The 123,518-nt window shown below is 37.0% G+C and overlaps 5 protein-coding genes and 1 long non-coding RNA gene across 17 annotated transcripts; 4 read left to right on the top strand and 2 right to left on the bottom strand.

Annotated features, from left to right (window-relative positions):
* The first annotated feature begins 6,939 nt into the window (after positions 1-6,939).
* Positions 6,940-11,760, top strand: LOC114353044 (zinc finger protein 418). Its single transcript, XM_028304852.1, has 6 exons — positions 6,940-7,036; positions 8,282-9,327; positions 9,483-9,581; positions 10,241-10,359; positions 10,834-10,995; positions 11,514-11,760. Exons 2-6 carry the CDS (start codon positions 8,409-8,411, stop codon positions 11,748-11,750), a joined length of 1,536 nt encoding a protein of 511 aa, XP_028160653.1. The 5' UTR covers positions 6,940-7,036; positions 8,282-8,408; the 3' UTR covers positions 11,751-11,760.
* A 2,663-nt stretch (positions 11,761-14,423) lies between these two features.
* Vgn (vitellogenin) lies at positions 14,424-21,220 on the top strand. The gene is made up of 7 exons (XM_028304855.1): positions 14,424-14,502; positions 15,278-17,474; positions 17,546-17,759; positions 17,940-18,933; positions 19,016-19,894; positions 19,987-20,170; positions 20,362-21,220. The coding sequence occupies exons 1-7, from the start codon at positions 14,472-14,474 to the stop codon at positions 21,188-21,190; spliced, it is 5,328 nt and encodes a 1,775-aa protein (XP_028160656.1). The 5' UTR covers positions 14,424-14,471; the 3' UTR covers positions 21,191-21,220.
* Positions 21,221-22,397: 1,177 nt separating this feature from the next.
* On the top strand, positions 22,398-93,019 carry Treh-2 (trehalase-2). Of its 12 annotated transcripts, none has more exons than XM_028304857.1 (17): positions 22,398-22,607; positions 54,199-54,521; positions 63,492-63,629; positions 64,656-64,768; positions 65,425-65,580; positions 66,260-66,425; positions 67,685-67,840; positions 68,273-68,350; positions 68,918-69,030; positions 69,867-69,935; positions 70,862-71,028; positions 72,247-72,417; positions 74,038-74,253; positions 76,189-76,297; positions 76,838-76,849; positions 79,346-79,481; positions 91,705-93,019. In XM_028304857.1, the coding sequence occupies exons 2-17, from the start codon at positions 54,436-54,438 to the stop codon at positions 91,835-91,837; spliced, it is 2,019 nt and encodes a 672-aa protein (XP_028160658.1). In that variant the 5' UTR covers positions 22,398-22,607; positions 54,199-54,435; the 3' UTR covers positions 91,838-93,019. The 12 variants fall into 12 exon arrangements, with proteins under 12 accessions (XP_028160658.1, XP_028160663.1, XP_028160660.1 ...); XM_028304859.1 differs by lacking the exon at positions 22,398-22,607 and adding an exon at positions 43,523-43,651 and having other exon boundaries at positions 79,361-79,481; XM_028304856.1 differs by lacking the exon at positions 22,398-22,607 and adding an exon at positions 43,523-43,651.
* LOC114353049 (uncharacterized) lies at positions 86,063-87,092 on the bottom strand. Its single transcript, XR_003655912.1, has 2 exons — positions 87,020-87,092; positions 86,063-86,143 (listed from the first exon to the last, which is right to left on the bottom strand). It is a non-coding gene; the product is annotated as an uncharacterized LOC114353049 (long non-coding RNA).
* A 3,353-nt stretch (positions 93,020-96,372) lies between the features above and the next one.
* On the top strand, positions 96,373-105,047 carry LOC114353037 (cathepsin L1). Its single transcript, XM_028304844.1, has 9 exons — positions 96,373-96,395; positions 96,672-96,816; positions 97,524-97,676; positions 99,256-99,378; positions 100,553-100,686; positions 101,379-101,511; positions 102,143-102,303; positions 102,891-103,025; positions 104,987-105,047. Exons 1-9 carry the CDS (start codon positions 96,373-96,375, stop codon positions 105,045-105,047), a joined length of 1,068 nt encoding a protein of 355 aa, XP_028160645.1.
* A 14,729-nt stretch (positions 105,048-119,776) lies between these two features.
* On the bottom strand, positions 119,777-121,344 carry LOC114353041 (5-hydroxytryptamine receptor 3B-like). Its single transcript, XM_028304849.1, has one exon. It carries the CDS (start codon positions 121,335-121,337, stop codon positions 120,093-120,095), a length of 1,245 nt encoding a protein of 414 aa, XP_028160650.1. The 5' UTR covers positions 121,338-121,344; the 3' UTR covers positions 119,777-120,092.
* Between the last annotated feature and the right edge of the window lie 2,174 nt (positions 121,345-123,518).

The following is a 123,518-nucleotide window of genomic DNA, read 5'->3' as shown; positions in this document are numbered from 1 at the left end:
TACGTCATAACATCTAGCTGCATGCCAAATTTCAGCCCGATCCGTCCAGTGGTTTGGGCTGTGCGTTGATAGATCACTATGCCAGTCAGTTAATCAGTCAGTCAGTCACCTTTGAGTTTTAGATTAGAGGCTAACTCTAGTACCAATGCTTAATCAATAGGTATTTTATGTCAGCAGAACTTTACAATTTAACGTAAACACTTTATTTTCCTTTGAAGTCTAATTTTAACCGTTCAGTTAATACCAAAGTGCAGCGCATCCAAACAATTAAGTAAGTAAACAGTGCACGTAAAAAACGATAATTAAACAAACGTGTGTTTTTATTATTACATAGCGTAATATCATCGATACCGCCTGCGCTAGCTTGATTTATGGCGTAGAGCAAGTGCGCTAGGGATGGGCTGATTGTCGATAGGAATGTTTTTGGAGTCAATGAATGCTGAATTTTTACTCCAGATATTTTTAACACGAATAGAAGGCATGTATAAAAAAATAACAAACAGTACAGCTGCCTAGAGCCATTCGTCATTTTAGATTGTAAAATTTGTTGTAGATTTAAGATAGATATCGCTTCGTTACGCATCTAAATTATGTACAAAACAACGAGGAAGGCTTGATCAATTAATAAGGTACTTATTTATTGTCTATAAAAAATACTTCTAACCAACACTGGCTACGTTGTTAATTTCAAAATAGGTACCTATGTAAATGTAGGTATTACCTAGAGATAAAACACTAGTTAATAAAATAAAAAAGATTCAGAGTATTACAGTAGTAAAGTTTTGGATAAAGTAAGAGACGTATGCGAAAAAGTCTAAAGCAAAATACAAATCGACAAAAGTATCGACTGATCATCGACATTCAATCCCTAAAACTGTGACATGTGGCTCTTAATTATAACTCAACTTGTACGTAACTACAAAACCACTGAGCCGACAAAAAATCTAAAATAACTGTATTTTTAATCCCGATCTGGTTACTGAACTCGACAAAAAACGTTTTTTTTACCGCACATGTCTACGAATGGGTTAAGAATTTTGAGATTTTTTTCTCAAAAAGTGTCATTTCCATTCGAAATGGTGAGTTAGGGGTTAATTTAGTATTTTCAGACGGTTTTAAAATGTTTTTTGGGGTGAAAGAAGTAGATGAGTAATAGTAGGACATATGGCAAAGATTGGACCGTTGTCATGAGGTTTTGGTTGACACACGTGAGAAATGTTTTTTTATTGGGATTATTTTAGACGTTCTAGAAGCGACGTGTATAGCTATATTAGGTAATTTAAGGGTTAATTTTGGAGATGACATAGAATTTGCATCATCAACACGTGAGCTGAAATATGCTATAGGACATAACTGGGGTGTGAGTCAGGTAGACATTAGGTAGTCATTTTTGATAGAGACAAGCTAAACTTTTTATGGTAGTGACATTGACTAATGAAGCTAAGCATAAATTTATATTGCCATTCAGTTATTTTCACAACGAAGTAATATTTTACAATTAGGAAGATTTGTGTATGATAAAATATCGAATAGTAATTTTCATGTTTGCAAAGGCGTAGTCACACGTTACATATACCTACCTACCGTAGCACTTTGACAACGTGCGACTGCGGTTTTCCAAACATGAAAATTACTATGCAACTACATTAGCAACTTTGTTCAGTTCAGTATTCTGAAAATCTTGTTTTATACTTTTTCAGCGTCGTTTTTTGTCATAGTTAGGTTTTAGTTTTTTTACTTTTTAAATATTCCTTGTAATGTCACTACTTTTTATGCTACTCCTGTGTTTGTTACACTTTTAAACTTGTTGCTTATTATGTGTCAATGTTTTTGTAAATAAACCTTTAATCTATATATCATCCTCTCAACTACCTAACTTAGATGACCAACGATAGCAAAAGATCAAACGTATTTCAACCTTTTTCTTAATAATAATAAAAGATTAATTAATTACTTTCAGATGCACAAATCAATTAGGATCTTTTATTTAGAAGACGGTTCATTTCAGTCCACTTGAGATAAGCTTCAAGGAAAGTTTATTTATATAGTTTTTTCCATTCCATGTGCGGTAACGTGTGGCACAATTACTGGCTGCCATTATTGTATTTATTTCTGTTTTACACATGTGCGCGTGCGCCTGTTTTGAAGGGCTAATCAAGCGGGCCGTAGAACTTTTTATTAGAATTTCAGAAAATTTTCATATTTATGAATTACTCTGTGATTTGGTCAAATTAGGAGAGATTGTCTTTTAAAGTTTTTCTTTTGTGACTTTTATAATGTCCACTAATGTGCAGGTTTTCATAGGTACAACTATAGGTAATTATTTTTCAATTACCTACTTCTGATTTACAAGTGGAAATGGTTACTTGAAAAGAGTTATTAATAATTAACTTACAACGGCTACTGTCCGAAAACCAACTTTGAATAAACAGTAGTTTTATTGCTATATCTACTATTACATAGACATAGACTATGATGATTTTTGCATTAAAACTTTCATGAAAGTCTATTGGTTTAAAAGATTTTCCGCTTTTCATTTGCTTCTTTTTTATCTAGGAAACTGCAAAATTCTTTAGTAAGGATATTCAACTGAATAACTGACTAATGAACGGATGGACAAAGTATGGCTAATTAAAAACAACTAAGGCTGGGTTGCACCATCTTACTTTAGCTTTAACAAACGTCAAAAATCTATCAAACTCCATACAAAAACACCAGTTATCGTCAAAGTTAGGTGGTGCAACTCAGCCTAAGAATAATTATTAATAATTATGGTTTTCAGTTTTCATAGCAGCGGCCCGCGGTTGACAGCGCGCGGTGCGCACGAGTGTGTTAATTTCGTATACCACCGCGGTGTTCAGCGTCCCTCAAACTGCAACTTTCACTATTATTAACTATGCTTATGTTAATTGTAGTTTTTAAAAGGTTTGGCAGAGCCACCTTTACTAGTCTCTTTTCCGGTTGAATGTATTTAAAATTAACTAAAATCAGGAAAAAGTTGTGTAACATTAATCATTATAATTTAACTAGGTATATCAAAAAATTAAAATAACCGACAAACTCTACCAAACATCTACGCGTCATAATGAACTTTTCTGAATTCTCAATGGGTATTAATTACCGTTAAATCTGTAAAAAAAAATTAATGGATTTATGAATTTATTTTTCTAAAAGATAGCGTTTTATTGCCTTGGGGCTGATTTTTAATCCGTCGGAAAAATGTTAATTACAAAATAAAAAATCATTGTAAGTATTTCCAATACAGAAACTATCAGTATACTAAACTTAAACCGTAAATAAAAGATATCTGACGATTAAAAATTAACCCTTAAATTCTAATGTCCACCAACAACTATGAGTTCATAAATCAGGTAGAGTTTGAGAACCATCCTCCGAAGACAAGTGTAAGCATTTCGTCTTTGGCCCAGATCTAGCGAACAATACTGACGTAAATCATACTAAGCTCGCTAGATCATTAGCGGGCTGAAAAATTCAGACATTTGCAATTTAGGTCACTTTTTTGCTTGTGGTAAATATAGATTCCATTGATGATTCTTAGATTTTGGTAATGTGGATGGGGATTGATTGATTACGTTGTTATGGTTTCACTGTAGTATTTAAAGCACTAGGTAATGGCTAGAAATAAATAAAGATAGAATAGAAATAAAGTTTTTTAAATTGCAAAATCTTTTTTAAATAATTTTTTCAGTGACTGTTTCATCTGAAGGTAGGTTCGATTTAAAGCATGGTCTACCCGAAGGCCTAGAAGTTAAAATATTCAGTTGTCAAAGATATACTGAAAACCCCTATTGAAAAAAAATCTTTGGCTATTTCATCTGATGTTACGGTATAGAAAACTTTCACCAGAGGCCTTCAGTTACTAATAGGCTGCCTTCATTACTGCAAATCGATTCCTGTACCTAATATTACATCCTTAGTAACATTATGCCATTCATCATCATCATCATCATCATTTCAGCCACAGGACGTCCACTGCTGAACATAGACCTCCCCAATGATTTCCATAGGTTGGTAGCGGCCTTCATCCAGCTACCTTTATGAGGTCGTGGGTCCACCTTGTGGGTGGACGTCCCATTTCTGGTTCTGGCGTGAAATATGTGCACAAATTTTATCCTAAAAAAAAATACTACCTAACCTACTTTTTTTATCCACAACGAGTAAACCTACAAGTTACTTTAGTTTTCATAAAGACGGTTAATTTGCCATTTAAATTGAAAGTACATCATTTGCATACTAAACCGCATGCTGAGCTAGTCTAGCACCGCACACATGTCACCCATAAGTGCAGTGCAGTGCAACAAAACCGCGCTTGCGCATATCATCCTTTTGTAAATAAAGGTTCGCTGAAAAACAATAAGTGCAGGATATCGTTGTTTACAAAAAGAGCGCGTAAAAGAGTAAGTTGTTATTTTAAAGATGGCCGTTGCTTTGGCTCGTGTTATTGACCGGGTCTAAATTAATTAATATGTACTTAATAATTAATTAGGTATGACAATGACACTCTTCGGTGTAATTGATTTTAAGTAGATACGTAAGGGACAAAAAAGAAGTCTTGTGTTGAAACCTTGTTGTTGTTTCATGAAAAAATAGCACGAAAATTGAGTATTTTTCAGTAGAGTTCAGTTCAAGGCTGAAACTGATAGAATGCATTTTTGGTAGAGCAGGTGTATTAAGAACTATAGCGGCCGACCGCGCCGCGACCCCGTATTACCCTCTTGGGAATGGAGTTTCGTAAAATCCGTTCTAAACCATAATAAGAAATCTACCTGCCAAATTCCAAGTTTTGTAGGTGTTATAGTTTCTGATAATGATTAGGAATCACTGAAAGAAATCACAAGGCTGCTGAAATTTTAGGAACTCTACTACGAGTATATCGTAAAGATAGATAAGCCTATTCAGTGTAACGTTTTCAGTAACTCTACGTTAGGTATACTTCAGTGCAAGATCCTGTCCTTTGGATCTTCGGATTCAATTTATTTACGTCCAATTTCCTTGGAAAACACACGTGTACCCGATAATCTTATTTACCAATAAATAGGATAATGCCCTGAGATAACGACAATGTGCACGCGCATCTATTGAGGTCGCGATCTCCAACTTTGTTGGTTTACAAATCTGTGATAAGATGTTTGTATGCGATTTGATGGCCGTTTGGCGTACCTAAGTGCGCGGGTAAGTAAAGCTAGTCATAGATTCAAATCTCGACAGTACAGACAATCAAAATTTTCTGTATTATATTATGTGTAAACTAGCATTCATTTGTCCTTACAGATAGATCTTGTGTACACATAGATCCTAGCTACACAGGAGTTGCAGCGGTGGGAACGAAAGGTGGGAATAGTCCCGTACTCGCATCGATCCATGGCTTCGTCCATGTGAACATGTTTATGTTGTGCTATTCTGTAAGTACAATATACAAAATTGTAAAATTTAATCTAAATCTGCCCTTTAGATTTTGGGCGAGTATCAAACTTCCACAAACTACGATTACATTCATGAGGAAGTGTTGAAGTAGGTAAGTATATATTTAATTTATAACCAAGTGCACCTATGGTCAGCAATGAACGTCTTACGGCTGTTAATGATGATAATGAAGTGCCAACCTTACTGTAAGATGTCAGTTAAATGCTGTCCTGAGGCCGTTGAGCGACTTAACACCATGAATCAATCCTAAGAATGCAACGAAATAAAATTATGGTCGGAGTAGTCATCATCATCATCATTTCAGCCATAGGACGTCCACTGCTGAACATAGGCCTCCCTTAATGCTTTCCACGTTGATCGATTGGTAGCGGCCTGCGTCCAGCGCTTCGCTTCGGAGTAGTCACCTATCCCTTAACCACCGCACATTAGGTTGCATTATCTAATTAGTACAAAGAGGATGATATCACAGAGTACACCTTACACAAACAAAACTTTTTTTCAGTCAAAATCTAAAAAAACTATTCCCAACTTTATTCTCTCATCTTGTCGTTGAAATTTATTTTCTAACACATCAAAGTAGTCACTAAAAATACACACAAAAACTTGTAGAAAGCACTTGCTGTGTGTAAAAACTCATACTTCGTTAAACCCGTCTTCGACTAAAAAAGATGCGCCCGAGTCGATTTCGTAGATGAGCAGGATTTTTTTCGTTTCGGTAAGTGCTGCAACGGTAGCACGATTATTACAGATGCTTGAGTTGGTAGCGATTAATGTACTAATTACAGAGATAAAAAATTGTGAATTAGGTACAATATTGAACCTGTTTGAACAATAGCGATTTGAAAAACCTGCGGCATTTTTTTTGGATTCACTGGTAGGAAATAGTTTCTTTTGAAAGCAGGCAGTGGTAGCTAAAAGTTTCTAAATGCCGATTTTTGTCAATAAAGAAATATTTCCTATCGATAAAACTGCCGATTCCATTCTATCTATTCCATTAATATTATTTTCCTTTTTATTAATAGGTCGTAGGTACACTAAACAAGATGCTATATTTACCTATCAACGAGTAATTCTAAAGATTTTTTCGAAAACCATAAATTATAATCTTGTGACTATTTACTAAAACGGCAGAATAAGCTCTAGAAAATTTTATGAGCACATTTTTTACTGAAAACATCTTAAAATGAGGCCAAACTCCAATTTGGGCAACTTAGAAACCATTTTGGGTTCTTACTAGAAATTAAAATGACAAATGAATCTATAAAACTTGCTTTAAAGGATTACTTATGGCGCCAAAGAGCCGTAAACACCACACCTTACTAAATTATCAACAGCTGTAACTGCTGAGCTTTAAGCCCTTAGTTTTAAGGGCGATAATAAAGCATGGGAAGTGCAAAACTATTTTGGTGGTGTGTTAGCACCATGTGTTACGGGTTTCAGTATTTTTTTCGCTATCCCCAGTTTATCCCTTCAGTTATTCCTGATGCTGTCTCTACAGAGTGCGGTTGTGGTTCCATTTTCAAATTTGACAGTTCGCGCCAAAACTTGTGACGTTTGATTGTGATAACTTTTGACGTTTTGTTTTTTATTGGTGAGTAGATTTTTATTAATAGACTAATAATATGATCTCTTTTTTATTACTTTTTATTTTTAAAATTTGTCAAAAATGAACTTAGCGGGAAAATAGTTGGCTGTAATTTTGACATAATTCTTAAAAACTTTGGTTGAAACTTAAAATAATTCAAATGATTTTAAAATAGTGAGATTAATGTTTAGTTACATTTGTTATAATTGATAAGAAACCTTAATCATTATTAAGTCGCTTTCACCATTTTCAATGTATTCTTTACTTATTGTGTTGATTAAAACACCTGTAAACAAGACCGAGACTTTAAAATATTATCTCATACGATTATGAAAATTAATTATAGGGATTCGTTTAGTTTATTTTGTTTTCATAAAGATAAAGGTTTTTTAAATATTATCTGGTCTTAAAAATATGGATCTAGTAATTAGAGTGACTAGCTTTTTTTTAATGAAACGCGTTTATTATTGTAAAGGGTTTAAAGTTTTCAGTCTAAATTATGTCAGTGTTAGTAAATTTTTTTTAAACAATTTTTAATCCGTTATCGACTTTCATTACTTTAATTCTAGGTTTTTTCAAATATTATCTGGTCTTAAAAACTTGGATGTAGAAATTAAAGTGACTTGCTTTTTAATGGTTTTAATAAAACGCGTTTATTACTGTAAAGCTTTTAAAGTTTTCAGTCTGAATTTATTTCAGTGTTAGTAAAAATTTTTTTAAACAATTTTCAATCCCTTATTGATTTTCATTACTTTTATTAATAATTTATTTTTCCACTTTACGTGTTTAAGTACTTAATAATTTCTAATTAGACCATGTCATTACTTCTTATTGAATGTATTTTTATTAAAGTTTAAAGAAAACCTCTAAGAAACTTTATTTGAAGTTAACAATAATTTTAGTGTGCCTATAAATAAGTAAGAGAAGTACATTAATATTATGTTAAAATAAAACCTTATCTGTCTGATCGTATAACGATAATAAAAAATCGCAATATGTGGCACTTACAAATAATTCCCTAGGCCATCAACCTCACATTCATCTACCTAAACAACATCCTTCCAATCATCTACAAAACGTTGAACTCTACCACATTAATTACTCCAAAAGCAATTAATTAACCATCCAACTGTTTTCCTGCAAGTTTTTTGCAACAAAAAACACTTCCTTAGTTCCTTTAACATCGAGATGGCAACAGAACACGTGTGCTAACTTGTAATAATATGTAATAATTAAATTTATAATTCGCAGATGCTCAGGCCACGCGTTACGGGACGAAGAGAAAGTTTATTATTATAATAATAGCAAAACCACATGTGCAAACCGCCATATGTACACCTCTTAGACTACAGAACCTTAGGTAAATGAACTTAGCAACATGGCTGACTATGATATCATGCCGTGTTACGACGAAGACGAGTTGTTCCAAGACAGAAATGACAGCGTCACAGACCTTCACGCGTATTACATGAGTCAATTCAACCTAGAATTAGAACATGGAAATAAGAAAAAAGACACTTTTAAATATGGCGTCGAAGAGAGCTTCGATTTTGAAGTCTTAGATAATTGGAACACCAACAATGTTAATGACTTTGGAGGTATGAACAATGCAATTGAAAGTAGTATAAACGAACAGAATATTAAAGAGGTGCTGCTAGATCTAGACAGCATTGAGTTTGAAGAAAAAGATATCTCAGTAGATACCAAAGTGACGGAGCACAAACAATTCAAAACAAATGACTACATAGACGACGAGTCGCTAATTGATGAGCTTTGTAGAGAAGAAGGCGAAACGTGCCGATTAACACCTGAAGGCTTCAACGAAGAATACCTGTCTACAGCTACTAATGAAAAGAACCTATTGCCTTCAATAGAAACAGTATTTTCCAAAAGATATTGTTACAACACTACAGAAGATCAATCGCACAATTATACCAATGTAAACGAGACGGTCCTTCCAAACAACGAAGTAGTAATAGAAAATCTAGATCACTACAGCTATCCAAATAACATACTGTACAATTTGGATGCTGAGAAGCAGTACATTTTACCTGATACCCCTACCAGTTGTACAGAATTTAATTTTGAAGCTGGTAATCGGAAAGTATCAGTATCAGAATCTATTGAGAGTGATGTACAGAGTTCGAGTTATTATGACGAAAATTCCGAAACCTTTGACGAGGAAGATCTTTTCATTAATTTAGATGATTTCGGTCTACATTTCGAGAATGAAAATGAAGAATATCAGTCGGGGAAGGCGCAGAATGAAGCGAAAGCAGAAAAGGAAAACATTCAAGGTATAAACTAACATTTTGTTTTTTAATTTTGCTAATTAAGTAATGTCAAAAGCCCCATACACGTGCCGTAGCAATGCAACTTTCCTCCAATCAGTTTCAGAAACTGTAACTTTATTAATAGCTTTTAGATAAAATGTATTTTATTATTGTTTTAGGTGAAAAAGTATGTTTATGGGAACACTGTTACGAGCGGTACCCGAATCAAAACACCTTGGTGGAGCACATAGAGCGAGCCCATGTCAACAGCTACAAAGGTAAGAAATCCCTCATTTAGATACTTTTTCAGATTTTCAAGTTTAGCGTTCCTTTTAAAATTAAGACGGGTCTCAAAGGTGACATTGTTATTATGTACTAGTACACGAGTACTTTCGTTACAGATCTTTTTCAGGCATTTAATGTAAACTAAAAACAACCGAACTGAAATACCTAGCTACCCCTAGTAATGGCTTTCAGCTGCTTCAAGTAGCAAAGTAAATTAGCTTGTACAAAAAAGACGTACTTAGCGATGAACACTACCTTAGGCTTAGCTTTGAAACACGTCACACATTTATGTACTATTTTGTTTACTAGTTGCTTGCCGTGCCCAGGTCAATATTGCTCACGTATGGATGACAATAATAATTTATTAAAGTCAACAACTATCAACTCTGTAAGTGGGTGGTGACGTAGTAGTATTATGGGGTGTTTCTTATCGTAGTTGTAGTTAGACTGGCCTAAACAACCTAAGACTGGCCTAAGAGTATGGGGACGCATAACCCCCTCGTCTACATATAAAGGGATTCAAGGATGTGATCGCCAATTGTACCTGTCACGTAAATTACTTTATGTAGAATTCTTAATTAGACCGACTCACCCTTTTGAAAATGCGACTGCTTCTTTATCAAGTAATCTAACTTCTGTTTTCTTCTTCCAGGCGACGAATTCAGCTGCCTCTGGCGAGAGTGCGCGCGCGCACGCCGCCCGTTCAACGCGCGCTACAAGCTGCTCATACACATGCGCGTCCACTCCGGACACAAGCCTAACCGGTGCCATGTAAGTTATCATCATCACCAGGTCATATCTCCCTTACTGGAACACGATCTTTTAACCATAGGCAAGTGGAGGTTTTAGCTAGACGGGATGGGAAAACCTGATATGGGCACATTTTCCACTTAGTTAGTGCCTCTTACGACATCCACGGATCACAGGAGTTGCAGCGGGGGGAACGAGAGATGGGAATAGTCCCATTCATCCACGGTCCATGGTTTATGGTCCCCATCGGACCCAGATTAAATTTGACGTATTAGATGTTATTATGACACTTCCCTTACTAGACTAGAATGATTCTTCTTACTATTTGGGATGTTATGTGACGTATTTGTAACTTACAATTTTTAGACATTTTTGGATATGTAGTTCCATGTGAGCGCCAAATCCTTGAGACAAGGTTTTGCCCGATCTTTAGAACCTTTTTAGTTGTAATAACTATGTACTTAAAAACAATCTAACTTACCCCATTTTCACCAGCACCCTGGTTGCGGCAAGGCGTTCTCCCGGTTGGAGAACCTGAAGATTCACATCAGGTCGCACACCGGCGAGAGACCCTACACCTGCCCAGCACCTCACTGTAGGAAGGCTTTCTCCAACTCCTCGGATAGAGCTAAGCACCAAAGGACTCATTTCAATGCGGTAAGCAGTAGCATTAGCACAGTACCTAATAGAGTTACCTGAAGATCCACAACAGTGTTCTTACCATGCTAGCGGCTGCGTAAAAAAAGACATTTAAATGTATGACAGATTGAACTGCGCCGCTAACGGCTACTATCAAGAACTAAAATCTTCATAGATTATTTGACGCACTCTCTACCGAGCTCACCTAACGTAAACTCATGGTAAGCACATAAGACGCGCGTTTCGGTTACGAGTTCTGGGCCAAAGTTGACCCCTAGGGCTTTAGCCCTAGGGGTCAACTTTGGCCCAGAACTTTAGTACAAAATACAGATTTGTACTTTAGTACAAAATACAGATTTTTAGTTGGCCGTATGAAAGTGCGCACATTACACCGATTTGATATCGGGCGATTCTTCAAATCTTCATACAAATTTGAAGCCGACCCAACTATCGACTGAAAAAGTCTGTAGTATGAGGGGTGTCTTCAGTAAGAAGTAGACAGAAAAAAGGTCACTCAATCCTCCCTTCTATTTCAGAGGCCGTACGCCTGCGGTGCTCCTGGCTGCGGCAAGAGGTACACGGATCCCTCTTCCCTCAGGAAGCACGTCAAATCCCACCCTCACATCGCCAACGCACCCAGAACCTGCATAGCACCCTCCAGACCCATGAGGAGACCAGACCATGAACAGCTGGTGCCCAGCTCGCCAGCCAAACTGGCGACTTTAAGGTGTATACGGGATAAACTTACTGTGCCAAAGATGCACAGGATGTAGAGACAACTATGTAAAGACAGCTGGTTCAACAGTAGCATTCTTAGTATTGAACGACAGCTCGTTCAAAAGTAATTTCTTTAAATGGGCCCTGTATCAAAATTGATTGGGCCCTTTCTACTTGAAGAGGCCATCGAGGATCAAGACATTCAAGACCCATTTCATCTTAAAAAAACGTCATTGCAAAATTTTGTTTTTTGAGCAAACGTTACTCCTTCCATCGCGGGACCTTGGTTAATTTCTTAAAAAACCTAGGACTAAATTCTGTTTAATGGTTTATCCGGGGTGCTGAAGTCCGGGAGCTCCGTATCATTGATACGGCTTATACGGCGGTAGCTACGCCCCTGTCGTTCAAGGTAAACAGTTTCCAGGGTCCAATGTCCAAGGTTCCAAACCATCATAAGGTTCAATGCCAGTTTAACTTTCCCCCGGGACAAACTTGGCCTTCACCGGTTGGGTTTTTATTGGCGGTCAAGTTGTAGATCCTGGCTACACATGAGTAACTTGCAGTGGTAGGAACGAGAGGTGGATATAGTCCCGACCAAACTGTAGATCCTGGATTTTTGGGTACTCAACTAAAAATGAAACAAATTGTGTTATTTCAGTCTGAAATTGTTTAACAAAGTTGTTTTTCACTTTCACGCATAGATATTAATAAGGTTTATTAGTTAAGTTAAAAAGTAAAGCTCAATTTATAGACTGAAATCTAAATTGGCTCAACTAAATATACGAAATTTGATTTGTGTTGAAAACACAATATTACGTTCTATTGTTTTTTAAATATTATAAGATTTTACATCTAAGTTAAAGTTATTGTGTATATTTTATTTATAACGTTTTTTTTAATTGTGCTCATTTCTAGACATTATAGAAAGGCTTGTGTCTGACACAGATCTCGATTAAAAAGACATTTAGGTTTTTAGTACTTAATTAGGATTTTAAAAACTTCTCTACCTAAACGTAGTATTAGAACAATAAAAATATACATGTACTTATATTGTACATAAGTTATGCATGTGTAGGAATACAAATTGTCTATTTATTAATTTAAAAAATAGGATACTGCTAGATACAGTCAGCGTGAAATAGTTCGTGGCACCCAAAGTAGCCAATGTTCGCTAATTACACGTCTTTGTTACAATAAAATAAATAAATAAATATCCTTGAACATTTTACACTACGCTTCTAGTCCCAAACTAAGCAAAGCTTGTACTATGGGTACTAGAAAACGGATATAAACATACTTAAATACTTTTTTTTTGTAAATACATATATATTATACATATTAACACCCAGACCTGTCACAGAAATTAAAATTCATAATTTCAATTTCTGCCCGGCCGGGAATCTAACCCGGGAGCTCTCGGTATAGTAGTCCGTTTCTGAACCACTACACACCAAACGGCCGACAATGTTCGCAACACGTCTTTGTTACAATTGGAATAAGTTCGTGTTGTCAACTTTTTGGCCACTTTGGATATGACGAACTATACGGGGCTGACTGTACCTAAATAAAATTTTATTTAGGTAAGACTAAGTCGTTTTTAAATAGAATAAGATATTCTTCCACTGTGCACCTATATTTGCTCAATTATTTAAGGACCATGTCAATTTTAGTGACTAATTTTAGTTTTAATTTAGTCTTAGTTGCAAAATTCTCATCGTACGATGAGTATGTACAAACAGCTCGCTTTCCAAAGAATCTCCTATATTTTAAGATTGTTCCATATTAGATCTCTTAAATAGGAGTGCCTGGTTTTAGGCAATTAGTTTAGGCAGTTACTGTCGTTAAAATTTAATTTCCAGTTAAGATGCTCAATTTTAATTGATATTATAGTTTATTGAACAAAAAATGTGTTTTTACTTTTACCTCATTCCTGTCACCAAAGGCGCTGCATGCAGGCCGCCACCAACCCGCCCGTGGAAATCATTGGGGGAGGCCTATGTTCAGCAGTGGACGTCCTATGGCTGAAATGATGATGATGATGATGATGAAAATAAGTTTCAATGGATTTTGGATCGTTCCTTTTATAGTCGACATAATATTTTTGTTGCAAAATAGTACCTCCGCCTCTGTGGTCTAGTGGTAAGACCACCTGCTTCAGACGCAGAGGTCCCGGGTTCGATTCCCAGTGGGGGCAGATTTTTCTGTTCGGTTTGGTAGGGCTATTTCTAAGTCCGCCTGGCTAGCTACCACCATCTTACCTAAGTCTGTCGCCATAACAACAATGTTAACAGCATTGTTGTGTTCCGGCAGTTAGAGGTAAGATAGCCAGTTCCTCCGTGGTTGAGGATTCCGAGTGAAGCTCGCTTCCACCTTCGGCCTGGTCATCACTTACCATCAGGTGAAATACAGGCCAAGTCAAGAGCTCGTTGTGGATAAAAAAATATTTAAAAAACACTAACTAAGTATGTATTACTACTAAGATTACCTTTACTTCATTGTTTAGCAGGTAAGTAAGTTTGTTATGGACGTCACTGCGTCATAGCATCATCGTTTAAAGTTTTCCGGAAAATTTCACCTTGATATCGTCAACAAACTCGCTATCCGTAAATAACTAAATACGTATCATCAGTCCATCGAATACAATGTTGCTATCTAAGGTCAGAGTTGGTTCCTAGACCCTAGACTCGTGTAACAGCTCCATATAAAAGGGGTGCTCCGTCGGCCATCTTCAGAAGTGACCTTCTCGTACTACCACTCGCAGCTACCAGAGTGGCATTATGAAGATCTTGGTGTTGGCTACGTTGATCGGTAAGTACACACTAATAATATTAAAGTTAAAAGTTTGTTTATGAATCGCGAGCTGTCGCGGGTAAAAGCTAGTGTTTTTATTGCACAAAAGGCGGACTTAGTGCTATATCTGTCCAGTCTGATGTCTATAATAATAAATAATAAATATCCTTGGAAATTTTACACTGCGCTTCTAGTCCCAACCTAAGCAAAGCTTGTAATATGGGTACCTACTAGACAACGGATATAAACATAGTTACTTAAATACTTTTTTTTTTGTAAATACATACATAGAAAACACCCAGTCCAATAAAACAAATATGTTCATGCACACAAAAATGTTTGTACTGTGCGGAAATCGAACCCGCTACCTCCGGAATAGTAGTCCGTTTCGAACCACTTCACCAAACGGCCGATAATAAGATACTCAATGTGATATTAAATTTATGTGTTTGTGGCTAGCTAAACCGAGGGAAAAAGTTAATTCTATACAATCGCACGAAAGGCAGGCTTAGTGCTGTTATCTGTCGAATGAGGCTGACAAATTTTTTTTAGCCTGTTTTAGTAGTTTGTGTACGTGTACATCCTTTATTTGTGAGTTGAGTGAATTTACTTAATTTCCCAGTTCTTGAAAACGAAATTAATATAGTAAAAAATATTGAAATTTACGTTAATATTTCAATATTTTTCTTATCATTTTAGGGGAAAACTACTTGGGTTTACAAAGCCATCTAAAATCATTAGGGTAAATAACTTCCTAATACTTAATTAATATTTGTGTTAATTTAATTTCCAGCGGCCGTAACATCGGGCCGCCTCAGCAGCTCGGACGTCGAGGCCCTGAAGCAGGGACCATGGCGCGTGGGCACCGTCTACCGCTATGACGTGGAGGCCTACACCCTGGCGCGCTTGCCCGAAGGCCCCAGCACCGGCGGCGCCCTCAAAGCCCGCTTCGTCGTCCGCGCCCACGCCCCCGGCCGCCTCCTGGCGCGCCTCGAGAACCCACAGCACGCCACCGTCCACCAAGAACTTCCCGGAAACAGGCAACTGCCTTCCGACCTCAAGTACCAACCCGTCGACAAACTCGACCAGCCCTTCGAGATCAACATAAACGGGGGACGCATCAAGTCTCTCAACCTCCCCTCCGATCTCCCTCTCGCAAAGGAGAACCTCCTCAAGGGTCTCATCAGCGCTCTCCAGCTCGACCTCTCCACCTACAGACATGTCCGCAGGCCCGAGACCGGCTACGACAAGAAAACCGAGCAGGGTCACTTCAGGAAGATGGAGACTGACGTCACCGGCGACTGTGAGACTCAATACGATGTCTACCCAGCCGTCCCCGAATGGCGCCGTGAGCTCCCCAAATTCATCAAAGACGAGGAACCCATCATGATCTCCAAGACCAAGGACTACGGACACTGCCATCACCGCGTCGCTTACCACTTCGGCGTTCCTGAAGGCTCTGAATGGTCTGGCGCTGCTCACAGGAACCACGAAGAGCAGTTCATCCGACGTGCGACCGTTTCTCGCATCCTATCCGGCAAACAAGGCCCTATCTACAAGTCTGAGACCACCAGCACCGTTCATGTTAACCCTCAAATGTATGGCAAGGACAAGGCCGAAGTACTCAGTTACGTCCAACTGTACCTAGTTTCCTACGAGAAAGACGTTGAAGCTGAATGGCAGAAACCAGAACACTACCGTGAAATCAACAACTTATTGTACTCCATCACTGACAAGCGTGTTATGATCACTGACCGTTCATCATCAGATGAATCTGCAGAAGACTACTTCAAAGCTGATGAGGTTTTTGAGGCTACTACTGAAAAGAAGATTAATCGCATGCGCCGGTCGGTGCATTCATCTGAGGAGAAAAAGGCAGCTAGCAGCTCCATGTCAGCTAGTTCCAGCGAAGGTTCGATCTTCATGAATGATAACGTTCCCGAAAACAACCAGCCCGCTTACGCTGCTCTATACATGATGCCTCAGACTCGCGCTGACAAGAAACAAAACCCAATGAACGCTCAAAAGCTCGCGCAAGAACTAGCCCAGCAACTGCAAAACCCTAACAACATGCCTAAGGCTGACTTCCTGACCAAGTTCAACATTCTCGTTCGCGTCATCGCGTCGATGAGCTGGGAACAGCTTAGCCTTACCAGCCGTGGCATTGAAGTCGCTAAATCCTCCAATAACAAAATTAAGGCCGATATGTGGATGGTCTACCGTGATGCAGTTGCGCAAGCTGGTACCATGCCCGCTTTCCAACAAATCAAGACCTGGATTCAAAATAAGAAGATCCAAGAGGAGGAAGCCGCTCAAGTTGTTGCTTCTTTGGTGTACTCTCTTCGTTACCCAACCAAGGATATCATGATCCAGTTCTTCAAATTGGCTGTGAGCGATGAGGTTAGACAGCAGAAGTACCTCAGCAGCACCGCTTTGATTGCGGCAACCAAGTTCATAAACATGGGCCAGGTTAACAACGAGACCGCTCATTCCTTCTACCCCACCCACATGTATGGCCGCCTGTCCCGCAAGCACGATGCCTTTGTTCTTGAAGAAATCCTGCCTCGTCTCTCTGAGGACTTGAAACAGGCTATTCAACAGGGCGATAGTAACAAGGCCCAGGTGTACATCAAGGCTATCGGAAACCTTGGACACCGTGGAATACTGAACGTATTCGCTCCGTACATTGAGGGTAAAATCCCAGTCTCCACTTACCTCCGCAGACAAATGGTGAAGAATCTCCGCGTTCTGGCCCACCAGAAGGATGTGTTTGCTAGGGCTGTGTTGTTCACCATCCTGAAGAACGTTGGTGAGCCTTATGAAGTCAGAGTGGCTGCGATCGACAACATTTTCATGGCGCGTCCTACGGTGTCCATGATGCAAGCGATGGCTCAGATGACCCATAACGACCCCAGCGTGCATGTAAGAGCTGTTCTGAAGGAGAGCATTATATCGGCTGCTGAACTGAAGATCCCCCACTACCGGGACCTGTAAGTTTTATTTTTTTAATATTAACAAATCTTTATTGTCAACAAATGTATTAACATGCCTATCATTACAGTGCCAGGACCGCCCAGGTTGCTAAATGGATGGTGACTAAGCAGAATTATGGCAAGCAGTACTCCAGCAAATACTTAAATGACTTTAGCGACATGGAGTCCGAACTTAGCATACTGAGAGCCTACACGCAGATTGGAAGTGAAGACAGTCTGCTCCCCAAGGACATTAGGTACACCCTCAAGACCAAGGCTGGTGGTTGGAACAAGATGAACACAGTGAGTATCAAAGTTATTAGAACCAAATAGTGCGCCGCTGCTTATTTTTCGACTTCAGTGTGTAGGATAAAGAGGCTGATTAAATAAATCGAGCAGTGAAAGCCACTGGGCTATTCGCTAAGTTGTATAAACTAAGTTCTGTTGTACTTATATTTAAAATTATTTCTTTATTTATTACAGATTGGCGCTTCATTCTCAAGCGTACAGGACTTCATGAACGCCATCCAACGTCAAATGGACAAAATCAGCAAACCTCATCCTAGGTCCGAGGCTGACCACAAATTCTCTGCTGAGAAGATCTCTGAAATGTTGAAACTTAAACCCGAACCTAAGAACCCACTTGAAGCTGCGTTGTACTTCAGTTTAGGAGGCCAAGAGAGGTATTTCACTTTCAGTGAGAGCGACATTGAACAACTTTCTGCTATAATTAACCAAAACATGGCTGACTTGGCTAAAGGCACTGAGAAACATTACACTAAAGTAGTGAACCAGGCTCAAGTATCCATTATGTTCCCAGTCAGTATGGGTATGCCTTTCATCTTCAAGTACAAGGTGCCCACCGTTCTTCACATGCAAGAAAAATCTAAAGGCCAGATCACCCCTCCGTCCGAGAAGAACGAACATTACTTAGCGAACATCGACAAGGAAATCCATTTCACGTTCGCCAGAAACATTGACGGTAGTGTTGGCTTCATGGACACCATTTCCAACCAGCTTGCTAACGTTGGTGTGACCAGCAAATTGCAAGTGAACCTGCCCTTAAAAATGCAAATGGAATTGAAGTCTAGGGAGCTGAAGGTGAGCGTGGAACCTCTACGCCCTGACCAGGATGACACCATCGTCCATTACAGTGTATGGCCATACTCCGCCAACCAGAAGAAAGAGTCTCTTGTGCCTGCATCCCTGGATCCCTCCACCAAAGCTATTACCCGCAAGAACAAGGTAGTAGCAATCGACACCAAGTTTGGCCAATCAGTGGGCCAGCAATTCCAATTACAAGGATACTCATATTCCTCGGACTACAAGAACGTGGGCGAAATGATAAAATCGAAGGACCTACTTACCAACATCGCTCAGGCTCTGTTCCAAAAGGATGTTGCTATGACACACTTCAACCTCAAACATCTCGGCAAGCAATGCTCTAACAAACGTATCACTTTAACTGCTGTATTAGGTAAGTTTTGGTTCTATTCCATTTAACACAATATACTATCCAGAAAACGAATAAAAAATTATATCGGATATCTTTCTTGCAGATACATTCTTCAACCAAAAGGAAGCACCTCAACCTCTTGTGGCCTCAAACATCGAGGATGTGGCTCCAAACAGTGAAAACCGTCGCCGACAAATGGTTAAGCGCGTGGCATCAGGTTTTAAAATGTCCAAGGTTCAAGTTCTGGACATCAGCACTACTTTTGAGGGTCCTCAGAAGCACGAGTTCGTTTTCACCGCTGCGATGGGTAATAACCCAGTCGAACCCAAGATTCAGTATGCTTTCTTCGCTGCCAGAAACTCCGCTCAGCTTGGAAACAACCAGGTGAACGGTGTTGCAACCGTGAACAAGCCTACGGTTAATCCTCTTAACTTCCTGGAAGCTCTTAACAAGGACATGAAGCTGCACTTCGAGGCTGACGTCAAATTCGGTCAGAACGGAAATATCCACGTGCAAGGTCAATCTGAACGCACCAAGAAGTTTACTGAGGAGCTCAAAGAACACCAGTTGGGCAAGAAATGCGCCAAGGAAATGGAAAAGAACAACAACTACCAGGAAGCTTGTCATAGGATGATTGTGTTCGCACACGCTCCTGACTACCTTAAAGCATCAGTGACATATAAGGACATGAGCCCCATCGCTAAGTCCTGGGTTTTCCGTGCGTACAAAATGGCTGAACACCTTGGATACTGGAACTCAGATGTCAACCTAATGAAGACCACGCCTGAAGGCAAGCTCGAAATTGAATCGCAGATGTGGTATTTGGAGAACAGAATGAACTTGGTCCTCAGCTCAAGACTTGGTGAAGCTCGCTTTACCAACGTGCCTATCCCAAGGGTGACTGCTGGTGCTCTTGCTATTTACCAGCCCATCCAGCCTCATGAACGCGTCCTGAACTACTTCACGCGTCATCAGTACTTACGTATGTATTTCAATCGACTCTTAATTTTTACAAGCGTCGTAGGGCCTTGTCAATTACTCTTACAATACTTATTCTTCTTTTCCTTTTTCCAGCATTCTGTACTGTTGATGCAAGCAAGGTCAGGACCTTCAGTAACCGCAGCTATGACTACACCCTGACGCGCTCGTGGCATGTAGTGATGCAGGATGATGGCAAACGCGTCGGTAAAGCCAATGAACAACTCGTCGTCTTGGCCAGAAGACCTAGTGACAAACTGGAAATGTACATTTCTTACAAGTAAGTCACAGGTTACCTTATATTTTCGTAATTTAGAAAGCAACCTCAACCTCAAATAACTAACCAGTACCTATACCTTCGATTAGTTCACTATGTGCAGTTTTCTATGAGTTATAATAACAGTATGAAACTAATAGTGCTCCTCAAAATTAAAAATGGTTAAGTATTTAATCAATGTTCTGCCTTTTCAGATCGCGCAATGGCAAGGACTTGGAGATCGAAACGCCTACTCCTCAAGGCAACAAACTAACCCTGAAAGTCAAGACCAACGCCAAGAAAGTGTCCGAGGGAGATTTGACCATCTACTGGGACGACATTTCCGAGAAGCCTCTTCTGAAGTACTACACTCTGCCCGACGGTACCCTGATCCTGAACATCCGTCAAGAACGTCTCCAAGTCATCTACGATGGTGTCAGGCTGGTGGTTCTCGCCAAGGAAAACCGTAACAACATCAGAGGCATTTGCGGCTACATGAACGGCGAGGCTCGTGATGACTACCTGATCCCCAGCGGTCTAGTCGATCGTCCAGACCACTATGCTGCTTCATACGCTCTGAAGGATGCTGAATGTGACCCCAAGACCGTGGAACTCCAGGCTGAGGCCGAGAAACTGTCGTACCCTACCAAAAAGGAGTACACAGATATCCTGCCTTCTGACAAGGAATGGGAAAATGTTATGCAAGTCAGTGACGCTGAAGATCAGAAGTCTGGTAAGAAGTTGTACAAAGTGAGAAGCTATCTGCAATCTCGCGAAGAGTGCCAGATCCAACAGCAGATTCAGTTTTATGAGGATCACATTGAGTTTTGTGTGACGTCTAGGCCTCTGCCCTCTTGCCAGGCTCACTGCCGTGCCGAAGGGTTCAAGACTCAGGCTGCCCAGGTGATCTGCATGCCGAAGATTGACGAGATGTCCAACTCGTACAAAGACCAGATCCGACAGGGCAGTAACCCTCAAGTGTCTGGAGTACCAGAGCAGCAACCCAAGTGGTTCCGTGTTCCTACATCGTGCAAGGCTTATTAATAAATAGTTTGTTACGTAGGAAAACGATATTAGTAGGTAGATAAAATTGATAAAATGAATCACAATTTGGCTAGAAAATGGACACCGATGGTATAACTTATTTATTTAGACATTTTATATATTTAATTGGAATTATTATTAAATAATTTTATTAATTAATATATTTTAAAATGAATTTCTTATTTATTTATAGAAAATGATTGGATTGTAAATAAAAATAATTATTTATGTAATTTATACATTTCAATTATGTATTCAATGTGATTTTCTAAATATTATAGTATTATCAAGAACTTAGAATAGAAATTAAGCAAATGAGAAAATAAAAAAATACAAAAATTACTTTACATAATATTTACTATTTTCTTTATTCCTTCTGACCACTTTTAAAATAGGTAGGCAGGCATACATTTAGGAGGCCAACCACACACACGAAATTCCGAGTTTAATATAAGAATATTAAGCACCATCCAGCATCATACAATATCTCTTGATATACAACAAAATTCATAGAATAATACCAAATTACCTTTCTTATCATAAATCTTTTTTTCATTCAGTTTTCAGTTAATTTTTATTTTAATTTCGAAGAACGCACTTGATAGCAAGTAGGCAAGTTACGTAGAAAGCGAACGCATCCATACAATCCATCCAACCGCCAGCAATATGGTTTGCTAGTGTTGGGAACGTAATAAAATAATCGATATTTTGGCCATTAAGAACTATTTAATTTTGTTGGTGGAACTCCCTAGGCAGCGGTGGTTCCCTCAGGGATATTAATAATTAAGTATGCCCAGCATCAAGTTTCAGGGGGAGCAGAAGCTTACCCTGGTTACCTTGCTAACGTCATTCGAGAAGGTAACCATAACGGCTTAATCTATTCTGCTCTGAACTTAAAATATTATGTTTTTTATAGAATAATTTACCAATGCCAACTGTCAACATTCTAAAAAGTGTTTAACATTTTTCATCTAGCCCACATTATTTAGGTTAATAAATACCTATTATTATGACTAAGAATATAAAGTTCGCAAAAAAATAATAAAACATTATTATCTTTCTATCACATGCAATGCAATACACTGTATTTCATTCACTAACTTGTCTTTTCATTCGATCACGAAATATTGATTTAAATGACAGAATCCAAAACCCTGCACATCACTACGAAATCAGCTGTAATTTGACAGAAGACAGATGTCAAGCCAATGTGTCAAAATCGTAGATTGCGTGTATGAGCCGCATCTTTCTTTTTCAAGATTTTTAATTGGATGTGATTGTTTAAATATCATATTAATCACGTCAAAAGTTAAGAAAACTGTATTACTTACGGGGCAAGTGTTTTTCAAGGAAGTGTAGTTACGACGCAGGCGCTGTGTGATTTTGAATTTCTGATTTCCAATCATTGCTGAGTAAGGTGAGTGATTCGATTTTTAAACTGCTTTGATTTCATTCTTTATTCAATTATTTTATTGCAAATACTTGCGGATATTGTTTTAATTTTGTAGCAATTAAATCAATGCCATTTTTATTTTTAAATGGGTTTAAAATCAGAATTCCCAATACCATATTGTTAGGTTAAAATGGACCATAATTTCTTTGATAATTTGGAATATGTGCTTTTTATCTAAAGAATTTGTGATGCGAAAGAAGAATTGGGTAAGTACATTTCTGTACCTACATCTTTCAAAAAGAAGTTTCAATTTAATTTACTTATTGGATATAACCACACATAAGGCAAGTAAATACATGATTCCACTTAGCAAGCTATTCTAGCTTATGTTATCTTAATAATTATCATAATATTGTGATAATTAAACTCAAGAATGAAAAAAGATAATTATTAAGCTTAAGAATCTTATTTACTACCAATGACCCAATATTATTTATTTTAATACCTTATTTAGTATTTAAAACATCTGACTGTCTGTAACAGCATTATGTAACCTGTGAGAAAATTGTAGGCAAAGTTTCCTATATGACACTATTACTATGCACATTAGATAAGTAACAAATAGTAGGCAATAACACTGCCTTGCATAACACTTGAATTGGTTGCCAAAATAAGAATAAGGGATGAAGATATTCCTGATCAATTATGAGTCATCAGGAATATCTGAATCAATGCTTGATGCTGTCTAAAGGGTCAATCTGCAAGCTACCGGAGAACTGTTATTAAAAGTGACTTTTCTCACTTATCTCAAATCTAGGATTCAATAAAGTGAATAATTATTGAAATGACAAGAATGTATGGACTTTGCCTGACTAAATTTTTAAGGGTACTGTTACTTCCACTACTACTTTTCGACCTCAGCGGTTAAATGTTGTCCTGAAGTGCAGGTAGAACAAGCTACATATTATTATACTATTTTAAATGTTATTCGCTTAAAAAGCAAGTATAAAGAGCAAAAGAGCACTAATTAAGAATTTGAATTTATTACCATTATTTATGTGGTGAAAAGATTGTAAAAATTACTTAGTTAAAAAGGTATTATTCTTATAATTTCATACAAGTGTTAGTGGTGTGGTAGTCAGAGCTAAAAAACTGGCTAATTTCCTATGTTAACATTTAATTGGAACAGAGATTTCTGATAACAACACCTACTTTTTTACTTTAATTAATATTGATATATTGCATAGGTGTTAGTGCCATTTTCCTGTGATACCGATTACGCATGCGTGCGGATCTAATCCGCATGCGGTCTGCCCGCATTTGATTATTTCATAGATGTTTTTCGCGGGATGTCGCATGAAAGTTTGTCTGTCACAGAAAAACTTTATCGCGTGCGTCCCTGTTTCAAAAACCGGGATAAAAAACTATCCTAGGTCCTTTCCCAGGACTCAAACTATCTCTATGTCAAATTTCATCGAAATCGGTTCAGTGGTTTAGGCGTGAAAGCAAGACAGACAGACAGTTACTTTCGCATTTATAAAATTAGTATAGAAGTGTAGATGAAGGAGGTACTATAACAATTCAGCCATTGCCAGCCATGCACTTGTGTTAGAATTTAGGCTGAGTTGCACCACCTAACTTTGACCGTAACTATAACAATAACCAGTGCTTTCTGTATGGAGTTTGACAGATTTTTGAGGTTTGTTAAAGTCTAAGTAAGATGGCGCAACCCAGCCATAATGTGCATCACTAATTTTAGAATCTGTACGTTAGTCAGTGCACGTAGCGCGTCTGAAAAGAGGTCGAGGAAAATGCCATGTACAGACTTGTATTATTATTATATTCTGTGGTACAGGCACAGATTGTAAATGCACTAGGGTCATTAATAATTCCTATTCCTATTACAACTGGCCGCAGAGCAGGCTGTCTCTACTTTAAGAACGATTAATTATAAGTGCATGAAGTGGGTACTTACAGGAAAACTGAGCAGTTCTTGTTGAAAGTGATTAGCCTCTGTCTAATAATAGACTAATACATAAAACTCATTTTATTTTTGCAAGTAGGCTTTTAAAAAGCACTTTTACACGTCCCAGTATTAACCCTACCACTGCTTCGGGACAGTAAATGGACCAGTGCTGTAATAGACTTTCCGATAGAAAAGATTCTCGACATTTTTTCCAGTAGGCCTAAGATGCGCGCCGCGATACGCGGTTATCACGCCATTTTATCGATTTGCCCATACATTTTGACGTCGATAAAAGTTATCACGGCGTGCATCTTAGGCCTACTGCTTTAGTTCTGTTTATGAATTTAATGTGAAAAGTTCATACTTGATTTAAAAGATGAGGACGTTCAAGCTAAGAAGTTATCAGGACACTTGCGCGAAAGACATTCAGAAACTGGGCCAACTTCTAAGACACACATACAAGAATGCGTAGTAAATTCAGAGAACTGCTTCTGAAACAATCATGTTACTATCGTTATTTCTATCTAATTCAACCAGCAGACAGTGGTAACTGAGTTTATTGCGTGCGCTTCTTCTCAGTACTTGCCAAATGCTGATCCCGAAGCGCCGGTAGGGCCCAAAGATTATGAGACTTGTGAAGGCTCCATGAGCAAAACTTTAAAGTTATTTTTCTAGTATGCATTATTTTGAATAGTCCATGCAAATAAAGGAATTTTGTCTCTGACTAAGATTCAATCAAAGCAAAGCTCTCATAATTCGACCCTTCGACCTTTCCACGTCAAATACGTGACAACTGACAACCAAACTTCCAAGAAAGGCGAAGGCGCGGTTCTGTCGAAACGTTGCGCACGAGTTGCGTAAGCCGCGCGTCATCGCCGCGCCTCCTCGCGGCGCGCTCTGATTGGCCGAGCGCACGTGACCTGCATGCAAGCCTTGCACTTTAGAAAGGGGACAGCTGTAAATCTTTTACCTATAGCCTGAACACTGGCCATTTTTAACTGATGGCAAATCAAAAGTCAATATGAAAATGTGTTCGTCTGGACCAATTAATTGTACAGTGTTACAAATCTTCAAATGCTCTGAGAGTCTCATGTCTCAAAATTTTTCTACCCTTTCGAGAAAAACATTTGAGTGCTGAGAAGAAGCGCTGCAACAAACTCAGTCACCACTGTCTGCCAAACAAGGGGTTCTCAATGAGGGCTCGTTTTTATACTTAACAGTTGGCACCCCTGGCGATTGACAGGACCTTACTCTACAGTGGCGCCATCTTGATGAGTGCAAATACGATAGTCCTCCTACTACTCTCGCGCTCACCAGTTGGTGCCACTGTCTTCGCTACTAGCAAGTGACAGGACCTTACTCTACAGTGGCGCTAACTGGTGAGCGCTAAAACGATAGACCTCATTCGTCTTTACGAAGAATATACTCCTAAACTCCTTAAGTGGTCCCATGAAATATTTCTTACGAATCGGTCCAATAGTTTTTACAGAAACCTGAAATTACGCAGTCTTCACAATATTGATTTTGCAACTTTAGATGCGTCGATTTGTCCGGGGTTTTTAACCAATGTCTATGGTTCTTTGTTGCTATTTGAAATTTCGATGAAAGCAAGAAAGAAGAATTTTTTTCAGACTCATAAAGATCCAACGAGTCGGACAGTGTCTAATAATAAACAACTTTTTCAATTCTATTTTCTCTTCTTCAGTTCTCGAAAATCCCAACTAATATTATAAATGCGAAAGTAACTCTGTCTGTCTGTCTGTCTGTCTGTCTGTCTGTCTGTCTGTCTGTCTGTCTGTCTGTCTGTCTGTCTGTCTGTCTGTTACGCTTTCCCGCTTAAACCTCGCAAACGATTTTGGTGAAATTTGGCATAGAGATAGTTTGAGTCCCGGGAAAGAACATAGGATAGTTTTTATCCCGGTTTTGAAACAGGGACGCGCGCGATAAAGTTTTTCTGTGACAGACAAAATTCCACGCGGGCGAAGCCGCGGGTGGAAAGCTAGTGTAAAAATATAATTGCATGTTAGTATTACTTTTCTCTTATCTTTTCCTGGCGATTGCGTCAGCATCTCGGTGCCATTTTGGATCCCCGTTTGTATTTCTAATTGCGTTCTTGGCTATTCAAACATGGCGTGTTCTGCAGAAATCGTGATGAAATTCATTACTGGCTTTCGGTTCAGCCGTTTGAAGATGCTTCATGATTGTCTTGCACGCAAGTATGTTTGTGCCTAAACATCCGAATCAAGTAATTAGTATGTTACAGTGGTTTTTTTTTCTAGTACAATTATGTTAACAGTTGCAAATTCGTAATGCCAAGTAGGTACACCAGATTCCACAGTATTTTCCTTTATAAAGATATTGTACTTTATTATTTAACCGTTATTTATGCCAACTTGATCTTGCTGGCATGTTGACTGGGAGTGCAATAGAGCCATTTTGGCATAGAAGAAATTGTGAATTATGTAAAAGAAGGCTTACATTTTATGCAGCCTATGTCTTCGTGGATGAACGTGGAGGCTCTAATCTGATCATCCTCTAAGTAAAGCAATCATAAACTAACAAGCCTCAAAATTTTTTTATTTATTTTTTAGAGTCTAAAACAATAAGTTAGAAAATTGCACTTTTAGGATAAAATGCTTCTGCGAACTGGGCAGAGATCGATCTAATTGAAGACAAAATTCAAATATGTAATTGAAATTAATCATGCAATAGATTAGGTTTCAAATTAACGAGTTTAAATGACACCCATCTCAATTAATTTGTTTGGGTGTCTCGGGAATATTAAGAGCAGTGATATCATCCATATTATTATTCTCAATCGTGTTTAATTTATTAGAACAATAAATCTTCCAATTCTAGTTGTGTGTGTGTCCTTTCCAAATCATTAATATGCCTTTCCTACTAATATTGTCCTTGAATACAACGTTTTTTGATAGACCAAGACCAGGTTTGACCATTTTTTGCTAGTAGTCTTATTTCTGAACCCTCACCTTTACTTATCTACTTGTTTTTCGGATTTGCTTACAAAATGGCATATAAAACTAGTTGACATTTAATCAGGACGAGAATGCTCAGTTCGACTTTATCGGAATTTGCTTTTGCATGTGTTTCTGTTGTTTTTACTTCAGCTATTGCATCATTTTCTTCTTCCATAACATATTCTCTTCCTACTTGCTATAATTTCAACATGTAATCAGATACGTCTTCAGCATCATTAAATTCATTAACACGATTGTATCAACAAATTGGTTTAAAACCCATTATTCATCCAAACACAATCGTGTCTTGTTTGCATTCATCCTTGAGAGAATCTGCGACATGTTTCTACTTTGTTTGCTGATGTTTGACGTCAGACGAATTACATACGATGATACAATATTCCATTTCACGCAAAAGTGGTCTCTATGTACCTTTAGCCAAAACCTGTGGTCAAAACAGTGTGACATTGACACCCAATTGCTCGATCATTTCAAGTAATGAATGTCATATTTGCAAAGCTAGTTTAGCTCTGACGTCACGGGGAAGTCAGATCGAATTGAACTGGCAATAAACGGGGGTGTGTCAATCTTTGTTAAACAAATTGTTTGCGTAGTCATTTTAATAGCAGGCAATGATACTTCGTTATCGTTTATACTATTTTTGGATGTAACGAAGTGTTATTATTTATAGTTAGGAAGTTGTGGGTTTATGACCTACGAATAAGAATAAAGCTTCATTTCTGCCTTAAGAATCATTTGGTAATTTAAGTACTTGAGGTCTTCATTGCATTGGCCGTTGTGGCAGAAAAGTCCTCGAGTAGCGATCACAGACCGAAAGACGTACTGTGGATGACCTCCCACTAGATGGACCGATGATCTGGTGAAGGTCGCGAGAAGTACCTGGATGTGGGCAGCGCAGTACGGGTCATTGTGGAATCTGTAGGAGGAGGCTGTGTCGTTTTGTGGACGCCATTTGGCTGACATGAATGAAACGGTCATAATTAAACATTATTTTCTTGTACAAGTGTTTTCAGATACAGGCATTGTAGACAACGGCAATCTTCTTCTCGTTCTTACGAATTTTCAAGTGTATTTATTTCTTCTTCTTCGTCGCTACACTCTTGCTAGAGTGGTCGTGTCGGCACAAGAGCGCGCGGCAGGTCGCCCATGCGCTGGACTGACCAGATCAAAACCGCACTCAATGGTCCACTCCACGAGTGCACAAGAAAGGCTGCAGTGCGGGAGGAATGGCGACAGATTGTGAGATTTGCCACCGGACCTGGTGTGACGACCACGACCACTCTGGCAAGAGTGTATTTATTTACCTATCAAATAATTTATCAAATTCTTTTCTTGAAGGTTAAGAAAACTTTTCTGTGCAGCCAATCAATTTAACGATGGCTTTTAATTTTAACTCCCTATCATATCGCTGTGGAAATTAAAACGAAGCAATTCATCAAGTTGTTTACATCAGCCGACAGTTACGACGGAAGATGCCGGTGTATACTGTATACTATCGATCATGTCCAAGACACCTGCAATTTATGATGTTGGCAATTTGGACGAGGTGTTAACTACTGTTGGTATATCACTGTGTACTTACAGACTAGCTTTTACCCGCGGTTTCACCCGCGTGAAATTTAGTTTGTCACAGATCGTCATAAATTATAGCCTACTAGCTTTCCGCCCGCGGCTTCGCCCGCTTGGAATTTCGTTTGTAAAATTTTCCTAAATTTTCTTTGCTATAAACCTCACTGAGCCCGAGACCTTTCCAACGAATGCAAAACCGTGGAAATCGGTTCGTGCGTTCTGGAGTTATAGCGTCAGGAAGGAAAACCCGACTTATTTTTATTATAGCCTATATGTTATTCTGGGTTATAAACAATAATACTGTAAAGTTTCATCAAAATCCGTTCAGTAGTTTTTACGGAAAGAGTAACAAACATCCAGACATCCAAACTTTCGCATTTATAATATTAGTAGGATAGTAGGATAGGATTCTTGTTACACGGGATCTACGTAACTTGTGTTTTCAGTTTTGGATCCTTATGAATCTTTTATGGTGTGTGAATCACCTCTCACATTTATATCAGGCTCATTGTCAATATTAAATTGATGGTTAGTTGGTTACAAATGGCAATACTTACCATTAGGTGAGATACAGGCCAAGAGCTTCCTCGTTGTGGATTAAAAAAAATACAAACCTATCTGGACCATTTTATAAATTGGAGAGGAATGAGAGGATCGTGCGTGATCCTGGAGAGGAGACTAATGACCTGATTCCTGATGATTATGATCAGATATCTGATTGTCGCAGTGTCTTAGGAATCGCTTTTTAATAGTCTTGCACAAATGACACTATTGTGTGATCTCTGTGATGATGCTAAGCTAAAAGATAGACATCTACTTCACACAATTTGGATTTGAAATCTTTGGGCTGTGCGCATTATAAGATCCTATATTTGAGTTATTTCTGACCCTTATGGTGGCTCAAGTTCTGACGTCAGTAGTTATTACAGGATAGAAGAAGATACTCCAATGCTTATTTCCATTGATATAATCTTTATACCTTAGTCGCATTAAATTCAACAGCAACCTTAGGGGAGGCTTTCGCTTCTTTGGAAGGCTTTTGTCCAGCAGGCTGAAAAATAAATTAGTGATGACTTCACATGCTTGATATCCCAATCCCAACTAATCCCAACTAATATAATAAATGCGAAAGTAAGTCTGTCTGTCTGTCTGTCTGTCTGTCTGTCTGTTACGCTTTCCCGCTTAAACCTCGCAACCGATTTTGATGAAATTTGGCATAGAGATAGTTTGAGTCCCGGGAAAGAACATAGGATAGTTTTTATCCCGGTTTTTGAAACAGGGACGCGCGCGATAAAGTTTTTCTGTGGCAGACAAAATTCCACGCGGGCGAAGCCGCGGGCGGAAAGCTAGTAACACCATAAATTGGCGACGTTGTTTATGTACCTATTGCTAGTTTGTAACAAGTTGTTTGGATGACGCGGATGTATGTCAAAAGAATATTAAGTTGGTTTAAAAGGTCATCAAGGCTTGTTAATTTTATCTTACACCTACACAACTTTAAAACATTTCCATAACAGTGTCTTTTTCGCCATTGGTTTGTTATTCGTCAACTCTTATTTTTTTCTATCGAATGAATTTTACCTTCTGAATCGAAATGGCTTCTACATAAATTAATTTGCTGAACAAGCTTAGTACTTATTTTTCATACAAATACGATGTTATGATCAGCATTTGTATAGCTGCTGATTGATAAATCTCTTTTTAATTGAACTCTGAAAACATGTTTGCTCATCAAAGAATATTTTGTTTGCGGCCTACAAAATAAATCGTTCTAATTAATTTCGCTTATGTTTTTCGTTAGATACAGTGCTATTAACGAATGTGTCATAGTGCAATACATACATGAATAAGGAAGTTTTGAAATTGACCTATTTTCACTTGTATTTCCCGATTGGGTTTATGCTTTAAAAGTCTGCTAATCATAATATCCTGGGTTAAGTTATCATCCTTCTGCTATGTTCTTTTGTAGGTCAATATTCCTTTTCTTCTTCTACGTTCTCAAAACTTTTTATTATACATACGTACAATTTTATTTATTTATTTAAAGACTTTATTGCACACACATAAGAATGTTCCGTACAAAAAAGCGAGCTTAATGCCATAAGTCATTCTCTACCAGCTGTTATTTTGCTACAATTATTTGTTATCAAACTTCGTTTCATTTTCAATTCAAGGAAAGAAAATTGTGATCGATTCTAACCGTTACATATTAGGTAGGTGTTGTCCATAAGATTTACACTACGAGTATTTGTACAGAATTTTTTAATAGCATGCAATAAAAATTGACAAACTTTTACTACAACATGTTCAATGAATATTGGTTGCGCAATAGTACTCGTATATTTTCGTCTATGGCAATAAAAATAAAACTACGATCAATCACGTTCACGACCTACATTTCAACTAGCAGAATCAATGGATCATTAATTTGGCAACTGAAACAATTATTGACGGTGAATCACTTGTCACTTATGATTCGTAATTTGCAAATTGCACGTGTATAATCATTATAGCGCAAAAGCCTAGCTAAGGGACTATTCCCATCTCTCGTTCCCACCGCTGCGACTCCTGTGTAGCCAGGATCTACAGCTTGACGGCCAATAAAAACCCAACCAGTGAAGGTCAAGTTTGTCCCGGGGGAAAGTTAAACTGTCAATGGACAGACTTTCAGCTTTTATAAAAAAACAAAGATCAGGTGTTCACGGGCTCTTAGTCAATTGTGCTTTATTTGCTTTTTCAGTCATGAAAAGTGACATTATAGCAAGTGTTCCTTATTTCTTTGCTTTGTTCACATTAGCATTAATTACTAGTGTTATCTCTTCTTATCGCTGTTCCCTAGTCTTATTATTAATCTTCATTGTTTATTTTGTAACGTTGAAAGATAATGATTAGAACTAGAGCTAGATTGGAGTCGTAAACTACAGCCTGTAGGCCTAAGATGCGCGCTGTGATAACTTTTATCGACGTCAATTTGTATGGGCCAAATCGATAAAATGGCGTGATAACCGCCTATCACGGCGCGCATCTTAGGCCTACTGGTCGAGTTAACTGCGCACTTTGCAGCTGTGACGTCACATCGGCGCTCTGGTACGGGCGGGGCGAATGAAAATGAAAATGATATTTATTTAGTCCAAAAATATTACAGTACATGATTTAGTTACTGTTACATTCTGAATAGAAACGGATTACAATTTATACAGTAAGTATGTACTAACAGCATCACTGGACTCCACACTAGGATTCCCTGTGTCGTGGAGACCAGTCTTCCCGTTGAAATTTCGAGATAAAGTGCGTGCATGACTTTGTATGTAAAGTATTTTAGCGCAGAATGCGGGGAGGTGTGCGGGTGAGTGCGAGGGAGAGTCGCATTCCAGCGAGGTACGCAGTTAGCTCGATCGGGTTGTATGGTTCAGTGCGCATCAGTATTTACTTTTTATTTTGTTTTTGATATTCAAATTCTAATAAGCAATTTCACAAATCTACGAGTATTTCAAATTAAAATTACTATTTCGTTCTCACTTCAGCTGTAAAGAACTGCTATTCTTTATACCTACAGGCTAGTATTTATTCTGTGCAACAGGGATCATTTTGTATGACTAAAATTTACAAATAAATAATTTATGAGCTTACAGCGTAATTCCTTGTAATTTCAGCTATGTTTTTCCCAGATATCAGAAGATTTGCAGAAATGGGCGTGTTATCTACTACGTTTCCAATTGCTTGTGTTATCAAAACCTTGTGATGTGACTAGGCGCTTTATTTGTATTGTTATCAAGTTTTCCTTGAGAGGCTATCGAACAAAGTGCACCTAATTTCAATTTCTTGGTCATTTTCTTAACGAATACGATTCCTTTTTAACTTCTTAAGTATTTTCTGTGTGTGTATTTTTTGCTTACTACGCTTACACCCGTATTCACAAACTATACTATGAGGTCTCCAGAACCAATCACAGAGCTCTATTCAACGCTGTGCGTTCGATTTGCTGCTTCACTTAAGCAAGCATCGTTTGTGAATATGGGCGTAGGCAAACCAAATGTCATATTTAAATTACTCGTAGTGCTTTCACTGTTGAGTGAGCAGTGTGTACTGATCCTCAAAAGATTCCTATGAACCGTGTGTACTAAGATGGAAGGTAATTCCGAACTGGTATTTCAATACGTAATGCATTTCTAATTAGTCTTAGGTACAGACTGTATAGTCTAAATCACAGAGTTCTACAGGTTATGTCACGTGGGCCTTTCTATGCTCCGCTGGCTGCAACCGGTCGGCGCGTGCGCCGAGGCCGACTGCTTTCCATAAGCTGCGTGCTTTGGTGCTCTGAGAAGCGATTACATTTACTAACTTAATGATAATAAGGCCGTTATTTTTGACGGACATTTTTTAAAGCAGCAGCAGCGAAAGAAACATTATATTTCTTACTAGCTGACCCGGCGAACTTTGTTCCGCCTTAATGGCAATAAATAACGGGATAAAAAGTATCCTATGTCCTTCTCCTGGCTCTAAACTACCTCCCTGACAATTTTCAGCTAAATCGGTTCAGCCGTTCTTGAGTTATAAGTGAAGTAACTAACACGACTTTCTTTTATATATATAGATTTGTTTATTTTGCCCCGGGACATAGGCCTCCTCCAAAGATCTCCAATTCTCTATATTACCCCGTTTTTCGTTATTAGTGGCCACAATGATCCTACTGTATCTCACGGTTATCATTGTCCCAACTCATCATCAACAGCCTTTACAGTCCACCGCTGGACTATGAGCCTCCACTGTAGTGGAAGGTTTTGCCATAGTCCCCACGCTTTGCAAGATTGATGTTTTTCAGAGAGCGCTGCTGCCCTTTCTCTGTCCCAACTGTTGTCTCAACTGCACCAAAATTTTTGCTAGTCTCTTTTCTTTTTCCCTACACAAATATATCATTTCGTTGTGGCTTTTGTCATCTTTCTTTTCTCTCATTAGTTTGCGAGCAGAGGTATATTCCTTGCTCTACTTTTTGGCAGATTGGGAACATCTTTGTTGAAGACAATAAATTCTCTATTGTTTTCAATAAATACGAGTATGTGACTATAATCTTGAGTCTCGATTCGTATTTGAGCATTCATAATACTGTAGGCTTAAGACTTTGTACACGAATGATGTAATACCAACGCTTTTTGCACTGACCTGATTTGAATGTTGCAATTCTTTCTTTAGTGTAGGTAGTAGGTTACCAAATTGTTACATGTGTTTTTAATTTGATCATTATTGATTTTAACAGTAATTTCTGACTGACAATTAAATCGTGGCAGACAAATCATTTTTACTGAGCTCAAAAAGAATTATAGTCATTAAAACCAGATCGTTCCGTCTATCGCATCAATAAACTATTTACTGACTCGCTACCGCTTCGCGTTATCGGTTTTTCCTAATGTCGCGTGCGCGGGAGTGGATGACGTCACGGAGGCACGCTGCTCTCGGCCAATCAGCGGCGGGCGTTCAGAGGCTTGGCCATTATGGCCGCGTGCGTGTGTGGGTAATGTCGCGGGGTAAGCTTAGGGTTGCCAATTTTGACAGAGCATATGAATAATGCTCCTTCTCCTTCATTCCTCCCATAGCGGCCTCCAATAAAGAAATCCTCTGCGAAAAATAGGGTTGCCTGCAACAATTCAGGGCAGTCATATGACTGGTCCAGTCAAGATATCTGCTAGTTCTCCTACAGACTTTAAAACTTCTCCTATCACATCAAGACGCGAAAATTTCTTGATTTAACCAGAACTCTATCCTACATGAAACCTAAGCAGTTAGACCATTCCGGTATGCCATGACCACCGTTGGGTATTTAATAAAGTATTGACCAATGTGACAGCCCTAGTCCAGTCTGTTATCGACAGGCTATCGATAAAGGTCGCCGGAATAATTCAAGCTTATTGAAATGCTTCAACCACGGATATTATTCTTTGGTGGGTGTGTCTCGAGTCTGACACATAGCTTTATAGCCAAATCAAACCAAGAACTATGAAATAAGTTGTAAACTATTTGTGTTGATATTTTTTATTTTAATCAAGGAAGTCATATGCATGACCCTTTTTAAATTAATAAATAAATCTATGGACAATTTCACACAGCGCCAGCTAGCCCCAAAGTAAGCAACTTAATGCTTGTGTTATGGGTGTTAGCTTAACGGATATACTACTTATATACTTTTTTTTAATACATACAATATTATACATAGTCACACCCAGACCCATCATAGAAATTAAAATTCATTATTTCAATTTCTGCCCGGCCGGGAATCGAACCCGGGACCTCTCGGCATAGTAGTCCGTTCTGAACCACTACACCAAACGGCCGACAAATAAAATAAATCTAATTGCGTCAAAACAGATTTGGATTTTACCATAACAAACCTTTAAATTGAGTCAATAATGTCTAGTTATAAATAAATTATTTATGTTCAGAGTTCAGTCAGTAATAATAAACCGCAGAATTAGTTACAGAAAGTATCCAGGTAAAACTAGTCAAGAAAAATGGTTGTAGGCGATTCAAATTCAATTCAAACGTGAAACAAAATATTTTTACCAAAAAAGTGGTAAAATTCTGAAAAAAAAACAAGGACTATTCCCACCTCTCGTTCCCATCCGCTGCAAATCCTGTGTAGCTAGGATCAACAGCTTGACCACTAATAAAAACCTAACCAGTGAAGGTCAAGGTTGTCCCGGGGGAAAGTTAAACAGTCGTTGAAAATAAGTGGATTCTGGAATATAAGTGGATCTTTCTAGAATCGCGTGGAAAGTCTTCGAATGTTCTCGAAAGTTGTTACTGTCGCGAATTACCCAAAATATTACGCGGGAAAGTTTTCCCCAGCGGAAATATTCCCAGCGACAAGTCTCATGTTTGGACGTGTAGTTGTGACTATCAAACAATTATGTGGGCAGGGCTTCTGCGACGTGGTGCAAGTTATGCACTCCCATAACAGCCATTGTTTACGGTACTTTGAGTTTTCTGTACTTTGTGATCGACTCTACCATCATCCAATGACCAATAAAATAAACCTTCGACTTTAAAAAAATAGGTGTCATTTTTACCAGATTTTAGTTCGAATTAGTGCCTTTTCACACGTCCCGGTTGCCGGCTAACCAGCGCCTCCAATGACCAATAAAATAAACCTTTGACTTTAAAAAACGGGTGTCATTTTTACCAGATTTTAGTTCGAATTAGTGCCTTTTCACACGTCCCGGTTGCCGGCTAACCGGGACGTGTGAAAAGGGCCTTACAGGTGTAGCAAACGAATTTTCGGAAATCTATGAATATAGTTCTCTTTCTTTTAAAAAATAAAGGAATGTTTTCTTTGAGTAACATTAAGAGTACTTTCCCTTCAGGTGGCATTACAAAATTATATCCTGTATGTGAACACTGCAAACGGGATCCTGCAAAAACAGTTCCTGCAAAAAACGGGAAATGTCTCCGTGGAAATAAGCACTGACCATTTTAACCTTTGACTCTAGGTTTCTGACACATAGCGTTTTACAGGCTTTGTTTTACTCGCACATTGTTCTTCTGCCAATTTAATTATATTTTTGCGTAAAACTGAAAGAAAACACCGACATTTTGTGGAAAATTACAAATACGTAATACCTACCTACCTACGTTCATAATAGGTTACATACATAGACCATTGGTGGCGTTTGAAATTAGTCTAGTCAGACTTGACTGGTATCATTACACTACCGGATTATAAATAGAAACTAAATCGTTCCGTGAAAAAACGTGAATAATTTATGCAAATATTTATATTTAAAATTAGAATTCATGATGTGTTTTATAAAATTTAAATTTGCGGAACACGAAATGGCCGAGTAAATTCAGACGGAAAATTTTATGGCTGGCTCTGATTTTATGTGTCAAGTTCCATATTTAGATTGTAAATTAGTTTTTTTTGTGATAGCTCATAGCTTGTACCAGTCTATAGCAAATAAAGCCGGGCATTATTCCGACAGGGCTATTATGTCGTGTTGATCGACGCAGGAGCGAGCGGAACACAGAGTTGTTTGTCAAATACCTGTGTGCAATTGGCAATGCTACGTCACTTTGCCATATGGTACGAGTACCTACGAGTAGTACCAATAGTTTATTTACTGAGGTAGTACGTAACGTACTGGTTCGAGTAAAACAAAAGCATTTTTGTGCTACAATTCAAATTGAATTTATAAATAAAACAGTTTCATCATTAAATTCTTGTACCTATCGTTATAATTTTATCTTTAGTACCTAGCAAGTAAAGGATTTGGAGGTGTTGCATGGCCTCAAGATAAGATGTTAATAACATAATAATTATTAAAGAAACTACTCTCTCTTTATCCGACAAACGTTTCGTATCATTCTGAAGATCACAAACGAGATACCGTGCTTGTTGATAACACATAGCTGTTGACACTGGCATAGCTTTAAGTATGCTCATTGCGCACTAAAATGTATTTTGGCTCACGAGTTACAAACAGTGAAATACCATCAACAAGGTACCTACCTATATACAAACGATTTGACTAAGTTAAACTGTTTTAGCCAATTTGGCCATAAGTAATACAGACCACACAAATCTCTGATACTGATACAGTCAACGTGACACCCAAAGTGGCCCATAAGTTGACAACACAACCTTATTCCAATTGTAATAAAGACGTGTTGCGAACTTTTTGGCTACTTTGGGTGTCAAGAACTATTTGACGCTGCTGTACCGTCTGATGAATCAGAAAGAGGCATTTAGCGATGCACAGATTGATATTTGATCCTTGATCGTATCAAATCTCTTATTTAATCAGGCAGGCAAACAAGTGACGAACGCCTTCCACTTAAAATAACCCATACAACATCCCATAACGAAATTGATACACAATTTATTGGCCTGCAGAGACTTGGGATCAATGAGCGATAAAGTACTACTATATTATTTATGATGTAGTTTAGTCTATAAATAGATACAATAAACGCAATAAATAATTATTTTCTTTATTTGTACGGATTAAACACTGTTGCACCTTGTGTAGTAGTAAAAAGTCTTATTTTGTAATAAACTTGTGTGCTGTCTGTACGAGAGTGTTTCAATATCCACGCATGCTTGCATCATTATAAAAATCTGTAAGAAAAGTATTAATAAATAAATTATCTTCTTATCTTATCAATTTACTTAGCTATCTCATATCAAGACGTGATTTATTTAAACAATCTGGTTATTATATTACTTGGTTGGTAGTGTCGTAATTATAAAGGAAAAATATTTATTTTTTATATACAACTGTCGATTGTTTAAATTGTTTCGCTTATTAGTGTTCATTTGTCACGTTCGTATTTTCACTAGCACGAAAATAGAATACAATTCATTGCTTTTCAATGAACTCGTGCGATCATAAGACACGAGTCGACCAATCACAGCGCAATGCGCCGGCGCAGCAAAACAGCGTCTTTCCTACTAGGATCGGCAACTTTTTACAAATCTGAATCTAAATCTCTATCAAATACTTTATTTTCAAATGTTGGTATTGGTGATTAGTAAATTCCAGTCAATTTGTGGAAAGTTTTTAAGTTCGTTAGTTCGTTTCAGCCAAATGACGTCCACTGCTGGACATAGGCCTCCCCCAAAGATCTTTACATCGACTATTCCTGGTACTTCCCATTCAGATACGTTCACCAGATCGTTTGATCCACCCAGTGTGAGGCCTGCCCAAGTGCCCACACTGCCAAGCTTTTAAGTATTTCTCTCATCTCTTCAAAAATACTTAACTCGTTAGGCAAAACATTCCAGTTTCATAAAAGGAAAATGTATGGTATGTGTATGTATACGAATAGATCATCTATTTATTTAAACAAGTTAAGTATTCCAAAAAATGCAACGTAGTTGGTTTGTATTTTGCATTCTATTTTCTTGTAAATCAATTTCAAGTCATAACTTGTAAAATATTAGTCGGTTAAGTCCAGCTATTTTCCTTCCTGTATTGACTATTACATAATTCAAACGTGATTCTATTATTTCCAGGTAGGTTAGGTATTGTGTCAATAAAAGAGAAGTGTAAATAGAACTGCTTTAGCTAGTTTTTACTTACAGAACGTAGAGTCCATAAGCTGCAAAAAAATAAATATTCAAAGACAAGATGATGAGGATGATTCATTAAAGTACTGAATATAATGCCAAATCATGCATGTATGAAAATTATAGGTGCCTAATTGGAAGAGTTGATAATAATATATCGTCATCCAAATCACAGTCGGACACTAAGACTCGATTATACATTATGCAACGTAGCATTACAATTATTTACAAACTTTTAAGGCTTGGTATTTCTGCTAAAGTAGGTATTTCACGCTGTCAAAATCTGCGCGCGCAATACTTCGCCGAAGACAGCGCGCCAAAGAGCTCTCGCGGCTACACAGTATAGAAATACCAGTTGGTTAGGTTAGGTTGACTTCCTTCCGTTCAAGCGTCACACTCACAGCACTTTCTAATACAAATCATATCCAAGTGATACAAATTAAAACAACTTTCAGAATTTTTGGGAATATATTTTAGAATCGAATAAATATAAAATATAACTGCCAAAGTAAACACGGTTCAAAGAGGCGTGGCGTCACCCGACCTTCCGGAATTTTCAAGATTACGTCACCCGACCTATCGTTAGGTCCTCGGGAGCTTGAGCGATTGGAAAAACATTTTATGATCAGTTACTCTTAGTAGCGATTATTTAGAGCTTGGATAATAAATTATAGTTGTTGCAATTCACGAAACTTTGCATGTGGTTAATTACATTAATCAGTACACGCATCAATTTTGTTCAGTCTTTTTGTTTATTAATAAATAAAAATATCATACTAAAATTGCATACATATTTGTTTGTATTGGTCTGGGCGTTTTCGTTCCATAATTTATGTACAACGTATTACGGGGTTCTGTATCGAAAATCACTATGAGCATCACACGCGGTTACCTGGCGCAGGCACCCGCTCTGAGCACTCATGGGAGTTTATGCAGAGGTCGCTAGAGTTTGACTTTGAGCTTTGTTTATAGTCATTACGAAGCAGATTTTGATGGGAAACTGCACTGTCTTGAATTCGAAAGGGTAATTTGACGGTGTTAGGGGAATTCTAGGAATAAATGCAGAGCCTCCTCATTGAGATTGAGACATTTCAATTTGAGATTTCACTTGACATTGATTGCAATCTGACATGGAGTTTTCAAACACTTGTAAAAATAAAAAGTAATTAAATCAAAAGCAGTAAGTATCTAGTATTGATATCAACTTCGAAGCAAATGACTCCCAAAATAACTTTCTACCCCTTTCACACGTTTGTCATGAATTATAATATTAAGGAATTATTAAGCAAAATTTCAAGTTAGATTGAACCAAAGAATCACTGTCCCATACAATCTTTGCCCCCTTTTTTCACCCACTTCATTTCATGACCCCATTTCATTTTTAGGACAAAGCATTTTTACTAGTTGTCCAATACTCTAACGTTCCAGGTATGTCATTGACAGGAGGGCGTTACTATCTTAATGGGTTATTTATAAGTCCCAACTTTATACCTCTTGACATTTCAGAATCGTTTGACTTTAGATACCTAAGCGATTTGATATTCAGAGTCTTTTAATGAAATCAAGTTCTAAAATAAGTTGAGGTGTTGTACCCGATCAAGCTTTTCATTGCAGGACAGTTAAATAGTTTTACTATTAGTTTCTTCTTTAAGTCTTGATTTGTCAGAGTAGGTAAAGGCTCCATGAGAGCAAAATTTAGCTTTATAATAGTTTTTAATTTTTTTCTTGAAATATTTGACGCCTTGTAATCTCTCGTTAATATAGATCCACACAAATAAAGAATGTTTGACTTAGACTTTAATAATTATTATGCTCGTACATAATTATAAATAAACTAGCTTTCCGCCCGCCGCTTCGCCCGCGTAGTATTTTTCGGTTTTTATATAACCTATTACACTCAGATATAAAGTGGCTTTCTATTGGTGAAAGATTTTTTAAAATCGGTTCAGCAGATCCCGAGATTACCCCTTACAATTTAACAAATATACAAACACACAAACTTTACCTCTTTATAAATTAGATAAAGATAGGTAATTTGAAACCCTATTTTGTTTTATTCTTTTTTTTATTTTAAACATTTCACAATCCAAACTAATATTTACTGTAGGTAAGTAAATGCTAAACTAAATAGTAAAATATTAGTTTGGATTGTGAAATATCCTACTTCCTACTAATATTATAACGGCGAAAGTTTGGATGTCTGGATGTTTGTTACTCTTTCACGCAAAAACTACTGAACGGATTTTGTTGAAACTTCACAGTATTATTGTTTATAACCCAGATTAACATATAGGCTAACACTTATGACGATATGTGACAAATAAATTTTAATAAATAAATAAGACGTGTCTAAAAAGCGCCATCTACCTATCGTCATTGGTTAAAATCTACAGCGCTGGACAAACTACTGTATGACGTTCGTAAATATTCATTTGGGGGAAGCCGTGAAACGCCATCTATCAACATGATATCTAACGGGGGTAAAACGAGGTCTACGCGAACGAAGTCGCGGGCGGCCGCTAGTTTATATAGGTAGCTTTCTCTCCGCAACCTTATTGGTATTCCATGTATGTGCCTTTTAACTGATTTCTGTTACACATTTCATGTAATATTTGTCCAGTTATAACTCCATTTACATCTGCATCTGTAAACAAGGGTTCATGTTCTCCAGCCCAGATGCCGAGTAAACAGAATCGTCTTTCAGTGACGTGCAGCTGCCCCTATATTTGACCCACTGATCTAATTTTTTATTATTTTATTTGTGTCAGTGTCTTTCTAAAGAGTGTAAAGACGATTGTATATAGGTACTATTAAAATGTAATTTTAACTCATTGGTTTTGTCTCATATTTGAGGAATGTACTATGTATCATGAGTAGAGTCTTCGCTTAAAAGGATGCGAACAATTTAAATTTCAATAGGTAGACAAAATTTATAATTCTTAGGGCTAATTTTTCAATCGTCGGATAACTTTTAACTGAAGAATAAGTTTGGCACATTGACAGTTTTAGTATGGGAAATATGTCAAAATGACAAGACTATTCGTCAGTTAAAAGATATCTGACGATTGAAAAATCAGCGCTAAATTATCAAAAATTCTAGCTTTCTCCAGTAGCACTGATATTATTATACTGTGACTCATCAAAGTCATCATTGTCAAAAATATTGACAAATCGCGAACTGTCACGGCCATAAAACTGACACGCGTCCGTCCTCCGTAAGCGCCACCGCGCGACTGATTGAGATTGTCCAAGCCGTCATGGACGATTTTTTCCACATTTTTTAACATAGTAACTAAATAAGACGCAATATAAAAATTTCATCCGTTAAAAGCCCTCAAGTTATTTCTGAACTTTAGTTTAGTAAAAGATTTAGAATCTCAAATCGCTTATTTTAAAAATAAAACCATAAATAGAAAACGAATAGAGGTAACTTTGGGAATTTATTCTATCGAGTCAACTTCATCAAATCGTGTTTCCATCCGTTAATTGCCCTAGAAAATATCCTCAACTATGCCCAATAAAAATCTTAGCCTTTAATTTTACTGTTTAGTACCTCAAAAATGATAAATGAAAACCTCATTTTCGCCATTTTCTCTGCTACCCGGCCTTAACTAATGTACGTTTGCAAATCGTATCTACAATCATTACATTCCCTATGTAATTGTAGATATCTCAAGAATCTAGGTGGTGAAACTATACGGGTTAAGTTTAAGCAAACTAGCTAGAAAAATATAAAAAATGCTACCTTCTAAATTGAATTTAATGTTTGAAGAACTACTCCTACCTCTCTTTCCCACCACTGGTACTCCTGTAGAGCCAGGATTTACATTCTGCAGTTAGACCTCCAATTAAATCCAAACAGCAAAGGTTGAGGAGGCCGGAGGACTATTTGTGGAGATAAGTCTGATTCTTGTAAATAAAAATCAGGAAAATGATTGCTTATTTTTGGAATTTTGGAAACTGGTAGTTTATATTTTCATTGATTATGGAGCAAAAGAGAGGTCTACGTGTAGTAGATTCCACAAAATTGCTATCATTAAAATCAATTATAATAATAACCAGCCTCCAGCTAAGGAACTAGCTAGATTCATGTAAGCAGATCTTGATCCGAGCAATTTAGAAAGGTTATTGGTGCGTTCCTATCGGCACAATGTGACGAAAATAGTTTTTATTAAGAATGACAGTATCAAACGCGTAAGTAACGTACAAATTTACGCAACGGGATCAAACTTCGAGTTTTTTAGCGAATCAACGCGTCATTCAGTGTATCGTGTTGATTGATTGCATACATAAACACCGTGCACGTCACTTTCAAACACCTGTGTGCGAGTTCACAATGGACGGCTCGCCAGCCAGTTGATATCCGACCGCGCTGCGAAACGGACGTATCGAATCAATACAACCGCGAAGTTCGCTACAAGGAAATAGCACTGCAGTGCGACTGTGTTGTTTTGTGCTGGCTGAAAATTTCTCGGTAAGTTGAACCAGTTACGTTCAGTAACATTGATCTTGACGTGCCGTTTCCTCATCCGAAAATAAACGATTTGGCAACACTCCCCAAGCTCTACCCTTGAAGTACGAGCGGTTAAATCAAAATTATCTTCAAGTTTGAAATTCGAATGGGCTTCGAATGAGTTGTTCGAAATTTAAAAATCTAAACTGCTGTCGGTCACTGGCTGGCGTACTCTACGTCAGATATTGTGATCCGATGCTATTGTGTTCTTTATTCCGTGTATTCTGTATGCACACGGCTAGTGCATGACAACTGAAGGTCTTTGCTTTCATAACAATAAAAAACATAGTTATGTAAATCGAAGAGCCGATGCATGTACTACCAGCTAGACGTTTTGCAAGTAACCTTTGGAAGTAGGTATCTAAGTTTCAGCGACTTGAATCGTTGTGTAACCTGTCAGGGAGTACAAAAATAAATTCATTCAATGTTAGTTTTATACATCAAGTCCCAATTCACTATGCTTTGTTAGCAAGTCTCTACACATGCATTTTACTTTACTGACCTAGCAACATTCATTGCCTTTAATTATGTATTCACGGTTAAATTAATTCCAACGTGCCATGTTTTTGTAAAGTTACTCAAGTAGACTTGTAGGATTGAAATTTCTTGTACGAATGTCTAATAATTTCAGATAGAGCTCTAGTCTAGCTGGCTCAATAATTTGAACCAATTACTCAGTTCACTCTATTTCGTACAAAAAGTTATGACATTAAACGAACTGCTCACGCTATCCCTAGCTGTTTTGCCTCAGAATTTATTCACAGAGAAGTATAGAAAATGCGGCTTTTTCAAAGTTCAAGGCAATTCGTCTGCAAAGTCAACAGGTTATGTTAGAGCAATTTTAGTTGCCAAAAATTCAAGCGTTCTTTGTATCGCTAAAAGTGTCAAACTGTCATCCCTGTCTGAAATGGAATCCCCTATTTTGTTAAATTTTACATTTGAACTTTTTACCTAAGGGCTCGTTTCCACGTTAATCTAGTTAAGATCCAGTAATGCAGGATACCGCAAAACTGGACTGTCGTGTGAAAACTTCGACGTGTGTTTTTTGCGGGATACTGCAAACGGTATATTCGTGTGAACGGTAGTAAAAACACGTAAACGAGATCCTGCAAAAACAGTTCCTGCAAAAAACGAGAATGTAGGTATAACAGTTTCCGGCCGGTTCCGTTCCATGCCCTACACCGTGATTCGCACGTGCGACCTTGGCTCACCGTGGCGCGACACGTCTTATCACTATGCACCGTGATGCTTTTTGAACGAACGTGGAGTTTCGAATTTCGAATCTTGCTTTTTTAATGGGTTGCCAGTTGCCACTGTTGCTAGCCTAACGTAGGTATTTCTTCTTCCTCTGTCCATTGATGAGGATCGCGACCACATGTAGTGTTTATCCATATACTGTGGTCATAAGCCTAAAGTAAAGCCTAAGGTATTGTTCTACCTAAATTACATAATCCAATTTCGAACTGACGTGTGTGTGAGAACTACACCTGCGTTAAATTTTCCACGTTGAAAGCAGGGTTGTACACGCTCGACGGTTCAACTGTTTTTACCATTATTTAGTCAAAAATGCCTGATGGTTAATGAGATATTATTGATAATAATTAACTGTTTCTNTCAAAAAGCAAGAGTTTTAATTAGTCCGTCAGTTAACTTATCAAAAAATACTCTACACGTATTTTTCACTTTTTCAAACTAATGAAAATTTAAAGAGATAAAGCGCCCCAAAGTTCATAAGAAGAGGCCCGTGACGTCAACGCTTGCTTAAAAATGCCGCACGTTGTGACGTCGTGCGCAACTTCAACGCACCATAACTATGTAATTATTTGTTAGATTGACAAATAAAAATATACGTGTCCAATATTTTTTGATATTAAACATTACGGACTAAAAAAATTTTTTTAGGCAACTAGCCTATTGTGATCTTTGACTCTAAGATATGTATCATTTAAATTACTCATCGTCTGGGAATTAAACTCGTAATAAATTCTTCACATTATTATGACTATCGACTTTCTTAGTCTTAGTCTTAGAGCCTATTTTAGCATTTGCTGATAAATTATTTTGACAAATTAACTCCAACTTTGGTTTCATAGTTCTGAGATAGAGATCTGGCAGATTAAGTGGACTGCAACCGACCAACAGCCTTTTTGTAAAATATTATCCTATTATTTTTATTATTTTCTGTAATATCGTATAAAATCTTCTTCACAAGCCCAGTTTCGCTAACCCCGAGAACAAGGTTTCAGCGTGTTCTAGAAGTAGGTCATATTTACTAGTAAATAGATAAGATTCTAACAAAGTAAACATCAAACTAACAACTGACAATCAATTAATCAAAGGATTCTACCTTGATCTTCATTTATTGTCATCATGATCTAGATGAATAGTTTATCTTGGAGACTGCAAATGTTATAATACTATTAGTGTCAGCTATTGAGATCAATGCTATTTTTTCCAATAGCGACTAGATTTAAAAATATCTTGTTCTTTTGTAAGCATCTCAACTCTCAAGTGTTTAGATGTAAACGTTTCAGGTGTTAAGATTAAAGAAAGTTTTCCATAAAGTGCAGTAGATAAAATTAGAAGTGACTAAAAAGAAAAGGACTGAGAGTATTTTCTAAAAAATAAAATTGAAATACTTACCTACCTTAACATAATGGATTTACGAAATGAAAAACAGATAATCCCCATTGCCGCCATCGGGAATAGTGTCCAAAAGGCTGACAACATTGCCCTTTTTGTTCTTTGACTCCATATTTTAAACCTTTTCGATTTTCTATTAAACCGTCTGAACCCTGATCACAGTCTAACCTGAAGTGTGAGATAACTAATCATTAGTGCCTTGAAGGGCTTCGATTGTATCCATCTTCATTTGTTCGTCTTCATTTCTAATTAACTCTGTTGGTAACCGAGATTGTGCCAATGTCACTTGTGTTATTACATTATTTGTTTTATTTCGTGTTTGAAGTTGAAGATATCGGGAATATCTTTCATCGCTTATTGGGAATACATTTTGTTACTATACAGAAGTTTTCTTTAATCTAGCGATAAGGTCGTCTGCATTGAGTCGTATCGATTTTGTATTTCTTTTGTCTCTCTTTGTCTGTCTTTTCTCTTGTTACTTTTGGCATGCAATAAAGAGTATCTATCTATCTACTAGCCAGGTGGATCTATTGCTACATTCTCAAACCCCTCGGAACATTCCAGTGCAAATCAGGAACAGTCGCGGTGACCGTGCGACATAAGGTTTGCAAATTGGTCTAATTCGATCTAATTTTCTTGTTATGTGCTCCCACGCCGACGTCTGTAACGTTGGGTAATGTTGTGTACAATTTTGTCTGGTTTAGGCCTTAACTGCTGCTATAAATAGACTTTAAATTCAGACGAAGAACTAAAATAACATCTATCTCCTCGCATTTGTGATTAATTAAATGAGGTAATGAAAATACATAATCAGAAATATTATCTTCATAAATGTTAGTTATAAGAGTATAATATTATAATATGTTGTTGGTATGCCTTATAAATAAATAAAAAAATAATTTTTATATTCGTTCCCACCGCTGCAACTCCTGTGTAGCCAGAATCTACAGCTGGACGGCCCATAAAAACCCAACCAGTGAAGGTCTTTGGTCGGAATAAATTTGATATGCATCTAAAAAGGCATGCAATGGTTCAATAGGGCAATAATCAAGGCGCAATCTGTGTCACAGTCAAGAATATACAAGTACTAAAGTCCAAAGGTAGAGTTGAGCAATATCACACATTGGGTCATCAGCCGACCTCTGCGAAGAGGACAATAAAGTCAAAAGATAAAGGACGGAAAATATTCAATAACTAGTTTTAGTCTTGACCCTCTAAATTCAATATGTGAAGAACAAAAAATGGTACGTTTGTGCGATTGCGATGAGAAATAAAATAACTATCCATTGTGGCGAAGTCAATGAACCGCATATAGCCTATTAGCTGTTTTTGTCTTTACATTTGATGTCATATTATGTCATCTAATCAATCGAAATCATGTTATATCCTCTCATAAACCATTAAATATTAACAATATACTATTGTTACTGTAATTTAAGAGATTCGGAATGATAGTTTGATTGCAGATTTCGAAAATTTGAAGAGCATTACGTAACTGACCGTCATTATTAAAACCTAATGTGTTTCAAATTTCAGTACCTACCTAATACCATACTATAGGATTATCTCCATTGCAAAAAACACAAAGTCACGATGTTTATTGCCCATGTCATGTTTGGATCTGGTTGATACTAGATCCAACTGGTCTGTTAGCCTGCTATTAAGCGTCTTGAGTTTTTTGATCCGCTTGTTGACCGGTATATTTTTTGTTAAAGCTCTGTTTTGGTTAACGAACTCGTGTTGTAACGTTTCAAATTCTGTTTATATTTCGACATTCATTTCATACGGTTAACACCTCAATGGTCTAGTAATTAGGAATTTACTCTTGGATCAGGGAGTAATAAAATTGTTTCCAGTTTAGGTAGTTGTGATTTCTATTACAACAATTATTGCAAGTTTCAATGAACGTAATTAAAGAAATATGATTTGAGAAAATTGACATTGGAGAAAATTTTTAACCCAGCCCTGATAGACGGATAAATTCTTGCAAAAGCAATGGTTTGTGTAGGTTCTCAAGTTTTGAATTTGCAACTTATACTCAAACTACGGTTATAAAACGATAACAGCGCCAAATGATTAATTAGTCCTTTCGTGACCTATAACCACAGACAGTGCAATATTTATGTACCTACCTACTTCCTCTTCTCTTTATATCTCACTTCCGTTATGTATAAAACACATGCGTTAATCCGCGTAGGCGTAGAAATTATTGCTTATGCAGCCAGATTAACCAAAATATACAAATAGAGTGTGCCATTATCAATCATTGGCATCCTTTTTAATATAAACTCATGAGTCATGATGATACATAGTACATTTCCCAAATATGAGAGAAATATTTGGAGAATGTACTATATCTATGTATCATGATAAAAAATACTTATATCCTGCCAAAAAAGGCTTTTCAAAGGCTGAAATGCGTTTTCGTTTAAAAATATTATTCATCTTCACAGCTTCTTATGATCTCTTGAGAATGTCAATTGTCGATCACTCATACGGATACGTAACGTGCAAGGCCGCTCGTTATAAATATCGACTAGAGCCATTGCGAATTTGAACTAACCTCGTCCAGCGAAAGTGGAGTGCTGCAAGGCAATATATTGGGTCCAACGCTCTTCAACCTTGAAATCAATTTAGAATTGCCTTTTGTATTAGTACTTAGTAGGTATTAAATATTTAATTAATATTATTAACATGTTTTTGTATCCGCACAGGTTCTGTAATCTGTACAGGATTTTGTACATCCTGAACTGCATATGTTACGTATTGTATCACTTTTAATGAAATCCGGTAGTTTGAATAATAAAACGAAATATAATTGTTGGCAATATGAATTAAAATCTGTAAAATAATACTCTTATTTTCATACAAGTTCAGTTGAAATCTTCAAACGTTAAATTCCAACCAGAAAACGAAGCGCATAAACATTATACAATTGTGCGACGAATTCTCAACTAATGAAATTCGCAATGGAAGTTTACTAGCAGCGTGCCAAAGGGTTTTGCCAAATATATACCCCGAGAAAATCCGCTCTGTCCTTGGCATCTGACTTGACATTATCTGACACACCCATCGTCACGTAAATATTTTCACTTTATTAATATTTGTCTACACTTGCCTCAATAGACCACATGACTCCATTTGAGATGTTTCTGGCTCTGGCTTGGTCTCTTTTTGTCACTTTCTACGGTGTCGATGCCCTTGCTGAGTTTTGGCAAGCAAATTAATACTTTGCTCGCTAAAATTGTTCGACCTTTTAGTTTCATTATTGTTAAATGTCAAAATACTGAAAATGAAATTCTCAAACATACATTTAGTCTTTCCTCCAAAAGAAAGTATAAATAGACCCACTGAAATCCGTGTCAGTCAGTCAATTTAACTCTTTGAATAATCTAAGTAGCGTGTAGTAGGCATACGATATTGTTTTCCGTCTTGGCATCTACATCTGAAAGGCAGTTTCAAGAGTAATGACGGCAGCGGCACTCACAGTACCATAAATCTTGTAATTTAGAATAACATTTACGAGAAATATCTCTAACATTTGCTGACGAAGAAGTTAGATACTTCTTAGTAGTAATTACATTAATGTGGATTAGATATTGCATTTTAATCACGAGTTTTGAAAACGTGATGGTTTTACTGCTTTTTTTATGAGCATTTGTAATTTTATTCGATTTTCTTTATTATCGAGTTTAACTAACCACGAGGCTTGAATTTATTATTCTCGGTCTTGAATTCCATTGTGATTTTTATTGAAGAACCTGAGATAAACCTACTATATAGTTTTCAAACTTATTTGCTAAGATGCAATACTGGCTCAAAAATTATGTCAATTGTTATGAAAGTAAAATTACAACTGTCACAGCTGCATATTCTTCTGCTTCTTTCACCTGCCAAATATGCGAGGGATCTAAATATACTTCGCACGTCAGTCACCTGGGGGTGTGACCGTATTGGAAAGTGGATGCACGTGCGTCTGCGCACGCACGCAACATTGGAGCGGCTGTGCTTGACGCTCCACCGGCCGTGGGAGGGGCTCACGTGATTGCAGACATTATGAAAACAGATATAGGACTAATTGAGGAATCTGTGTGGCTTGTTAATGGAGATTGGAACGTCACATGTTATTGTTTTTATTGGCTATAAATAGTACAGGGTGGTCTTGACACGTCACAAGACACTGAGTTCTAATCTAAATAGTACAGGTCATACTTATAATGCGATACTTCAATTTCGAACTCCTCCTATGTTCTTCTGATTAATTTTGTTGCGGGTCCAATGACAGTTTAACATTCCCCCGGGACAAACTTGACCTTCATTGGTTGGGTTTTTATGGCGGTCAAGCTGTAGATCCTGGCTACACAGGAGTTGCAGCGGTGGGAACAAGAGGTGGGAATAGTCTCGTTATGTCCGATACAAAATCGTACATCATGAAAAATGTTGTACTATAAATAGTACAGAATGATAATATCTTAGACATCATCTAGACTGGACATCATGATGAGTTCAATTCATTAAATTGAAATCGTTCGTTATACTTTACGTATCTATTGTTACTGCACGCGATTAATTAGTGCTAATAAATAGCGGTTTGCAAAAAGTTGGTAGAATACGTGAGGTCGGACATGTATGCCGTTTTTTCACCATAGTTATAGCCATTATAGCTTCATTTATTTGCGAGACATTGACCTAAAGTCTACGACTGACGTGTATACCATAGTGGTCAGCATGTGCTGTCTACGTTAGATGTCACAACATTTAGCTTGATGTGCTGCCAGTTTTGTTACAATTTGAAGGTTTTATTAGGCTAAAAACAAATATTTGTGTGAGTAATGCAATGCATCAATAACAGACCTAAATTTTCCTGCATAATTGTATCCTGTGTCATTATTTACTTCGGTTATGTGAGAAATGTCAGTAACATTATGAGTTAGCATTACGAATTGAGTCAAACCCAGACTTTTTGACTTTATCTTTTTCAATTAATGTTTAAACCTACTTGGATATTTCTAGCTAGGTCGATTTGATGGCGTCTATACATTTGGAATAGAGCCTTTCACAAGTTTTACTCTAGAACTCCGTATAAGGAAATATCTAGAACATAGTCTCGATTTCTGATTCGTTTTCTAGCCTAACCAAGGTTGGACGAAGGTAAGTAATCTTCCAATTGATACCCGGGTCCAATTGCCCCCGTAAATCATACAACGGATGTCCACACTTATGTTCCGTATATGCCTAGCATACACGCTCTTATTGTAACAGCTGTAGGTGTCAAAACAGAATGTAAAGAAACGAGTGCAGTTGAACGGACTAAGTCGGTTGAAGACGATATAGTTTTCGTTGTGTAGGCTAGCCTATTGATATGAAGACCTTGAAAGCTGTAATACAAGATTTGCGGTCGGAGGAATGTTTTATGGACGAAAGATGACCAAGGCAAGCCAGTACTTATTATGTAGACTACCTGTATATTTCCAATCAAACGTAATTGAATGGCAAAGATGATCCTGATGAGTGTGATGAGAAACCAATCCTTTCAATTGCTCTTAATTGTGACAATTAAAAACGTAGCAATGATTGAACTGAAGGAGAATGAATTGCAAATATGAACTACTTCTTATGATCGATCATTAACCTTAAGATTTTCTAAAGGTGATCAGAATCAGGACATTATTGACGCAGAAATAGAGGTCTTTCTTTCATCAGATGTCCAGTAGCTTATCCATGGACTTTTTTATTTTAACTAAGCTTTTAAACTAATTGTTGTATGAGTGCAAATCTGTGTGGACTTTGGATTCGCTGTTATTTTCGAAGTTACGTGTATGTAAACAAATGCCTTCGCAGTAATAAACTCTTTGTGTTATACCCAGAGCTTATCCAAAGTTATTTGCGTTCGTACTTTGTTCCATTAATTTACGTATAATTTAACAGCCAAATTAAACGAGTCACTTGATAAAGTTACTAAAATAGAATAAACCTTTTTTTTCTGGTAAGCTGAGCAAAGGATTTTAATGAGCATAACATAATTGAATAATTGTTGAAACCGTCAATATTTGTTTGCAAGAACCTTTGTTCTTTGTTTTGTTCAGATTTTAGTGCTGCTAAACCTTACCTTTGTGGCCATGTTTTCAGATTGTCTGTTTTGTATCGCCAATCACACCCAAAATGGCCAAAACGAAGACAACACAACCTTATTCCAAGACGAGTATGTGGCGATATTTTTGGCTACTTTGGGTGTCACGAACTATATGACGCTGACTGTTCAAACGATAGTATCTTTAGTGGTTGTAATAGCAGCTATTTTGCAACAAAAATGAACAGTCTGATGTCCTGTCTGTACAACAATGAGCACCGATTCTCCCTCCAATGTTTTATTGATCAAAGAGTGCCGTGGGTGGTCACGTCAGAGACTCAGAGGAGCCGCATCCTGCTCAGTTTCGCACTGCCAATTTAGCAGATTGTCCAATTGAAGGGAAACGTGGGGACGAATGACGAGTTTGTTTGGGGCCGATTATACCTATTTATATAACTGAGATTTTCCGGCAACTTAAACTAGTTGGCTGTAAAAGGCTGTTAGATTTTACGAGCGTCACACCGGTAGCATGACTGTTTTTTGCAGGTTCCCGTTTAGTAGTAAAATGTGTTGTTTATATTAACGTACACACAAAACCGGTTCGTTCGTATTTTTAATTTTCAAACACATTTATGTGTTCATAAATGACAGTCCAGTTTGTAATTTAGATCCCGTAATGCAGGAATCCTGAAATACTGGATCCCGCAAAACTGGATTGCTATGGGAACGAGCCGTAACTTGACCACATTGTCAAAAGACTCGATTAAAGGTACATAGCTTAAAAAAATGAAGACATTCTAATAAGCCCGTATAGTTATTTTCCAAGTAAAACAAACGTAGATATCGTCATCTATTTATAGAACATATTACATTTTTGCAACGTCAGAAACTTGCGAACAAACAAGCGGTTGTATTGTTCCAGTCAGTTCGTCAGTTTCTGAGAAAGACTTTGCGTGTTGTGCCGCAATAATAAAGTTGCTGATATAGAAAAATTAAGGTGGCTATTGCTTACTACAGTATTTTAAGCTGACGGGTTTTTACAAAAACGTTTCAATGTTATTACATTCTCTATATTTAGCGAAATACAAATCTACAGTAAATTATTTTTCTACCAACTTGACACAATAATTGATGCCTTTTACACATAAATAACTGGTAATAATAACACGTAACGACATGGGCACATGAATGTTAAAAATCTTGGCATATGATCATAAGCTATTTGTCATTAGGCGTTTTTAGTACCGAGCTATTTTTGCAAAGAATAACATCCAAGACGATTGTTACTTTTGAAATAAAGAGACTATTTTATTGCTGTATCTTATGTAAGGTTTAGTAGATCCACAAATCCGCACGAATCGTATCGTAGTGGCAATCTCTAGCAGATGCAAAAATGTTTTTCAAACGAAATTAACCTTGGATTTAGATGTAATCCGCCTGAGGATCAATGAATGCATTATATGACTAATTCTAAATCTGTTTGCTAGTATCTGCCGGGGTTTTCCGGTGCTTACAATTTAGATACATTGCCAGCATCATTTCTGCCATAGGACTTCCATTGCTGAACATAGGCATCCCCCAACGATTTCCATGTTGACCGGTTGGTAGCGGCATGCATCCAACTTTAGATACATAACATGCTTACCCTTAAAATACATCGTATAATCATTTTAGCTACTCAATCTTCCAAAGTAGGTGCTACATAATGTATATACCGAACACAATTGTTCTATGTTCCGTGTTCCGAATTCTCAGCCATTCATTGTTCCGCTAACAGTTATGTTTTTTGTTCCAGACTGTCATAGGATCGGCACCACGGGTGCCTTTTTCCGAGTGCTCTTCAACCTTCGCCATACCGCCCAAGATGATCAGTCAGCCCTTCAGGCAAAAGCCCTCAAGAGTCCTGCATACATACCTTAACACGTAAAGACAATTACAAGACTAGCCAAAAAACGTTCCAAGTGATACTAGATTAAGTGTTGTTCCTTGTAAACAGTGATAATAGTGATAGTGATAGTGCCATTAAGGATTGATGATCAAGATGTGGTGCTTCGTTGGTATTCTTCTGACGGTGGCCGTGGCGGCCGACCGGAGTAATCTACCTCCTACGTGTTCTAGGTAAGTGTATTAAATATTTATCTTTCTTTATGCGTTACCTTTAAAGCTTCAGCCAAACCACCGCGTGCAGATCTGTTGCCATATGTTTGTCTCGAAGCGCTGGTAGGGCCCAAAAGATAAGGAGACATGTAAAGTGCCCCATAAGGGCTACCTTTTCTTTTTTTATTATTTTCTATTGACGTTCATAAGTGCCACTTGTGGTCTAAACTGAATAAATATTTTTGATTTTGATTTTTTGATTTTATTGGCCTATGCCAATGACAGGTCGAGCGTCCTGTCATTCGCGTGTTCTGTCATTGGCCTATGATCGTCATCGCCGATCTGCACGCGTTGGTTTGGCTGAAGCTTTAGTTAGGCAATTGTTTTCCACAAGGCTAGAAGATAAATAAATTAAAATCAATTGCTAAATCATCACTAGGCGTTTTCTCATTTCGCGAGGCCCGTACTTTTCGTGGCTTTTACAATGAGGACTCTCGAATTGCCCTCACCAGTTGGCACCACTGTAGAGTCAAAGTCAAAGTCAAAATTTCTTTATTTGTATAGACTTTATAGTGCTTACAAATCGTAGAGTAAGGTCCTGTCAGGACAGTTCAGTGTATTGGGTCTACAGTGTGAGTCACGTTAAAGTGTACATATGAAAATAGATGAAACTAGACCTATTTTTATCGACAAAAAAGAGGTCAAAAAATTTTTGAGATTTTTTTAAAAAAATTTATAGAATTTTTTTTCTTCCAATTACTTATTGTAAAGAAAACGTAATAACTTTTAAACTAAGCGGTATATCCTGATAAAATAAAAACAGTAATAATGATAAATAACAGGCGATACTAAAAAAGTACATAAAATACACAAAGAAGGCCAACAAATAATAAAAAATGATACTTTTTGAAAAAAATCTGCTTTGAAATTCGTGTTTTTTTTGTTATTTGATAAATTTCTCCAAAAAATGACCGTATAACAGGTGGTTTTTATTACGTTTTTTTATTCTCTATCGTATTATCTTTGTAAAACCAAAAATCGCATGTCTCTATGCCTATCACAACATTTGCTATGATCGTTTGAACAAAGGCCTGCCACAACATTATTTATGAGAAATTTATCAAATAACCAAAAAAACACGAATTTAAAAGCAGTTTTTTTTCAAAAAGTATCATTTTTTATTATTTGTTGGCCTTTTTTGTGTATTTTATGTATTTTTTTAGTATAGCTTGTTATTTAGCATTATAACTGTTTTTATTTTATCAGGATATACCGCTTAGTTTAAAAGTTATTACGTTTTCTTTACAATAAGAAATTGGATGAAAAAAAATTCTATAAAAAATTAAAAAAAAAATCTCAAAAATTTTTTGACATCTTTTCTGTCGATAAAAATAGGTCTAGTTTCATATATTATCATAATGTACACTATAACGTGACTTACACTGTATAATCGTTATATCGAAATGACACGGATGAATACGGATTTAGGACTGTTTTTCAATAGGACGACTTCTAAACGTCAACGATATTTTGACTATAACATAATACCTACCTGAATTAGGCCACTGATAGAAAGTGATAATGACCTTAGAATAAAAATACTCAATGATAAACTTATCGCATAGTCGTAATATTTATAGCATTTGTGATATAATAATAGACGATACTATCTCTTATTATCAAATCAGTCGGCATACGATAATTATAGTGACAATTAAACCGTAATGAGTTCAAGTTTATACGTTTTACCCATATAAAATTCACTCTGGCTGCAATTGAAATGCAGTTACGACTGCTTATTTGCAAATAAGCTAGAAACAAGGTTATATTTGAATGTCAAAGAAGCATAAATCGAGATTCAAAATAAAACTACGCTTAAAGATTATTATTCGCCATAGAGCACATTTTAGTTTTGATAGAGTTTTAGCAATTTCTTTATCACACGCAAAATGAAAAATGATAACCTCTCTCGCGATTCCCAATCGATTGGATCGTTCGTTCGTTCGTTTCAGCCGAAAGACGTCCACTGCTGGACAAAGGCCTCCCCCAAGGATTTCCACAAAGACCGGCCCTCGCCGCTCGCATCCAGGCACCTCCCGCGACCTTCACCAGATCGTCAGTTCACCTAGTGGGAGGCGTGCCCACGCTACGTCTTCCGGCTCGTGGTCGCCACTCGAGATATTTTCTGCCCCAACGGCAATTTCTTCATCACCCTAGAGAAAACTCCTTCCTGAGAAACAACTGGTTAGGTAGACTTTTTACCCATATCAGCTTGGCCTGCATCTCACCTGATGGAAAGTGATGATCAGGCCGAAGGTGGAAGCGAGATTTAATCGGAATCCTCAACCATAGATACATTTTATGACAAAATCACGAAATAACTCAAGCGTCCCTATTTTTATTCGATAAATCGAAACTAAATGAAGAATGTTTATAAATTGGCCAAGCCTGAAACTAATTTAATGGTTGAAAACACTTGGAAAGTGTCGGTTGCTATAACTATAATGATTTTGTTTAATTATCTGTAACCAGTCCAATAAACCCATAATATGCCATTTAGTTCAAAAACTTGTGACACGAGCTAATTTACTGTAAAGTTTCATCAAATTGCGATAAAAGTAGATTGGGCGTGAAGGAATAAAATCCTTTATCATTGTAAAAATTAAATTCGCGTTTCAATTGTAATAATAATGTAGGAAATAGTAGAGATCTAACTAGAATCCTATATGAGTTGCACCATCTTACTTTAACTTTGACATACCTACGTCAAAATCTGTCAAACTCCATACAAAAAGCACCGGTTATTGCTAATGTAACGATTAAATAAGGTGGTGCAACTCAGCCTTACTTTTTACATAGCCGAGACATTATAAAGTAGAATTTCTAAATTGCAATCATTTCGTTAATAATATAATACATGAGTAAAACGACTATTACTCTTAAACTAACTGAACTATCTTAACCGCTATTGTTTTCGTTGAAAGTTCATAAAAAGCACTAATATCATGAATTTTTCCAGAATTTTCAAGCCAACAGTTTTGTTTTTAGAGGGGGGGGGGGGGACGCCCTACTCGAACAAAAATTGGCACTTTAAACTTTAACATTTTGCAAATGGATCCCTAAATCGAAAAATGGTCTTAAAAACCCCTAAGCCATTTTAAAAGACCTATCCAACGATACCCCACACTATGGGGTAGAAGATGAAAAAAAATTTATCCCCACTTTACATTCTACCCTAAAAAAAAATTTTTTCTCAAAATTTTATTCTACCGTTTTGTCGGCGTGATTGATAAAAATGCTTCCACAAAATTACAGCTCTTTGCCAGTAGTTTCCACGCAAAACCTCGATAGACAGACAAACATATCGAAACTTTAAGGGTTCCTTGTCAGGACTACGGAACCCTAAAAATTAAGGAATACTTGAGATTATAAGTAAAGCCTATTTAAATGTATTCGAGGCATAAGTTAGGTATAATATCGAATTAAACTAGCAGCTTAAATTCGCAGAAACTGTAAACCAGATAAAAGTTTCACTTGATAATCCCATTCCACATTACCCATTCGACCTTGCACCCTACGGTCCGCCGATTATGCTTTGAATTGCATTGTTGGCTTGGATCTGAAACAAAAGTTTTCATAATAGCCATAAAGTGGTGCAATTTGAACTCTATTATCAGTTTCGTAAAGGCTATAAAATAAAACGGAAGATGCATTGTGATGCCCATGGGCGGACGTGTGAAGTACAATGATATTCTATTTATAGGATTAATACTACAGTGGTCAGAGATTGACGTGATTAAGGTCTGGAGTTCGAATCCTAGGAAAGGTAGTTTTGAACACAATCAAAATGAAGCAGCGAAAATGTTACAAATCCATAAATTTTTAAGAGGAGAGCTATCTAAAGTAACACACTTTACAAAAGGCTATTTTTATATTGAAAAAATGCCCTTATTATCTTCTATACAGGGTGGAAACGATAAGTGATCTCACTCGATTTTTCTTAAAGAAAGTCGTGTTAGTTACTCCACTTATAACTCAAGAACGGCTGAACCGATTTAGCTGAAAATTGTCAGGGAGGTAGTTTGGAGCCAGGAGAAGGACATAGGACACTGTTTATCCCGTTCAAAATTAAAAAAAAAATCTGTTTATTTATTGCCATTAAGGCGGAACAAAGTTCGCCGGGTCAGCTAGTAAAGTATAATTCTTGTTATGGTGCGTTGAAGTTCCAAGTGACGTCACAAAGTGCTACAATTTTAAGCACGGCTTGATGTCACTAGTCTCTTCTTATGAACTTTGGCGCGCTTTGTCTTTTTCTATTTTCATTACTTTGAAAAACTAAAGTGAGAAATACGTGTCGAGTATTTTTTGATAAGTTAACTAAATTTTACTTACGTGTCTGATTAATTTAACTTTCAAAATGTACTAATCAAATTCGCAAAAAACCTGCCTAGGCTCGACTCTACCTGTTTACCTTCAGTGTCAAAGAAAGAAGTAGGAACAACGCTTTCTGTGGGTGTGTAATAAGTATTTCACTTAACATTCATAAGTGCCACTAATGGTCTAAATTGAATAAAATATTTTTGATTTTGATTATTTATTTATTAGTTACGTAATTACGTTAGCTGTGTGGTTCCGCCAGAGTATAATAGGATGTCCGCTATTTTTGTGAATGTAAGCGACTATAATAAAAACTAGCGGCCGCCCGCGACTTCGTACGCGTGAATCCCGTTTTTCCCGCTAATTCCCGTTCCCGTGGGAATTTCGGGAATTCCTTTCTTAGTGCACCTCTACGGTACCTAAGCTACGTCCCTTCCAAATTTCAAGTGCCTACGTTTAGCCGTTTAGGCTGTGCGTTGATCTGTCAGTCAGTCAGTCAGTTTCTCCTTTTATATATTTAGATATAGAGCTAAGATTTCAGTCATCAGGTCTCTCCAACCAGTCAAGCTTGAGCGTCTCCACGCTTGTCTTGATGTCTTGTCTCCACGCAAGTCTCCACTTGGAGAGAGTGGGCCAAATCCTTCATTTGTCTCTGGTAAATTGGAGAGAATCGTGTTCTTGCATTGTAGACTACATTACCTAATACCCTATGATAATGATATTGAATGCAAAAATCAAAGTTTTTCGCTGCTATCGACCCCTATGGAGCAGATAGAGTCAACTAAACTTTCGATCTACAGAGACTAATAAAGCAAAGGTATAATAATCAAATTGTTCTGTGGCTTGCATGGGCCATGCGTTGCTAATATGACACGGTCCAGGCGCATGTCTCTATGGTCTCGTACAAAAGTATATGTGCCTTTAGGACAAGTTAAGACTAAAATACTATTATTAATCAGACAGGTCAATGAACTGTCTTGAATTTTAAGGTATTTGGACTTCTTCCAATAATCTTCAACGACTCAAGGACCAGAGTAGACCAAAAATATACCTATGCAGATAGGTTTTTTTACACATCTCAAAAATGTATAGGCTTTATTTTAATTAAGTTGGAACATCATAATTTCCCCAGTCTTTAACCTACCGAGGTACGGAGGAAGTTATATATGTATATTTATTTTCTAGACATATCCTAATGTTTGTCTATAAATGTATAACCACAGAATGTATAACATTTCATGGAATGGACTCCGAAAAAACACGAAGTTGCGGTCAAAAACAAAATTGCGTGCTTTTATGAAATTAATTAAATAATAAATTACCATTAACTTTATTTCGAACAAGCTTACATGCTGTAGGTCAGCTTTCGAGCAGATAAAGAAATCTTTACTCTATGGTTCAAGGTAGAACATTCTTAATAAACAACCTTTATACAGGGTGTNTTATCCAATAATTCGATATATCGATTCTTTATAGGTACACGTACTAGGAACATAAAGTACTAGCACAGATACTAGTGTAGTTATGATATTTTTTCAAATCGTACCAGTGTTCCTGAGATTAGCGCGTTCAACTTAAAAAAGCAATAAACTCTTTACTATATTATTTAGTACTAGCTTCCCGCCCGCGGCTTCGCCCGCGTAGCATTTTGTCTGTCACAGAAAAACTTTATCGCGCGCGTCCCTGTTTCATAAACCGGGATAAAAACTATCGTATGTCCTTTCCCGGGACTCAAACTACATATCTCTATGCCAAATTTCATCAAAATCGGTTCAGTGGTTTAGGCGTGAAAGCAAGACAGACAGACAGAGTTACTTTCGCATTTATAATATTAGTATAGATAAGATGTTCCGCCGAGAAAAAAGTTCAAAACGATTGATCGTAACTTGCCTTCCCATGCAATAGCACAGAGACATGCAAAGTATGCAATAAAAATATGGTAATACAGTCAACGTGGCAGATAGTTCTAGTCTTTCGATAAAAATAAATAGCACGTGATTTATCCGCAAAACTAAGTAAATACAATCGAAGCAACTATGCCTCTGTGGTATCTAGGTTCTACCCAGGTCTAATCAGTTTTTACCCTTCTACCTTAGATCTTAGTGATATAGAAAATGCCGTGTAGTGACAACAGAGTAAAATGCGTTTGTCACCAACCCTACTCCTCCCGTGGGTGTCGTAAGAGGCGACTTAGGAACTACATATCAAACAGAAAACGGGGATCAGCGCTCTCTGATTAACATCAATCTTTGAAACTGCGATCTCCAACCGGAGGCGAGGAGATTATAGCAAAACCCTCCTCTAAAGTAGGGTTGCCAGGTCCAAAAACACAAAAGCCGGACTCTGTTCTTCATTTGGCCGGCCTCGCCTGCGCTCGGCCACGCTCGGCGCTCGCTCGTTTGCGAAATGCAAAAACCCGGACAAGCCGGACACCCTTTATTTTGGCCGGACACGCAATCAAAAAGCCTACCTATGTCGGGCTTTTTCCGGACGCCTGAACACCCTACTCTAAAGTGTAGGAAACTCATAATCCAGTAGTGGACTGCAAAAGGCTGTTGATGATGATGATGATACAAAATTGTATGATTCGGGCCTTAGCCTTCACACGGTATGTAGCATCCGCTAACAGTGCATCGAACTTCGTAACGTGTTAACTTGACTTTCAAATGACATCTACACCGCAATGGTGGAAAATCGAGAGAAAGACAATACGTCATGCCGTGCGTCATGGCACGTCGACGAGACGCGTCCGAGACGAACTTTTATTTACGGTCTGCTGAAAACCGGTTTTATTGTAAATATTGAAGTTATTACACGATGTGGTTCTTTATAATCCATTACTAGACTTGCCATATGGTTCCACTTGACCTGTTTTGTCCTAGAAAGACTCAGAATTACAAATCCTATCATGTAGAGTTTGCTCTATATGTAGGTATAATATGTTTCCTTATAATTTTTTTGTCAGGACGCGTGCATTGTAGAAAACCTTGGAGGAGGCCTTTCTCCAGCAGTGGACGTCATTTGGCTGAAACAACATTATTTTTTTATTTAGTAGGAAGACAAATCCAACGAACCCAAAGACTCGATAAGCTTCCGCCGTTTCGTTTAGGAGTTCCTATGGCCAGCTCCTGCCACCTCTTGACTTCATCATCAGGACCCTGAACATCATCTAGCACTAAAGTGCTCGAAAAGACAAGTCCAACGAACCCAAACTAGATGTAATTCCGCCGTTTCGTTAAGAGTTCTTATGGCCACCTCCATACTCCATCCAGCTCAATGGTACCATAATATTGCATTGTCATCGTACTTACACAAGTATACCAAATTTCAGCTCAATTGGTTAAGGAGAACTGGTTTTAAATTCAGTTGCAAGATTTATCCCATACTAACTAACAAACGAAGTGCTTGTAAAAATGGTACGCATATCTTTTTGCGACTAGTTTTCATAGTGTATTATACCATTTCGGAATCTTGGATAGTTGCGTCAACTTTATAAAAAACTTGCCGCAGTAGTGTTCATACTGTTTTTTTACAAAACGACGAGTCAAAGTGGAGTGTAAGTAAAAATCGTTCAAAATTTTAAGGAAATATCATATTTTGATTAACTTTTGTGTAAAAACTGCAAGGATTCTGAGGGTTTTAAGAATTAGGGTGGACAGCAGCACTACTTAAGTTGCCGATACAAACAAAAAAACTGAAGTATTCGAAAAATTGTAGTCGTGGTAATGTAAAATATCATAAGGGGTGTCAATTTTCGACGAATTTCATAATTTATTGTGTAACTTAAAAAATAATTGAGATAGATTTTTTTTCTTATTTTTCCTAAAGCAGTCATGACTAGGTCCACCCTGCGGCGCCGGCTTATCCTTGAATTTTGGGACACGTTGTATATCATAAATATCCGATATTTTGATATTTATAATAAATATCGGATATTTTCGAACCCTGAAAAATATACGAAAAGGGCGGCCGATTGGATATTGATTTTTCATTCTGTGCATGCGAAGTTTCGGGCACATCTAGTTCTAAAACATAAACAGTTGCCTAATTTATTGCTCTAAATAATTTAGTATACATAATAAATTAGGTAACAGTGTTTATTACAATAAATAAAGCGTATTTACATCGTTGCCCAGCAGTCCGTAACGGTATTCAACGCAAAAGTTTCAGCATTGTAACTCTGCTGGTGTATAGCCGACTGGTTGTAAGTGCGTTTTGGTACTTTTTCAGCCAGGTTCTTTCCTACGTTAGCGAGTATATAAATTTATTTTCTTCAAGTTAACCAATAGAGTGCTATTTGAGATTTAGACCCTTCATAAACCACTTACAACACACCACCGCGACTTCGCCCGCGTGGAATATTGTCCATCACAGAAAACATTACACGCGCGTCCCTGTTTCAAAAACCGGGTTAAAACTATCCTATGTCCTTTCCCGGGACTCAAACTATCGGAATCGGTTCAGTGGTTTAGGCGTGAAAGCAAGACAGACAGACAGAGTTACTTTCGCATTTATAATATTAGTATAGATAGTATAGATTTTGTCTTCTGGTGTCAATAAATATTCAACCTTAAATCCGTTCTCTAACATGTGATATTTGCTTGTCCATTCCAGTGAAATCTACTGCCATGGCCCACTGCTGGACACAGTGCAAATGGCGGCTCTCTTCAACGACTCCAAGACCTTCGTGGACATGAAGATCAAGTTCTCCCCCAACATCACCATGGACCACTTCAAAGATATGATGAAGAGGTAAGCAGCAGAATAATCTAACTTACTATACTTTTAAAAACTTAAAAACCTATCTGAGTTAGGCATGAGAGAGCTGATCTTCCATGCCCTTTCGTTCCTATACACCACTACATTTTTATCACCGAAAATTTTTTAACAGGTTATGTAGAAATGTGTGAAAAATTTTAAAGTAAAAAAAAAAGAAAAAAAATTCACAAAGTTATTTTTTTTATAAAATTTTCTTTTGTCCGTATTTTACGCGTCACAGCTGGGGCACTCCGCTACTCGCTAGAGTAGTCGTACGCGCTCGCACTCCCGACCACGCTTCCACGCGTGTGTCCATAAATTACCAATTTTGGGATGAAATTTTGAGTTACTTTATTTAACTTTTTTTTTGCATAAATAGGATCAGTATCAATAACTCATTACCCAGAATTTTTTTTTTCGGTGATAAAAATGTAGTGGTGTATTTGAGAGTCCTCACATGACAGGACATGAGCTCCCCTGACTTACCTGGAAGTCTTTTGACTTCGGACGCAGGTCGGCCGTAGTAAGGACAATCTGTTCAGGTGGGGATTCTCAGATGGTTCAAATTTGTTGTGCAAGCGTGTTTGTGTTCCCCAGTAGATGAAGCACATTGTCGTGCCCTGCGTGCCCTAACAACTGCACGCAAGATTTAATGAATGCTACTGACAACGCTACTCTTGTAGCAGAGTTTTGGGTTGACACTGTGTAGGTTGGTTGTTGACACGACAAAAAGAGATACTTTAAAAACCTTTTATAAATTAGCTAACCTTGTGGTTCCAGCTGGAATCACATCCGATAGGATCACTTACACCCATCATGATGTGTATGTTGTAAGAGCAAAATGTAGTATGCTAACATCAGGTCTCTTCAACCAGTCTCGCCAGCGTGGGGCACGTAGCCTTAATACTATTTGTGTCTGGAAATTTACGAGGGTCGTGCTCCGCAGTGGAGACTAAAATACCTAATGATGATGCCCAACTGATGATGATGATGGTGATTACATAACCCAATGTGTTCCAGGACAGATTCCAGGCCGACAAGGGCCGAGATCATGGAGTTTGTGCTGAAAAACTTCGACCCCGAAGGCTCCGAGTTCGAAGAATGGGTGCCCACGGACTGGAAGGAGAATCCCAGTAAGTATCTATAAGATACACTAGCATAGAGGATCAAGGCGAGAGTGAATAGGCACTTTCAGGGCAAATCAAAATCAAAATTATCTTTATTTGTATAGATAGACTAATTAAATTAGTATCGTCAAATGCTTATAGGGAGCCTATACATGTCTCATTCTTTTTTTGCCCTATCAGCCCAAATATGAACGTACCATCGGCAACAATGTTAACTATCCATTGCCTGTCATGTCGTCTCGTTCTATCGCAAAGAATCGCCATTTGATGAGAGCGAGAGCAAAAAACGGAAAAAGATAGTTAACAGTGTGGCCGTGTGTACGTACCATCCTAGACTGCATCTTACTTAACATAATGTGCGATTGCGGTCAAATCCCTGTCTTAGAGATATAGAGAGATGCCAACTAATGCTCTGAGTTCGAAACTCAGTATCCATTAGAAATTCACACACACAAGGTAATCAAAATATGTGCTCATTATCCAAAGCGGTATCAACTCAACGTTTGAGTAATCTTTAGTACTACGCAAGCAATGTAAACTGTTTACATTATGACGTCGCTGCTGTCTGTTTTTGGGCATATTGCTGCGACACCGGCCCCGCCCCCTTGTCACATCTCCCTTTAGTCTCTGATATGTCAATGACCCTATTTTCTATCCCGCAGAGTTCCTAAGAGGCATCAAGGATGCCCGCCTCAAGCAATGGGCGTTTGAACTGCACAAGCTATGGCTGGAGCTTGGTCGCAAGATGACGAACGACGTAAGGGACAACCCTGAACTGTACTCCATCATTTATGTCAACAACCCTATCATTGTACCTGGTAAGTCATAAAAGTTTATTTTCTGCATGTAAGTCGAACCTTAATTTCAAACTCCTCCTATGTTCTTCTGATTAATTTCGTTGCGGGTCCAATGACAGTTTAACTTTCCCCCGGGACAAACTTGACCTTAATTGGTTGGGTTTTTGTGGCGGTCAAGCTGTAGATCCTGGCTACACAGGAGTTGCAGTGGTGGTAACGAGAGGTGGGAATAGTCCCGTGCATGTAAGCTTTTATACGTTTCAGTATTTTAACCCTATACCACTGCTTCGGGACAATAAGTGGCCAATGAACTGTCAAAACGAGACTCCCATAGATTTTGTAAGACAATACAAGCCGATGACGTCACTATTTTGGCAACTCAATTGACTAACGTTTTATTCCATTTTTCGTATGGTCCATATTTAACAGAACTATAGATCGCTTCATCCAAGAAGACGCTCCCCACCATTCTTCCGCTAATATTTGAGTGTTATCGGTACACGCTAAATTATCCATGAGTGTACGCACACTACAATAATGCCGCTAGGATTGCTCGGATCAAACTCCCCGCTCCCCGCGCTTCCCTCGACCAACAATTGGTGGAGCGCGTCTTCGTTGATGAAACGAACTATAGCGTTTTTTGGTGAAACTGGTGATAGATAACTACAAAACCATTGACTTTCAAACTGTTACTTTCCAGGTGGACGCTTTCGGGAGTTCTACTACTGGGACTCCTTTTGGATCATCAAGGGACTGCTGTTGTCTGAGATGCGTGATACGGCCAGAGGGATGGTTTCCAACTTCCTGGATGTGGTGGAGAGGATCGGCTTCATCCCTAATGGGGGGCGAGTTTATTATGCGATGAGGTAAATAAAAACATCGAGAATATTGTTCATCATATATCTATAAAAGCGAAAAAGGTCACTGATTGACTGACTCTCTCACTTATCACAAAATCTCAGAAATTACAAGTGCTAGGAGTCTCGTATGAAGGTTCCTTTTAGAACATAGGTGCTTACTAAGACGGGATTTTGCAAAATTCAACCATTAAGGGGGTAAAACCAGGCCTGTTCATCTCCGCGAGTTTACATCGAAAACAAAACACGCACGATTGCCCCCTACAAGAGTACTATTCTACAAGGCCTCACATACGAGCGAACATTGACTCACGCACGCGTATTCTTGTGTATGATGGAAACAATAAAGAAAATGGTGTACTAAATACTGTGCATTATTTAACTGCCTAAATAATAATAAAAACACAGAATGTACTTTTTTAAGTTGCCTCAAGACACTGAGAGGTAAATAAGTAGTTAATATTATTCATGATAATTCATGCTAAATCATGTATTTCCTCCGCCATTTTCTGCAGATTGGCACCTCACGTCACATCATTTTACCGAAGTCAGCCCTATAGCTTCGGCGCAGTACCGATCACTGACGTTTGTCAACAAAACTTCTGACAAACTTGCTTGACTCTTGAGACAAGCTAAATTACACCATATTGTTAATGACATTGAGCATACATTTTTTTAAATACCTTCGTGAAGTAAAACTTCTGTACGTAGTACTTATTATTATTCTGTGGTAAAACGGGATCCACGCGTACGAAGTCGCAAGTGGCTGCAAGTTACATACAAATGTTTCTATTTTGTGGTGACCGTAACATATTTGTATTTTGAGATGTTTTCCACGGACTATTTCAAGTTTAGGGCTTATAGTAGTGCAAAGGAGTTAAAAACTCATAAAACTCATTTATTTTTGCAAATAGGCTTTTAAAAAGCACTTTTACACGTCCCAGTATTAATTCTACCACTGCTTCGGGACTATAAATAAGCCAGTGCTGAGAAGAAGCAGCGCAAGAAACTCCGTCACTATTAAAGTTGAATATTAACTATAGTCTGGTCCGCGAGCACGTAGAATTTTGTCCAATGACCCCAAGCTACCCATCCTTATCGCTCGCGCGTAATTATGTTGCTGTTGCGTTCGCACACTCACTGCGGGCGCGCGTCGCACAGTCGCGACAGCAATATAATTACGTGCGAGCGATAAGGATGGGTAGCTTGGGGTCATTGGACAAAATTCTACGTGCTCACAGACCGAGCTTTACTATTTATTTCTGCAGATCTCAACCCCCCCTTCTGATTCCGATGGTGAAGCTGATAATGGAGGACAGTGGCGACATCAACTTCCTCAAGCAGCACATACACACGCTCGACAAGGAATTTGACTTCTGGATCAACAATCACACTGTGGAAATCGAATCACAAGACGGACAGAAGTGAGTTAATTTAATTTACGGCCATTACTAGCTGTTGCCCGCGGCTTCACCCGCGTGAAATTTATTTTGTCACAGATCGTTATAAATTATAGCCTATATGTTATTCTGAGTTATAAACAACAATACTGTAAAGTTTCATCAAAATCCGTTCAGTAATTTTAGAGTTAAGAGTAACAAACATCCACGCAAACTTTCGCATTTTTAATATTAGTAGGATGGCTATATTTATGGTCTAGTGGTAAGACCATAGACTACAGAAACTAAGGGAGACGTGAAAAGGGGGCGGGGCCAGTGTCGCAGCAATATGCCCAAAAACGGAACACATCGCTCGTGACAGCAGCACATTTTTTTACGCAGTCACTAGTGATGTAAACTCACACTATTTTAGATAGTTTGGGTAATTTTAGTAACGATATATTTATTTTGTTATAGATACAAGTTATCAAGGTTCATTGACCAGTCCCAGGGCCCGAGGCCGGAGAGTTACAAAGAAGACGTAGACAGTGCCAAGTGAGTATTTATTATCATTTTAACTAAAAATAATTTTATTAATCTACAATGCTTATATGAGGCGACAATAGCCCAACAGTGAGGCACTGGCCGACTCGAGAACCGAGGAACGCTGGTTCAAACCAGGGAATACGCAAGGTGTTTTTGTTTCTCACATTTCAGTAGCCTTGGCATTATCAAATCAATCAGTGCTTTTCTTTAACAACATTTTCAAAAGATATCTAAGATATAGACGTTAGAGATCTCATGACGTCATTGGTCATGTTAGAACGACACGCAGAGTCCCATACAAGTCACTATGGGCGGGTGACATTTGACGTCACGCTCAGCTATTTCCATACTTTTAAAATCGATGCATATTCCCTATTACAACACAAGCATAATTATTTAGCTTAACACGAGGAGCTAACTTGATTTTCTATCTACATATTTATATTGCGACAATTTGTCGTTACAATCAAATGCCGAGTAAGGCTGCTCCGGTGACTAGTTAACTGTGTGTGTGACGCCAAAATGGCGACTAAGAAAGTCTAACAAGGTTTTAATGCTTACGTATGGTATTTCCAGATATTTCGACACCAAAGACAAGAAAGAGGAGCTTTACGCTGAGCTGAAAGCCGCAGCGGAATCCGGCTGGGACTTCTCATCCCGGTGGTTTATACTCAATGGAACCAACAAAGGTAAATAATAAACTTTTGTTTTACTAAAGCTAGCATCATTATGACTAAAGTCCGGTCGCCGAGCACATAGAATTTCGTCCAATGACCCCAAGCTACCCATCCTTAGCGCGTAATTTAACTGCGGCCGCCCGTCGCACAGTCGCGGCAACAATATAATTACGCGCGAGCGATAAGGATGGGTAGTTTGGGGTCATTGGACGAAATTCTATCTGCTCGGCGACCGGACTTTAACGCTTAACGCAGTCAGTGCCTGAGGTATGGGAGCAGCACAGGAGGATGTTTTTGTAACGTCAAACTTCAGCAAGACTTCGATCTCCTTCAGATTTATATGCTCTGTCTCGTCATAATGTGCCACCCTTTATGTACCGCACCTATAACTTAGGTACTGACTGAATTAAACGCTAGACAAACTAGTTATTATAACTAAAGCTCTTAGCCTGCATCACACCTGATGGAAAGTGATGATCAGGTCCGAGGTTGAAAGCGAGCTTCACCCGGAATCCTCAACCACATAGGAATTGGCTATTTTACCACCTACTGCCGAAACTACAATGCTGTTAAAAATTTTGTTATGGCGTCACACTTTGGTAAGAAGGTGGTAGCTAGCGTAGTCCTACCACCAACTAACCAGGGCTGAAAATTTAGTTCCCACTGGGAATCGAATCCGAGACCTCTGGGTCTGACCGGCTACTGGACCATAGAAGCGGTCAAAAATAAGCACTACGAAGCAGGATCTCCCACTTTTTGGTATAGCCATTAAATAACAGAAACTACATAATGTACTTAACTACTAGATGAGTCCTAATATTAATAGTATTTAATTATTTATTTATTAGACTTAACGCATCGAAATGAGCCGGTAAATGAGTATATTTACCAACTGACTGGACAGAAGCAAGTGGGCGGTGAGCTAGATTGCTGTGTTGGTTTTGTGTTCATATAGGTGGACGACTCATACGTGGTTTATTCGTCCATGTTCATACAGATACAGGTTGAATTGTGAAGAAATCCAAAACTAATAAGAATTAGTGAAATCACATCTATTAATTTCATAAAATCGCACTTGTAAATATGTAGTTTTATTGCATGAGATTGACAGTCATTAAATAACTTTGAAAATTATGCTAGAAAGCTTTTTGAGTTTGAAGAAATAGAAGGCGCTATCTTACTTTTTTCGTTTTTATATTTTTACTCATTTTGTGAACTCACAATTTCTACACACTTACATAAGTATTTATACAAGGCCTAAAAAGTACGAGCTAAATTCACGTAAACTTATTTATATTCCCTTGTATCCGTCACCGTAACATTGTGAATTCCGTCAGATTATAATCTGACGTAGGTAGTTAGATTACAATCTAACCTAACCTAAGCCACTGTTACGCCCGTTTCCTATATTCAATCCTTGTCCAAATCCGGATCACAACTGTCAAATAGAATTTAGTTTTAGATTATATTTCCAAAATGTTCGATGCATTTACACTTTAATATTGTTTAAATAGTCTTATAAACAATATAAAAATGTAAAAACATCAAAAACCGCAGATATTTTGGCCAAAAACATATTAAAATTTGACAGTTGACAATCCAAATCCGTCCAATTTGGATTAGAATTGAATATAGAAATCCAGCATTAGTTTACAATCACACGTGTTATATTATAAACTGACGGAGTTCGCAATTTCGCGTTGACTTATCCATTCTTACTTACTCCGATGGCTCAGCGACCCAAAGGCCAGAAGGCCTCCGATGGAAAATGACGCTTTTTTCCTTCGGTCTTATGTGTCGTACCAATCACCTGCTTATTTATCCATGGTTATTTAAATTCCAGGAAACCTGACAAACTTGAAGACGCGTTCCATCGTGCCAGTAGATCTAAACGCCATCATGTGTGGCAACGCGCAGCTTATGGCGGAGTTCCATGAGAAACTAGAGAACTTTGCTATGGCGGGCTATTACCGCATGATCCATGGGCAGTACATGGAAGCCATTGAGAAGGTTAGTTGTTGGACCTTAAGCAGGAGACCATAAGGTTTAAAATGTGGTGGCAGTAAGCAAGTCAAGACGATGCATGATCGGTACATAAAAGCCGTTGAGAAGGTAAGGATTTTTGGGCCTTATTTGCGAGACAATAGGATTTAAAATGTATACCAGTAAGCAAGACTGGATGGACTTCCTCGAAAAACTTGAGAATTTCGCCATGGTGGGCTATCACCGCATGATCCATGGGCAGTACATTGAGAAGGTAAAATAATAAAACTCTGGACTCTTGACTTGCGCTTATATTTATTTATTTAAATTATAGTTATTTGTGTTATAGTTATTTATACTCTGCTTATAGTTATTTATGTTAATCTGACGTTTACTCCCGAATTAAATCGCATGACATGACAGAACTTGCACAGTAGCCTTAGGCTGAGTTGCACCACCTAACTTTAACGGTAACTATGACGATAACCGGTGCTTTTTGTATGGAATTTGACAGATTTTTGACGTTTGTCAAAGCTAAAGTAAGATGGTGCAACCCAGCCTTATTCACGTAACAAAACTTTAACGACAACAAATCGCTGAGTTGCGATCCTATCGAGTAATCGTTCTATCAAAATGACCCTTGTGAATACGGATTTAGAACTGTTTTTCAATGGGACGACATCTGCCCCCCTAGACAAAACGCACTTTTTGATCGAATCGAAAATCGAATCCGTCAAAACTCCATACAAAAAAGGGGCTTTTCGACCACTTATCGACTGGTTTGCGATTATAATTTGCACTTTGTCTAGACCCACTGAACGTCAGTTTACGTCAGCGGACCATTGGCCATAGAGTAGCGAGTTACTAAGGCGTATACTTAGCTATCATATGCTAAGCTAATCTCAACCGTATTCCTACAAACTAAGACACGCGGACTTTTAGGCGTATACTCGTCGAACCATTTGTTTTATGCATAATAAGACAGGTATTTGACCACAATTGAACTTGGTGTTAAGTGCCAAGCTAATCTCAACCCTATCCCCAGGTACTATGGCATGAAGACGTGGGGGTCTGGCTAGACTACAGCCTAGAGTCTGACAGACATCGAGACTTTCTATCCCACCGACATCTACTTAGGCTATTTGCCAAGCTAATCTCAACCGTATCCCTACGTAGTAAGACACGAGAACTTGGGTGCATACTCAATCAATGTATTTGCCAAGCTAATTTCAACCCTATCCCCAGGTACTTTGGCATGAAGACGTGGGGGTCTGGCTAGACTACAGCCTGGAGTCTCACAGGCGACGGGACTACTTCTATCCCTCCAACATCGTGCCTCTCTGGACGGGCTGTTACGACAAGAGCAGAAAGGAGTACTTCGTCAGTCGCGTCATTAATTACTTGGATAAGGTTAAGGTGTGTATCATCATCATCATCATCATCATCATCATCATCATCATCTTTTCAGACAATTTTATTGCTATCCATTGCTGGACAGCCTTTTAGTAAGCAATTATACCCAACGCAAGATACAAGCAATACTGCTTAGTTTGGGCAGGCCTGGCTCACTCCGCGCGGTACATCCGATAATTACCTACAGCGAAGCGCCCCGCCGGCGGGTATTATATCAGTCGAGTGTCAGCGCGCGCCCGTCAGGACGCTGGCGTGCGTTGTAGTATGTACCTAATTCTATGATCGAAGTATTATTTAAAAATGGACATAAAGAGAAAGAAATATTGTGCGGCGTTCGGGTGTTTAAATTCGAAAAGAAATCTACCGGATTTATCTTTTTTTTCGCTTCCCAAAGAATGATGATGAAAGGTATGTTGGCCATGTCGGTAATCAATAATTCTTAGGATAGTATAGGATTCTTCTTTTTTTCTGTAATAGTATGTTTAATTTATTCGTCTAGTGTTAAAATAGGTATCAATGAAGACATTGTAATAAAATAAGTTTTTTTTAATCCTAAGTAGGTATATTTGAAATGTTATTTTTACAAAGGTAAAATAACAGTAATACTTACCTACATACGTACCTCATTACAAATAAGAAGATTAATTATTTTTTCACTAGACAGCAACCCTAACAGCGTAAGAAAAGTTCAGAGGCACGCGATAGAAAGAGACAAAACTTGTAGGTGAATAAAATTGTAGGTACGTAGTGCTGTGCGAGCTGAATTCCACTGTATCGCGTCGTAGCAAGACTCGCATTTATTTAAATCTTCTTGCGGAGTAATCCTTCTGTACCTGTACTATTACTTATTCTGTGGTTTGGGTCTCAAATTTTAAATAGGTTAGTATCTGATGCATGGCCTAAAAAAAATATAATAAAAACAAAAAAAAATATAGGCATGGAAAAAGTGCAGATTCTTTTTCGGACTCAAAAATCCCGCATCTTAGTTAGTTTTTTTTAGCCGAAGCGCCAAAAAATGTTGATTTATGTGAATTAATGTGACCACGAATGGACGGCGTGACGTTATGTGAGGAATTAGGAGTGCGATTTTTAAACATTATTTTAATTGAAATAAATACAAGTACTTACTTAATATCGGGACTATTCCCACCTCTCGTTCCCACCGCTGCAACTCCTGTGTAGCCATTTTCTACAGCTTGACCGCCGATAAAAACCCAACCAGTGAAGGTCAATTTCTCGAGCGTTGTATTGTATTTTGTAATACGGACCGTAATGCTAGATCACAATAGTTTACAATACCTTGTAATCAAAACTAACTAACTGCTTCAGACGCAGAGGTCCCGGGTTCGATTCCCAGTGAGGTCAGATTTTTCTGTTCGGTTTGGTTGGTGGTAGGACTTGTTCTAAGTCCGCCTGGCTAGCTACCACCATCTTACCTAAGTCTGTCGCCATAACAACAATGTTCACAGCATTGATGTGTTCCGGCAGTTAGAGGTAAGATAGCCAGTTCCTCCGTGGTTGAGGATTCCGGGTGAAGCTCGCTTCCTTCGGCCTGATCGTCACTTACCATCAGGTGAGATACAGGCCAAGAGCTTCCTCGAATAAATAATCATTCTTCTCCAGGTGGACATCTTCGAAGGAGGAGTTCCCGTCACGTACGAGCATACAGGAGAACAATGGGACTACCCTAACGCGTGGCCACCCAGCCAGTATATGTTCATAATGGGGCTAGCCAATACTGGAGTGCCAGAAGCCATGCGATACGCCGACGAAATCGCCGCTAAATGGGTGCGGTCCAACTTCGAAGTGTGGAAGCAGAAATCAGCCATGTTGGAAAAGGTCAGTGACAGTTCATCATCAATAGGGATGTTTCCTGGGTCAAAAAGCAAGAGTTTTAATTAGTCCGTTAGTTAACTTGTCAAAATATACTCTACACGTATTTTTCACGTTTTCAAACTAATGAAAATTTAAAGAGATAAAGCGCGCCAAAGTTCATAAAAAGAGGCCCGTGACGTCAATTCGTGCATAAAAGTGCCGCACGTTGTGACGTCGTGCGGAACTTCAACGCACCATAACTATGTAATTATTTGTTAGATTGACAAACAAAAATATGTGTCCAATATTTTTTGATATTAAACATTACGGACTAAAAAAATTTTTTTAGGAAACTAGCCTATTCAGTCATAGGACGTCCACTGCTGAACATAGGCCTCCCCCAATGATTTCCACGTTGTTCGATTGGACGCAGCCTCCGTCCAGCGCTTCCCTGCTAGCCTGCTACCTTTACGATGTCGTCGGTCCACCTTGTAGGTGGACGTCACACGCTGCGTTTACCGGTACGCGGCCTCCATTCCAGAACCTTGCTGCCCCATCGGCCGTCAGTTCTGCGTACAGTGTCAGTTGTGTTTTTTAACAAAACGATGATTTATGTAAGATTTTAAACTGTCGCGTTCCTTTTACATAGAAAGTATTTAGTGTGGGCAGGCTTCCCACTAGGTGGACTGACGATCTGGTGAAGCTCGCGGGAGGTGCCTGGATTTTTAAGGATAGTACTTTAGTAGAGCTACCTCCCCCCCTATCAGTTTGATTCACCTATTCTGGGACACCCTGTATATGTATGTATATTTACAACAAAAAAGTATTTCAGTATGTTTATATCCGTTGTGTAGTACCCACAGTACAAGCTTTGCTTAGTTTGGTACTAGCGGCGCAGTGTAAAATGTCTAAGGATATTTATTATTTACTAGCTGACCCGGCGAACTTTGTTCCGCCTTAATGGCAATAAATAAGCAGACTTTTTTTTTATTTCGAACGGGATAAAAAGTATCCTATGTCCTTCTCCTGGCTCTAAACTACCTCCCTGACAATGTTCAGCTAAATCGGTTCAGCCGTTCTTGAGTTATAAGTGAAGTAACTAACACGACTTTCTTTTATACAGGGTGTTAGGTAAATGGGTATATGAGCCGACATTAGCCCATGCTAACATGTTCATATAAATGGTATGGTGAAGTCAGAAAATTGATATCTTCATTTTAATAATTTTATTTTTCATACAAATCGGATTTTGCAAAATTTATTTTGTATGAAAATTAAAAAAATTTAAATGATGATATCAAGTTTCTGACTTCACCATAACATTTATATGCCCATGTTAACATAGGCTAGTGTCGGCTCATATACCCATTTACCTAAGGGGCCATCCATAAAGTACGTCACACGAATTTCATGATTTTTTGACCCCTCCCCCGTCCTTGTCACAGGTGGTCACATTTCTGAGACCCCCCCCTCCCTAGTGTGACGTCACATGTTTTGCAATTTCACATCGAAAAATTATTAAATTAACAAAAAAATAGCAACAAATAGAAACAATCACGCGCGAGGTACGGTGCGTTAGCGTTTGGCGGCATTATAGACCAGTAGAATTAGATTTTAAATCTGAAATAATTCCTCCAAAAGAGTTTATTGATTTAATGGCTTCATTGGTTGCCCATTACGACTCTCCTAGGTTTTCGACTTTGACGGAGTTGTGCTTAAGTGGTGGGGGTATTTTTTAGTTTAATTTATATTTCAAATTACGCGATAAGTACCTCTAAAAATTAGATTTTGAATTGTGACGTCACGAAACTTAGGACCCCTCCCACCCCTTGTCACACCATGTCACACTTTGTCGACCCCCTCCCCCCCTCTTTACGTGTGACGTACTTTATGGATGACCCCTAACACCCTGTATATATAGATTTATTTATTATTACTTAAGTATTTTTCTTCTCACAGTACGACGCAACAATCTTCGGCGGTTACGGCGGTGGTGGAGAGTATGTCGTCCAAACTGGCTTTGGATGGACCAACGGAGTCATCATGGCCCTGCTGGATAAATACGGAGGTAAGCTATTTGTGACTTTATGAGCTTGGAGATACGGTGCTAAATTCGTTATCAGCTTTTAATTGGGCATTTGGTGACGCTCTTGCCAAACGTTCGTAATTTGGTTACTTCGATACAAAAAAAGTAGTCGTTAAAAGCATTTTTTTGTTATTAAACCACCCATTTCTTTGAAATAGAACAAAAGTAAATGCTTAGAACTTGGTATTGTTATTGTCTCGTTTCTTCGAAAAATAAATAATAATAAATAAATAATAGCTTTATTTCTAAAATTTAAAGCTATGACGTTATTATTATTATTTTCAATTGAAATTAATACACTATCATGACAATCAAGTATCATAATAATGTAATTAATACTCTCATAAGAATCTTATGAAAAAAATTGGATTTTCATTATCATGACTTAAACACATTCATGCAAACAATTTGATGAAATCATTATTTTAATATAAAAAGACGAGAAAGTTTTGCCACCACATTGTTTAAATTCAATTTCATTGTGCATTAACCACGTTTTTGTTTTTTTCATTGCTTTGGAAGTCGATGAACTAGGTATGTCATCCATTTTTCATTCATGTGTCGTATCGTAACTTGTCGTTGTGTAGTTAGTACATTTTGTAAATTAACCTTATTATTTTTTATTCTATTTATTTAATGCTATCATTGGTTGCGGCTTTTATCATTATGTATATCTTTTCAGCCTTATTACTATTTCTTTTTTTATTTATTATCTTTGCATGCTCTCAGATTATTTAATTTGGTGGGTAGTTTTGGGTGAAATGGACTATAGTCGTTCAATAATCTTGTTATTCATAACACCACATACTCATTATCACAAATTTATTTTCAAATATCACAATTTAAATAAGGATATTGAATCATTCTTTTGATATTAACTGTCACCTTAATTGAGAAGATTATTTTTGTCAAATATTTATTATCCGTTCAAGCTACTTTTTTATTTATTATTTTTTAGTTTTAGTAGGTTCAAACATCGATTTAAAAGTAGACAACTTAATTGAATAAATTAACTATAATATTATTGGAAAGCTTTTCTTTTAAATCGATGTCCAATAAGTTATTTTATTTTACTAATTTATTTTTATTTTAGCTATCGGCACTGCATGCATTCGGTTGGCTCTAGACTAATATGGGTATTAGTAGATTATTCTTTGGTTTCTTATATTATTTATATCTTCTTGTAATGCTTGGCTATATATAAGGTGTTATTTTTTGTACTGATCATACTTTACCAACGCATCTAATAAAATCATACAAATACAACCCAAGTGTTTTTAAAAAAAAATTCAGGCTAGTTTTTGTTTTTACTTTTCCTAACAAAAAAAAGATATTATTTTTACAACCATCCTGTCTACACTCACTGCCTCTCTCTCTTTCTTTACTCATTTCATTCATACGAGTACGAACAATGGCCGCGCGCATTCATTCAACGTTCACACACATAAAGGTTAGATTACACTAAACCTACGTTACCAAAAATTATCACTCGTGAGTATGTACGATGTTACGTCATGTTAATAGGTACTACGCGCTGGGAGAAACAAAATCTAGCTACATAAGTAGGTAAATAAGTGTATTTTCATTAGTGTAATAGCGGGGGACTTTTCCAACGAACCGAGGCGAATCATCCGCGTTAAACTAGAAATTTAAAAAAGGATAGAAATTGGAATTCAATATCTACGGTTTCGTAATGCCTACGCAATTTATTTAGAGACGTAATAAAAAATTGATAGGTACATACCTATTACTACTTCGCTTCGCTTCAGTGGAAATGCACCCTAATATTGAATATGAACAGGTGTTGTAAATAAAACTCACTGATCAATTTTCCTGGTTTTAATTCCTAAATTATGATTTGCCATCACACTTTAGATTCATTGATTTTACTTATTCACACATTTACCTATTTTGAATGTTGTTATTTAAAGTTCCTAGGTTATTATTACACTAATCACAATACATTTTGAACGTCAAGCCTTCGTGGCCCTCTGGCAACAACTCCTTGATAAGGCATTCCGTATTTTTACGCAAAAGCCGCCGTCTGCGGCGCTCGCATCTGGGTACCGCCAGCACTGTGCCGGTGATTGAAATTGAAATCCAGAACTTCGTCCTCGAAGCGCACGGAATCTCGTCAAGTCAGGATACGGCTGCGCGGCTCCAAACAAGCAAGGTATGAAGGTTTTCGACTCGTCAATGTTTCTCGTCGGCCAGTTAGTGTGCCCGAAACATAATTTCACCTGCGTTTTGTTATTGATCAAGCGCGGCATTGTAATAAATCACACATACACTGCAATACGTTTGGGCGCATTGGACGGACTGGGACGATTATTTATGTTGTTGCGCTCCCGCATGCCGATCGGCGGCTCGGCGCGGGCTGTGGGCGCGGAGCGACTGGGAGCGATATCAATATGGCCGAATCACGCGGCGCGGCACGTGGCAGTGGTCGTTGCCCTCGGCCGGCTACTACGATAGTGCGTACAAACGAATACTCACCGCGCTCAAAGGATGATTTATTTTTTATTTTTTTCGAAACATTCTTTGTCGTTTTACTCGAAAACTAGCCTGAATTTTTTTTTAAAAACATTTGGGTTGTATTTGTATGATTTTATTAGATGCGTTGGTAAAGTATGATCAGTACAAAAAATAACACCTTATAAATAATGTAATATAAGTAGTTATTGTATAATTGAATATTTGTAATTTGGTTTGATGAAATATTGTATGTTATGTTTTTTTATAATGTGATTTACCGACGAGTAATAAATATTGCCTGGAATGTACGGTCTACCATTTTCGTTTTCAATTTATTATGCGATTATTTTAATTCTTAACGCATAATATTCAAAACTTAAAAATGTCTTCGACGTTTACTAACTTTTTCTAAATTTCTCATAAAAGAAAGGAGATTAGTGACTTACTTCAACTGTCAAATACCTTTTTTATCTACTTTTAAATACGCGACATGCCTTACCCATATAAAGTCTAGAGTCAACTGGCCGAGGGGTCCTCACCAGTTGCCTCTTACAGACACCCTGTCTGCAGCGGAGGCCTTCGGAGACAAATCAGCCGAGTCAGGGGCGGTGTATGGAGCACACGTTGGGGCTGGAAGTGTGGCCACGTCGATCCTGGTCATCATGGCTTCGGTAGCCGCTGGAACTTTAGGGTGAGGTATGTATACGTCTACATAGACGACATCGTTATTACTTCTTAGGATTACAATGATACTGATCAAAGATAATTGCAGAAAGCTGAGATTTGATTGTACTCATAGATTTAAGCTACACAGCTAGTTAAAAATATGTATATTATTACAGTATTACAAACTCGTGTTTAATTTCCTAATGTCCGTTTTCACCATCAATCCCTACTTTTGAAGTGACCCCTATGCAATCAAAGTTCCTGTTATGTGTTACCATAAGGGTCACTTAAAAATTAGGGATTGGTGGTGAAAACGGGCATAAGACTACTATAAAGTACTTAGTGGATTCGACCAAACAAGAGTAAATATGAATCTCAGAATAAATCGTCAGTTATTCGACATTTTGACATATTTCCTATACTGAAACTGTCAATAAGCCAGTTATACCAGGAGTTATTCTCGAAAAATTGGTCGATGGTCGAATCGGGCCTTAGTCAATCATTTACCTGTTAATCTTTTGAAAGACAAAATATTAGCTCGTATATCTCATTTTTGTAATATTATTCATAATTTTAATAAAGTACTGTGTCTTTTGTTACAGATATATTTTTGAACATTCTGGTATCCTTAAGTTTACTGGAAAGGTGTCATGAGGCCCACAAAGTAAGATCTTTCCATTTTATTACTATTCTTACGTTTTAATTGTGCATGATAAAATCATAGTAATGCAGTAGTGCAAGTACAAAACCATAAAAATAAGACGCAGGTCGCTACAGTAATGTTATATGGTGGAAATAAAGTTCAGAATCGTGTTAATATTCAAGTACAATTAAGCTACAAATTGTAGCTTAAAATATTTTAAAGCTGACGCGTAATTTGAGCATAGTTAAACTCCAATGCCAGTTTCACTAATAATGTTTATTGAACTTTATTGCAAAATAGAGAAACTTTAATAGATAGTCGGAAAAGTGTCGAATTATGTTAGATCCATGATGGTACATTTTAAATTAGAATTCAAAAAATAAAGCAGGCCAGGTAATTAAACTCGGTAAGACATTAAATGCTTTTTCCTAAAATATTATAATGTTTGTGTGCAGTAAGTATTTTTCAATTTTCCATATTATGACAGTGGTGCTAACAAAATATTAGTTTATATGAAACTTTTTAGTTATTTATTACGATAAGTTATAGATTTAATTAGTGTTGAGTTATAGCATTTCTGTAAATAATATTAAGCGGTCTATTTGTTTACAAGATTGCTATTTTCTATTTGTCTTACGCGAACTATAATTTTGTAAAAACAAAATGGCTACTAACTGTATTTAATTGGTACGATTGTGCTTGTCATAATTGCACTTTATTGCTAAGTATTTATTGCCTATTACGAGTATACTATACGTAATTTTATGACTTGGCCATATTGATAAAATTATAGTTCATTATTACTATTATAGTTTCTTTTCAAAATCATAGATTTTTATTGGGCGATTTTCAAGTAAAAAACAAGTACCTACATAGAGTTGTGTAATCTATTTTGTGAGAATTCACAATTACTTTCTATCTATTATTTACTATGACCATTGGTCTCAAGTCTCAACCACAAGGTCTAATGAAGCTTGTTAAAAAGCTTAAAAAAGTTACATACTTCTTATCTTCTTATTAAAATGAAGTATGGGGAATATCTTTTTCTAGATTTCCATACCTACTTACCCTAAGGTATTGTCAAAATTCAAAGAAATCACCTTAAAATTGTATAAATGTATTATCATATTTAACTTCTAGCAAAATGTTAGTAATAGTGTACTTAGTGTGATATTATAATAATTAAATAATATGTTCATTTTTATTTATTACGTTGGATTTTAAGGCTTAATGATAGGTAAAGTTACTATTTCCATAAATAAGTTATTTAATGTGTTAATTAGATTCTTTATTTAAATAAGTGTTTTTAAATTGTATAATGCTTTTAGGTGCCTTTAGTTTAATAAATAATTCAGTACAATACCCACCTATTTTAAAATTGATATTGCCGTTCTACGTTTTAAAGATTTGTTGCAAAATCACACCTTAATACAACTGCATTAAAATGCCTTACTGTTTAGCTACATATAGTAAAGTAGCACATTAAATTAAACAGTTGCACTCCAAAAGTAACTCTTATTTTGTTTAGAATAAGAGTGGTTACAAGCTCTACGTGCTTCGTTTGATGTGCTGTAGTCTACTTACTATCTTCCTCAATATTATTCATCATCATCATTTCAGCCATAGGACGTCCACTACTGAACTGAACATAGGCCTTCCTCAATGATTTCCACAATGGCCAGTTGGTGGGGGCCTGCATCCAGCGCCTTCCGCTACCTTTATGAGGTCGTCGGTCCACCTTGTGGGTGGATCTCAATATTATTAGGAAGTCTAAAATGGCGCTTCTAGAAGATATCTCTCGGTCGATATGACTGGATAAGGCCAGTTAAATCACGCGAATAACACCTCACGGAAGGTTAGGGTGTCCATGATTCCAAATTTAAGTAGACTAGTCCTACTTAATATTTTAAAGAGTTGTAAGGTACATTCAGAAAAACACAAAATTTTTGATGTAAATAATATTTTATTTAAATGTAGAAACATACAAACTTCCACCTCGAAAAGTTATTAGACACAGGTTTTTGTCAAACTAGCGTTACTTACATAGTTTGTGTTAAATCATTCTTAAGTAGAGCATCATACAGACCTTTGCTTTGTTAAAAACTAAGTTTTAAATAGGTACTTATTTTTATATTTTTTCCGTTACGAATATATTGAAAGACCGCTGTGAAATTATTGCTTACTATTATAGGAACTTTAACAATTTATCGTGCGTGATTAAGATTAAGATGTCGTGCCCTGCGTGCCCAAACAACTGCACACAGGAAGATTTAATGAATGCGACTGACAACGCCACTCTTGTAACGGTGTTTTGAGTTTACCTACTCTGGTTTGTTGTCGACACGACAAGAAGAACAATTTGATATAGAATTGTTCTTGATCTCATCCTCTTATATCGAAAATGGTTTCGTAGAGTTCCCAAATGGCATCCAAACCTATGGCTACCCTACTAATCTCAAGAGTCTAGAAACAGTCATATTCCGGTCGCGATATACTTTGAACCGGGGTTTCGCTTGTCGTGATGACTCTAATTGATCCAATCTAGTACCTGATAGGAACATTACTTGTCGTTGTGTCATTGCGGCAGTTTCTACAGGATGTTTTTTAAATCCACAACGAGGAAGCTCTTGACCTGCATCTTATTCTCACCTGATGGAAAGTGATGATCAGGCAAGGTGGAAGTGAGCTTCACTCGGAACATTCACCCACAATGTGTGTAAAGTGGAACTAGTTTTTCCCGGAGCTTCTCCCGCGTGAATTTTGATCTATCACAGAAAGATTATCAGACGCGCAAACTATCCTATGTCTTTCTCTAGGTCTCAAACTCTTCCTATACTTAAGTGCATTTAAATCGGTTCTGTAGTTTAACGTGAAATGATATCAGACAGATAGCAGAAAGATAGACTTTTGTAATAATATACTTACGCGTGAATTATGATGTATGATGCACTATGTAGCTTCGCCGGCGTGAGTTTCAGTCTACCGTGGCATAGAAATTGTCTATCGCTTATCTTTGTATCAAATGTTCTTCTCTAAAAGCATATAAATCTAAACTCTTTGCTTAAAAAGCAAGGCAAAGGAAAGGCAATGAGATTTAATAGGCGAAATAATCTTAAGTCTAGTTAGGCTTGCTACGACATTTTTGTTGACTCTACTCTGTGTATACCTCTCACCTGCCTCTCAGGACACTCGCCAAGTTTTGTGTCTATATTTAGATCTGTACTTCCTCTAGTCTCATTGTGACGGAGACCTTGCCTCGTGCACTTCCTATCTTGAGAGTTATTGCAGGATGTGCATTGCACTCCGATTGTATGAAGATCCTTCTACTAATCTAATATATCATGTAATAGTTCTCGATTGAGACTAAGGTTACATTGAAGACTCGCTTCAAATTCTTTCATCTAGTATTAGCTATGTTACTCTGATTAGTTTGCAATTTCAAAATGGATGATGTTGTTGTTATAGTAGCAATAAAGTTGTTTTTATTTCTATTGTGTGGAATATTATGGACAGTTAATTATAAACTTCTTTAGACTAGGCGCAGACTACCGATTTTTAGTTGGCCGATAGTTGGGCCCGAATCGAATCGGCGTAATGTGCGCACTTCCATACATGCTCATACTGATTAACTGCCCGACTAAACTATCTGCCGACGAAAAATCAATGGTTTGCGCCTAGGCTTAGTGTATCCAAATGTGATTGTAAATAAAAACTTTCAGAAAAGGTGTTAACCATTTTCAACAGTGCAAACAAAATGGCGCCGCCGTATTTACCGTGCGAACATGTTTACAACAGATCACGGTATCGTCGGCAATTATTAACGCCAGCCAAGGCCGCCGGCGACATAGCACATCCCTTCATTGTCACATTATCTAGTCACATATCATGGGCTTGGCGTATTCCATAAGCGGAAGCGTGTTATGGCTAATACCTTTATAAAAAAGGCCTAGGAAAAAGTTGTTTCAAAAATTTGTCTAGTACCCAAGTGGCATTAAAATGACTGAAGAGTGAAGTTATAATATTTTTTGTTTTATTTTTAGTTATTTTTGTAAAAAGCACTTTTACACGGACAGAGATGTCCTCATAAAAGTATTATTTTGTAAATATTCAATGTAGAATAAAAGAGCATAGGAACAGGTCCTTACTTCTATTATCCTGACACCTACGCCTGTGACCACTCTTCCATCTGAGCAAACAAAACAAAATTTCCGCAATGTTTCATCATGAATGTATCAAACTGGAATATTCCGTTGAATCATAATGTAAACATGCTCAATTCAAGGGTAAATACTCTAACGTAAGTCTCACTTAACACCAGGTGCGATTGCCTTGTCTAGCATAAAAAAAAACGTTAACATGATTATAGGAAGACGGTGGAAACTCACTCAACGTCTGTCACGACGACAGTCTCCTTACCTTGTGTGACAGTTGTGTGATTTGTGACAATTTCAATAAGTATTTTAATTAATATTAATAATTTTATTGCACTTAACTAATAGTCCCCTCAACTAAGATAAATATACGCTCTTTTTTGTCTACGACGAGGAAGCTCTTGGCCTGCATCTCACCTGATGATGCTTAAATGGTGATGCTTCACCACATTAATCCAGCGCACGATGACACTGACACCGTTGTGCTATTATCGTATCATTGGTTATACTATTTACATCAGGGTCTTGGAATTAGGATATATTTGCTCAGATGTAAGCTATGTTTGTATATGTATGTCACCGTAAAATTGTGAATTCCGTCAGATTATAATCTGACGTAGTTAAATTACAATCTAACCTAATCTAACCCACTGTTAGTTTACAATCTAACGCGTTATATTATAAACTGACAGAGTTCACAATTTCACGTTGACATATACAACACAACAGGTCTTAATCAAAGGCTTAATAATTATGAATATAATGTTTCCCTTTTAAGGCGCAGTTACTTTTACACTAAAATGATATCTGAAAAATCGCTCCCACTTATCACTTACGACTTCCACATGACTGCTAAGTTAATTATCTACCCCTAGTTACCCGTGCACGCCACATTAGCTTCTAATTATATTGCCTTAGAGGCTACATTAGCCCAACAAATATTAAATCGTCACCAGACTGTAACGTGATTGTGAAAAATGGTGCCAACCTTCAGAGGTATTGTTTTCAGCTCTTTTATAGCAAAATCGTGATATTACCTTTCGTGTATGTTAGTCTTTAAAGCTTCAGGTGTAAAGTTCAATATTTAGACGAAAAATCTACCAAGATTCTGTCCGTGCTAACCCCATATCTACCAGTCATACTTTTCGTAGTCAAAAAACGTTGTTACCATTCCTATGGATATAGGTAAACTTATGTGCCGATTTGTAAATATTCCTAACTTTATAAAGTAGTGACATACCTATATGTCAATTTGTTTCGTGTTTTTTGAAATGTTGGTCACCCTACTTTCAAGTAAATAACATTATTGTCAGATCTTGTTACTGCTCTATTATTTACAGAGAAGAAAAGTGTATTTTGAGATAGTCGTAACAAAAATACTGCCAACAATGTTAAGAAGTGAATTTACGAGTATGGTGATAATTGTGTAATTTGTTTGCAACTAATTATAATCCCAACTAATATTATAAATGCGAAAGTAACTCTGTCTGTCTGTCTGTCTGTCTGTCTGTCTGTCACGCTTTCCCGCTTAAACCTCGCAACCGATTTTGATGAAATTTGGCATAGAGATAGTTTGAGTCCCGGGAAAGAACATAGGATAGTTTTTATCCCAGTTTTTGGAACAGGGACGCGCGCGATAAAGTTTTTCTGTGACAGACAAAAATGCACGCGGGCCAAGCCGCGGGCGGAAAGCTAGTTAAATTATAATTCGTTAACTATTACTTTCAAATATTGTAAAATGTGAAGTAGGTAATGTTTTTTCGTAATAAAATTACATTAAAGTAAGTATGCGGTGTAAAATGAAACGCAAAATAGTTGAGTATTTATTTGAAAAACAGTGGAAAAATACGTTACCAAGTTAAAAGTAAATACGTAGTTATTATACGCATGCACCTGAAACAATAAAACAACAATTAAATTTTAAAGAACTTTACATAATTATTTCGATAAAAACATGAACTAATAATTATGTTATAGAAATCGAATTTGTTACTGAAGATAAAATTATTGTATCCGTTTTGATTATGTTTTTATCCAAAAATCTACTAGATTAACGCTCAATATTATTTTTTTGTGTATTTATTAAGTTATTAACACCGACAGTAATTACTCTTTATTGAGTGGTTCGAACATAATAGCATGTGTGTGTGTATTACAATTAATTAACTAATAATTACTATAATTGCATCGATCGGGGTTTTTTATAATAATATGTGCTTGACTTTTCCCCGCAGTTTCGGTTTAGGAACAAAAAATCTTTCAAAAAGAATTGATAATAATAATGTATAACTTGAGGAATTATCGGTTCCTATTTATTCCGTTGATAATAAATTAAAACTTTTGATATAATATTTCATACTTAACATAATTTAAAATAGAAGTCAAGCTACATTGGCTCACTTTTAAAGTTTTTATTTATTTAGTAGGTACTAATTTATCGAAATTATTAGGATATAAAATTTTGTCTTTATTAAATATTTTTTACAAATATTTATCAATTCTTAAGTTATAGGGCAAAATCAATTAATTAAGTAGGTATATTTCAATTAAGTCATTACACAAGCGTATTTTTTATTTCTTTTTTTACACTTATTTTTAAATTAATTTTCTTTTATTTTAAATTTCCACCAAATTAACGAACTAATTTCATTTTTTTTTCTTGACACAAACTATCGATGACTGTTTTATAACACTGATGTGACCATCATTTTACAGTAAAAAAAATGTCACTTTGAATTTAATCCCTGCCGACCACGTCACTATACTCACGTCAAATGTCGCAAACCCTGTTGACGGCAGGTGACCCGTGCGCCGACTGAGCGCTATGTCTGATTGCGCGGCGCTTGCGCAGCCTATGTGATTCAATTAGCGACGCGTGTACAGGGTGTTGTGTTTGTGAGATTTTTTTGTTACATTTTATTTTCATTTATAAAAGCTGATTTACACGGTAACTGAATTGCTAACTAAATTGGTCTTGCTACTTGACACGTTTTGACAAGCTGTTTCATAGTAAACAAGAGCTTGACGTTTGGAATTAAGTTAAAATTAAGTTAAAAATTTAGTTACCTACTTAACTACTTAATACGTGTAAACCAGCCATAAGGAAGACCAGGGTATACCAATATAATTAAGTTATTGTACAATTGATAACATTAAATAACCACTTATAGGTGTAACAATAATAATATGTATTGTTAATTTTGATTAGATTTGATTATGTGCAGTAAAATATTTTGAAAAAAAAATAGATGTGACTAATCATTTCAATCTATTAGATTATTTTTTTAATAACATTGGTATTGTATGTTTTGTATAGAAGTAACTTTTAATAGAATTGGTTGAAATGTAGAGCTATGAAACATTTAAATTATAATAGTGCATAGGTACTTCCTTTGATTTGAATGATTGTTATAATGGAGTTCCGAACGTGACCGCCACTTGTTTGTAATTATTTTGGTTCCCGTTAAGGTTTTTTTTTATTATTTAAATTAAAAATGTTTTAAATGCACACTGTGTAGAGATGATCGCGCTGTATCAATTATTTTAAATGTGATTGTATCCTACCACTTCAATGTTACAGTTTGACCTTGCTTTTAAAGGATGCCATTCTAAAATTTATACTTAACTACAAAAAATAAACGGTTCTACCTGTGTCTGTAAACAATATAACATTCGTCATATTTTTGAGACGATAATTTGCGTGTGTCTAGTAGGGACATTGTCCACTTGACTATGTAGGCCAGGGGTGACAAACATTTATGCTCTAACACGCCATTAGAAGAAAATAAGATGCCAAAGAAAGAAAAAGAATTTATTCAATGCAAGTACAAAACGTGCCGTCGTGCATTAGGTTCGTCATCCCTGACGTAGGATTTTTAAAAGAGTTCCAAATTAGTGAAACGCCATGTATACAGATACATATGGTAGGTACTGTAAATCTTTATGGCCAGTAATTATCGCCTGCAGGCTCTATGAAAGACACTCGAATGGCTGTAGTGTTTACAGACCATCTGTGTAAATGTCAACGATTACTGTCAAGAACGAATCGAACACGATTTCGGTTTTTGCACACGTTTGTATTGCGTTACAGTTCGGTTTACGATTATATATGTCTCTACCAAAGTCAACTCAGTCAGTTTATAAATTGTTGACAAAGGTGACTGAGTTTCTTCCGACACTTCTTCTCAGCACCAGCCCATATGTTGTCCCGAAGTGGTGGTAGGGCAAGCTATATTTGGGACGTGTATAAGTGCCCTGGAAAGGGCCTATGTACTGATAAACTATTTGAATTTGAATAACGCGTGAGATTGTAAGCTAAAAGTGGGTTAGGTTAGATTATAAAGTGACGGGGTTCACAATTTTACGGTGACAATATATCTGCTGACAAAAAACCCGAGAACTTTAATTAAAAGAGGTTCTTGTGGTTTTCCTATACAATAACAACGTTTTTTACTATAATTTATTATAAATATTATAGGTACTTCTTTTTTATCCTTATAAGCTGCTGTTAGTTGTGACTGTTGTGCGGAAAACTGACGTCCGTATTCACAAACGATGCTTACTTAAGTGAAGCAGCAAATCGGACGCACAGTGTTGAATGGAGCTTTGTGATTGTTTCATTTGTCACCCTGTGCGTCCACGCGCACTGTGAGACCTCATAGTAATGTTTGTGAATATAAGCGTGAAGGTTTAGTCGAGTTCTTTTAAAGAAAATCTTTACTACATTTGCTCTATTTAATAAATGCTTCTTAAAAAAATATAATTCTAACACAACCTGTATAATAAATAGGCATTAATTTATACAGTACTTGTAGTACATGGCGGCTTTCATCACATTATAGGGTAAAATAACCAGGTTCGGGCTAGATTTGTCCACTTGCGGACTTAAACAAGCTGGGAATGTGTTATTAATTTAATAATGCCCAGTTATCAATATAATGGTAGTTATTAATTTTATAAAATTATAGAGGAATGGCCGATTATTAGTTTAATGCCCGTTTTCACCATCAATCACAAATTTTTAAGTGACCCTTATGGTAACACAACAGGAATTTTGTTTACAATATTTTGTTGATGGTGAAAACGAGCATAAGTACTCGTATATTCAATTAGGGTTTAGATAGTGTAAACAATAAATTTTACTTTTACCCCGATAAACTTAAAAATATTAAAAACCAATATGTTTTGTCAGTGTTACAGTTAAAACAGTGATAATAATATGTACCTTTCGGAGAACAGCGACTTTACTACTTGTCCCTGATAAATAACTTATTAGAAACTCATCTGTCAGATAATTTACAACTTTCAGTGTTACAGGTTTCATAGACATAGGTACCATTCAGTATCTATCAGATAAAATTATTTAAAACTTTTTCAAAAACTGAATCTTGTAAATTACCAAATTGGCCTAGTTTAGATACCACTGTCATAATAATATACTCAACATCAAATAAATCGCACCTTCCACGTCGCGAACTTTAGAGATTTTCTTCTGACACAATCATGGTGCCCCAACAATATTGGTGTTATTTGAAAGCCCAATAAATAAACTTAAAAAAAACATTTAATTTCTTAATAAACGATTAACATATACCATAAATGTGACTTGAAAAAACACCTCACTTGAGGCTCACCTCTGGGATATCAATTAGACCAATTTTTATGGTTATAAAACCCAATAAATATGATCTCACGTGTCCTCTTTAACAGATGGATAGCGATTAATCCAAACTTAACAGTTTTATAGCCATAAAAGTTGGCTCAAGTGTAACTATCTATTTTTTGAGGAAGTGTCTCGGGATCCTTCTAAAGACACATTTTTGGGGTAAAAACCTTTCTAGAACTAGGCTTTTAAATGGTGCCAATATTGGTGGGAAGTGGGGATGCATACGTTTGAAAATGCTTGTCGCGGGAGGTGCGATGTATTTGATGTCGAGTGTATAATATTTTTTATGTACTTATCTATGTAAAAACATGACAAAAACACAGCATTAAAGCCACTGCACACATTGTTATCTCGCTGACAGGATGCGCTAATCCTCTGTATTCAAAGATAACCTTCTGATAGTCATTCGCGTCTATTGTTTATGGTATTGTTATGTTCACAAATACTATGTTATGTGGGAGGACATCTGCAAAGCGAGGTTATTACTCATTTATGTATGTACTAGCTTTTGCCCGCGGCTTTGCTTGTATTTCAATGTATTATTGTGTACCGAAGTCGTTATTGAGCATCTCAAGAGATATAAAAAAAGATTTTAACTTGATTGTACTTTACAAGCGCGACTTAAAAAGCATATAACGCCATCTATTGGTTGAATTTGAAACGATTTTATTATAATATGTGACATCAGCAATGTACAGTCGCGGAATGAAAAGGTTCGTCACCTTAGTGTCGGTTTTCGCTTGCAGTAGGTACTGTAAGAGTCAAACCTGCCAACATAACCGTGCAAGAAACAGTGCTGCTAACATTTAAATAAATATGACGTTTGCTAACGAATAAGGTTTTGCTTGTTTATTTTTCTATCCCATCAGTGCAATGTTACAAAATGTAGTTTTTTTATTTAAATAATGGTAGGTTGAACCAACAAGAAGGTTTTAGTTTATCAATCATAATAATCTTCTTGGCAAGTTAAATCGTCAAACAACTTTAATCTGAATAATTTTGAACTTTACTGACGAACAGTTAAAGATTATTTTCTCTAACTCGAGATTATTCTGTAACATAGTTTCAAAAGGTAACATGTGATTGCGATTCATTGAAGGAATCAATTTGAAAACTGACGAACCTTTTCATTCCGTGACTGTACCTACCTATTATAGTGACTAGTATTTTAATTTTTAATGTAGGTACGGACAACTGGCATCTTACGTAGTTGCAATAGGCACTATTTTGCTATATAAATGTATACTCAGATGTGCTGTCGACAGTTACAAAATGCCATAAAAGTGAAAGTAGTATAATTTCTTACAGTTCCTATTGCAACTAATAGTTGATTTGCTCACTTGGTTTATAGCCTAGAATGGAGACAGATTAATTTACTACCTACTTATTAGTACTTTTACCCAACACTTCTATGAATGTATGCCTACGTGAACTCACAAAACTAAATACTGTAGCGAGCATTTCCCCAATTAGCATGGGAAGTAAGAGTAAATTTTTCATCATCATCATCATCATCATCTCAGCCATAGGACGTCCACTGCTGAACATAGGCCTCCCCCAATGCTTTCCATGTTGCCTGGTTGGTAACGGCCTGCGTCCAGCGCCTTCCTGCTACCTTTACGATGTCGTTGGTCCACCTTGTGACGTCCCACGGTTTTTCCTCTAGTGATTTATATAAAGAAGATCGTCCTTCAGTAGTAGAGACTAAAATGACCTGATGATGATAAAATAAATAAGTAAATTTTTTATAACTTTCAAACTTACTAATTTTAATTGTATTTCTTTACAGGGTGCTGGTATACAGAAAGCGTCGCGACTACGCATACAATTTGATCAACAAAGAAGATGCGAAACTCCTGTCCAAAAGACCGTACACTGAACTCCAGAGCTTCACCGGGGCATCGAACCAGAGGCAGCGGTGAACTCGGTCCTTCTCCGACAATCGTCCGACAACTTTAATTGAGAACAAGCAGTGAACTTAGGGTCAGTTAATCTGTAGTTAAACTGACCAATTGGTAAATTTTATGACAAGTGGTTAATTTAACTATTTGTCAAGCCGACCCTTAATTATTGACATTCTATCGATATGTTTTTAATGATCTATGTAAAGGAATGCCTAAAAATCTGGTCAGTAGACCTATGATGCGAACCGTGATAAACTTTTATCGATTTTTCACGATAAGCCCATACATTTGTCGTCTACAATCGACGACAAGATTTTGTCATGGCGCGCATCCTAGTTCGGCTGAGTTTACAATGATAAAATTATGTTAAAAACAATTTCACAAAAATGTTTAGATTTAGCGATTCAATAGTGTTGTCAACATTCTATATTACTTGATATATCGATAGTCTGTCGATAAAAAAGAACTACGTAATTTGTTGTTACTCATCAAAAATAGGACGACTGGAGAAAACAACGTTAGATAGGAATATCGTATTTTCAAATAATAGTGTACAAAAGAATCTATTTTATTATATATTTTAATAATCTCAGACTATTTAAAAAGTTAATAGAAAATGGAGTTTGTATAAAACCAGTTCTACAAGTGCTGTGGTATGATTAAGCTTTGTACATATAGATATAAGGTATAATATCGCGTGTATATTATTACTTAGACTTATTAGTGCAGTCAATCCAATATAATGTGGCAATTACATAGTGCTCAAATTCATAATCTGAATGAATAAACAATGTATTGACCCATTTTAACCGATTTAAAAAAAGAGGTTAGTAATATAAATGTCAACGATAGTGGATTGTGATTTAGATTGTTATTCGTATAGAAATAAGTGATTAAATTTAATCTATTTATCTATTTTCCAGTATTGTCGAGTAAATAAATTACTTTAACATTTAACCCAGTACAGCCAAAAATATTTTTCACTTATTTTGAACCGTAATACGTTTCAAGTAAAGCAGTGATTCAACAGTCCTGTTAAATTTAAACTGTAAAGATTAGGGCAAAAACTAATTGAACTCCGAACTCGAGATAGTTATATTTAGTCTTTTTCCTTTAGAAAGACTAATTTATTTTTCATTTCTAAACTGTTTTCTTAGTACAAAAAATATTTAGTTTACCAATGCAACAATTATGTATTTTCATTGACTACTTTGAATATTTAAGTTTTTGCCAATATTTTATTCTTACAACAGTTAAAAATTATATTGTTCTTCTTAAATAACAAGAAAAAAACTTGTTACTGTAACAATTTCAAATATTTATTATAAAACCATTTAAAAATCATTTCGTATAAGATGTCGTTAGGTGGCGTTTTGATAAGCCATAAAAAGTATGTCGTATAAGTCCCGTGTTAATTATTGTAGAACTTGGATTAATATCGTCGTGTCAAGTAGTTGTCAAATAAAAAGCAATACTTGTATAACGATTATTTGTATTAAAATACAATTTGAAACCACACTGATTTAGTAATGATTATTACATCTATTTTATCAGCTTTCGATGTATTTTCTCCTGTTCTGTAAACTTTAGTGATGTGCATGATAAATATCGATAAGTTTTAAAACACCTCCTTATTTGAAAAAAAAAAATAAAACTATGACACTGTTTTATGTATTGAATGCTTAGTATGTATACAGTGTGTCCGGGCATGTAGTGATCAAACTTTAAGGGCGTAATCTATGGACAATTTTATCGATGAAAATACTTCAAATTTGGGGCTTGACCCATTTCTCAAAAAATTACATCGATTTAAGTTTTTAATTTTTAGTTTACACCTCTTCTTTAAAAAACAACTGAAAGCGTGGGTAGCTTAACATTAATAGGCAAATATTTTATATCATGCGATAGCCAATAAAATTATCTATTAGTAGAAGAAGAAACCAGACATAAGTTTCATACATTTTATGGGAGTAAGAATGGATTTAATTAGAAAAATACATTACTTTTTTCACTTCTTTTTCAGTTATTTTCCAACACAAGAAAAACCAGGTCGTTAAGGTATGTTTTATTTGCATTGTATTTTTAGTATTTGAGCTATTCTACAAAACGAATGTAAATTTATTAGTCTACGTCTATTAGTTTCGACGTAATTGTTGAACAAAGATAATGTATTGTATGATAATGTAAGTAATCGGAATAGGTTATGTGATTCTTTCAGGCAGTGCATTTTCGCATGTCGCGTGCGCTATGGAAACCGCTGGGAAGGGGTATCTTTGTTCAACAATTACGTCGAAACTAATAGACGTAGACTAATAAATTTACATTCGTTTTGTAGAATAGCTCAAATACTAATAATACAATGCAAATAAAATATACCTTAACGACCTGTTTTTTCTTGTGTTGGAAAATAACTGAAAAAGAAGTGAAAAAAGTAATGTATTTTTCTAATTAAATCCATTCTTACTCCCATAAAATGTATGGAACTTTTGTCTGGTTTCTTCTTCTACTAATAGATAATTTTACTGGCTATCGCATGATATAAAATATTTGCCTATTAATGTTAAGCTACCCACACTTTCACTTGTTTTTTAAAGAAGAGGTGCAAACGAAAAATTAAAAACTTAAATCGATGTAATTTTTCGAGAAACGGGTCAGGCCCCAAATTTGAAGTATTTCCATCGATAAAATTGTCCATAGATTACGTCCTTAAAGTTTGATCACTACATGCCCGGACACACTGTATAAAATAGTGGAATTGTTTTAATTTATACTTATATGGGGATAGTGACACTTGATATTACTAACTAGTCATTAGCTCAATGAAAAACACATGTATTTTAACTAATTTGATATTTATCTGCTTATTCTTTTTCTTCTACAACATATGTACTGATTTTAATTCGAAACAGTTACATTATTTCCATAAAAAGCAAAAAAAAAAAATACACCCTTACAACTATTTAAAAGGCACATTTTTATCTTCTAAAGTGTTAGTAGATATTTTTTAAATACTGTTTCGAATTAAAAAAAATCGGGTTTCTACAATACAAATAGACAAATTGCGAACAAAATAATAAAACTGATATTTTGTTTCAATAATTTATTTAGGTATTAATCGAGAGTATTATTAGGTATAGTTGTTAAACTGTAGTTTTAAGTAGACAATTTATTTCCCATTTAAGTAATAAATGTTGCATTTAATACAAAAAAATCAGTGTGGTTTTAAATTGTGTTTATACGTAGGCCTTTTTAAGAGTTGACAGAATGTGTTAGATTTTATTTAGTAGTCAATGTAATGACTAATAATTCATTAATTAAATAAATATTCGAATCAGCTGTGTAGAAAATGCTGCAGGCTTTAAATACTAGCTCATGTATATTACTATGCATTATTGATAACATACTATGACAAGGATGTGAAACATATATGCGGGCTCTTACCTTGCCTTCTGTTCTTGCTTATTTTTAGCAACAAGAATAAAATGATTTTAATATACTGGCTGTTATGACAAACGTATCGTGCAAAAAAATATATTTTGGCGCCAAACGTAACCTAGAGGACTAACAATAAAATGGCGCCAAGAAAACTTCTTGACAGAACAGATTAGGTTGGAGCTTCATGTTAGGTATCTTGGTATTTCATTATAAGAAATGATGGTTTATTTCTTTATGAGATTATCAATATTTGTGACAGCTAAGAATATTTCAAATAGGTGCTGGTCACCATAGATTATAGACTTTTTATCACGTGTATAAAATGCATCATGACATGAAATAATTTAATCCATTATAAACTATTTATGTTTTAAAATGTAGTGACACATAGCAGTGATTTGTTTTAGATTTTTAATTTATTTAAATCTCTGTGACTTTTAAGTGTTAATTTAATTTTAATTATACAACGATAGGGGCCGGTATCACTAAGAATATAGGAAAGTTTGAGGCGTAGTCAATATTCAATCTCAGTTAATGTTAATTACGCTGCTCATTATTAATTAAATATTTCCCGTGAATATGTCACCTTAAAGTTGTGAATTCCGTCAGATAATAATCTGACGTAGTTAGATTACAATATAAACAAACCTAACGGTGTTATTTTATAATCTCACGCGTTATATTATAAACTGACGGAGTTCACAAATTCACGTTGACAAAATATACATCGTACAACCTAACATAGCTTCTTGTGATATTTTGTATATAATTTTTACAACATATTATTTGTAAAACTTAGCCATTTTGTTCCTATATCAGTTTGTTTATAGAAATATATTTTTCAATTGTTTTTCTTAGGTATTGACTTGTTTGGCAGAATGGAATGAGAAGTGATGTTGTGTATTAGTTATTAGAATGAATTTTGACAAATAAATAGGAAATCTAATACAACTCTGTTTTATTTATAAAAAACAACCATTCCATCCTCCTTTAAAGGCATGCACAAAATTCAATAAGTACAGGGTTATTTAGAGAGTTGATTGAAATGAACTCATTTTGCTTTATTTCGCTTACCAGTTATTTTGTTACGTAAATGACAGTCAGCATTTTACTCAGAAATGCTTATTATTATTTCGGTGCAGTAAATACAGTGCATAGTAATGTATACCCAAAGTTAAATACCACAGTAACCAAATTAGTTTGTCAGAGGTTCAGTCTCAAATTGAGGATCAATAAAAAGACTGGTCAAAATGATATTTCTATTGTTATTGCTACAATTAACTATTGTAAACGGCAGTTTTGTAAATGAAACTATAGTTAATCCCAAATACTTATCAAACAAGCGTTTTGACATTAAAAATTGTGATCATAGTGTCCAAGATGGTGTTTATGTCATTAGAACGTTAAATGCGGGTAGAAACAAAAGTTTTGGTGATATCCCTGAATACTTTAATGTCAGTGAGTGTGTGGGTGATAAAACTTCAAGAAATATAAAGAGGCACGTATTAAATGGTTTAATAATACACCACGATTTGCCACATAGCCACTGGATTGAATATAAGGTGAGTTGACCTACTTTTATCTTTATTAAAGACTAATTAATAAAAGTTATGGTTGAGGAAACGTAAACCGTGATCAGACGGCTAGCACGAAAAACGAGTTCGAATCGTTTGCGTATTCGAATCGCCATCAAAATATTTAGTATGAAAACTACAACAGCGCCCTTGTGAACGTGTCGTAAAGTGAAATAGGTAGTATGAGAATTAATGGTTGCATGAAACTTATTTTGAGAATCACAACTGTCACGTTATCGTTTAATTCGAAGATTGGGTGTCGAATCTTGTCGAATACGCAAAAGATTTGAAGACTAAATTGTTCATGCTAGAGGTAGGTAGGTACTGGTTCTTCCCTCTATCATTCCATAGGCCCTGGGTTAATATTGCATTGCAGTTAGAACCAAAAAGTATGTTTAATCCGGTTGACTAATGTCAGAATGTCTCAAAAATTTGACATTGTGGCACTATATTTGCAAGTAAAATAACACTTGAACTACCTCTAGGTCCTTAATTTTGATTGAATTTGCTCATTTTCTGCTGGCAACCACCACTGGCTTACAATGTAAACATTTCGTCGTGGTAATCGATGTCTGCTGAAATAAAGAGTCGCAGAAGCAAGCAAAATTTCCTGTGGCCCGTCCCATCATGTGACGTTATAAAAACAAGTATTAAAAAGCTTTCTGATCATATTATACTTTTAATGCGTCTTCCAGTCAGTCTTCAACAAGGAGTACCGGTCCCGGCGCCAAGAGAAGTCAGCTCTGGCACGCTGGAGGGACAACCTCCGACTGGTGGCGGAGCACAACCGCCGGTTCCTGGCTGGAGAGACCTCGTACTCCCTCCACCTCAACCAGTTTGGAGACTGGGTAATAATTAGTATTAGTCATTTTCTTTATCTTACCTACATTGGGATCTTCTTAGTTACCTCCTTGGTTAGTAGGTAGGTTACTATACTTCGTTTACACCCTGGCCTGGGTCGCTACTTAATTTTTGCTTTGGCATCAAACAATGAAAGTTTTGTGGTATTAGTACTTGCAATTTTTTTATTCTTATAAAGGTGTTGCGGAGCTAAAAAAAATCGTTGTGAAAATAATCGAATAAGAGAGTGATAAATATAAACTTTGTATGTATATTTTAATGTATAATTTTTAATCTCTAAATTAATCTAATATCAATCAACAGTGTTTTAATTTTTTTTAATGTTAGACTTCAACCTCATTTTATGTCAAAGTTAGATAATCTGTGGTCGGGCTCAGAACGCGAAAAAAACGCCGCACACCGCCATTCGCGTCGACTTGAAAAATTAATTAATGTTAATAAAAAGTAAGTAGGTAGTAAAGTATTTTTATTGTTTTTCCTTGCAAGTGTGTTGTTTTTTTTTCGAAACATTGTGCCATTGGTTCGGTTTACTGAAATCTCGCTTGGAGTTTTATTGCTATGTAAGGGAGAGTCCGCTAATTTGGACCAGTTTTTTTCAATCCCATTTTACACATAGTTTTCTTTTGTTTTTGCTAATGTCCATGGTATATCATAAAAGATACATTATTCAACTTACTATTTCATAAGTATTAATTAACATGATTGTTGTATATTTAGCACAAATCAACAAAGTACGAGTTCAGAGCTTCGGTCCAATTTAGCCAACCGGTTCGATAATTTGTACCACAGGGCTACTAAATTGGATTTCAATAAATTTCAAGCCTATAAAAAAACTATGGCAAAATATTATGCGATACATTCTTAACAAATTAGGAAACGAAAAGGAACAGTAGTTAATAACATAGACAATCGATATTGTTTTACACGTTATCACGATTTTAAGTAGGTACAAGTTTTGTAATTCCAATTATCGTAACGCACACTTGTACCTAATCTACTTTGCCAGTCTTTTGCTTTCATTTATTGTTAGTCATACATAACTACGCTATTATAACTTCAAAATATGAATTTTACTAAAAAAAATCAAAATCCTTTGGTAAAGTTCCATACAACTTGATGTGGTACAATTTAGCCGACTAGGTGATAGTGCTTTTAAAAAATCGGTAAATAATATAGCTTATAAATACCGAAAAATGTTTCAAATAATTGTAATCTACACTAATTTACGCTTCTAAATAATATATTAGAAACACCCTGTGATTAAAATTAACAAAATTACAAACTAAACATGTATTGTCAAAAGTTACTTGAAAACAATGAAAAAATACTTTTCAAAATAAAACATACGTGTTTGTTGTCACGACAAAAACCACATGGCCGATATTAATTGATTTTAGTTGTGTATCGTTGAGTGTTGCAATTACAGACATTCAATAAATACTTTACGAAATATGAGGGTGGTACAATTTACCCGGCGGTACAATATACCGAACTCTCCCCTATTGAACGGTCAAAACATTTAAGTATTAATAATTCATTAAGATTGTTAATATTCTGTCACCTTAGGACACAAAGGACTACTTCCAGAAGATTCTGAAGCTGTTCGACGTGGGACCCCTGTTCGACCCCGCTGAAGACAAGCACAAGTCTACCCTCGTAAGGAATGCGCGTAGAAAAGTTCCATCAAAGGTACCCAATCATTTATCATTCATCATCATCATTTCAGCCCCAGGACGTCCACTGCTGAACTTAGGTAGGCCTCCCCTAATGATTTTCATATTGACCGGTTGGTAGCGGCCTGCATCCAGCGCCTTCCTGCTACCTTTATGAGGACGTCGATCCATCTTGTGGATGGTGGACGTTGCACACTACGGTTTTCGAAAACAAAATTAACAATTTTATGAGTTCTTCACTTCTTCAAAGTGCGAAAGTAACTCTGTCTGTGTCTGTCTGTGTTGCTTTCACGCCTAAACCACTGAACCGATTTTGATGAAATTTGGCATGGCAAGATAGTTTGAGTCCCGGGAAAGTACATAGGATAGTTTTTATCCCGGTTTTTGAAACAGGGACGCGCGCGATAAAGTTTTTCTGTGACAGACAAAATTCCACGCGGGCGAAGCCGCGGGCGGAAAGCTAGTAGGTAACCTAATATAACGGATTGATCTTACCTATAGATTATAGAGGGCTGTTAATGTTACTAACACGAGCATCTAAAGGCAAAGAAAACAAAACAATAACGAAATATTTAATAACTTTTTTGTTTTTGAACGATTAATCCCTGACCAACACTTCATCACTCAAAAACTTTTAGATCATAAAACTGTCTATTTTATCCATTTCAATAAGAGCTCTCATTCCAAACTTTTGGCTACCTCGTAAGTAACTTGCAAAGACTGGAGATTTACTTGGATACGCGTCTCTCGTTTACGAGTAAGAATTTCATCGATTTATTGACCTCTCTTTCAGTATTTTTTGAAAAATTCCAACATAACTATAGAGAAGGATATTTTTAGCACTTGCGTTATTTGCTGCATTTTAGTTATTAAGCTTTAGTCTAATTAAATTTTGATGGAGTGAAACGAAATTGTGTCTATATTTTTGTAAATATTTCAACCGTCTAAATATACCTAATTTTAAGATACAGTTTGATGATAATCAGAAAGACGGTTAATGAAGGATTCGTAAAAGTAGGATCCCGTTTTAACCCCTAACCTGGCTAAAAAAAGTCATTGGTTCTCAACAGTATCTTCATAGTATAAAGTTCAAATTGATGTGATACTCTATGGATACCAGAGCCTGGTTAAGGGTTAACTCCTTGTTTAAGGACTTTGAGTATACATTTTGACACATTTGTTTGCTGAAGGTGGACTGGCGAGCCCAGGGCTTCAAGCCGAAGCGCGAAGAGCAGTGGAAGTGCGGCGCGTGCTACGCGTTCGCAGTCACGCACGCGCTGCAGGCCCAGCTGTATAAGAAGCATGGGGAATGGGGTGAGCTAAGGTAAGAAGGACTTTACCCTATAAAGACAATAGCGTACAGCGTAGGCACTTTTGATGAAAACACATTAGCCTTTTCGTTCGTTTCAGTCGAAAGACTTTACCACTGCTGGACACTGCTGCTGAACAAAGGCCTCCCCCAAGGTTTTCCACAAAAACCGGTCCTGCGCCGCTCGCATCCAGGCACCTCCCGCGACCCTCACCAGAACGTCGGTTCTAGTGGGAGGCCTGCCCACACTACGTTTTCGGGCTCGTGGTCGCCACTCGAGAACTTTTCTGCGCCAGCGGCCATCAGCTCTACGAGCTATGTGCCCCGCCCACTGCCACTTGATTTTAGCCATGATACTTCATGGAATGGATTTCCAATGAAAATTGATATAAGCATGTTTCAAAACATTCGCATTTTTAATAGGCACCGCACGTTACAAATTCAGTTCTATCAACAAATAAAGAATCAGTAAAGTAAACCCTATTGTGTAAACTCTAAAGAATGACACTCAAGGGATTGAGCATTTTTCGACGTTATAAAGAGTGGTCGTTATATAAACCAAAAAAGCCAAAATTTGACGTCATAAGGAGTTTGTCGTTAAATCTAGTAACGTTACAGTAGTAGTAGAGTAGACACTCATACGAGTCTACAGAGCAGAATGTATTATTTAGTTAGATTTCAGTAAGGCTAACACGTAGGTTTAACAGTCCCCAGCAGATAGTAGACTGCAGCAGCGCTGATGGCAACATGGGCTGCAACGGCGGGTCTCTCCGGGGGGCCATGCGGTACTCCGCCAGGGCTGGCCTGATTGCCGAGACCCGATACCCTTACACTGGGAAGGTGAGACCCTCATATCATCATCAAGTCACGTGTCCAATCTCCACTGTCAGAGCACTAAACACCGATTTACCAGAGGCAAGTGGAGGATTTGGCTTACACTCCCCTAGCTACAGATGTCAGATGTTAGCATATTTTCTTTCCTTTAGAAGACATCCACAGGACAAGTAGCAGTGGTCCTATACTCTCCATTCCTAGCTAGTGCTGGAGAGGCCTGTTTTTTACATATTTTTCCCATAGTCCACTTCATATACTACTACATCTATGGGAAGATTAGGAGTGGTCCTATTCTATTCTGACAGAATCACTCGGCTTACAAATGAACGATTTTTCCTATACTCCCCAAGAAGATCAGGCGGGTTGGGGAAACCTGATTTTCTCGATATTTGTCCCTCAATCGCCTTTTACGACATCCACAGGAAGAATGGCAGTGGTTCTTCCGATTCTACTTTGTCAGAATCATATACCTAATGGCTCGCATGTGCAATGTTGTAAGCTTAAACCTCTATCCATAAAGCCCAGGGCTTAGCGTGCGAGTTGTCCACTTATTATTCAAAATCAAAATCAAAAATATTTATTCAGTTTAGACCACAAGTGGCACTTATGAATTCAAAGTTGTACATTCCCTATCCAGAAAGGTCGCTGCAAGTATGGCCGCTCACTGGTCCGTGCCAAGCCTAAAAGGTGGGCGATGCTGCCTTCTGGAGACGAGGGTGCTATAGAGAAGGCGGTGGCCACCATCGGCCCCCTAGCTGTGGCTGTCAACGCTGCACCTTTCACGTTTCAACTGTATAGGTATGAACTTGGATTTAGGATCTTTACTATTACTGGTCTGAACACATTTGCTGTATGATTATGTAAGTATGATTGATCCAACCAAATTTGGCTAATTAAGTCCACTGACAATGTTCAGAAGAAGTGACGGAAGAAACTCCGGCACCTACGTTAGCTTTAGCTGTCGCTTTGGTCAAAATGATCATACCTACTACTGTTCACATTATCATGTAGGTACTGTACCTACGGTGTCGGTTCAAATTTTTCTACGACAAAAGATTTAACTGAGATTCAGCATAATAGAAGAATAATCATTGTTCAAGTTACTTAATTAAATACAAAAGTTAAATTCAAATTTTCTCGACCATGCCCTGCATTACTCGGGTTTCGGGAACAATGACAGTTGACTACAAAAGAATGAGGGCTTTCGCGATTGAAAAAACGTCATGTCAAAATCCACCAATCATGCAGCATTTGGACCTCCCGTCTTCGTATTGCCATCTGGCGGATTTTTCTATCGCGAAAACCCTCATTAGAAATAGTCATAATAACCATGCCCTGAACGGCTTTTCTTTTCGAATAATAATGAAAAACCACTCTTATACCAGGAGTGGCATCTACGACGATCCGTTCTGCTTTCCCTGGCACCTCAACCACGCCATGTTGCTGGTGGGCTACACCCAGCAGTACTGGATCCTGCTGAACTGGTGGGGAAGACGGTGGGGGGAAGATGGGTACATGAGGTAAGTTTTACTTATTTTACTAATTATTTGCAGTCTTCTGACAGCTTCTTAGTTTGGTCTACCAGAAGTGGCATCTACGACGATCCGTTCTGCTTTCCATGGCACCTCAACCACGCCATGTTGCTGGTCGGTTACACCCAGCAGTACAGTGGGGAGAAGATGGGTACATGACGTCAGTTTGACTTATTTTACTAATCATCTGCAGTCTTCTGACTGCTCTTTAGTTTAGTAGTTAGTCTTATTTACAAAATTTTCAGGAAACTGCTCACGCTTTTCCCAATAAAAATCAATTCAGTTTCAATTTTAGACCATGACGTTTGCTACGCCAATTGTGGCGTGCTAATGATAAATGAATAATAATGCACCGAATCGAAATCTTTAATGTAATCCACAACTCCTGAACATCAAATCTGCAATTCCTCAAGATTCACAACAATTTTGTTTTGTTTCAATTTACAGTCCGCTACGAGTAAGCCACATTTTATTAATTCGAGTTTATTAATGCATGAAATGCTATTCTTTCTTCTTTAATATCTGCAATACTAAAAGTAGAGCTAAGTACTTTTGATTTAATAAGTCCGTTTTTCAAAACCAACAAAATGGTAATAAACAGTTATTTATTAAATTGAATTAAAAGCTAGATTCCAGATATCGTCGCTTGCCTCTCTAACTGACGTAAAAATAAAAATTCAGCCCCTCTAGACAAAACGCACTTTTTGATCGAATCGAAAATCGAATCCGTCAAAACTCCATACAAAAAAGGGGCTTTCCGACCACTTTTCGACTGGTTTGCGATTATAATTTGCACTTTTTCTATACCCACAGGCGATTAGACAGATCGATTCGTCATGCAAAATTGATTAAGATGGTGTAATAACTCAATTTCGAAAAAAATGACAGATACGTCAGTTAGAGAGGCAAGCGACGACATATGCGTGCAAGCTCTACTGTTTCTTTTTTTACATATTATTATCGCCCTTATCTAGAACACATAAATTAAAATCCATTAGGCACTAGTTAGCATGCCAGCCTCTAAGTCCCTTTACTAATACGCATGTAATCCCGTATCCCGGTCCCGGGACTCTGATCCGCTTATCGTCCCGGGAGCAACAGGCGCGGGCGGACATGGATCAGTGGTTAGAGTTGGTCTCCTGGCGATTCCAGAGTCGATTTGTGCTTAACCACAGTTAATAATAATGTAATAATGCAAACTATACCTGGATGCGGGCAGCGCAGGACGTATCACGTAGGTATAGGTTTGTAATAAGATTTTAAACTTTTGCGTTCCATTTCAACTAAAATATAGAAACATGGGACTCAACGCGACATTTTTTATATGAAACCGCGAGCCAACAGTCTGCTTGTGACCACGGCTGCAGCATAGCAGCCAAAATGTCAAGTCGTGAGTACATGTAACTCATAAAAATGTTACTTTGAGACCCGTGTTTCTCTATTTTAGCGGCAATAAGAATTGCTACCTGACTTTACACCAAATAATTATCTACGGTTTACCTAACTAGTTATAACCATATAAAAAATATGCAAATTAACATCAAAATTATAAATCTTAATTGAATTTTGACCAATATTTGGCACTTATGAACGTCGAAATAAATAAAATTACTAAAAAGTATATTATATGTATGTACTTTAAAGTAAAAATCCCAACTAATATTATAAATGCGAAAGTAACTCTGTCTGTCTGTCTGTCTGTCTGTCTGTCTGTCTGTCTGTCTGTTACGCTTTCCCGCTTAAACCTCGCAACCGATTTTGATGAAATTTGGCATAGAGATAGTTTGAGTCCCGGGAAAGAACATAGGATAGTTTTTTATCCCGGTTTTTGAAACAGGGACGCGGGCGATAAAGTTTTTCTGTGACAGACAAAATTCCACGCGGGCGAAGCCGCGGGCGGAAAGCTAGTAATAAATAAAACTATCAAATAAATAAGTGTATCTTTACAGAATCCGCCGCGGCCACAACAGGTGCGGGATAGCCAACATGGCGGCATACGTCGAACTCTAAAATTGTTTAAAATATAAATATTTATATTTAGTATCAAGTAAAGTAAGACCACAGATAATATAATACGTAAGACAATCAATAAAACTATACAAACCTTCATTTAAATCTCTTTAATTTTAAAAATTATATTCGGTCTTATTTACTGAAATTGGTCCAGTGAATATCAAACTGAAAAGATAGTCACTGACGTACTTTCGTATTTAATAGTTACTTGTCACCATAACATTGTGAATTCCGTCAGATTATAACCTAACCCACTGTTAGTTTACAATCTCACGCGTTATATTATAAACTGACGGAGCTCACAATTTCGCGTTGATATAATACATAGTGTTCATGAGCATTTAAAACAAAGTCATAGTAAAAAAATACAAGGCAAAGTCCCCTTACGCAATCGACCGACAAGGTTCCTTGTCGATTCGGTCCTGGGTTCGATTGCCAGCAAAAGTGCGTGCACTGCTTATAAAAAAAAATGGTACGTTATCGGATAAGTTGGTAATAATAACGAAGCATTTATTTGCGTTTTGTGTACGTATTAAATAGTGTATCTTTTATTTTACAGCATTTTTAAACTCCCTCATTCATTATTCCCAAACCATCGCTAAACATCAGCCCGCATTCGAGTCCGGCGCAAACTAAAGCAAAGATGCCCTAGGGATGGGAAACGATTGCTTTATCGATGATTACGATATACGATAAAACTGCTTGCATAACTTCATTAGTTGCCACAAAAATAATTAAGTAGTTTCTGCCACTTGATTTTTTTGCCTAATTTGAGAAATAAAATAAATTTTAATGCACTTAGTAAGTTGTATAAGTATTTCACCTCAATTCAGAAACGAAAACACAGAATAAGTAATAGTACAGGTACAGAAGGATTACTCCGCAAGACGATTTAAATAAATGCGAGTCTTGCTGCGACGCGATACAGTGGAATTCAGCTCGCACAGCACTACGTACCTACAATTTTATTCACCTACAAGTTTTGTCTCTTTCTATCGCGTGCCTCTGAACTCTTCTTACGCTGTTAGGGTTGCTGTCTAGTGAAAAAATAATTAATCTACTTATATGTCATGAGGTACGTACCTCATGACACGTATGTATGTAAGTACGCATTCATTATGGAAAACCTTGGGAGAGGCCTTTGTCCAGCAGTGGACGTCATTTGGCTGAAACGAACGAACGCATTCTGAGCAGTAGTCATGGTAGGATAGGTTCCCATACTATCCTAAGAATTATTGATTACCTACATGGCCAACATACCTTTCAGCATCTTTGTGAAGCGAAAAAAAAGATAAATCCGGTAGATTTCTTTTCGAATTTAAACACCCGAACGCCGCACAATATTTCTTTCTCTTTATGTCCATTTTTAAATAATACTTCGATCATACAATTAGGTACTACAACGCACGCCAGCGTCCTGACGGGCGCGCGCGTGACACTCGACTGATGTACCGCGCGGAGTGAGCCAGGCCTGACGAAAATAAGCTTAAATCATATTTAAGTAGAGAATGAGGCTGAGCATTCTTAAGCTTAAAATCTGAATTCAGAAACCGGCTGTATATTTATCTATCTATCCTTCTTCGGTCATCCCTACCCAGCTATACAAATGGTGGTAATTTATAAAAGTTGCGCCCGCAGCGAGTTAAAATCTTAATTCATTTATACCAGTTTTCTCCATTCGTCCAGCGAATGAGAACTATTCCGGCGTTCGTTTGAACTACGCGTTTGCCCCAATTTACTAACTTAAGCTTTGTTCGGACTAGTTGAGTAATTTAGTAGAGTAACTAGCCTTTACAAACTCGTTCGTTCGTTTCAGCCAAATGACGTCCACAGCTGGACAAAGGCCTCACCCAGGTTTTCCACAATGCACGGTCCTGCGCGGCCCGCATCCAGGCTCTTCCTGCGACCTTTACCAGATCGTCGGTCCACCTAGTAGGAGGCCTGATCACGCTACGTCTTCCAGCCCGTGGTCGCCACTCTTTGTGTTCGCCACGTTTCTCAAAACATTTGACTTTTTTCAAGCTTTGACCTTTTTCGAAATTAGAAAATGGTATAAAATCTTCTTTTAACCAAAGGACGTCCATAGCTGGAGAAAGGCCTCTCCTCTTCAGCCAGGTCACCACTGGAAAGCTTTTCTACTCCAACGGCCATCATGTTTTTTAACCATGTCAAATTCAGATCTTGAAGTGGTGGTTAGGGCAAACTTTATTTGGACGTGTGCTTTGAAAAGGCCCTACTAATGAAGAATTTGAATTAAAATCTCCTGTCTTGCTCCACCACCTAACCTAATTGAGTGTGCAGTTGAGAAAGCGGTCAGGGAGGCACAAATGCGATTTATCTGTAGCCGAGTCACTCAGCCTGCACTCACTGTTTGGAGTTAGTCGAGTTTCACTCACTGTTCACTACGCAGTCCATGTCTAGTTAGTGAGTTAACGCCAGTCAAAGTTGGGAGGTTTCGTAAAAATACTGACACTACACACGCCTATGTAGTTACAAGACAGGCTCTGCATAGAACGTCGTCATCATTATCATTTCAGCCACAGGACGTCCACTGCTGAACATAGGCCTCCCCCAATGACTTCCACATCGCCCGGTTGGTAGCGACCATCCAGCGCCTTCCTGCTACCTTTATGCAGCTACGTACGCAAGGCAAACTTAATGCCATGGGACATTATATGCCAGTAATTGTAAGTGTATCAAAATTTATAAAACAATTTATCTATTATTACATATCAATTATTATCACAATACTGTCAAATATCTAACGCCCGTGTTCACAAACGATGCTAGCTTAAGTGAAGCAGCAAATCGAACGCACAGCGTTGAATAGAGCTCTGTGATTGGTTCGTGTGTGTGTGGCTCTGCGTCCACGCGCACTATGAGACCTGCAAAAGATATTTTTCAGGAATATGGATAGAGTTCTTGAAGTACGGAATAATAAAAAACACAAAGCTCAATACTTCATCACTTTATTTAACTGTATAATAAGTGCTATTTTACATCAAAACCGTGTACTTAGATGTGTTTTTCCCCTGTAAATGATCTTATTAATTACAATTAGTTAACAGTTTAATGCTTTATTTACTGTAAATTAGTATTTTCTATTAAAACCACCCATCATGAGCAGAGCGAGTTTCGTACCACATAATTTAGTTTTCTAACGTTCGTTTCGGTTCAGTTTAAATAGTTTAGTTAGCAAGCTGCGCGCTATTTATATAAACAAAACTGAGGAAATGTTTTAAGCTCACAAACAAACTGAACTCCCCACAGAAAAGAAAGATAGATAGATTAGCTGGATAGATATCTACTTAGGTAGATAGATCATAGACCTGTCTCAGAACAGAGGCCCCGGTTCGATTCTCAGTGGGGGCAGATTTTTCAGCGTGAATTGGTTGGTGATATGACTTGATCTAAGTCTGCCTGGCTAGCTTCCACCATTTTACCTAAGTCTGTAACTAATGGTCGTTTCATAATTTGATTTGTAGGTAGTAGAATTTTTTTAGCTCTACCTCCTTCCAGTTTTATTATCTCTATCCATTATGTGGGTCCTGAATATTTTAAAAAGAAACGACAGAATTTATCTGACTTAATTATTAACATAAAAGTAATTTAAATCAATCAAATCAAATCAAATCAAAATCCATTTATTTACTTGATAAGCGGTACAGCAGATGTCAATATAAAAATAGTTCGCACAAAATCACCACAACTGGCATGCTAATAGCTTGCAACTACTTAATTTACTCAATTTAATAGTACATGCGACAAAAACAGGATATACAATAAAATAACATATTCTATTTAAAACATCATTTATTAAAAAACCGGAATGAAATCATACAAAAACGTTCGTCAAATTCAAACAAATGTGTCAGCAGCTTTATTCATACGCGAGAGAACAACCAAAACGAAAGTTCACACGTCAAAATGTGCGAGCCGAAAAATGAACGTGGGTGTAACAGGAATTCATCGGACGCCGGACGTTTTTGAAACGGACCCGGACAGCTCCGGACGCGCAGAAATGATGGCGTAACAGTTTGTGGTGTGACCATGGGGCAAGGTTTTTGAGGACAGTCTATAAACATTTTATGAAAACATAATATCAATTTAAATACCGCCGATAATTATGAATTATCGTAATCTCAAACGACCCTCTCTATTTTACTAGAGGCAAATGGAAAATATATCCTCCCTACGCTGGACAGATGGGTTAAGCATTATTTTTCCCTTAGTCGCTATTTGAGACCCCCATGGGAATTATAAAATGGACTTTTCAATTAAGTACAATACAGTCACAAAAATATGAAAGTGCCAAATAGCATTCTACTTATAAAAAAAATATCTTGAATACTTCATGGACTTAGTAATTTCAGCGTGTAAGTTCTTCTGAATTATTACAGTGCAGTTTTACAAAGAGAAACGTAAGCGGTCCCATTTTAAAAAACAAATTGGTCACTCTACAAAAGGAACATACCACGCGGTAAAAACGAGACATCCCCGATTTTTCAACTAAAAAATGCGTCGGGTTTTTAAACTAAAGGACTCCATTCCCGAATGATTTTTACTCACTGCGAACGACAAACTATTTTCGTTCAAAGACTTTTAATTGGAATATAAAATACCTACACTACAGGCATTCAAACCTTAAACAAATACAAAAAACGTTTAATGCGAATAAAAACTCTCATTTTCTAAAATACGCCTTTTGAATTTTTATATTTTACCTATACAATATCTTTAACTGTTATTTAGATTAGTACTTACTACTATTTTTGAACTACTTTTTAGTACCACTCAATAGAATATTACTAGAAAGACAGTACCTATGCTAAAACTAGAAGTTTTTTAAGGACTAATATGAAAATTAATTGTAACTTATCTTTTACAAATTTAATTCCACCCGCCAATCCAAAGTTCACTGCCACCATCTCAAAGACAGTATTCCAATACGAAATAATGAGAAAATAAAAATAAAAACAACGTTTGGTTTCAGCTTCGCAGATAATATCTTTGACAGGGACGTATCTAAGGTCTGGTGGACAAGGGGCACTTTTTGGAATTTTGAAGTATAGTTCTTGCAACTCACGAAGACGAGTGAGCTTTACTAGTGTGTGTACGTGTACATGCACATAACGATAGTGTAGTAGATCAAAACTTTTGAAAAACGAACAATAGCGAGCCACCACACAGTCATGTAAAGCTCACTCGCCTTCGTGAATTGCAACAACTATAATCTCATCATGAGACTCTGTTGATTTTATAACGCTCGACTACGGTAAGTCTACACTTACCTACTATTACTACTTTTTGAGCCATCGGTCACGTTGATTTAAGTAAAAGTACACATTTTTTGTTAATTTCTCCAGAAAACTATCCTCACATGAGAAAGAGTGGCCATAAATACATTAAACATTAAAACATAAACCGTAACTTTTCAACAGATCTAACCGTCTCGGTAAGTGCTTCAAGAAACCACTTATTAAACTTTATGACAAAATAATAACTCCTCCTTTCCTTCCTGTTTTTCCTTCTGACCTCATAAAGGTAGCAGGAAGGCGCTGGATCCAATGGAGCCGCTACCAACCGGTCATTATGGAAATCATTCGGGGAGGCCTATGTTTAGCAGTGGACGTCCTACGGCTGAAATGATGAGGATGATGAAGATGAACTGTTTTCCCCCAGGGACTAGCGATTAGACCGCCTCTTATTATTGTATTTTTTTTATCGTCAGTTTTGTGTGGTTTAATAAAGAAAACTTTTGGGGCCCTTTATCGCCCTAGTCCCTCCCTGGTCCCCTGATCACAGACTAGACGAAGTCTTGCTGGTAATAACTATAAATAAACGACTGGACTTATTCGCCCGATCAGAGATTGGAAACATTTTAATCGAATACTTTTAATATTCTTTTGATTGCAATAACTACAACAAAGACTGTAATAATATTAATGAATTAAGAACAATGATGACCGCGTGGGCTGGTGTGTATACTAAATACAAAGCCAGAGCTAGCAGGTTCAAATCTCTCCGGGGTTTGTTAATGCTCTAGGCAGAGATATTTAAAGGAGGAGTCATTATCGTCTTGTATTAGTCACCACAGTACCAACTCTTCTAGTTTACGCTAGGTAATGCTATGATAATTATTATTTAAAAACAAAAACTCGTAGAAATTAACTTATAAAAGTGTCAAGAAAACCACTAATATACATCTAATGTGTCTGAAAGAAAATTCACTAAAATTTGCAGCAATTTTATGAAACTAAGAAAATATTTTCTTATTATCTTCTCTCCATTTCAGCCTTAAGGGAAATACCTATCAAAGTTTACTTTCTCTCTAAGCACATTCAGTTCTCTGAAATTCAATTACTGAAAACTGAATATTTCACTAAGCCCAGGTTGGTGAACTTCTTACTACTTAAGTGTATACAAGCAGAACTAAATTTCAGATATTTTGAGAAACTTACGGCATTGAAGATATAAAATTTCGTATTTATCGCTCGATTTTAGTCCGACTCTAATAATAAAGTTAGTCGTAGAAAAAGAAAGGTATTTTTAAGCTTTTAGATGCTTATTTGACATTCAAATGTCTCTAGCCAATTATCACTATACTAGCGACATGCCCTGGCTTCACGTCACACTTATGTATGTGTATAATAAAACCTTTTGGATCACTCTATTTCTGAAAATATACATATAAGCGTACAGGCAGCGAAAGCGACTTTGTTTTAGGTAGGTTTGTTTGTTTGTTGTTTGTAAGGAACCTGGCACATGCATAGACAACTAGTTTGCTTGTGCTCGTGGATTTGTCTGCGTTTTAGGTCTATCACAGAAAATCTTTATGCGCGTACCGACATTAAAATCTTTTAAGCCACTTAAAAATATAATTTTCGCGGTAAAAGCACAACTAAAGTTACTATTGATACAGAAGAATAAGTAAAACTTTCACTTATTTAGTGCCGAATAAAGATATTTTCTTACATTGTATTATTTTAGGATTTGAAGACTGTTAGAAGCAAAGAATAGAGGTGTTTGCAGTAGAGATTAAAGTGTTTCCACGGCCATTAAACTGGGAACTAATGTTATTTCAACGTGTAATTTCCTATTTTTATGAGCGAGCTCTTACAGTTCCAGTTGTCGGTTGTTTCAACCGCCCAACTATGTTTTATAGAGTTTAGAGCTTTTAAACGTTTTATAAATCCTTGGTTACTCTTTGGTCAGAAATAATATGTAAAAAATAGTAATAAAGTAGTGTTTACCAGTTTATGCCTGGGTTCGTTCATTTCAGACAAATGACGTTCACTGCTGGACAAAAGCCTCCCCTAATATCCCTGGGTTATGCGACTATAATGTACCTATTTATTTTGAGACATTATACCCGTTTTCACCATCAATCCCTAATTTTTAAGTGACTCCTATGAAAACAAAATACCTAATAAGTGTTACCATAGGGGTCACTTAAAATTAGGGATTGATGGTGAAAACGGGCATAACTATCTATTTGTATTTTTAGTGATTATACATAACTGAAGAAAATACACTTCCTTTGACCTATATAGAAATGCAAATAAAACAGAAATAAGTATAAAATAGCAATAGCATTTTTAATTCAAGAAATTACTGAGGAACAAAACAAACGTATTCAAGAAACTTCCTACTTTACTTGCATGACAATAACTAAATAACAATTAGAAATGCAAAAACAATACTACTTATGTGCCAATTCGGCACTTAGAAAACTGCCTAACTTGCTAGACAAAAACAAAAGCAATCGCTCAAATTGAACAAATGAACATCTGTATGCCCTTTTCCCTAAGATGCGAGTGTCCAAAACTTGAAAAACCCTTGGGTGTAGCCTGACGAAGGTACCGACAAGCGAGGGTAGTTTTTCACATGTCATTTATCACGGTAGTGACAACTGGGGTCTGAACCTGCAAATTCACGAGGTATTTTTTGCTCGGTTTGTGTGACCTTGCTTCTGAGACTGGGGTTCTGAACTGATTAGTGTCATTTTGTGAAGGAATTTCGGTTAATATTAACTTGACATTTTTTACTTTTGGCCAGCCTTTTAGGTAGGTAATGTTAAAAGTTTGAAGTCCTACTGACGGCCTATCTCTACTCTACTCGTTCTATAATGGACTGTCTAAAAAAATGATTTGATTTTACAAAACTAAATGTTTTTCAAGTTCAACCGGATACTGTATTTTTTATTGAGGCAAAGTAACCACTTAATTAAGACCACGGGCTGGAAGACGTAGCGTGGGCAGGCCTCCTACTAGGTGGACCGACGATCTGGTAAAGGTCGCGGGAAGAGCCTGGATGCGGGCAGCGCAGGAGCGTGCATTGTGGAAAACCTTGGAGGAGGCCTTTGTCCAGCAGTGGACGTCATTCGGCTGAAACGAACGAGCTAGAAGTTACAAAGAAACACATGCAGACCTAATTTACACTTGATCCGGGTCGTGGTCATTCGGTCATCATCCCAAATTGGGATTTAATGAAATCGAAATTCTATTTGGTTCGTCAGACCGTTAATAAAAAAATATTGCTATTTTTTATTTTTGAGTAAAAAAAAGTAATATTTCAACTCCATGTAGCACTATTATTATTTAATTATGAAAGACAATAAAAAATACGAGTCTAATATTTTATAAATTATCTTTGACGGACAAATAATTGAAATTTTGTCATCTAGCTTATTTCACTTGTCCACGGAAGTATATTTTGTACAGCACATCAAACTATTTTAATACAAAATTAAACACTAGCGGCCGCCCGCGACTTCGTAGTGTGGATTCCGTTTTACCCCCTTAGGGGTGGAGTTTCGTAAAATCCTTTCTTAGCGAATGCCTACGTCTTAACATCTACCTGCATGCCAAATTTCAGCCCGATCCGTCCAGTAGTTTGGGCTGTGCGTTGATAGATCACTATGTCAGTCAGTCAGTCACCTTTGATTTATATATATTTAGATTGTCTACCTTGACATACCGGCTTTACCTAACAAACGACTATAACCCAGACAAAACATTGCTTCTAATAACTTCATAAGATCCTATTTTAGACATAAACCAGCTCGCACCACCGCGAATGAATAATTTCAACCGGAAGCAGACTGTCGCCGGCGGAAGTGGCGGAAATAGACTCAGGGCTGTCACCACAGTACAACATCATGGATGCTACATTTGTTATTCTTATATTGACCCTTTGGTAGGTGAAAAAGTGCTTTGCCTCTGGACTATGAATTTGTACTGCTTTTTTTTGTCCCCCAAAGTTAATAATATGTCCTATGTCATTCAGGAATAATGTAGATTTGTACTAGTAAAAGAACTTTTATAATTTAACTGAAGTCGACTTTTAACACCTTTAAAATGTGATCAAAAGTGGAATATCCCTATTACAGGATTTACAGGTGATATAAGTCCTATACCAGGGGTGGCCAGGTGGTACTACATGATTGTGTATTAAACTATGCTGTTTCATTTAAGATTTCAAGAAGTATATGTTACTGTAAAAGCTCGAATTGCAGTAAATCCTAAGATATTCCAATAAAACCTAAGATCTACCAATGTCTAATGGTAAATGTCCCAAAAGGTTTGCGATTCGAACTCTTACCACCATTTCGTTGGTAAATCTTAAGATTTACATTAAATACAGTAAATGTTGAAAAACAAAACATGTCATAACATGCTCAGCGCATCTCATCGTCATCAGAAATTACTTCAATTGGAAAAAAAATCGAATCTATCTTAATATTGAAGTTGCCCTCTTTGTATTTCTAGTCGCTCACTTAGTAATGTTGTCGCACGGACAGAATTTTAATATCTAAAATGGATTAAACATAACCTACTTTTTGTAAGCTCGTTCTGCATTTGATTATTACCCAATATTCGTCGTTAGTTAAGTTAATTTTTCGCTGACTCAAATTCATACCGCTCAAGTTATTACAGTAAGTATGCCATCATCAGTCGCTAAGTTATTTTTTAGTCGATCGTTTTATGATTCCCCATTAAGAATTACTCATTGTTTTATTCCTAAAACCAACATCTACCAGCTAACAGAGGTAAAACCTAGCATATACCGAATTCGAATGGTAAAAGCTCGAAAAAATCGTCGTATTTTCAGAAATACTTACATTTACCAACACATGTTGGTAAATCCTAAGACTTACATTTAAATCTTAAGATTAACCGTAGTTCGAGCTTTTACAGTAACATATATAAGTGGTAGATCGCCCAAGGTTTCGTTAGAAAACAAGATCTTATGTCTAATCAAGTTGATCACTTTCTTGAAATATATATGTTACGGCTAAAGATAGGTGTGGACATAAACTTAAGATTAGCCGGCTAAACTTAAGTTTATCTTCGACGAGGTGTTAATGTTAGTTTCTTCTATCTTTAGCCGGCTAAACTTAAGTGTAACCGCAGGCCCTTGGCTAAAAATGTAGAAGGAAATGGAAAAGGAAACAATGTAATAATGTTTACTATTTTGACACGAAAACTTTATTAAAAAATAAGCTGTAGATCCTGGCTACACAGGAGTTGCAACGGTGGGAACGAGAGGTGGGAATAGTCCCGTAATTTCATTACACATACTTTTATGTACCTATGTAGGTATTCAAAATTACAATTATTACAATAACAAAATATTAATTACTTTAAACAATATCTTTTTTTTTTTTTTTTTATCCACAACGAGGAAGCTCTTGGCCTGTATCTCACCTGATGGTAAGTGATCTACCTAATCATTTAAATAAAATAATAAGGTAAACCATTTGGTCATTACATAATCTTCTGTAGGTATTTAAAATTACAAAATATAACAAAATAAAACTGCGCACGCGTTGTCTCCCCACCGTCCCCTCAAGCCCTCCGCCGGCCTGGGCGCGCCCATCGTATACAGTTTTACCGTTTCGTTTTGGCTAATGTGCACATTAGCCGGCTAAAGATGGAATACCACGATGCAAACTAACATGTTATCGAACATTAGCTGCTTCACGAAGATAAACTTAAGTTTAGCCGGCTAATCTTAAGTTTATGTTCACAACTATCTTTAGCCGTAACATATATATTTCTTTCTTTGAAATGTCAAAGAATCATTAGTTAGTTATTGGAGCTTTTGTAATAATTTTGTTTTATGAAAAACATACATTCCGACGGTCGCCCGTATTCACAAACATTACTATGAGGTCTCACAGTGCGCGCGGACGCACAGGGTGACACACGAACCAATCACAGAGCTCTATTCAATGCTGTGCTTTCGATTTGCTGCTTCACTTAAGCAAGTATCTTTTGTGAATACGGGCGTATGTCTGCACTATGCATCACCAAAGCACGCTATCTAAAATTAAAGCCGGAAATAGGGCTTTCATTTTATCAATTTTTATGCCAGTCCTAATAAACCAAACCATAGATTTATCACTACCCACATTATTCTCTCCATCCTCAGACCTGACCATCATTATTAAACGCCAACTCCACAATTTGCGAGCTAAATCCAACAAGATCTACTGGCCAGCTAAGTGCATTCCGATGTATGCACATTACTGATGTCAAAACCGACGGCTATCCCCCATAATTGGAAAGCTGGACCATAGTGTAAGAAGAGAGAGAAGATCCAGTGATGTATAAGGCACTCAAATGCTGCAGGATTTGAGTGTAGCGTGTTATAGCTGAGTAGAATGCCCATTTTCACCATCTATCCCCTTTGGTAACACATAACTGGAATTTTGTTTTCAAAGGGTCACTTAAAAATTAGGGATTAATGGTTAAAAATTAAAACGGGCATCAATCTCCCGCTCGTCCTGGGGACGTCGTAAAAGGCGACTAAACAAAAATATGCGAACAGCGACCATCAGGTGTCTTCCTCTATCCTAAAGGTTCTAATAAATTACAGACGGTCGCGTTCTCCTGTAGCGGAAAGAGACTAATGCCCGATTTCACCATCAATCCCTAATTTTCAAGTGACCCCTATGGTAACACGAAGAAGAGAGCGTATCTACACTTTAAAGGCCGGCAACGCACCTGTAACGCCCCTGGGACTGCGGGTGTCTATGGGCGACGATAATCACTTACCATCAGGTGATACGTCTGCTCGTTTGCCTCCTGTCACATAAAAAAAAGCACAACAGGAATTTTGTTTTCATAGGGGTCACCTAAAAATTAGGGATTGATGGTGAAAACAGGTATAAATGACCTGACGATGATGTTTGTGTAATGCTTGATTTTGGCAACAACGAAGTAATTTTGATAAACGATTTAAGACAATTAACTACTGGCAATATGATAAATATTCGAGTACGAATAACTTATTTAAAACTAAATAATGAGCGGTACTTCTGTCCAGTCTTACGTGCATTGTGACCAAGCGGACGGTGAATCAATGGATTTGCTATTTTATTGAATAAACCCGTAGATAAGTAACAATTTATGGAATTTATTTATTTATGTCATCGTCTGGCGCTCCTGATTTAGATAAGCTTCAGGTGTTGATTAATCAAATCAAATCTTTATTTTAAGCAATGACATTTCATACAAAACCTCACTTTATGATTTAATCTAGTGTCCAATGCTCGTAACTTTTATTTGTAAAGGAGTTTGGGAATATTGACAACTAACAATCAAATCGGTGACAAAAGATACCAAAATAATGCTTTATAGTAGGTACACCACACAGAACAAGAAAAGAAAAGAACCACTAAAGTTTTAGTGCCTAAACCACTTTAAAAAATTTTGTCTCTAATTATTATCCATTCCGAGCCATAAGTTATCACTGGTAACACACATTGGTTATACACTCTAGTCTTCAGGCATTGAGGTAATTTGGACGAAAAGATGTTGCGTAGTTTCCCGAACGCTGCCCAGCCGAGTTGGATTCGACGATTGACCTCCTTCTCGAAATTGGACCTACCTAGCTGCTATAGGCTAGCTCACTATAGGCCTTATACAGAAGCTCAAAGTTGCACAGCGTGCTATGGAGAGGGCTATGCTTGGTGTTTCTTTGCGAGATCGAATCAGAAATAAGGAGATCCGTAAACGAACCAAAGTCGCTGACATAGCCCGACGGATTAGCAAGCTGAAGTGGCAATGGGCAGGGCACATAGTACGCAGAACTGACGGCCGATGGGACAGAAAGGTTCTGGAATGGAGGCCGCGTACCGGAAAACGCAGCGTGGGACGTCCACCTACAAGGTGGACCGACGACATCGTAAAGGTAGCAGGGAAGCGCTGGACGCAGGCCGCTACCAATCGATCAACATGGAAAGCATTGGGGGAGGCCTATGTTCAGCAGTGGACGTCCTATGGCTGAAATGATGATGAAGATGATGATGATTATCCATTGGCATATATTCTAGGAAAATAAGGGAAACTAGGTAATGAGTACCTATCGAATGAAATTGATAGATAGATGGATAGCAGTCGCATCTGGCATCCGATCGGTCGGGCGACTGACAGATAGCCGTAAGTAACAATCGCGTCTAATTTGTACTGGTGTGCACTGGGAGAGAAAAACGCCGGTTTTTAAGAGCGTTTTTTTAAACGCTCACTCAATATAACATGATTTTTAGAAATTAAAAACTTTTCGAAGGAAATCTAAAACGGTTTGTAAACGTCTACGCATCTCCCATTTCATAAGTTTCCTGACCTGACCAGAAATCAAACCTGTTACCCACTTTGTTTAAATTCGCTTCAGCATTACATTATTGACCTTCTAATTAACATCCTCACTCTTTCCTGCAGTTTATGTTAAAAATATAGTAGAACTGATGGCCGTTGGTCTCGACCACTAGGTGGACCGATAATCTGGTGAAGGTCGCGGAAAGTACCTGGACCACCGTAAGACCGGTCCTTGTGGAATTCCTTAGACATGCCTTTGTCCAGCAGTGGACATTCATTTGTCTGAAACGAACGAACAGTCTGTTAAAAGTCCTTCATTTAATGGAACTACCCAGTTATAAAAGGAGATGGTATATAATTCGATTCCCAAAGTCAAGCTGATAAAAGTTCCAAACTGATATTACACTTAAGTCCCAATTCGACTGCTCTTTCAAACAAACTCGATTGCCCGATGAGTGCTCGAACTTCGTTACTGCGAAATATATCGAGTTATAAGTAAATCGATATTTACTCTAGAGAATACCTTCGACTTCGTGAACAATGGAGTTAGGTATATAGGTTCAGTATATATGTAGGTAACTCTCATTAAACATAAAACAGTAGTGTGAGCAGGCCTCCCACTTGGTGAACTGACGATCTGCTGAAGCACCTGCGGGCAGCGCAGGGTCGTTGTGGAAATCTTTTGGGAAGGCTTTTGTCCAGCAGTGGATGTCGTTTTTCACCTACCCTGGGTATCATTTTCATGAAATAAGAATACAAGTAGATAAACACTCTTTATTCCAATAAATAACCACAAAAATCAATTACAGTAAAAAACAAATTAATTCCAGTCTCAATTTCACGTTGGTTAAATTTTAATAAGAATAGATACTACATACCTGCCAATGTATCTTACACACTTTATGATACTTCTTGTTATTATTTATTAAGAATGCCTACAATATGACATAGGTAATGAAAAATATTAAACTGAAATTAATCATTTTAAATAATTAAAAGAAATCCGCTAAAATCTACATCCAACTAATTCCCTAAATCCAGTGCACGCTGTCCCTTATTCGCAGATTTAGCTCCGCAATTCATCCGGCAGCAGTCAGCTGATATTGCCACATTTATCATGTCCAAAATTCATTTTTGCCCCAAAATTTATGTACAGATTCTGACGACTTAAATCTCTCAAACTGCCATTGGATTAGCAAGTTATTTAGTTGAAATAGCTGCTGTTCACGGCTTTGCTTGCGTGAAAGACAGTCACAGATTGAAAAACATGTTGTGAAATTTGAACTAATAATAGTTAATAATAAAAATAGTTTTGATTAAATTAGTTGCTATCAAAATCATAAATATGGTTTTTGAAAAACACAACATAAAATATAATAAAAAAGAAACTGTATTATATGAATGATGCCATCAGAAATAGTGTAATTGAAAATTGTTTTCAAGGCAAACCCCCTCTCCATAGAAACCACCACTTGTTATCATGTATAATGGGCTGTTTCCTAGGCACTAAAATAGGAATCATAACACAATACACAATTACTGTCACAAAAAAACACACACTATTCACAATGTTTGCAAAACCGTTCCATACGTCGACAGATTTTATATCCACTTCTTGGGAAGTCAAAAGATCAAGCCGCGTCTTCCATAGGGGCCAAATGAGATACTTTCCGTAACTATTAAAAACAATGCTATACACAGAACTTACCCAGCTTGGTGAAGCTGACTCCTTGTTCCTCAATTTCTCCAAAAACACAGTAGCAACTAATAGAAACATTGCCCAAATCAAAGATAAACGATAAAACAACAAAATCGTAGGGGCATCTTCACTGTGCTTTGGAATCTCATAACCTATTTCTATCAAATAAAAGAAATGGCACATAATCGAGAACGATATCATTAGCAAACGATTCCTGTCGTTGACATCCAGAACAATCGAAGATGCAGTCAAAATCGAGAGAAGAATTGAAGGGAATATTATAATGGCTGCTAAGGAATGACCGTTACGGTCCAGTACAAATGTAATTCTCAGCTGCACATCATCACTAACGTTGGAAACGTGATAGCAATCAACAATAGTAAAGTCAGGTCCATATTGTGTGCTAGCCATGTGCACAGCTTTATGTGATATCAAGCGTACATCCTTCTGTTCTTTCGCAATTCTGTAATCAAGATTACACTTCTGAGTGTCGTAAGGCCAGCTGCTCATTTTGGCTGTGCACTGGGCCGTATCTAGGATCTTCCCATTACAGGATACCTGCCCATTATTTTTAACTGAACACTCCTGACCGTAGTACGTATCAGAAAACCCGTCTTCTTCTATTCGATTATTTAGCTGAATGTTGGGGATCCAGAAGAGTATATCCTCGAAGACGGTCCTTTCAATGCCGCCGTAGTCTTTCTGGTTCCATGTGAGTCGTTTGTCGATCCAGGAGGTCATCATGGTGCTGTACATGGTGAAGATATTGTTTGAGCTGTCCATTTCGAAGGCTTTTATCATGAACGAGATGTCCACTACTGTGACGTTGCACTCGTTTGGGTTTTCGTACCATTTGAAGTTTTTCCGCAGGTCTTTGTGAAGCTGCTTCTCCCATGTTCCGAGTAGGGTTTGGTGGTTGATCACACAGTCGCAGTGGATCAAGTGGAGCAAGTTTAGCAGTGTTAGGAACGTTAGACACTGCATGGCTGGGGACTGAATGGTGAATGATTCGAGAAATAATATCCGTATACGCCCCTTTGATAACAGTGTGCTTGATTGCTATTTTACAGTCTACATCACATCAGACTATTCATTTTTGTTGCAAAATCACACCTACTACAACTATGTAAGATGCCACAGCATGTGCCCTTTATGAGCCGACGTACGTATATTCCGAATCCAGAAGTTTGTTGATAATTTGATATACCTACCTACCTACTGCAAATAATTTTGCAGCCAAACAGCATGATTGCGGTAATTGTTCTATTTATGATTGTTGTATATTTAGTACAAATCAACAAAGTACGAGTTCAGAGCTTCGGTCCAATTTAGCCAACCGGTTCGATAATTTGTAGGTACCACAGGGTTACTAAATTGGAATTCAATAAATTTTAAGCCTATAAAAAACTATGGCAAAATATTATACGATACATTCTTAACAAATTTGAAAACGAAAAGGAACAGTAGTTAATAACATAGACAATCGATATTGTTTTACACGTTATCACGATTTTGAGTACAAGTTTTGTAATTCCAATTATCGTAACGCACACTTGTGCCTAATCTACTTTGCCAGTCTTTTGCTTTCATTTATTTTATTGTTAGTCAAACATAACTTCAAAATATGATTTACTAAAAAAAAATTCAAAATTCTTTGGTAAAGTTCCATACAACTTGATATGGTACAATTTAGCCGACTAGGTGATAGTGCTTTTAAAAAATTGGTAAAAAATATAGCTTATAAATACCGAAAAATGTTTCAAATAATTGTAATCCACACTAATTTACGCTTCTAAATAATATATTAAAAACACCCTGTGATTAAAGGAGTTGTCCCAAAATGTATGGAGCCTAGGCCCACAACCTGTACACCTACCAAAAAGAAGGGCTTTTAAATGTACAACAGTTTCTTATTATTCAATTTCTTTTAAATGGCTTAGTTTATTCGCTTAAAACAAAAGATTGTTAAGAAAATAGCAATACTCAACCACAAAAACCATCATGGTGGACGAATGTCATTTTGATGACATCTGTCACTTTTGACATTAAGTCGTATCTTGGTGGAGAGTGACAGATGAAATCTGACAGCGACTGACGTTTAGTTAGTCTATGGTTCATCTTTTTTTTTTATCTGACGCCATACGCCATCTTGTGTATGCATTTGAGAATGATAATTCATGAATAGTTTTTGATTTTGAGCGGCTAAATTATATGCTAGATATAGTTATTTATATTTTTCCCTTAATCAGTAGATTTTTCTTGATTTTTGATATGGCGTACAACCTCCGGGCCGAAATTGGGACAACTCCTTTAACAAAATTACAAACTAAACATGTATTGTCAAAAGTTACTTGAAAACAATGAAAAAATACTTTTCAAAATAAAACACACTTGTTTGTTGTCACGGCAAAAACCACATGGCCGATATTAATTGATTTTAGTTGTGTATCGCTGAGTGTTGCAATTACAGACATTCAATAAATACTTTACGAAATATGAGGGTGGTACAATTTATCCGGCGGTACAATATACCGAACTCTCCCCTATACTGTGCCCATACGTAAAATGCAATGAGAGGCAGGGTAATAAATGGTCATAGTAGTCCATAGTAGTCATTGTACCCGACTATTGCTGCAATTTCAGTGTAAATTATAATGATTAATTCTGTTGTTGTAATTCAACATCTGTCATTGTAAATGCAACTCTATCAATTTGAATGAGTCAACACATCTGCTATTATTCCATACAAATGGAAAAATAAAAACAAGCTTCTTTTATAAACTAACATTTCCCCCGCATAACATACTGTCAGCAGTCGTAGTCCATTTCGTGTCATTATGCATTGTTTTTCTCTATTCTTCATCCGTCAACTTCATAAGGGGAACATAATAAGGTGCTTCTACACTATGCTACAGACATTTTATTGTAATACCACATCAAGTTTAACTTTAACATTGACATGGTCAAATCTTTATCTCGGTCCTTCTTTGGTGATAATGGGACCATCTCAGGAGTCTACTTTTTCAGGTTAAATTTAAAATCTTATTCACAATCGACGAAGATAAATTAAAGAATGTAAACCTCTGCATTTTCACTTGAAGTCTTTTAAATATTTTATACATAGAAAATACTCGCTTCTATTATCACAGTTGATACCATAAAAGC

This window comes from Ostrinia furnacalis, unplaced genomic scaffold (assembly GCF_004193835.3).
Source record: "Ostrinia furnacalis isolate ACB-3 unplaced genomic scaffold, ASM419383v2 OfSCF1535, whole genome shotgun sequence".
NCBI lineage: Eukaryota > Metazoa > Arthropoda > Insecta > Lepidoptera > Crambidae > Ostrinia > Ostrinia furnacalis.
Note: the sequence above shows the minus strand (reverse complement) of the source record. Positions and strands in the feature narration are given on the sequence as shown.

Excerpts from the sequence above, each read along its gene's own strand:
- LOC114353044 (XM_028304852.1), top strand. The coding sequence starts at position 8,409 with ATGGCTGACTATGATATCATGCCGTGTTACGACGAAGACGAGTTGTTC. Across the intron at positions 9,328-9,482 it reads AGAAAAGGAAAACATTCAAG|GTGAAAAAGTATGTTTATGG; the intron begins GTATAAACTAAC and ends TTATTGTTTTAG. Across the intron at positions 9,582-10,240 it reads CCATGTCAACAGCTACAAAG|GCGACGAATTCAGCTGCCTC; the intron begins GTAAGAAATCCC and ends TTCTTCTTCCAG.
- Vgn (XM_028304855.1), top strand. The coding sequence starts at position 14,472 with ATGAAGATCTTGGTGTTGGCTACGTTGATCG. Across the intron at positions 14,503-15,277 it reads GGTGTTGGCTACGTTGATCG|CGGCCGTAACATCGGGCCGC; the intron begins GTAAGTACACAC and ends TTTAATTTCCAG. Across the intron at positions 17,475-17,545 it reads ATCCCCCACTACCGGGACCT|TGCCAGGACCGCCCAGGTTG; the intron begins GTAAGTTTTATT and ends CTATCATTACAG.
- Treh-2 (XM_028304857.1), top strand. The coding sequence starts at position 54,436 with ATGATCAAGATGTGGTGCTTCGTTGGTATTCTTCTGACGGTGGCCGTG. Across the intron at positions 71,029-72,246 it reads ACATGGAAGCCATTGAGAAG|GTACTTTGGCATGAAGACGT; the intron begins GTTAGTTGTTGG and ends CCCTATCCCCAG. Across the intron at positions 74,254-76,188 it reads AATCAGCCATGTTGGAAAAG|TACGACGCAACAATCTTCGG; the intron begins GTCAGTGACAGT and ends TTCTTCTCACAG.
- LOC114353037 (XM_028304844.1), top strand. The coding sequence starts at position 96,373 with ATGCTTATTATTATTTCGGTGCA. Across the intron at positions 96,396-96,671 it reads CTTATTATTATTTCGGTGCA|AAACAAAAGTTTTGGTGATA; the intron begins GTAAATACAGTG and ends AAATGCGGGTAG. Across the intron at positions 96,817-97,523 it reads GCCACTGGATTGAATATAAG|TCAGTCTTCAACAAGGAGTA; the intron begins GTGAGTTGACCT and ends TGCGTCTTCCAG.
- LOC114353041 (XM_028304849.1), bottom strand. The coding sequence starts at position 121,337 with ATGCAGTGTCTAACGTTCCTAACACTGCTAAACTTGCTCCACTTGATC.